The sequence below is a fragment of the Taudactylus pleione genome, unplaced genomic scaffold (assembly GCF_031769625.1).
Source record: "Taudactylus pleione unplaced genomic scaffold, aTauple2 ptg000749l, whole genome shotgun sequence".
Classification (NCBI taxonomy): domain Eukaryota; kingdom Metazoa; phylum Chordata; class Amphibia; order Anura; family Myobatrachidae; genus Taudactylus; species Taudactylus pleione.
Genome location: NW_028285151.1, coordinates 1,279,702 through 1,423,880, shown reverse-complemented (window position 1 = coordinate 1,423,880; position 144,179 = coordinate 1,279,702). Strand labels below are relative to the sequence as shown.

The 144,179-nt window shown below is 45.2% G+C and overlaps 1 protein-coding gene across 4 annotated transcripts; it reads left to right on the top strand.

Moving 5' to 3' along the window:
• The first annotated feature begins 62,714 nt into the window (after positions 1–62,714).
• SSH1 (slingshot protein phosphatase 1) lies at positions 62,715–143,255 on the top strand. Of its 4 annotated transcripts, none has more exons than XM_088457251.1 (15): positions 62,715–62,907; positions 75,221–75,258; positions 98,180–98,283; positions 98,735–98,799; positions 99,534–99,655; positions 100,849–100,917; positions 101,603–101,668; positions 102,492–102,686; positions 112,414–112,507; positions 112,611–112,739; positions 114,927–114,973; positions 115,569–115,715; positions 118,398–118,598; positions 127,480–128,023; positions 139,582–143,255. In XM_088457251.1, exons 3-15 carry the CDS (start codon positions 98,199–98,201, stop codon positions 140,731–140,733), a joined length of 2,916 nt encoding a protein of 971 aa, XP_088313377.1. In that variant the 5' UTR covers positions 62,715–62,907; positions 75,221–75,258; positions 98,180–98,198; the 3' UTR covers positions 140,734–143,255. The 4 variants fall into 4 exon arrangements, with proteins under 4 accessions (XP_088313377.1, XP_088313376.1, XP_088313378.1 ...); XM_088457250.1 differs by having other exon boundaries at positions 62,715–63,113; XM_088457252.1 differs by lacking the exons at positions 62,715–62,907; positions 75,221–75,258 and adding an exon at positions 95,852–95,934.
• Positions 143,256–144,179: the final 924 nt, after the last annotated feature.

Below are 144,179 nucleotides of genomic sequence, written 5' to 3'. Positions count from 1 at the left end.
TGTGGAATGGGGATTGAGATGTACAGTGTGGGTTGGGGAGCACAATGGGGAAAGATGTACACATCTTCCCACATTGGTGCGAATCATGATGAAGGTGGGAATCCACCTTCATCATGATTCCCACTGAAATGGCTGTCAGGCTATTGATGCATCCATACATATGGTCACCAGGCATTAATAAGTCTTCTATTGGCCTAATTGCATTGCATTGCATTGCATATGTGACATGCACTATGACATAACTGTTTAAGCATGGCTGTGTTTTAAATTACACTTTATTACTTTTTTGCTTTAAGATGGTGGTGTGCTGTGCTGGTTTCTTTTTTTGATCTCATTTGATGTTGGAGGTAACTATAGTTACTACATTATGTGATTGCAGCACCCCAATATCTGCTGAAAGTGTGTGTGATTTTCCCCTTTGGAAATATATATATATATACAGTATATCTCAAATGTATGTTTTCTGTTGGGTTTTTTTACTTTAGAGAAAAGCCGGGGCCACTTTTATTTGTTTGCTCCCCAGACTACAAGTTGTGATCCAGCCCCTGCCTTTAACATTAACGTAGCTAGCTTTCACCTTAAGTTCTAAGCCTCTTGCAAAGTACAGCTCATGAAAATTATGAAAACGCATTGCAGTACGCAGCAGGGGCTGGCTGGCAACTTTTAGCTTGGGGGGGGCAAGTCCAGAGACTGGCCGATAAGTAACGGCTTATCCTTTCCATGGCCTCGCCTATATTGGAGTCACCTATTTTACTGAGGCTTCATGTAGGGTCCTTCTATGGAATCAGTATGAAATACCGCCGGCCGCATGGCCGGCAGTTCGATGCCCGGCAGCGGCAGCCCGACACTGGAACAGATCCCGGCAGCCAGGGGCGGATTGGCCATTACCTTAGTCTGGAAGATTCCCGGTGGGCCGATTGGTCTGTGGGGCTGCTTGTCATCTGTGGCCCCGCCCCCAGAATAGCGTCACCTGTCACTGCTTTCTTTCATGACACGCAGCCTGCCGGCTGCCTGTCACAGCTAGTAGAGCTGCCAACGGCCCGCCTCTATCATGAGAAGATGCTTCAAGACCCCGCCCAGCAGGGGAGGGCTGTGTGTTTTGAAGCCCTGGGGGGCTGCCAGCTACCTGCAGCATGCCTGGTTGCCAGGAGACAGGGGATGCTCACCGGCTGCTCCTTTTGTGTTACACACATAAATGGAGCAGCCGATCAGCATCTTCTACCAGTCTCCCAGCTGTAGCAGGCATGTTCACGTAGGTCCACCTGCTAGTCTGCCTGGCTCTGCGGCAGAGTTATTGGTGAAAAGGAGCAATTATGTAAATTCCACAACTAGTGGGTGAGGGGGTGTTTACTTTTCAGCCACCCATGCAAAGCCCTGCCGAATTGCCTGCGGTGAGAGCTGGCTGCCGAGCAACTCTTCTGCCTCCTGTGTCCTGATCGATAAGCCCCGCCTCCCAATGATTATCTCCGCCTCCATAGAGGCTCCTTCTTCAGGTCAGAGACTCAGAAGAAATGGTGGCTTAAGCAGCCTGCCTTCTGTGAAGAAGAGCAGACGCTGTCCCCCACAGCACCTGGCTATCACAGAGAGGAGATGTGACTAATGCAGTGTGAACCCAAGCAGAGCCCACAGGAGAGCTGCTGCTGCAGACAGAGAATGAGAAGAGGTGAGCTGGCCAGCACAACCCACACTGTCCCCTGCCCATTATATACAATCTGTGTCCACATACTGTAGCTATCTAATACCCACACTGTCCCCTGCCCATTATATACTATCTGTGTCCACATACTGTAGCTATCTAATACCCACACTGTCCCCTGCCCATTATATATATATATTCTGTGTTCACATAGATATCTAATACTCTCACTGTCCCCTGCTCAATATGGGATGTAGTTAATAGACCCAGACACTACCTGCCCGACACGGGACTTAAGATAGGCATCGAAATGCCGACGCCTATCTGAATCTTAACGCTGGAAGACCGACCCCCTCAATCCCGATCGTCGTCTGCCGGGTAAGTATAACACTTAGCCCAGGGATGGGGGGGTTAAGTTTAGGGACCCCCAGGGGGACTTAGGGTTAGGCACCTCCCCAGGGAAAGTTATGGTTAGGCCAGGGGAAGGAGGGGTTAGGGTTAGGCGCCACTAGGGGAGGTTAGGGTTAAGCACCCCCTCTAGAGGGTTAGGTTTAGGGTGCGGGGAAGGGGGGGTTAGCTTTAGGCACCCCTGGGGGGAGGTTAGGGTTAGGCACTAGGGGGGGAGGTTAGGGTTAGGCATCTCTAAGGAAGGGTTAGGGGGGGGAGAGGGGAGGGTTAGGATCTCGTCGGGATCTCCTACTGTCTGTCTTTCACTGTTGGAATTTGAACCGGCGGCAGTTGAGCCGCCGGTAGTTCAATCCCACTACGCCCAATATATATATTCTGTGCCTCTGATCCATGCCAACTAAGTACATTCTGAATCCACATAGCTATCTAACACCCTCACTGTCCCATGCCCACTATATACTTTCTGTGCCACTGTCCCATGCCCACTAAGTACATTCTGTGCCACTGTCACATGCCTACTAAAGGCCTGATTCATTATGGATTGCAACTGCTAATCCTCACGCAATTGGTTGATTGTTTCGCACTGCGCATGCATCGTAGTGCGCGTGCGCAAACTAGCCGCTGCGATCGGGACTGCGATCGCAGCGAGCATGCAGACCCATAGCAGGCTTGCTTAGGTTATCTAGTGCGATACCATATGCAGGCTCATAGCGTGCACTGAGGTTAGCAATTTCTGAGTAAGGTCAGGTCTATTACAATTGTGCATATGGGTCCAATGTTACTGATTGTTTTGCTATATAGTGTTACGAATGTGAGACAAGGGGAAGTGGGCATCCTTATATGTGTATGCGATTGCAATGTTGTGCTGCGAACGCAATGCATAGCACCGCTGATATTAGCAACTGCGTACTGTGCATGTTAGCAGAATAGCGATCCATAGTAAATCAAGGCCTAAGTACATTCTGTGTCACTGTCCCATGCCCACTAAGTACATTCTGCACCCTCATAGCTATCTAATACCCTCACTTTCCCATGCCCACTATATACATTCTGTGCCACTGTCCCATGCCCACTAAGTACATTCTGCACCTTCATAGCTATCTAATACCCTCACTTTCCCATGCCCACTATATACATTCTGTGCCCGTCCCATGCCCACTAAGTGCATTCTGCACCCTCATAGCTATCTAATACCCTCACTGTCCCCTGCCCATTATATATACATTCTGTGTCCACATAGCTATCTAATACCCACACTGATATATTCTGTGCCACTGTCCCATGCCCACTAAGTACATTCTACACCCTCATAGCTATCTAATACCCTCACTGTCCCATGCCCACTATATATATTCTGTGCCACTGTCCCATGCCCACTAAGTACATTCTACACCCTCATAGCTATCTAGTACCCTCACTGTCCGATGCCCACTATATATATTCTGTGCCACTGTCCCATGCCCACTAAGTACATTCTACAACCTCATAGCTATGTAATAACCTCACTGTTCTATGCCCTCTATGTACAATCTGTGCCCTTTTAGCTATCTAGTAACCTCACATTCCCACATACACATCCTGTGCCCTCTTAGCTAACTAATAACCTTACAGTCCCATGCCCACTATAAACATCCTTAGCCCACTATCAGGGATGGCACAGGGGGATAGTGCTGGAGAGATTCATAGGGGGGGATGGGTGGAGACACACAAATAGGATGGTAGGACTACTGGTACTATTAGAAGAAAAGACGGGTACAGTAATCTAAAGTAAGAAACCAATTCTAATGAAACCATATTACTGATACAAATGGTACCAAATATATTTTATTAATATAAAATTGTTTAATATGGGAAACTCACATTTTGTCCTGCCCCAAACCTCTGTTACTATGTATTATCTGGTTGAACCTCTGTTGCATGATGATGACATTGGCTTTATTGCATTTGCTACGCAAACAGGCGGCTTCCAGACCATCTGTTTTCTTGCATGAATAGTGATCACTGACTGAAGACACTGTCTGTCCAGAGAGGATCAATTTCTGCAGAGGCTCCCCGTTGCAGAGAAATCATATAGGTAAGCAAATAATCATTCACATGCTTGCTGGGCTTATTAACTGGAGAGAGGGACTGTGGGCATATCCATCAGCTCCAAGAGTGGTGGGCATGCCCCCAGCTCCTGGAGAGATGGATATTCCCCCAGCATAACTAAAATGGGGGGAGTGGCTTGCGGGCATGGCATTTCACATGAGGCGAATCACCTCTTACCATGAGGCCACGCCCACTTTTGGGACGCACGCTTTAGGCGCGCCCACATAGGGCCTGTTTCTGAATGTTTTCCAAGGCCACTTTAAATTCCCAATCCGCCCCTGCCGGCAGCGGCAGTCAGACAGCGCTGGAAATCCCGATCGTCGTAAGGTAAGTAATGACTAACCTAACCTAACCCCCTAACCCTCCTTAGGGGTGCGTAACCCTAACCTCCCCCCAATGTGCCTAACCTTAATCCCCCCTGTAAGTGCCTAACCCTAACCCTCCTGGGGGGGTGCCTATCACTAAGTCCCCTAACCCTCCCCCCGCTAAACCTAACCCTCCCCCCCACGCGGCTGTCCGCTCGCAGCGCCCGGCATTCCTTCGATCGGGATGCTGGGCGCCGGACTCCCAGCGTCGGTGAAATGAGCGGCGTCTACATCTAGACAACGGGCATTTCATCCTCACCGGGATATGATAGTCGGGAAGCCGGCTGTTGGTATAATGTCAGCCGGCTTCCCGATTGCATCCCCTTTCAGGGGTGGGCAATAATAAGGGTGGCATTTAGATCCCCTTTGCCAAAAGGATCTTTCCCATCACGCCGCTGGGCAATGTTAACATCTATTAACAAGCCAAGCAAGGCCATAAGGGTACAATGGATACCAAATAACAATTTCAGAATCTTTTGCTTTTTTTAATTATTGTTTTATTAAATATCCCCAACAGGTCATGTTTTCTGGATTTCTTGAAACAGACACAGCTTTACTCAACCATCTGTGTTGGCTAAAGCTGGGTACACACTAAACAATGTGTACCCAGTGCTATTTTGTGAGCAGCAGGACCTGTATATACACACTTGCAGATGCTGGCAGCGACGGCAGGGGCCATGTTGCAATTGACAGCAGAGCCACTGCTGATGATATCGGCCATTGCACCTGCATGCAGGTCTGATGGGCAATGTAATTTATGACACGTTGGAGCGACATTACAAGTATACACTGGCTGATGTGCCTGATATGTCGTCCGATCCACTGGATCAGATGACATATTATCTAGTGTGTCCCCGGCATTAAGATCTCACTATTAAAACAATGGATTAACAATGGGGCGGATGGAACCGCAACTCTAAGCCTCCCAGCAGAATGGGCTCACAGCAACTGCTTTGTTGTATCTGCTGCTATTCCACAGCAGCTTATCAGTGGTCGATTAGGTCTAAAGTGAAGTGGTTTACTGGACCTCTGATGTAACAACCATGTGACTAAGGACAAGAGGGGGAGGAGCAAGGTTCAGAACAGGGAGCCAAAGTGTCCCCTCACCACGCTTCAGGCACGGTGGCTCACTTTGCTCACCACAGGTTTACATTCTCCCAACATGGATAGTAACACTGGTAGCTAACTGACCCTGCTGTAGTGGTTGTGACATCAGAGGTCTTTTCTCCAACTTTGATCTAGCAACAACCAACAGGGGATGTCTAAGGCCCCGGCCACAAGTCACGACCTCACTCCCAGCTGTGGAACTGGCAGATCAAACTCTGCCGCTGACATAAAATTGGATAAACAGGCGGCGCAGTGGAAAGCTTCATCAGCCATTCCTGCACCACACATGCAGTGACCCGACGACTGCGCCTCCATTGTGCCATGTGTTGTCTGGACATGTGACATCACAAAAGTGCCACCCTGCCATCACCGCGCCACCTTGAGGAAAGCAGCAACACACGAAGCTTCATGAAGGTGGCCAGAGCCAGGCATACTGACTGAGCTGAAGTGTCAGTCCTGCTGACTCCAGCCTGGCTGCTGCTGAACTAATGGGCTGATTCAGAAAGTGTAATGTTGAATGCAGATTCACGATTATCGGGAATCTGCACATGCGCAGGACCCATTCTGCTCCTTTGATGCCTCTGCTTGATTGACATATAGAGGCATTTAAAGGGCGGTGCGATGGAGCCGCTGCAGTATCCGAAAATGGTGGCATGTCCACCCTGTTCTTCGGGAGTGGCAAGGCAAGGGACTGCATCTTTGGCCCGGCGCCATCCACCATTGCGACCATCGCTCACCGATAGTCTTGATGGTAATCCTAACCTGCGACTTTGGTCACAGCGCTGGGATTGCAAATGCAGTAGGGGGGTGTCATGCACCTCCTGCTATATTTGCAGATTAGCTAGTGCGCATGCGCCAGCTACCAAAGGGCTGCATTGTCTGCAGCCCCTAGGAGCTGGTTAGGGCTGGCGGTAGGCAGAGTAGTGACTTCCTCCTGGAAACCGCTCTCTGCTAATAGCAGCCTGGACTGGCAGTCCCAGGGGTAGGAGACACCCCTGAGACTGCCTGTTGTTTATGTGACTGGCAGGTGGCACTTCCAATAGGAAGCCACGGCCAGTCACAGTATAGCCAGTGCAGTCACGGACTGTACTGACTACACTGAGGTGGAGGATTTTAGGCCCCTAGGCAAAATCCCCCACTGTTCATAAATGCAAAAAGTGTGAAGTAATATCATGCTACTCATCAGTATCCGTGCAAGGTGAAGTGAAGCAGCAGCATCAGAGTACCTTCCTCTTGGGGCATAGTAAACACACTGAGCTCAACACACCTATCTACCCCCAGTAACGAGCAGCATCTGAACTCAAAGCAATCACATACCTGAACACTCGCCTGATTGTATTGACAGGTCGAGACTCTATCACTAACTTATCAGACCGCCATGCCCGACGGGGACCCGGAAGTGATATGTGCGGTTCAAAGGAGCTTGCATTCCAGAGGCCGGAAATTGTATTGCCCCCTGTATAAATGCACCCAGTAGTAACACCCTGTAGTTGTGCCCCCAGTAGTCATGCCCCCTGTGGTATTGGCCCCAGTAGTAATGCACCCTGTAGTAGTACCCTCTGTATAAATGCCCCCAGTACTAATGCCCCTGTATTTGTGCCCCCAATAGTAATGCTTCCTCTGCAGTAGTGCCCCCGAGTAATGCTCCCAGTAGTAATGCCCCCCACAAATAATGCCCCCCAAGTAATGACCCCAGTAGTAATCACCCATGTAATGTCCCCCATTGAGCAATGCCCGCAGTAGTAATGCCCCCAGTAGAAAAGGCGCTTGCACAAAAATAAATAAAAGCTAATATTTACTTTAAGCCGTCCACGTCCAGTCCGCCCAGCTGCTCCTCTGCACCATGGGAGAGACGTCATGACGTCTCTCCCATAGAGCACTGCGTGAGCCGGAAGCTGGAGCTCACTAGCTCCAGTCTCCGGCTCCAGCTGCCGCTGCGGGAAGGGAGCCGGGTGCCCACTGGTTACAATCTCAGCGGATGTCTGGCAAATTGAACACCAATTAAACCAAGCGCTAAAATGTACAAGTGTCCAACTCCAGAATATATATACACATATATTAACCCTGGTCCTGCTGCTCCCCTTAAAAGCCCGGGGATTCTGAACCCCAGAAAAAAATATCGATGTAGAACCAAAAAAATGTATAAGGAGAGCGCTGGATAATGGTATAAATTTTATTTGTCACTAAAAATTAAATAATATCAATAAATATTGAATGATAAAATAAAATACACAAAACAAACAATTAGAATATATAAAACATCAATCCAGGATCAGATCAGGTTAGTTGGTTGCATTAACCTCAAAGGCACTAATAATAATATATCATATCCAAGCAGCCAGTTGGTTAGTAAGCAGTCATAATAGCATGGGTGAGTCGCTGGTGTTAGTAACTGAAGCGTCTCTGTTACTTTCAGATCCACATGTTGCAGCCAATTGTGTGAGTTGTTATGTGACTGCGTGTCACCACAATGAAAAGCACCATGCACACTCCTTACAATCTAGCCAGTCAAATGGCATGTGAAAGCATTTGAATATTATGCAGACTTATCGATGCAGCAATGATCCTAATAGGGAACTGCTAGTCATCTAAGGTAATCGCGCTGTCTGCCGGCTTCCCGATCAGATACAGCAGTAGTTCGTCTGCCTTACTGCTTGAAATGCTGGATGTTGCGGCGAATATCCGTCTTAGATCAGAGTGGAGGAGAAGGAGCCACGTGGTTGCTGTGGGAATCCAGCGGCTACAGAAACACGCTATGTTTCCTGTACGGTGCCTCCGACTGAGGGGGTGAGATGGAGGCACCATACAGAAAGCACAGCGTACACACATGTAGCGACTGCTGCGGGGAGGGGGTTGGACGCACCTTCGTCCCGCCACCCTGGCCAGCAGGGACCCGCTGCTGTCTGGAAGATGATGGTCATTCAGTGTATACAAACGACCATCATTTACAGATATATCTGCAGATCACTCGATCTACAGATATATCTGCTAGGTGTGTACCCACTTTTACATATAACACCATCTCAGGATAGCATTATATGCGCCCTCAGGGTAGATAAGCAATAAGGGAATGTTCTCTTCCTAGTCTCTTCCATACTATGTAGCATCCCAACCATGCACACAAGGTACATTTCGTCTCTGCAAAAGATGCCAATGGGTTTCTTTAGCTCCTCGCCAGGACAGACCTTTACTGCTAGGTCTGTCCTGCCACCTAAAAAAATGAATTCTGGAGCTATAAGGAAAGCGATATGCCACTTTTCATTTTCCTTTTTAAATAGAGCCCTAAAAATGTAATCATACATGGTTGCAAATGTAGAACATTTTCAGAGGGTGCAATTTTAAAGTACAAGGGGTTGATTTTTCAAAGACATATTTTCACAAGCTCCAGTAATATTAATAATTCTATACAAAAAAATCCTATATATGAATATGAATGGTCCAGTATTACCATTGCAGATATTTCATTTAATTTTTAAAAGGAACAGCTAATGAGGTGGGGCTTAATGATGTGATCAGTTAGGCCCCACCCCCATCACAGCCCACCTGCTTCTCCTCCCCGGGCATGAAAAAAACACATGCCACATACTTGTGGACCCCAGATATATCTGCAGATGATTGTTGTTCGTACACACTGAACAACCATCATCTGTGTCTGCCCGCAGGTCTCGGCAGCCAGGGGGCGTGTCCCGGTGGGCGTGCCCTGGCCCCCTCCCGCGGCTGCCGCTGTGTGTGTACGGGCGGTCTGCAGACCGCTTGTACACACCTGCCGATGGCCAGATATGTCTGCAGACATATCTGTCCATCGGCTGTGCAGCACAGCCAATGCGATATGTTGGTGAATGAAGACGTTCACCGACATATCGCGGGTACACACTGGCCAACGGCCAGCAGATATATTGGCCGATCAATTGGTCGGCCAATGCATCTGTCAGTGTGTACCCAGTTTATACTGCAGAGAGGCTGGACAACATCTTCCATCTTGCGCTATCTGCCCAATCCAAGGCTCTCAGTTAAGTAGGGAAAAAAGATGTCATGCACATATTTTATGGACAGTAACATATGGCATTTCCCTCCAATAATGAGGGTATGCTAAGACTTGTAGTTCCACAAATATTTAGCAAAACACTTGAGGCACAAACCAATAAGTTATTATAATATGTCTCACTTACAATTGGACGGACCCCCAGGCTTATGAGGTAGACCATTCTGTGTCTTAAGGGCATATCAACCAGTGACTAGTAGAGCTTTTATAGATATCAGCTATTATAGATACATTACGTAGGTAAGACTGAGCGACAGATCAAAGAGTGCTTGGCGCTACATAGATCTGCTATACGCTCAGGCATTAATTCTGGAAGGAGTGATCAACCAGTGGCTAAACACTGGATATCAGCGCAACATGGTGTAGCGGACCTCCGCTTTAGAGTTATTGATCATATCCCACCTAGCGTGAGGGGTGGTAATAGGGCTAAAAGTCTACTGCAAGCGGAATGTCGCTGGATCTTTAAATTAGATACAATGGCCCCCAAAGGGCTTGATGAATCCTGGGGGTTACAGTGTTTTCTTTAATATAGATTTTTTTCTTTAAATTTTTTTCTTTAAATGTTTTTGTATGTAGTTGTCTTTTATTTGTTACCATTTCGGTATGCATTGTATACAGCTATAATATTGTCATGTGTGTTCTTTGTATTTATGTTTTAGATTGTATTGCACTGCTATGGCAACGCTTGGTGTGTCATTCGATTAGCCCAGTTTTTGGTTGCGGCTCTGTGACGTCCCAGAGATGGTGACGCTGTAGCGTGGGTGCGTGCCGCTGGGGATTTGCAGCGTCACGGACAGGCTGTGGACAATCGTCTGATTAAGGTAAATCACTTATGGTATATATGTATGGTTTGTCTTCATTGCTTTTTTATATCCGTGATGACGGGCATGTGCCCGAAACGGTCGTTGGATTAAACGGAGTTTGTATTTTTTCAAGACGTTAAGTGCCACCATCTATTTCTTGTATTTCGGACTGTTTGTTCCCTGGAGGGCACCTCCGCATTCATTATATTTTGACTCTGACGAGTGCCGGGACATTGTCCACTACTGTATGGGTGCGTTACAGACTGGAGTCTGGAACAGATCAGTCCAAGGCACCGCTTCACTTACTTTCTGATTATACATTCATCAGTGAGGAACCTTTTACCACACTTGTCACCTGTTTGTGAAGATTTGTGGTTCACTTTTTTTGACAATATTTAGTGTACGATGTCTACGCATGAAGATAACACTGAGGTTGGCAATCTCTTTGCTCAAATTGACACTGGGGAAACTTTCAGCTTCTCAGATATTGAAGCTGAGGCCATCCTATATAAAGAACAGCTTGGGGATACCCTTTATATAGCACCTAAAGAGGAACTGTATAAGGAATTGTTACGTTTAAAAAAGAAAGAACTGGACTTCCTGTACCATGGTATTTCCTTGTCGGATTATCATAAAGCTAAACAAATTCCACGTGGATTTAGGATCCACAATATCACGACTATAGGGAGATACAGTGTTCCCTTCTGTCGCAAATGGGTAGCAATACTCAACAAGTGCTCTATGGACCTGATCCTGTTGGTTATTGATGAAACTACACATGAGCTCAAGGATGTTAAGGAGAAAATCGTGGTATTTGAGAATGAACATAAGAACACTTTAATAAAAGATTCCAATAATAATTGGTTGGATAAACTTCAATCTCAAGTTGAGTAATATAGGATCGATCTAATTAAATTCAAAAAAGCTAAATTATCCAAAGTACAACTAGATTATCAGCAACAGAGGGTTTACACCTGGCTTAATTCTACCTCAGGTGGACAGCGTCCTTTTCGTAAATACACTAGGACACGCTGGGCCCCTAGTAAGTATGAAGGATCATCCACATCAGCCAGTGAAGTGGAAAGCTTGCCTACTACCTCTATCCAAGGGCAACAATACCCTTTAGGAGTTACCACCAGGGCGGCAATAGACAACCCAAGCGCAGACCAACCCGTCGTGGCAGGCAAAATACGCGGCAAAGTTGCCCCCAGGAGACCACCTCGCAAGAGATGAATGCCATATTTAACATTTCCAAGACTACTCTTACACCTTTGGAGGAGAAAATCTTATCAAAAGGACTTTCGTATGTTCCGATCAATAAACCAGATGCTTTTCAGTGGAAAGTGGACAACTTCAGACTTAATAGAAGCTTACGTCTTAAAGACTATTTGGGGAAACAGACTGTACCTACTATATTGGAGGCAAATTGTCAATTAAAAGAGATACCACCACCTTTAAATAAATTTAAACCTCGGTCTAAATTTGACCCAAGTACTGTTAATGCCTCTATTAGGACTTTCTCACGGCTGGTTGACCATCAAGTAGCGCAATTGCCCCAGAAATCCCTCTTTACTAATAATCTTTCTAGAGAGGAATATCAGGCATTATTATCCCTTGAAAAGCGCACCGATATTGTTATCCGTGGTGCTGATAAGGGGGGATCAATAGTGGTACAAGATCTCGAAAATTATGATAGGGAATGTATGCGACAATTGTCAGATAATCACACGTACGAGCTTTTGCAGAGGGACCCTACGGTACAATATAAAAAAGAGCTAGACTTAGTTGTGTCTGAAGCAGTTAATGAGGGGTTGATTTCTGCAGATTTGAAAAGTGTGTTGACAGTTGATTATCCTACTGTACCTTTGTTTTACACCCGGCCTAAGGTGCACAAGTCTTTGGTAGACCCCCCTGGCCGTCCTATTATCTCGGCCAGGGGTTCACTATACCAGCCTATTTCAGTAATGTTAGATTATTATCTTAACATTTGTGTCCAAAATATCCCCACTTACTTGAAGGACACCACTTCATTATTGATTAAACTCAAGGAGTTGGGTAAACTACCTCCTGAGACCCTCCTTTGTAGTGCGGATATTACGAGTCTTTATACCTGTATCCCGCACAAGGAGGGCCTTAGAGCAGTGGAGAATTTAATTAGTAATAAATGTTTGTACACTGGTCCACCTGTACATCTTTTCATTAAATTGTTGGAATTAGTTCTCACCAGGAACGATGTTGTTTATGATAATAAATTCTATCTACAGCGTGCGGGCTGCGCGATGGGGTCCAATGTGGCCCCATCGTATGCGAATGCCTATATGCACATGATTGAACAGAATATGTTCTTCAGTACTCCTGCTACTGTAGAGAAACTCGTTCTTTTTTACAGGTATATAGACGATTTACTAATTTTTTGGACAGGATCTCTCAGTGAGTTAAGGGAACTATTTGAGATACATAACCAGACTGGCCATGAAGTCCAGTTTACCTATTTAATCGATAAAATAAATGTGCATTTTCTAGATGTTAATATCTTTAATAATAATGGTATTCTCAGCACTGATCTATACATCAAGGAGACAGATCGTAATACTATCCTACAACATGACAGCTTCCATCTGTTACCTTTACGGCATGGCTTGCCCTATTCACAATTTCTACGTGTTAGACGCATTACGAGTGACCCTATTCAAGTTGAGTATCAACTTGATAAAATGGTCAATAAATTTGTGGCAAGAGGTTATAATAGATATGAGTTACTATTAATTAAAGAAAAGGTATGTAATATTCCTCGGGATATTGCTTTACAATCTAAAATTGTACAACAAGATACTGCCATAAAGATACCGTGGGTAAATCGTTATACCACCAGAAGCACGGATACCACGAGGATTGTAAAAAGCCTATGGCCCGTATTAAGTAGTGATGCTGAACTTCCACTTTTGGTTAATACCAAGGTAATGCCTTGCTACACTAGAGGCCGCAATTTGAAGGATAGATTGGTCCATCTAGATGTTGCTAAATTGAAGAAGAAAAAATCTTCCCATTTCCTTACTCAAAAGAATGGATATCATAGATGTCTTGGGTGTATCACCTGTAGATCTGCTACCTTGGGTGACGTTTTTCATCACCCTTACACTGGGAAAAAATATCATATTGGTTTTACTGTTACCTGTAGTACTACCTTTGTGGTCTATTTTCTTTCGTGCCCATGTGGCCTACATTACGTAGGTAAGACTGAGCGACAGATCAAAGAGCGCTTGGCGCTACATAGATCTGCTATACGCTCAGGCATTAATTCTGGAAGGAGTGATCAACCAGTGGCTAAACACTGGATATCAGCGCAATATGGTGTAGCGGACCTCCGCTTTAGAGTTATTGATCATATCCCACCTAGCGTGAGGGGTGGTAATAGGGCTAAAAGTCTACTGCAAGCGGAATGTCGCTGGATCTTTAAATTAGATACAATGGCCCCCAAAGGGCTTAATGAATCCTGGGGGTTACAGTGTTTTCTTTAATATAGATTTTTTTCTTTACATTTTTTTCTTTAAATGTTTTTGTGTGTAGTTGTCATTTATTTGTTACTATTTCGGTATGCATTGTATACAGCTATAATATTGTCATGTGTGTTCTTTGTATTTATGTTTTAGATTGTATTGCGCTGCTTTGGCAACGCTTGGTGTGTCATTCGATTACCCCAGTTTTTGGTCGCGGCTCTGTGACGTCCCAGAGATGGTGACGCTGTAGCGTGGGTGCGTGCCGCTGGGGATTTGCAGCGTCACGGACAGGCTGTGGACAATCGTCTGATTAAGGTAAATCACTTATGGTATATATGTATGGTTTGTCTTCATTGCTTTTTTATATCCCTGATGACAGGCATGTGCCCGAAACGGTCGTTGGATTAAACGGAGTTTGTATTTTTTCAAGACGTTGAGTGCCACCATCTATTTCTTGTATTTCAGACTGTTTGTTCCCTGGAGGGCACCTCCGCATTTATTATCTTTTGACTCTGACAAGTGCCGGGTCATTGTCCACTACTATATATATATATATATTTTTTATTTTTTTTTTCAGTTACAACACTTACTACACGAAAAGCACTGTTTATTAATTTCTATATGTCAACAACACAGGAAAAGAGGGCTTCAATAACAAACAAGATGCATTGTGGGCAATATAATTTGCATATATGCAAATTACCTTGCAAATAGAGCCTTGTGATTGATGTGGTGCTTGCAATCTTTTCCTGCACAGTTGACATATTGGAATTAGTGAGTGGTGATTGGTATGTGTTGGGTATTGTGGGGGATGAAATATATTAGGGATAAAAAAAAAAAAAAAAAATACTTTCCCTAATTTTAAATGTTTCTGATATAAAGGGACATATAAGAAGGCTAATATATAGTAACAATTAATGGAGAACACTGGTAAGAGCAGAGATGACAGAAGAAGACCAGTGATCTTTGCTGCAGCTGACTTCAGGACACTGCTAAGAGCAGAGAAGAAAGGAGACCATGTGCTAGTGATGTCAGGCTGAAACAGCGCCCCCCCTCGGCCGGCGCCCCTGGCAAGGGCCATCCAGGCCAATAGGAAGATATGCCCCTGCCCGTGCCTTATTCCCAGTGACACCTTTTCTGCACATTCACGAGTCACCAGGTAAATGGTCACCACCATTTTCCTTGTGATTTTTGCAGTACTCTAAAGACTGCAGAAAGGTAAGCATTAACTAAATATTGGTGCAGGGTGTGCGGTGTGGGCCCCCCTGGACTAAGGGGCCCATGTGCACCGCACACCTTGCACCCATTATAAATACAGCCCTGCAAATAGGTGAATATCATTAGTTTGCTGTCCTGTTGCAGAGTTCATGCTTTACCACTAGTCGTCACTGCCCACTCTATAGAGAGAATATTTGTCATTCACATCAGTCCCTGGCCCATTGCAGCTTATAGTCAAAATTCTCTAGCACACATACACACATGCTCCCATACAGGGGTCAATTTTTTGGCCAGATGCCAGTTTACCTGCCAATATGATTTTGGAGGAAACCAGAGCACCTAGAAAGAACCTATGGAATCACAAAGAGGAACATGCAATGTATTTTTAGGAATATAGACGGTTACTAAAACTGCACTATGCTAAATGCTTTGGCTTTGGACCAGTGCGCACAGACAGTAGCGGCTCCAGGCATGGGCAAGTCTGTCGGTCGCCCGGAGCGCCACTGTATCCGGAGGGCACAGGAAATGCCCACCACCTGCCCGGAGGTAGAGGTAATATTTAAGCTCAGGGGGAGGGAGCGGAGGAGGGAAGGAGCGGCAACTCCATACGGCGCTGGGCACCCCCCTAGTAGGTTAGGGTTATGCTGCTGGGAGGAGGGGTTAGGGTTAGGCACCCCCCCCTTGGAGGGTTAGGTTTAGGGTACAGGAAGGGGAGGTTAGGGTTAGGCACTAGGGGGGAGGTTATGGCTAGGCACCACTAAGGGAGGGTTTGGGGGGGGAGATGGTTAGGGATAACATACTTACCACCCATGTCGGCATTAAGGAACTTTATGCCCTGGTACTAAAGGGGTGTGTGGTCCCCTTTAAAAATGCTAAGGCCCTGCGTAAAAGGGAAGTGGCTATAGCATCCATGCCAGAACCTCAGTCATCAGGAATATTGCTCCTAACACATTGTTCTGCTGTTTTATCTCACACGATGGCTGCAATCAATCATGATATTAGTAATTAGTGCAATCATTTGTTTCTTACAAATATAGTATAAAACAATAGTAGATCTATAAACTGCTCCTTACAATGTGTAAGGATTTCTCAGTGACCTCTCCTATAACCAGAGCTTTATCTATCACAGGGCGCACTGAGTGGCAGGAGCAGAATGGTGATTATCTCACACATCAGCCCTGCGGATGCTGCCTATGAAGACTCTCGCAGCACACTCACCTATGGGAACAAGGCCAAACACATCAAAACACTGGTGAGCAGCCCCCAAGGGGTAATGGCATATTTATCTATGTCACTGGGTATAACTGTGGTGGAACAAGGGATTTATTATTAAGTAATACAAACAAACATTAGGAATATTCAAAATCAGTTTTATTAGAAGATTGGTTGGAATGTCATATTTCTACTTCAGGGTCCATAGGGTATCCACAGGATACCTTGGGGTATAGGTGATGACGTCAGTCTTCAGGCACCACAGAGTTAAAGTTTTCAGCCTCCCAGGATGCATCTGGGTCCCTCTCCTATACCCCGCCCCCGGGCCAAGGCATCTCAGTTTCGTCGGTGCCTGGCCGGAGTCGGAGGCACTGTGCAGAGGGGGGCTATGAAGAGCCCCTGAAGTTTCTTTTAAAGGCAGCGCTGGCTGCACATCTGGGAGTACAGCATGGACAGTCAGTACTGACGTCCATGCCGTCTCCCCTACACCCCGCCGGTACCAGAACGCCGGTACTGATCCGGGGATGCTGGTAGACATCTGGGGTCACGGCTAGCGGTGTCCCCAGATGTTTTGGACCATGGCCGGATCCAAGGGGATGCAGGTAAGCAGCGGGGTCCCGCGGTGGGTCCCTGCTGGTCACATGGTCCTGAGTCTCCAGGCAGGGGGCTCCCTGGGGACTGGCTGCAGCGTGGAGCAAGGCGACCAACCTGCGCTTCCACTACCCCCTGGGACAGCGGGCCGCTGCTGAGCGGCATGCGCTGCGGCGTCCCAGGGGTTAAATGCATGCCAGGGGAGCGCGCTTTCCCTGTCTCACAGCCGGCGCCTCCCCTGCTGCACACAGCCTCTCTGCTCTGCCTGATTGGCCACAGTGTGTCAGCTGTCCTCCCCAGGCCGGCCTCCTTCATCTTCTGCTCCTCGGTGGCCATCTTTAAAGCATGGTGAACACTGCTGGAAGCCTGTGAGCGGTGGCATTGCGGTCTGGGTCCCCCAGCATACCTCTCCTCTGTTTGTCACAGGTCAGTGTATGCAGCGCTGAGTCCTACCAGCCTGAGGGTCTGAGTAGTTGAGAATCAGCGCTAATAGTGCAGGGATTTGTTTCTTCTGCATTGTATGTGACTGAACTGCTAGCCTGCTGTCTGTACTTTCACTTTCTACTGTCAGCTTTATTACTGTCCCTGATCTTGCTCTGCTCAAAGCCCTTGCGGTGCGCGGTGTGCAGGGTGTTATTCACACTATACCAATACGTATAGGTGTGAGTGTCACATACTTACCATCATGTCTGAGACTGATTTTCCTCTCCAGCTCATGTGTACTAAATGTAAGGTACCAATAGCGGAGGGAGAGGGTAACGCGGAGGGGTTATGCCCCCAGTGCCTGGCACTGTCACGGCCGATTATGGTCACGGTCCCGGTACAGGAACCTCCCTGGGCTTGTTTCGCTAAGGCGCTTACAACCCTTGTGGGCCAGCTAGCTCCGCCACCTGCGTTTACCCAGACGGGTTTGTCCCAGCAGTCAGTGGTGTCGTCACCCATGCGGGAGTTCCCGAGACAATTGATGGTACCCCACAGTCTCCCTGTCCCTTCCCAGGTTTCTCCGGAGCCTGCGTGGGTTAATACTCTTAACTACATCGGTTCAGCATTTGTCCGATGTTTTACAGGGGGAGTCTGTGTTGCGGCCTCATAACGGCTGGTGGCGTCTTTATCTGCTCCTTATGGGGATGACGATGAGACGTCAGATCATGGGGAGATTCTGGATCTATCTGACCAAGAACCTCTCCGTACCAAAGAGCCGGACGCTAAGTCCAAGGTGTATATCCCTGGTCTTATTCGAGCGGTCCGCTCGGCTTTAGTTATTGAGGATATTGATCCTTTGGTGGCCACATTCATATATGCCTTTTTAAGGATATTAAGGGTGAGGCTACGGTGTTCCCTCTTTCTGATCAATTAGTGGATCATTTAGAGGAGGCGTGGAAAAATCCAGGTAAACGGTTCAGCCCCAGAGACGCTTAGCCGTGGCTTATCCGTTTGCGGTCAATTATTTTTCTAAGCGGGAATCCCCTACGCAAGTGGATTCACATGTCACACGCCTAGTCAAAAGTGCCACATTGCCTATGCCTTCGATGTCATCCTTGAAGGATGTCACTGACCGCAAGGTGGAGATCTGCCTCAAAGCCGTTTATTCCCTTGCAGGGAAGCATCCAGACCGGCTCTGGCCGTGTGTTGGGTAGCCAGAGCTATGGAGCGCTGGGCGGATAATTTGGAGGCGTCTTTGGACTCTGACTGTTCGGCTGAACAGACCGAGTTGGTGGGCAATCTCCGAGACTCGGCCACTTACATTAATGAAGCGGCCTTAGATATTTGTATGCTCACCTCTAGGATCTCCTCTGCAGCCGTGGCTGCTCGTCGCACCTTATGGTTGCGTTCTTGGAAAGCGGACGCGGATTCCAAAAAGGGATTAGAAGGTCTGGACAGGTACTATTTGGTCCAGATCTGGACAAAATTGTAGTTACGTTGGCAGCAGCAAAATCTGCATGTCTTCTGTCTGCTACGATTCTTTCTAGTGCTGGTGGGTCGTCCTTTTGGCCTCACAGGGCCCAAGGTAGGCCTAAAGTACAGTCCTGTCCACGGCAGGCTGGGGCCAAGAAATTGTCCAAGCCCAAGAATCAGGTCTGGAGTACCAGATGTCCGGCTCCTAGGTCAGATAACAAACCTGCGGCCTGACGGTCCAGGCCTCCTTTTGGGGGACCCCAAAGTGGGGGCGCCTGCTTCAGTTCGCCCGGTGCTGGTCGCAGTGCATGTTCCAATTTCCCAGAGGGGCCTGGGTTTCTATTCCATTCTATTTTTGGTGCAGAAACGGTCTTACCGTTCAATACTAAACCTAAAGGCCCTCAGCAAGTCCTTGAGGGTGCCTCTGTTTCGGATGGAGACCCTGCGGTCCATTATTCTGGGGACTACATGGTGTCATTGGACATCCAGGACGCTTACCTGCATATCCCTATTTTTTTGCGCCATCAGCAGTTCCTCAGATTGGCAATCTGCAACGAACATTTCCAGTTCCGGGCACTGCCTTTTGGCCTGGTGACTGCTCCACGGGTATTCACCAAGGTCATGGCGGCTCTCCTGCGGACGCAGGGAGTCCGACTGTTGCCTTATCTGGACGACCTCCTGTTGATAGCGGGGTCTCCAGAGTTTCTTTTACACCATCTGGATCTGACGATTGCGGTACTGCAACGTCACGGCTGGTTGACAAACTGGCAGAGGTCCACTCTCACCCCGTCTCAGAGGATCCTGCACCTCGGGGCCTTATTGGACTCCAGGCAGCAGTGGATCTTTGTGACGGAGGAAAAGATCCTTGCTTTGTAGTTGAGGGTGCGCAGTTGTCTGCAGTGTCGTCGAGTGTCGACACACTTGGCAAAGAGATTATTGGGCTCAATGGTGTCGGTATTCGACATGGTGGAGTACGCCCAATTTCACTCCAAACCTCTGCTGCTATTGATCCGGTCCAGATGGAATGGATTGCCTCAGTGTCTCAAGTCCCAGACGATGGGGCTCACTCCGGATGTTCGCCTGTCTCTAACCTGGTGTTTGCAGACGCCCGTTCTGGGTGGCGAACTGGGTCCTGTTAACAACGGACGCCAGTCTCCGGTGCTGGGGAGCTGTCACGGGTCCACACTTGTTTCAGGGCAGGTGGACTCGGGCGGTAGCGGAGCTTCCAATAAACATTCTGGAGCTCCATGCGGTGTCAAGAGCTCTCCAGCGGGCACAGCCGGTTCTCCAGGGTCACCCTGTGCAGGTCCCGTCGGACAACGCCACCACGGTGGCCTATTTAAACCAGCAAGGAGGAACCGGGAGAGTGGTCTTTATACCAGGACGTCTTTCGGAGTCTGGTGGACAAGTGGGGTCTTCCAGAGATAGACCTCATGGCGTCCCGGCACAACAACAAGTTGCCGGTGTACGGGTCTCGAACATGAGACGAAAAGGCGTCTCTGGTGTATGCCCTGTCCGTCTAGTAGATGTTCCAGTTTGCCTACCTTTTCCCTCCGTTTTCCCTTCTTCCGCGGGTATTACGGAAATTCAAATCAAGAAGGAGGTACGCTACTGTTGATAGCTTCCGAGTGGCCAGACGGCACTGGTTCTCCGACCTCCAGAGTCTGTCAGTAGACGTTCCTCTGAGGTTACCATTACGACCGAATCTGCTGTCATAGGGTCCTTGTCTTCACCCGGACCTGACTCGGTGTGGCTGTTGAAACGGTCATGCTAAGGTCCAGAGGGTTTTTCTAGCTCCGTGGTGCAAACCATACTAAGAGCTTGTAAACCTTCCTCGGCAAGAATCTACCATCGTGTGTGGCATACTTTCTTCCGGTGATGTAGACCTAGAGGTTATTCCCTTAGGGAGTTCCGCCTGTCTAGGGTGTTGGCTTTCCTACAGGCTGGACTGGATCATGGGCTTCGCCTGGCTTCTCTGAAAGTGCAGGTGTCTGCCCTGTCAGTCTGGTTTCATCGTAGGATTGCTGCGCTCTCTGATGTGCACACCTTTATGCGAGGTGTTCTTCGCATTCAGCCACCTTTTGTTCCACCGGTGGCGCCTTGGAATTGGGCTGTGGTCCTGAGAGTTCTCTAGGGACCGCCGTTTGAACCACTGGACTCAGTGGACTTTAAATGGCTTACAGCTGAAACCATATTCCTTCTGGCCATTGCCTCGGCCAGACGGATGTCGGATTTAGGGGTTCTCTCTTGTAGACCCCCTTTTCTGAATTTTCATAGGAATAGGGCGGTGCTTCGCACTCGTCCGGGATTCCTTCCCGAAGTGGTATCCAGTTTTCACATCAATGAAGAAATTGTTGTGCCGGCTTTCAATTCACCTGGACTTTCAGTGGGTGAAGCCACTTGGGATGTTGTGCGGGCATTGAGAATTTATGTTGATCGCACTTCTTCTTTTAGGAAGTCGGACGCCTTGTTTGTCCTCTATGGCTTCCGTAAAAAGGGTTGGCCTGCTTCAAAGTAGACTTTGGCAGGCTGGATTCGTATGGCAATTTCAGAAGCTTATCTTCATGAAGGTCTTCCAGTTCCCTCCTTGGTGAGGGCTCATTCCACTAGGTCTGTGGGTCCTTCGTTTGCAGCTAGACGTGGTGCCTCTGCAGTTCAGATCTGCAAGGCTGCTACGTAGTCTTCTGTCAATACCTTTGTGAGGTATTACGCTTTTGACATCTTTGCCTCTCAGGATGCTTCCTTCGGGCGGTGGATTCTCCTCTCAGCACAGGAGCGTCCCCACCCTTAAAGGATACTGCTTTGGGACATCCCCAAGGTATCCTGTGGATACCCTATGGACCCTGAAGTAGAAAATATGAGATATGGTAAGAACTTACCCTTGTTATCTCTATTTCTACGAAGTCCATAGGGTTCCACAGGACTCCCGCCCTGTCGCACCTGTACTGCAGATGGGCTTTATTCTGGTCACCGTTTTTTCCGTCTCCCTATGGTGAGAATGTGATTCTTGTGAGTGTCCAGATTTTTTTCTTCTCTCTCTTTCTTCTCCTCCTCCGGCCTATGGCTTGTGACGTAACTGAGATGCCTTGGCCCGGGGGCGGGGTATAGGAGAGGGACCCAGATGCATCCTGGGAGGCTGAAAACTTTAACTCTGTGGTGCCTGAAGACTGACGTCATCACCTATACCCCAAGGTATCCTGTGGAACCCTATGGACTTCGTAGAAATAGAGATAACAAGGGTAAGTTCTTACCATATCTCATATTTTTGCTTTCTATTAAAAATTCAGCTGTCATTTAAACTATGTTAAAAAGATATTCTACAGGCTCAATCAGTCATAAAAGCTACACCTGTGGTATTACATGTCTGTGTGAGGACACGTAGGTCACCCATCCATAATCTCCTGTCAGGAGCGTATCTATAATGGGTGCAGGGTGTGCGGGGAACATGGGCCCCTGGATCCAAGGGGGCCCCGCACCGCACACCCTGCACCCATAGAATTACTTACCTCTCGGAGTCCCACGTCGGCGTGGAGGTCCGGCGCTGTAAAAACGACTGGAAAATGCCCGCCATGGCCATTTTCCCAGTGACTAGCGCATCCTCTATAGACTCTGGGCGCACTCTAGTGCCCAGATTCTATAACTCCGGCGCTGGCTGCGCACAGCTCAGTGTGCTGCCGGCCACCGGACAGAGAGGAGGGGGCCCGTGTCGGAGACTGCACACGGGTCCCCTCCTCTCTAGAAACACCCCTGTCTCATGTCTCCCTGTTTTTTCTGAGTGTGCCAGTGCCCAGTAATTAACTGTGCTGTTTATTCTTCCTCCTGCAGGTAGAGAGGAACAGTGTTTGTGCCCCCCACAAAATCCCTGAGGCTGTAAGAGAAGACAAAATGCAGCTGAAAGACCATCATCCTCCAGGTATTCTTCTTTTTTTTTTTAATGAAAAGATCGAGGGTTCTGTTTATCATAATTGTGGACTAACAATCTGTGTCACCTCTTATCTCAGCAATACAAATTATAGTTGTGCCACAATTTACAGTGCTGGGATGGTTGAGAGATTTGTACATATGCCGGTCTTTACAGTTGCAGGTCAGGCAAAGGAAGCGACTGACCCAGTTTCAATAGGAACAAATAGGGGTTTACACTTCCAAACTATAATTCATTGACTAACTGAAGCAAAACATATACCAGACATAGTAGTAACTGTACTATTTTCATAGAGCCAGCCCATAAGGACCATAAGGACAAAGCCTCCAGTTCCAGTAACACGTACATACTTTGTGCAGATATTACATGAACAATATGTAACAATGTGATTTATGGATATAAATGTAAAATAATGAAAATTAATGTAATTTATCGATAAGAATAGATTATTCTGAAGTATTTTTTTTAGCTATCATTATTCAAATGTTAACCATATTACACACCATAATATCTAGCTATGGGTACATTATTATATTGTATTCACCTTAGCTATTGTTACATTCTCATGGAGTCCTTTAGGTGCAAATGTGTCTGTTTTCTCTTTTTAGGGCTTCGCTGCTTAAATTGCCCCCCGTGGTCCCTATGCCAAGAGAACACCTGGCAGTACCTGAGGTTGTGATCCCTATGCCAAGAGAACACTTGGCAATACCGGAGGCTGTGGTCCCTATGCCAAGAGAACACCTGGCAGTACCGGAGGTTGTGGTCCCTACACCAAGAGAATACCTGGCAGTACCGGAGGTCATGGTCTCTATGCCAAGAAAACACCTGGCAGTACCTGAGGCCGTGGTCCCTATGCCAAGAAAACACCTGGCAGTACCTGAGGCTGTGGTCCCTATGCCAAATAAACACCTGGCAGTACCTAAGGCAGTGGTCCCTATGACAAAAAAAAACACCTGGCAGTACCTGAGGCCGTGGTCCATAAGCCAAAAAAGCACCTGGCAGTACCTGAGGTAAGTGCTTTCAGTGTTATTGTGGCTACTTTCACTTTCCTTATGTCCTTGTATTTAAAAGATCTCTTTGTCATACCAATGTAATGCTTATTACACTGACATTTACATCTTATATTACTCCTCGAGTGTCACAATTTCTACACAATATGGCAAAAGGAAAAATAGGTTTCTTGTAGTACAAATGGCCTTGCAGAAACATAGTCTATTATAATTGTAAATTAAATAAAGATAATTGGTAGTGGACAGGTCCATAAGATAATCTAAATATATATAACTAAGAAATGGGAACAAAGGCATGAAAACCTCCAGATAAAACTAGTAAAATAGGTATATTCCAATTATATATACAACATATCTAGTCATTTATTGTAGTATTTTAGAATAAAGCTATTCTTGTAATAAAATATCACCATTTATAGTGTTCACTCTAGTTTCGGCAGCAGGCAGGGCGCTGGACCTAGAGCTAGGGCACTTCTGCGTGCACCAAAGTCGCGCGCGCGCACCAGAATAGAGGGTGTGGCCAAAGAAAAGGGGGCATGTCTTTATGACGTGTCCCCTTTTCGTCACTCCTGGGGGCATGCCCAGCACTTACGGACATGCCGGGCAGCCACCAAGCACTGCGTTCACAGTGAAGGATGACCGCTGCACCACTGTTTTGACCACCCGTGGGACACTGTGACCAGTGGGTGGAGACAGATATGAGAGCAGTTACCCTTCCCACCTTCTCCCCATATTCTTACCCTCTTCCTGTCAGACATAGGGGGAGATGTATCAAACCTTGGATACATAAATAGCAGAGAGATAAAGTACCAACCAAACAGATTCTAAAAATTGAAAACACAGCCTATAACATGACAGTTAGAAGCTGATTGGTTGGTACTTTATCTCTCTCCGAGGCTTGATATATATCCCTCATAACCTCCCTACTTAAACATTCTCAGCATGTAAATTTTAATAACATTTCCTGGAAAAATATATGTGAACTAGTCTTTGTGGAGTTTTATTTTTATATATATATATATATATATATATATATATATATATTAGGGGTGTGCACCGGCCACTTTTCGTGTTTTGTGTTTTGGTTTTGGATCTGGATCTTTCTTCGTGTTTTGGATCTGGATTGGTTTTGCCAAAACCACCCTTCCGTGTTTTGGGTTCTGGGTTTTGTGTTTTGGATCTGTATTTTTTTGAAAAAAAGCATAAAAACAGCTAAAATCACCGAATTTGTAGGTTTTTCTGCTCCTATGCTATTATTAACCTCAATAACCTTAATTACCACTCATTTCCAGTCTATTCTGAACACGTCACACCTCACAATAGTGTTTTTATGTCCAAAAGGTTGCACCGAGGTAGCTGGATGACTATGCTAAGCGACATGAGTGGGCGGCACAAACACGTGACCCATCTAGGCGTGATACTGCAGTGGCAGACAGGATGGCAGTTTGAAAGACTAGGCCCCAAACTGTACATAATGCAAAGAAAAAAAAGAGGTGCAAGATGGAATTGTCCTTGGGCCCTCCCACCCACCCTTATGTTGTATAAACAGGACATGCACACTTTAACAAACCAATCATTTCAGCGCCAGGGTCTGCCACACAACTGTGGCTGAAATGATTGGTTCGTTTGGGCCCCCACAAAACAAGCTGGCAATTAATCTGTCCCTGCACAAACTGGCTCTACGGAGGCAAGATGTCGTCCTCATCCTCCTCATCCACCGATTCCTCACCCTCTTCAGTATTGTGTACATCCTCATCCTCACAGAGTATTAATTCGTCCCTGCTGGAATCCACAACCACAGGTCCCTCTGTACGTTCTGGAGGCTGGTCTCCCTGGAAGAGTTGATAATTCATTTTATGAACATCATCTTCTCCACATTTTGTGGAAGCAACCTCCTACGCCTTTTGCTGACAAGGTTCCCGGCTGCACTAAACACTCTTTCGGAGTACACACTGGAGGGGGGGCAACTCAGATAAAATAGAGCCAGTTTGTACAGGGACCTCCAAATTGCTTCTTTTTCCTGCCAGTACAGGTACGGACTGTCTGACATGCCTACTTGGATGCTGGCACCGCTGTAATCCTTTAACAGACAGACGCACGCTTGTCGCTGCTGCTTTAAGGATGCACGTGCAGCTACATCGCACACAAGTCACAAACACATACAAAAAATAGTTTTTTATTTTTTGGAGCACTTTGAGGGTTACACCACCCTTTAACAGACAGACGCACGCTTGTCGCTGCTGCTTTGAGGATGCAAGTGCGGCTACAGCCCACACAATTCACAAAGACAGAAAAAAAAAGAAGAATATTTTTATTGTTTGTGGAGCACACTTTGAGGGTTACACCACCCTTTAACAGACAGACGCACGCTTGTCGCTGCTGCTTTGAGGACAGTATCATATGCAGTGACAGTAGACTTGTCAGAAATTGTTGGCACGTCCTTCAGTCCGGACCAGATATCCAAACCAGCCCTTGACTTATGACACAGGCGCACGCTTGGCGCTGCTACTGTGTTGATGCACATGCGGCTACATCGCACACAAGTCACAAACACATAAAAAAAATAGTTTTTTATTTTTTGGAGCACTTTGAGGGTTACACCACCCTTTAACAGACAGACGCACGCTTGTCGCTGCTGCTTTAAGGATGCAGGTGCGGCTACAGCCCACACATTTCACAAAGACAGAAAAAAAAATAAGAATTTTTTTATTGTTCGTGGAGCGCACTTTGAGGGTTACACCACCCTTTAACAGACAGACGCACGCTTGTCGCTGCTGCTTTATGGATGCAGGTGCGGCTACAGCCCACACATTTCACAAAGACAGAAAAAAAAATAAGAATTTTTTTATTGTTTGTGGAGCGCACTTTGAGGGTTACACCACCCTTTAACAGACAGACGCACGCTTGTCGCTGCTGCTTTAAGGATGCAGGTGCGGCTACAGCCCACACATTTCACAAAGACAGAAAAAAAAATAGGAATTGTTTTATTGTTTGTGGAGCGCACTTTGAGGGTTACACCACCCTTTAACAGACAGACGCACGCTTGTCGCTGCTGCTTTGAGGATGCAGGTGGAATCTAGACGGGATTTGGAACCGGGGACACACTACCTCCATCAATTGTCTAAATCCCACTGCACTAATGGCGGATACCGGACGCACGTCTAACACCAACATAGCAGTCAAGGCCTCAGTTATACATTTTGCTTCAGAATGACTGCTGTCGTACTTCATCCTCATCGCTAGGGACTGTTGGAGGGTCAATTGTTTAGTAAAAGTAGTGGTGTTCCTACTTCCTCTCTTGGATGATGAACAACTCCCAGCAGCAGCAACAGCACTAGGAGGAAGTGGTTCTTGATCTTTCCCTATTTTATTTTTATCAGAGAAAATTTGGTCCTCCATTTATGTTATATTGATATATACGTGCGGCTAAAGCGCACACAAACACAGAAAATATTTTTTTATTTTTGCTGGAGAGTAGTGCACTTTGTGGGTAACACCACCCTTTAAGAAATGAGCCAGCCGGCTCTTTACTTATGGGACACAGGCGCATGCTTGGCGCTGCTCCTTTGTTGATGCACGTGCAGCCACAGTGCACACAATTCACAAACACAGAAAATATTTTGTTATTTGGTTTGGAGTGTACTTTGGGGGTTACAGCACCCTTTAACGGTCAAGCCAGCCGGCCCTTTACTTATGACACAGGCGCACGCTTGGCACTACTTTGTTGATGCACGTGCGGCTACTGCGCACACTATTCACAAACACAGAAAATATTTTTTTTTTGGTTTGGACTGGAGTGTACTTTGGGGGTTACAGCACCCTTTAACGGTCAAGCCAGCCGGCCCTTTACTTATGACACAGGCGCACGCTTGGCACTACTTTGTTGATGCACGTGCGGCTACTGCGCACACAATTCACAAACACAGAAAATATATTTTGTTATTTGGTTTGGAGTGTACTTTGGGGGTTACAGCACCCTTTAACGGTCAAGCCAGCCGGCTCTTTACTTATGACACAGGCGCACGCTTGGCACTACTTTTTTGATGCACGTGCGGCTACTGCGCACACATTTCACAAACACAGAAAATATATATTTTTTGGTTTGGACTGGAGTGTACTTTCGGGGGTTACAGCACCCTTTAACGGTCAAGCCAGCCGGCCCTTTACTTATGACACAGGCGCACGCTTGGCACTACTTTGTTGATGCACGTGCGGCTACTGCGCACACAATTCACAAACACAGAAAAAATATTTTGTTATTTGGTTTGGAGTGTACTTTGGGGGTTACAGCACCCTTTAACGGTCAAGCCAGCCGGCCCTTTACTTATGACACAGGCGCACGCTTGGCACTACTTTGTTGATGCACGTGCGGCTACTGCGCACACAATTCACAAACACAGAAAATAATTTTTTTTTTGGTTTGGACTGGAGTGTACTTTCGGGGGTTACAGCACCCTTTAACGGTCAAGCCAGCCGGCCCTTTACTTATGACACAGGCGCACGCTTGGCACTACTTTGTTGATGCACATGCGGCTACTGCGCACACAATTCACAAACACAGAAAATAATTTTTTTTTTGGTTTGGACTGGAGTGTACTTTGGGGGTTACAGCACCCTTTAACGGTCAAGCCAGCCGGCCCTTTACTTATGACACAGGCGCACGCTTGGCACTACTTTGTTGATGCACGTGCGGCTACTGCGCACACAATTCACAAACACAGAAAATATATTTTGTTATTTGGTTTGGAGTGTACTTTGGGGGTTACAGCACCCTTTAACGGTCAAGCCAGCCGGCTCTTTACTTATGACACAGGCGCACGCTTGGCACTACTTTTTTGATGCACGTGCGGCTACTGCGCACACATTTCACAAACACAGAAAATATATTTTTTTTGGTTTGGACTGGAGTGTACTTTCGGGGGTTACAGCACCCTTTAACGGTCAAGCCAGCCGGCCCTTTACTTATGACACAGGCGCACGCTTGGCACTACTTTGTTGATGCACGTGCGGCTACTGCGCACACAATTCACAAACACAGAAAAAATATTTTGTTATTTGGTTTGGAGTGTACTTTGGGGGTTGCAGCACCCTTTAACGGTCAAGCCAGCCGGCCCTTTACTTATGACACAGGCGCACGCTTGGCACTACTTTGTTGATGCACGTGCGGCTACTGCGCACACAATTCACAAACACAGAAAATAATTTTTTTTTTGGTTTGGACTGGAGTGTACTTTCGGGGGTTACAGCACCCTTTACCGGTCAAGCCAGCCGGCCCTTTACTTATGACACAGGCGCACACTTGGCACTACTTTGTTGATGCACGTGCGGCTACTGCGCACACAATTCACAAACACAGAAAATAATTTTTTTTTTGGTTTGGACTGGAGTGTACTTTGGGGGTTACAGCACCCTTTAATGGTCAAGCCAGCCGGCCCTTTACTTATGACACAGGCGCACGCTTGGCACTACTTTGTTGATGCACGTGCGGCTACTGCGCACACAATTCACAAACACAGAAAATAATTTTTTTTTTTGGTTTGGACTGGAGTGTACTTTCGGGGGTTACAGCACCCTTTAACGGTCAAGCCAGCCGGCCCTTTACTTATGACACAGGCGCACGCTTGGCACTACTTTGTTGATGCACGTGCGGCTACTGCGCACACAATTCACAAACACAGAAAACATTTTTTTTTTTGGTTTGGACTGGAGTGTACTTTCGGGGGTTACAGCACCCTTTATAGGTCAAGCCAGCCGGCCCTTTACTTATGACACAGGCGCACGCTTGGCACTACTTTGTTGATGCACATGCGGCTACTGCGCACACAATTCACAAACACAGAAAATAATTTTTTTTTTGGTTTGGACTGGAGTGTACTTTGGGGGTTACAGCACCCTTTAACGGCCAAGCCAGCCGGCCCTTTACTTATGACACAGGCGCACGCTTGGCACTGCTTTGTTGATGCACGTGCGGCTACTGCGCACACAATTCACAAACACAGAAAATAATTTTTTTTTTGGTTTGGACTGGAGTGTACTTTCGGGGGTTACAGCACCCTTAACGGTCAAGCCAGCCGGCCCTTTACTTATGACACAGGCGCACGCTTGGCACTACTTTGTTGATGCACGTGCGGCTACTGCGCACACAATTCACAAACACAGAAAATAATTTTTTTTTTGGTTTGGACTGGAGTGTACTTTCGGGGGTTACAGCACCCTTTAACGGTCAAGCCAGCCGGCCCTTTACTTATGACACAGGCGCACGCTTGGCACTACTTTGTTGATGCACGTGCGGCTACTGCGCACACAATTCACAAACACAGAAAATATATTATTTTTTTAGCACTTGGGGGGAGCACCCCTGATGGACAGAGCACCCCCTGGACAACACTACAGCACCCATTTAGGACTGGGACACTGCACAGGACTTTGGAGTGGACACAGCCCCTATGGAGAACTGACTGCACAACACAGTCCAGCCAGCCCCTATGGACTTTGAAGTAGTGGACACAGCCCCTATTAACAACAGCAGCACAGCACAACACAGCCAGCCCCTATGGACTTTGAAGTAGTGGACAACAGCAGCACTACACTACACTACACAGCCCTAACTCCCACCCTCCCTCTTCACTGTCCACAGCCGAGTGAGAAAATGGCGCCGACGCGGGTACCTTATATAGGATCCAAAACCCGCGAGACTCGGAAGGCGGGATGATGACGTTTTACCTCGATTTCAGATCCGAGTCAGGCGGGAAAAGTCGAGCCTGATTCGGATCGGACTCGGATCGGGGGGGTTCGGATTTCAGAAATCCGAACCCGCTCACCCCTAATATATATATATATATATATATATGTGTGTGTGTGTGTCTATAAGGCTTCTAGAGCACCAGTAATTTGTGTTGTGCCTAGAAATAATCGTTTGAGTCAAATATGTGCAGCACACAAATGTCAAGTAGCCTTCCCCCCCACAACAAGGGGATGTCAGCTCAACCTAATCTGTGAATAAGTCTAGGTCAAAGACTTCTACAACTGCTCCTGTACCCTGCTTGACTATATCTTCCTATATACCTGAACTAAGGTAAGATATCCAGTCATATGCACTTTTATTGAAATTTCCATTTTATTTATTTATTTCATCTATTATCCATGCGTATATGTCCATTGTCATTATTATTGTATATTTATCTATGTTTTTATGTATGCTTACATTAAATATCTTTTTATATATATATTTCTGGTCATATTCTACTTTGCACTTTAAATTATAGTCCTATGTTTTTTAACTGGTAAACATCAGACACTTTTATTTATTTGATGCACTTTTAGTACTTTAAGGCGCTCTGACCTGATCACCTTGTTCCCATATATATATATATATATATATATATATATACATATATATATATATATATATATATATATATATATATATATATATATATATAATGGTTTTACGTAAAAAAAAATTCAACTGTGATTGTTTAAGCCTATACTCTTATACTCTTTGCTCCACCTCTTTGGGGAATACTCCACCATTGTATCCTGGTCACTCTTGTTACTACTCCATATTATCTTGTCTCCCTGTGTACTCTGAGTGTGCCAGTGTCAGTGACTCTCTGCTGTCCACCCTTCCTCCTGTAGGTGAAGGTGCACCATGTGAGTCTGGCCCACAAGATCCCTGAGGGCAGGAGAAAAATCAATGCTCAGCTGAGACTCGTCTTCCAGGTATTCTTGTACTCTGCATCACGGCTTATCGCAGCCATACAAATTGTAGTTGCCCCAAAACTTACCATGTTTGGATGGTTGGGAGGTGTGTACATATGCTGGTCTTTCCAGTTGTCCAATATTTTATCTATGGTACATTTTGTGACCATAAAAAAAAAGCTTCAGTGATTAATAGAAATATATTTTCAAAAAAGTAAAAAAAAAAAAAAGTCTGCCTTGGGGTATGCTGTAATGGAATAGTGTCTATTGCACAGGACTAGATTGCAGATTAGGCAAAGGAAGGGACTGACCTGGGAACAAAAAGAACTAATAGTGGTTTATACTTACAAACTATAATCCATTGACTAACTAAAGCAAAACATATACCAGACACAATAATAACTGTATTAATTCTGTATTTTCCATAGGACCAGACTGGAAGGACAAAAGTCCAGGAATGATGATGTTCGTCCATGCAAGATGACGTTTTGCCTCTTTCTGAGTTCCGTTTTTTTTGAGGGAAAAATCCGAACTCAACGTGCAAACTCGAACCTATCCGAGCCTGCACATCCCTAGTATCAATGTGATTTATGGATAGAAATTTTGCATAATGACAAATAGTGTAATTTATAGATATGAATAGAATATTTTAGCTAATTATATTTAAATGTTAATCATATGCCATTATATATAGTTACAGATCCCATTCATATACGAATCTTACCTATTTTTGCATCTTAGTAACATATAGCATATTACCTTTTACTTAAAATGTTACTATAATATATTTATTTTTCCGTATAATAATATACAATAAATGATGAGTATAAAATGAGAAGGACAATGTCCCACTGAAGTGAATCAGCCTAGGAAGGTTGTATAATTGATGTTCTCATGGAGTCACTTAGGTACAATGGTGCAGTTTTCTCTTTTTAGGGGTATGCTGCATAAATTACCCCCCCCGTGGTCCCTATGCCAAGAAAACATCTGGCAGTACCAGTGCTTTCAGTATTATTGTAGCTACTTGTTTTTTCCTAATGTCCTAGTATTTATACATCTCTTTGTCATAACAATGTAATTTATTTTTTTTAATCATAGTCTCTATTGGTTTTTCAGAAAAAAGAACATGGGGTACAAAAAAGGGAAAATGTAAACAATATGGGTGGGGGGTACAGGCACAAAATAGAATGATATACACCACGAGCGCCATTAGTCACAACCAGAATAAAAATAAATAATAATAAAAAAAAAAACAAGAAAAGATGGATTGGCATTATTACCATACAGGGCAATCAAAAGGCAAAGAATTGAGGACAGGGGAGCTCAACACAATTTGGAGAAAGGAAAAATAAGTTTCTTGTAATTGAAATGACCTTGCAGGAACATAGGCCCTCATTCAGAGCCACTCACTATTTGCGGTCGTTCGTTCTAAAACAAGGGGTGGCTATTCAAATGAACCGTTCGCTGTTTGCGGTCTGTTCACGCCTCTATGTCTGAACGAGCGAGCAAAACTTGCGTTCGTTTTTTTGAAAATACGCCCCCTGGCCGCTCGCATCCTACGTCATGTCCGCTATTTATTAGATTAATCGAGTACATCGAAAAGGGTATGAACTGCTCGCTATTCTTGTGGTTGGTGTTTGCTACCACAATTTTGCGAGCAGTTCTGACTCTAAAATAACCCAGTGACGTGGTCAATGACGCTGCTGTTTTAAATATGCACACCCATAAAACGCCCGTTTTGACCTTTAAGCACGCCTGCGTTCTGGTTTCCACTCCCCATTTTCAAGCACCTTCCCCTGTTACCACCCACATACGCCTCATTCTGTCACTCAAAATAGCAGGCATTCGCTATTTTGCGAGCACATGAATTTCGGCCGCACTGACTGGTTCGCGCATGCGTATAACGATCCGTACGCATGCGCAGTAGGGCAAACATCGCTCGGAGCGAACGAGTTACCGCTTACGAGTGGCTCTGAATCAGGCCCATTATTCATTATAATTGTAAATTAAATAAAAATAATAAAACTAAGAAATGTGAACATAAGCATAAAGATCCTCCAGATAAACCTGTAAAAACAGATAAATTCCAATAATATATAATATATAATATATCTAGTCATTCATTATCATTTTTGAGAATTAAACCTTCCTTGAAGTAAAATATGCTCCTTTATTTCTATATAATTAATACTACCCTTGTTACCCTTCCTATCTCCTCCCCATGTACTTAACCTCATCATTTCACCTCCTTGGGCCACCACTTAAATTTTTCCCTTTGGAATATTGGCCCTCATTCAGAGCCGCTCGTTAGCGGCAGTACGCTCGTTCCGAGCGATGTTTGCACATCTGCGCATGCGTACGGTTTTTAGTACGCATGCGCGAACCAGTCAGTGCGGCCGAAAATCGTTTGTACGCTATATAGCGAGTGCCTGCTATTTTGAGTGACAGAATGAGGCGTATGTGGGTGGTAACAGGGGATGGTGCTTGAAAATGGGGAGTGGAGATCCGAACGCAGGCGTGCTTAAAGGTCAAAACGGGCGTTTTATGGGTGTGTATATTTAAAACAGCAGCGTCATTGACCACGTCACTGGGTTATTTTAGAGCCAGAACTGCTCGCAAATTTGTGGTAGCAAACACCAACCACAAGAATAGCGAGCAGTTCATACGCTGGTCGATGTACTCGATTAATCTAATAAATAGCGGACATGACGTAGGATGCGAGCGGCCAGGGGGCGTTTTTAACAAATAAACGAGCGTATGTTTTGCACGCTCGTTCAGACTTAGAGGTGTGAACAGACTGCAATGTGCGTACGGAACATTTGAATAGCCACCCCTTGTTTTTAAACGAACGACCGCAAATAGCGAACGGCTCTGAATCAGGCCCATAAGCTTTCACGAGCAGGGCCCTTTTTTTTTTTTGATTAATTTACTAGAGTAAACAGAGTTCATTCTGGTGAATACTAGGCAGGATGGAATTCTTTCTGGTAAAAAAACCCAGACCTAATATATATATATATATACATATATATATATATATATATATATATATATATATTTCAGGTCCACTCCTTAACAGTTAAGTGTCCCACATGCCTCACTGATAAAACTCTGTGCAGCGAGAGTTGAAGGTAGGCCCCACGTCCCTCACAGCTTTCACTGGCTGCATGATGCCCAGACACGGCCCTTTTATTTAAAAAAATTCGGTCACATACAGTATATATATTTTGGATCTTAATTTCTCCATAACTCTAACTATATTAGCATGTGTATTGCAAATTATATATCTATATATATATTATATATATATCTATATGTATATATCTACATATATCTATATATATATATATCTATAAATATATATATATATATATATATAATTCATACACTAAGATCTGCTTTTAAATGTATATGTGCATATAAATATGAGTATATATATATATATATATGTGTGTGTATTTATATATATATTAAAGGAGATCTTAGTGTATGAATAAAAATTCTTCAGTACACACAGGTGTAGTTATGTAATATGTAAATGAGTATACCATATCCATATCTGAGTTTAAGAGACAGTTTTATAGAGCAAGGTCTATTAGGGATAGTGTCCCAAATACTCATGAGAACCTCCAGATGTAGTGATGAGCTCACTAGTCCTCAGTCCTGTTCTCTTGTCATCTCAGCAAAGCAAAAACAAATTTCTCAATTTTGAAAAAAAAAATTCTGTGTTCAAAGAAGTTATCCCAAGGTGGAGATGATCTGTATGTATGAGGAATCTAATCTGGTGACCTGTATACTAAGCCAGGGCCGCAACTAGGGGGGGCTGAGGGGTCATGTGCACCGGGCGCCTCACTGATGTCCACTCTGGTGCCACAAGTATCAGTAGCGGTGGGCCCGGCTCTTCCTCTGCTGTGCGCACCGCTACCATAACACATGGCAGCAGACAGCTTGCTGCTGCTGTTCCCCCTCCCCTGTCTCCTGCAGTGTCTCTTGGGACTCAGGGTTCGCAAAATACGCGCTACAGGAAGTTGGGGTCCCAGTTTCTAAAACTCAGCGGGTCCTAGAGGACCCGCTATGTGTGCAATGTGCAGTGCCACAGCAGTCAATCATCACCGCCGGCGGCGTCTCCTCAACCAATCGCCGCCGGCAGATTCTCATCAGCCTATTGCTGCTGGAAGTGTCTCCTCCCCCGCTGGACACAGACCGGCTGGCTGGAGACGTGAGAACTACAGCTCCCAGAATCCCCGTGTCCTCCGGCGCCTTCTGCCGCTATCACTCCCCGCTACCTCGGACTCTCCCTGTGCCTATTCTCTACTAAACCTCCCACCCATGCTCCGTGGCTCCCCCCCCTCCCCGCGGACTTCCACCTCCTGCAGACTGGCAGCACATCCTGTAGGGGCAGTCATGATGCATACACACTGTTACATTAGTAACAGCGTGTATGCTTATAGTTAAGTCCTGCTGCACATGTGAGGAGAGCCGGGGGACAGGACACGTACATACTGCGCAGGCACTGATCACAAGAGCTGGCAATCTACCTCCCTGTGCCAGCTCTTGTGGTCAGTGCCTGCACAGTATGTACGTGTCCTGTGTATATGTGTGCAGGAAGTGGCTCTGTACATTACGGGGGATCATGCCCTGGTGCCCCCGAGGGTATGGAAGAGGGGTGATAGTGGCTCCAGGCAGGGTGGGTAAATTGGAGGGGGTGCATCCCGTGTTTTACTCCCCCCGCCCCCTCCCACGTGTGTATGTAGGGGACAGCGCTCAGTGATTGCTGAGTATGTGCAGTGCTGACCCCTGGGGGTTCTTTCTGTTTACTGCAGTAGGGGGCATTAGTCCCATGCCCTTGGCACTTATTCTGGGCTGAGGATTAAAGATTATATGGAATATATGTATCGCAGGGAAATAATCCCACCATAGGGCATCTGGATTATTCATATAAAGCATTTTCTTCAGAGCAATAAATATGATGCTGTCATTCCTCTGAGACACCTATACCTGCTGTGAGCTACAGATCTAGCACTCCATTCTCCAGCTGCCACTGTATTTAGTGTCCTTAGTCAGTGCTCAATACAAAGGTGTCCTGGTCCATAGTGACCATCTAATACTAATCAAAACCCCAGACAATCTTTGAAATCGCTCCACAGGCCATAGGTTATCCCCATACTGTGTTTATTTCCATAATAAATACACATCACTATAGGCTGGGTTACTGGATTTTCCTTACTGTAAACTACCTTAGTGGTAGTGTGCAGCTGTCAGGATGGATACTGAAAATTACTTTGCAGTTCCACAGCATAAACACCTTACCCCCAGCACTGCCTGTCCCTAACCTCCCCTTTGCCCCAACGCTATCCCAGCTATCTACCCTTGTCCCCCCTCTCTACCCTTAGTACTGCCTGCCCCTAACCTCTTCTTTGCCCCCAGTACTGCCACAGCTGCTATCCACCCTTTACCCCTTCCTACCTCCAGCACTACCTGACCCTAGCCCCCTCCTTGCCCCCATCACTGTCGCAACTGCTGGTTGTACTTATCCCTCCCTACCCCCAGCTCTGCCTGCCCTAACTCCCCTCTTGCCCCAGCTCTATCCCAACTGCTGCTTGTCCTTAACCCACTGTACCATCAACTGCTATCTGCCCCAGCACTGTCCCAACTGCTTCCTGCCCTCAACCCCCATAATATGTAATGGGACCCCAAAACAGTGGAGTAGGACCCCAATTTTTCAAAGTGAGGGGTCCCTGGGACCCACAATTTTTTTCGCTCAGCGCGATCACTGGGACTAGGAGAGATGTCATGACATCTCTCCCAGTCCATACTCACAGTGCCCTGCGCTGAGGATGGCTGCGGCGTTAGGCCCATCCATCACGATTAAAGCGCCTCCAGTCCATACGGCGCTGCCGCCGCCTCCAGTCCGCTGCTGTGCAAGAGCCAGCTGGTAAGTATGCTGTTGCTGGTGGGGAGATGAGAGGAGCTTTTCAGTGAGGGGGCTGTTTGGTGAGGGGGCCTGTTCAGTGAGGGAGGTCTGTGCAGTGAAGGAGCGCTGTGCAGTGAGGGAGGGCTGTGTGTAGTGAGGGGCTGTGTGTAGTAAGGCAGCACTGTGTAGTGAGGGGCTGTGGTGTGAGTGACCCTTGATAAGGAGGGCTGTGATGAGGGCTTTGCAGGGAGGGCTGTGTATAGTGAGGGGATGTGGTATGAGGGGCTGTAGTGTGAGGGACCCTTGATAAGGAGGGCTGTGAAGAGGGCTTTGCAGTGAGGGGCTGTGATGAGGGCTTTGCAGTGAGGGGCTGTGATGAGGGCTTTGCAGTGAGGGGTTGTGATGAGGGCTTTGCATTGTGAGGCTGTGAGGCGAGAGGCTTTTTCTGTGCTTTTATGGGTAAGTAAAATTATTGTAAAGAGAGGGTGTTTGGGAGGTGCAGTAAAACAATCAGTAATATCAATACATGGAGGGGGGGCGCCAAATTACTGCCTTGCCCCGGGTGACTAAAATCCTAATTTCGGCCCTGACTAAGCAACCCCAATCTGATGGCTAGCATATAAAGCAGATACTCAGTTATGTATCTGTTGTATAAAACAGTTCCATAATCTGATGGTTAGTGTATAGTGCTAGTGTATAGCCATCATTAGTATATAGTGGCTAGTGTAGGATTGGATGACAAATTAAAAATATTTTCCTGTGGATTCTTTATACTGTATAACACAATCCCATTGGATTACAATTTAAGAGTTAAAAAATAATTATTTGGGGAATTGTATTCTGGGTACAATTTTCCTTTCATTGCTGTTATCTTTAGAGTATTCTCACTATTGTTAAAACATAAACATTTAATTCTTCCTATGAATTGATGGTCTCAAACTTTAATTGATTTCCTTTTAGATCAAGACTACAGCTCGTTGTAGCTCACGTTCTGTCGTCCATCTGGAATGTGCCCCTAGAAGGTGATGAAAAGATCCGCTTTGGCCGAGGCTGTCACCTTGCTGCATTGTTCACTAACACCATCGGCCACCTATTAAATAACATCTTACCAATTACATAAACATCATTTGTGATTTTACTGGTTTCAATTCATTACATTTCACAATTGAATTTTATTGTATCCTTATTCTACTGTATTCTTTTCATAAGGTTTATGTTAAGTCAGTACCTGTAGAGAGATGATAAGACCTTTAAAACTTGAGGTCTTCACTCATAGCAAGATGCCTTTCCCTTAAAGCAAGATATGCTTAAGCCCTGGGGATCATACGGTCTACATTTCCCACCCAACAAACACACTCTAAGACTCCACCCAGTTCAGCTCCTGTTCCTAGCTGATTACTCCACAGAAGAGTGCAAAGACCCTGGCACAGTGCCAACACCTTTGCTAGCTCCTGTGCAGTGCCATCTTTCTGAATACATCACTAACAAGAGTAGGACTCCACAAAAGAATCATAGGAAGCTGGCACACCGTGCACCATGCAGAAAGCACAGTGGTTAGTCCTAGATGGACCCGTGTGCACCGCACACTCTGCATCCATGACAGATACACCACTTGGTGTCCCCCTGTTTTAAGTGTCCATAGTCTTAACCCAGCTCTGGTCAGCACCATGTGTGGGTCGTAGTCACACCCTGCTGTGAATACTTCTGAAGAAGCTGCACATCCTTTAAGTGTCAGGGTGTGTTGATAGGGCATACAGTGCATCCGGAAAGTATTCACAACGCTTCACTTTTTCCACATATTGTTATGTTATAGCCTTGTTCCAAAATGGAACAAATTCATTTTTGTCCTCAAAATTTTACACACAGTACCTCATAATGACAACATGTAAAAAGTTTTTTTAGATTTTTACAAATTTAATAAAAAGAAAACAAAACTAAGAAATCACATGTACATAAGTATTCACAACTTTTGCTCAATAATTTGTTGATGCAACTTTGGCAGCAATTACAGCCTCAAGTCTTTTTGAATATGATGCCACAAGCTTGGCGCACCTATCTTTGGGCAACTTCACCCATTCCTCTTTGCAGCACCTCTCTAGCTCCATCAGGTTGGATGGGAAGCGTCAGTGCACAGCCATTTTCAGATCTCTCCAGAGATGTTCAATTGGATTCAAGTCTGGGCTCTGGCTGGGCCACTCAAGGACATTCACAGAGTTGTCCTGAAGCCACTCCTTTGATATCTTGACTGTGTGCTTAGGGCCGTTGTCCTGCTGAAAGATGAACTGTCGCCCCAGTCTGAGGTCAAGAGCGCTCTGGAGCAGGTTTTCATCCAGGATGTCTCTGTACATTGCTGCATTCATCTTTCCCTCTATCCTGACTAGTCTCCCAGTTCCTGCCGCTGAAAAACAACCCCACAGCATGATGCTGCCACAATCATGCTTCACTGTAGGGATGGTATTGGCCAGGTGATGAGCGGTGCCTGGTTTCCTCCAAACATAACGCCTGGCATTCACGCCAAAGAGTTCAATCTTTGTCTCTCATGGTCTGAGAGTCCTTCAGGTGCATTTTGCCAAACTCCAGATGGGCTGCCATGTACTTTTTACTAAGGAGTGGCTTCCGTCTGCCCGCTCTACCATACAGGCCTGATTGGTGGATTGCTGCAGAGATGGTTGTCCTTCTGGGAGGTTCTCCTCTCTCCACAGAGGAATATTGTAGCTCTGACAGAGTGACCATCGGGTTCTTGGTCACCTCCCTGACTAGGGCCCTTTTCCCCCTATCGATCAGTTTAGATGGCCGGCCAACTCTAGGAAGAGTCATCGTGGTTCCTAACTTCTTCCATTTACGGATGATGGAGGCCACTGTGCTCATTGGGACCTTCAAAGCAGCATATATTTTTCTGTACCCTTCTCCAGATTTGTGTCTTGAGACAATCCTGTCTTGGAGGTCTACAGACAATTCCTTGGACTTCATGCTTGGTTTGTGCTCTGACATGCACTGTCAAGTGTGGGACCTTATATAGACAGGTGTATGCCTTTCAAAATCATGTCCAATCAACTGAATTTACCACAGGTGGACTCCAATTAAGCTGTAGGAACATCTCAAGGATGATCAGTGGAAACAGGATGCACCTAAGTTCAATTTTGAGCTTCATGGCAAAGGCCGTGAATACTTATGTACATGTGATTTTGTACTTATGTACATGTGATTTTTTAGTGTTTTTTTATTATTAAATTTGCAAAAATCTAAAATAAAAAACGTTTTACACATTGCCATTATGGGTTATTGTGTGTAGAATTTTGAGGACAAAAATGAATTTATTCCATTTTGGAATAAGGCTGTAACATGACAAAATGTGGAAAAAGTGAAGCGTTGTGAATACTTTCCGGATGCACTGTAGATACAGGGGAGTAGCGAGGGTGGTTCAGGTGGAGCATGAGCTCCGGGTGCCAAAATGGACAGAGGGCACCATCCAGGGTTCCGGAATTAATGGGTGCTACTCAGTATGACGGCCGCCTGTTAGTTTTATCTTGGTTTGTTTGCTCTATATGCTAAATAAGTAATGGATCTGAGATCCGTTTCTACATTTGAAGCTCCCTCAAGCTGCCCAGATAGCCTCCCCTCCGGCCCTCTCTCTTCTGTCACTTTCCCTTTCTTGTTAGATTAATAACATTCACTTCTCACCTCTTTAATTCCCTCCCCTCTCTACCCTGTGATCGGCTCTTTGCCCTGTCCACTCCTTTCTAAGTGGATTCTGGGACTGATTCAGAGCCGGACACTATTTGCGCTCACTCGTTCAGAAAAAGGGGCCGGCTATTTAAATTGAGCGCTCGCTCTTTGCAGTCTGTTGACGCCTCTATGTCTGAGCGAGCGAACGAAACATGCACTCGCTATTTTGTAAAGACGCCCCCTGGCCGCTCGCATCCTACGTCATCTCCGCTATTTATTAGATTAAACGAGTACATCGAAAGGCGTCTGAACTGCTCGCAGTGCTTGTGGTTGGATTTCCCTACCGCAATCATGCGAACAGTTCAGGCTAAGAGACAACCAAGTGACATGGCTGATGACGCTGCTTTGTTAATTATGCACACCCTTAAAACGCCCATTTTGACCGTTTGGCACGCCTGCGTTCGGATCTCCACTCCCCGTTTTCAAGCACCTTCCCCTGTTACCTCCCACAAACGCCTCATCCTGTCACTCAAATTAGCAGGCACTCGCTATTTTGCGAGCGCTCGATTTCCGACCGCACTGACTGGTTGGCGCATGCGCATTACGACCCAAACGCATGCGCAGATGTGCGAACATCGCTCGGAGCGAACAAGCGGCCGCTTACGAGCGGCTCTGAATCAGGCCCTCTGTCACCACCCCTCTTTGATCAACTCTTTGCCCCTCTCCTTTTTTTATTGGCTTCTGTCACTGGCCCTCTCCTCTACTTTTCTTATTGGTTTCTGTCACCACCCCTCTCCTATCGGCTCTTTGCCCCTCCCCTCTCCTTTCTTCTTGGCTTCTATTACCACCCCTCTCCTCAACTTTTCTTATTGGCTTCTGTCACCATCCCTCTCTGATCAGCTCTTTGCCCTCCCCCTCTCTTTTCTTATTGGCTTCTGTCACCACCCCTCATCTTTTCTTATTGGCTTCTGTCACCTCCCCTCTCTGATGGCACTTTCTTCTCCCATCTCCTCTTTGATCCCCTCCCTCCTTCTCTCCTCATTCATTAATTGTGCTTCACTGGACTTAAAAGTTACACATATCAGGTAAAGTCCTAAACTTCAATTTATAAGGTATTAGATTAAGCAAAGTCACTGCTTTGCTATGTAAAGTAATGGAGGTGTTCCCAGGCATGACCACACAGTGTTATTTGAAAGGTCTTTTAAAGAATATTAGGAGACCTGAAATAATAATAATGGTGTTAGACAGAGCATGATTAGTAGTACTTACATTAACATAGGTGCAATGTATATTTGCTAAGTAGGAGCATAGCTGAGAAGGGAGCTTCCCATAGGTGTCTCCACTCCAGTTAAAACTGCTCTGGGCAGTAATTACAGTAATAAGCTGTGCACCCTGTGGCGTTTCACTCTTGCACATATATTTTGTCAATTTAAGTTAAATAATCAGAATATACACTACAATCTCCTCTACTGACTAATAATAATGATTCAAAGGAAATAAAAGTCAGATCCTTGAATGCCTCTGCCTGATTGACAGGCAGAGGCATTTAAGGGGTGGTGCAAGGGCAGGCATTCCCGGAAATGGGGCTTGTCTGTGCCGTTTTCCGGGAGTGGCCAGCCAAGGTACTGCGTGAACGTACACAGTCTGCTGGGCTCACAAGCCGGCAAGAATGAGTAAGCTGAGGCTTACTCAGCTGGCCGGCCGCCTGGCACTGTCCACTGTCGGGACCATCGACCACCGATGGTCGCGATGGTGATCCCAGCCTGCAACCCCCGTTGCAGTGCTGGGATCGCAATGCAGCAGGGGGTGTCAAACACCTCTGCTGCATTTGCATTATTGCAAGGATCGCAATTTCAAAGCTGCCTGCGTTTATAAATTTTATATTTATAGCCTGCATGTAGCTTTGCAACTGCGATCCTTGCTGAATCAGGCCCTCTATCGGCTCTATCAATCTTTTTCTACTAAAATAATGTGAAAAAGGCTGTTTTCACACACTTTTCACATTATTTTGTTTCACTGAAATGTATTAAAGGGCAATCAGAGTAGTTTTTGTTAAAAACTACTCCAAGCCCTTTCATTCTCATTTCTTTAGCAAGCAAATCGCATTCCCCATACTTGCAATGGGAAATGCAATCTCCCTGAAATTTACTAAGGGGGAATTGTAAAACAAATACCGGGTTGGAGCCCTGCTATAACATTGCCATCTGGTGCTAAGCTGGGATTCTCCTGGTTCCCCGGCTCCTGCTCCACTCTGACAGGCAGAACAGAGCTGGGAGCCGGCCCCCTGTGATCAGTTTTGTGGTCTAAATAGACCACAAGCTGATTACTGTTAAAAATAATAGTGTTAAAAAAAATACCTCTTACCCCCACTTACCTGCAGCTGAGGGTCCTCTGATCAGTGATCTCTCTCCTCCGGTCAGCTGGTCACCGGGGCTCCTGCACTGTGACCCTGGTCAGCTGTGCTATAAACCGGCACCTTAGTTTACAGCACAGCTGACCGGGGTCACAGACCAGGACCCCTCTCGACCAGCTGACCGGAGGAGAGAGCTCACTGATCACCCAGGTAAGTGTCAGTTGGAGGAGAGGGGGGGTAGCCAAGTGGGGTCACGGGGGGCACCCGCTGGGGTTGAGGAGAGGTGGGCACAGGTTGGTATCGCTAGCCGGCATTGGCGCATGCGCGGAGGCACTGCCACTGTATTTTGTGTGAAAAATACAGTGAACAGTGGGCCTGATCCAGCAAGCAATGCAATGCTGCGTTCGCACGCTCTCGGCCGATGTTTGCACTCTGCGCATGCGTATAAGATGCAGTGCGTGCGCGCAAACCAGGTGCTGTGAAAGGGAATGCGAGTGCAGACAGATCACCCAGTGATTTACAGGAAGTACCGTTTGTGGGTGGTGACGGGGTGTGGTCGTGCGAATGCAGGCGCGTCACTGCATTTCAACGCCGTTGAAGAGGTGTGCATAAATTATACAATGAGAAACCCTACGCAGCCTGAGCTGTCACTACGTGCAGGAGATGTAACAAAGTCTGTGGGAGGGTCAGGTCAACCACTATTGTGCGTATGATTTTGATGGTTGTCAATGCATCCACAGAATTATGTAGCAGGTGCTCTTCATTGCATTGAGTGATTGCACAGTCCAATGTGTATATTCGCTCAATGCAATTTTGTTTCTGAGGCATGAATGCAATGACATTTAACTGTATGTAGTGTAAAGTGTTTCATAATGTGATGTGTTTACATTTTGCAAATAAATGTCAGAGCCCTAAAAGTTTACATCATGTTCCTTGTATAAAAACTAGAGATGTGCGCCGAGCCCCGTGTTTCGGTTTTGGATCTGGATCTCCCCTGGTTTTAGATTTGGATTGGTTTTGCCAAAACCTCACCTCTGTGTTTTATTTTTCGGTTTTGGTTTTGGATATGGACTTTTTCTTAAAAATTATTAAAAACATCTAAAATCACATCAAATCAGCCTGTTTTTGTTCATACAGTATTATTAACCTCAATAACATTTATTTCCACTCGTTTCCAGTCAATTTTGACCACCTCACTATATTGTTTTCATCCAGTTTAGGCCCAAAATTTGCACCAAGCGAGCTGGCTGACTAAGCTATGTGGCAGCAGTGGGCGGCACAAAAACATGGCAGTTCAACTTAAAACATGGCACATTAGGAAACAAATGTTTTTATTTTGCAAGAGAGGCCTGAGGGAGTTGGAGTATGTATGTATTTGAAGGCAGGGGCAGAAAGGGTTTGGAAGTAAATTTAAGAGGGAGAAGGGGAGGGGAGGAGGCAAAAATATTTTACTCACTCACATCAGTCCTTGCCCCAGAAGTGTCCTTGATCGCCATGCCTGCTGCTGGGAGTGGATTTTCTCATCCCAGAAGGGGACCAGGAAGACTTCTAGTAGTGCATTCTACATGAAAAAGCATTTCCCAACCTCTACAGGGACATTAAAAAAACATAGTTAGATAGTGGCCTCCAAACTGCCCCTCAACCAGCACAAAGATAATAAGGGGTAAATGTAATTTATTAAAGTGAGAGTTTTTAGGAGTGCGTTTTAGAAGTGATGTTGCCCATAGCAACCAATCAGATTCTACTTAACATCAGTTACCTAGCACTTTCTAGAAGATAATAGCTAGAATCTGATTATTTTCTATGGGCAAGCAACATCACTTCTAAAACTCACTTCTAAAATCTTTCACTTTAGTAAATTAAATTTACCCCTTAAGGTCTTACGTTGTGTCTTTCTTGAGAATCCTGCGCCAACTTCTGCTGCTAGGAGTGGATTTTCATTCCAGAAGGGGACCAGGAAGACTGATTTCCAAAACAATTGACTGTAAAATAATCCTTTGCAAAGCTTCCACATTGAACATTTCCCAACCTGTACAGGGACATTCAAAAAATATAGTTAGTGGCCTCAAAGTGCCACTTAACTAGCACAGATATGTGGACAAGCGTAAGATCTATGATTTAAGGCAGGGGTAGCCAACCCTGGTCCTCGAGAGCTACCAACAGTGCATGTTTTCCAGGTCTCACAAGTGTAATAATTAACTCCACCTGTGGATCTTTTCAAATGTGTTTCTGAGTAATGAATACACCTGTGCACTAGCTAGGTGGTCTGGAAAACGTGAACTGTTAGTAGCTCTCGAGGACCAAGGTTGGCTACCCCTGATTTAAGGCCTTACGTTGTGTCTTTCTTCAGAATTCTTGAGCGCCATGCCTGCTGCTGGGAGTGGATTTTCATCCCAGAAGGGATGAAGACATTGTTTTTTCTTCCCAACGGACACAGATCTAAAGAGATGTAAATAACTACTGACAGGAAAAAGAGGCAATTTCGAGGCCCTTACACAAAACTGCCTTTGCTTTCCTTGAGATGCCCACCTTCCAGTGTGTACTCAGAAAGAGTTTTCAGCACAGCCGGGAACCTTGTCAGTGATTGGCCTGAGACTACTTCCCCAAAATGTGGAAAAGATGATGTCCATCAAAATGAACTACAAATTCTACGAGAAAGACCTTTACCGTCAATTACGTGAAAAAATTACAGAGGCACCTGTAATGTTGGATTCCAGCGAGGCAAATTAATATTGTGTAAAGAGGATGATGTATACATCACCCCAGATTATACCATCACCCAAGCCTATATCATCATCCTATCCTGTGTTATGTATAAATTACTGCTGCGCTCCCTGTTAGATTGGGGATTCATTGTCCACTTTAGTGGATGTGAGCTCCATTTTAGTCCATATCATCACCACACCCCTACACATCTTCTGACCTGGGCTACAGGAGGAGCAGCTGCATTCTGGAATACGGTTGCATGGAGTTGCCCCTCTGCCTCGCTGAAATTTAGGTAGAGGGGCCATGGGTAGGGATTGGGAGTAGGGACACTATAAGCAAAGAATGCAGTTTTAACTGCTTTATTCCATTTTTTAAACCATATCCTTTATTTTCACCTTTGAAAATTTATATGCAAATCTCAGCAGACCATCGGGCTTGCGACGGAGACCCTGCGGTAGGGTCTCGCTGCCGCAAGCCCTGGAGTGATTTTGGCTCTATCAGAGCCAAAATCACTCCCACTGACATCACTAGTGATGTCAGTGGGGCCGGCTTCAGATGGTAGGCATTCCCATGGGAACGCCTCCGTCTGGCAGCCACGCCCCCGGCATGCCCACCAAAGGGGGCGTGCTGTCAATCAACATCGACAGCACGCCCCCTTTAGTGCGAGACCCGGAGTGACGGAGAGCTCCCTCCGTCGTGCGCATGTGCAGTGGGGCAACATCGACCCGCTTGCGAGCGTCCTGCGCTCGCGTGCGGGTCTGAATGACCCCCACAGGTATCACCGCTGCGCAGCTACGTTGCTGGTGATAAGTGTGGCTAATGCGCACACACAAAAAAACACATTGATTTTGATTGATTGAATTAATACATTTTTGGGGGGCACTTGAGAGGGAAAGCACCCGAATGAGGCAGCAGCCTCTTGATCAGGAATCACCCCTGCACAGCTACGTTGCTAGTGATAAGTGTGGCTAAAGCGCACACACACACAAAAAAAACACATTGATTGATTGATTAATTTAATTCATTTTTTGGGGCACTTGGGAGGGAGAACACTCAAATGAGGCAACAGTCCCTTTATAAATAAGACACAGGCAGCACAGCACCCCTGCGCACCTACGTTGCTGATAAGTGTGGCTAACATGCACACACAAATTTTTTTTTTTTTTTTCACACTGGGGGGGAGGACCTCTGAATGAGACAGCAGCCCCTTGATAAATGACACAGGCAACACCCCTAGTGCAGCTACATTGTGGATAAGTGCAGATTGTTAACACGCACACACAGGTAAAAAAAAATATTTTTTATTTTAATTTTTGGGGGGCACTTGAGGGGGAGAGGACCCCTGAATTAGGCAGCAGCCCTTTGATAAATGAAACAGGCAGCACACCTGCCCACCTATGTTGCTGATAATAAGTGCAGCTAACGCACACACAGAAATATAATTTTATTTTTTTCACACTGGGGGTGAAGAGCACCCCTGATGAAGAGCACACCTGATGGACAACACAGCAGAACAGCCATCCAGCCCTTATGGACAACAGCCAGCCATCCCCAATGGACTAAAGCCAGTCAGCCCCTATGGACAGGACAACAGCCAGGCCCTATATGGATTATGGACAACAGCCAGCCAGCCCCTATGGACAGGACAACCTCACAGCAGCCAGTCCCTATGGACATTAAGCAGCCAGCCCCTGAGTGACAACACAACTGTAACTAGCCCCTATGCACAGCTCCCAGCTCCCTCCCTCTTCACAGCCATAATAAAAAATGGTGGCAATTGCAGGACCTGTGTGTGTGCGTGTTAACAATTCGCACTTATCCACAATGTAGCTGCACTAGGGGTGCTGCATCATTCAGGGGTGCTTCCCCCCAGTGTGAAAAAAATAAAAACTATTTTTTGTGTGTGCATGTTAGCCACAATCATCAGCAACGTAGGTGCGCAGGGGTGCTGTGCTGCCTATGTCTCATTTATCAAGGGACTGCTGCCTTGTTTGGGTGCTCTCCCTCCCAAGTGCCCAAAAAAAATGAATTAAATCAATCAATAAAAATCAATCAATAACTCAATGTTTTTTTTGTGAGTGTTCGCATTAGCCACACTTATTACCAGCAACGTAGCTGTGAATGGTGATACCTGTGTGTTTATCAAAAGGCTGCTGCCTTGTTCGGGAGCTCTCCCTTCCAAGTGCCCCCCAAAATTAATTAATTCAATCAATCAATCAATCTGTTTTTTTTTGTGTGTGTGTGTGCGCGTTAGCCATGGCATCACAAAACGCCTCTGCTGAGATTTGCATAAACATTTTCAAAGGTGAAAATAGAGGATATAGTTTAAAAAATGGAATAAAGCAGCTAAAACTGCGTTCTCTGATTATAGTGTCCCTACGCCCAGTCCCTACCCATGGCCCCTCTACCTGAATTTCAGCGAGGCAGAGGGGCAACTCCATGCAACCATATTCCAGAGTGCAGCTGCTCCTCCTGTAGCCCAGGTCAGAAGATGTGTAGGGGGTGTGGTGATGCCTTAAATCATAGATCTTACGCTTGTCCACATATCTGTGCTGGTTAAGTGGCACTTTGCGGCCACTATGTTTTTTGAATGTCCCTGTACAGGTTGGGAAATGTTCAATGTGGAAGCTTTGCAAAGGATTATTTTACAGTCAATTGTTTTGGAAAGCAGTCTTCCTGGTTCACTTCTAGGATGAAAATCCACTCCTAGCAGCAGAAGTTGGCGCAGGATTCTCAAGAAAGACACAAAGTAAGACCTTAAGGGGTAAATTTAATGTACTAAAGTGAGAGTTTTTAGAAGTGAGTTTTAGAAGTGATGTTGCTTGCCCATAGAAAATAATCAGATTCTAGCTATTATCTTCTAGAAAGTGCTAGGTAACTGATGTTAAGTAGAATCTGATTGGTTGCTATGGGCAACATCACTTCTAAAACGAACTCCTAAAAACTCTCACTTTAATAAATTACATTTACCCCTTAATATCTTTGTGCTAGTTAATTTGCAGTTTGGAGGCCACTAAATAACTATGTTTTTTTAATGTCCCTGTAGAGGTTGGGAAATGCTTTTTCATGTAGAATGCACTACTAGAAGTCTTCCTGGTCCCCTTTTGGGATGAGAAACCCCACTCCCAGCAGCAGGCATGGCACTCAGGGATTCTTCTGGGGCAAGGACTGATGTGAATGAGTAAAATTCTTTTTGTAAATGCTTCCTCCCCTCCCCCCTCATAAATTTGCTTCAGTATAAAAATATGAAATAAAATTTACTACCAAACCCTTTCTGTCCCTGCCTTCAACTACATACATACTCTAACTCCCTCAGGCCTCTCTTGAATAATAAAAACATTTGTTTCCTGATGTGCCATGTTAGAAGTTGATCTGCCATGTTTTTGTGCCGCCTACTGCTGCCACATAGCTTAGTCAGCCAGCTATATAAGATGCTGTGTCAGTGAATCAATCATTCTACAGGTGTAACATATAATGGTCTCACATAAAATATGGGAGTAAAGTAATGTTTATTTAATAACTTTAAAAAAATGGAGTCACAATACTCCTAGGTAAGTGATACTGATTAGTATTATGCTACTGATCGAAACCAAGAGAAATAATGATAATCTCTTATACACATGTAAAGAATAGAAAAAAATAAGTAAAAATGGGTGGCAGTCAATGAAAGAAGATAATCCAATAAGGAAGGTTATGAAAAAATAGTCCAATGTTAAATGAGTGGGGGTGTAACGCTCTGGAGGGGCGGCGTCCCGAGCCCTCCGGTCCGTTTACTTACCCTAATGTGTCCTAAGGCGCTGGAACTGTGGTCTCTGTGTGTGAATGGATAGATTCAAGCCGGTGATTACTCCTCTCTATGCCAGGAAGTGTGTGCCATATTACACACTCCTTAGGTGGCCTTGGTGTTAATCCCCAGTGGCTGCAAGACTTCAGGGTCCCATGCTCGCTTCCGATCGCGTGGTCCCCAGCCATCTGTCGCCACTGCTGGTCACTCCGGTCTGCCCGTGGATGGTAAGTATGCGGTGGGGCGGGCGGTGATGGAGGGCTGAGTGTATGCCTGGTTACACACTCAGTCTGCTGGATGGTTAACTGTGAGTGACAGCAGTCACTTCCGGGTAGTGTGGTATTGCGAGAGTTCGTGCGGTACCAAGTAAGGAGTCCAGCGCCTGAGGTGAAGTACTCTGAATAGTATATGATGTAAGATAGGGGTAATTTGTGATCCAACGTGTAGTGGCCTCTGCGGCCTTCCTCAGGGACGTGATATCACGTGATAGAGGTGATGTTCGTTCGCAGACTATGGTGGGTGTTTTAACTCTGGCTGGGCGTGAGTCTTTGCGTTGTGGTTTGCATGCGATTGCTGGTTTTGCATGTGTTCGCTCGTTATGGCTGTGTGCAATCACAGCTTAGCGAGTGGGTCCGAATCAGGCCCTTAGTCCAGAGAAGATATAGTCAAACACATTCCAATGTTCGTTAGTATTATTAATATTTCTAGTCAGAGGACTTCTTCCAATAAGGCTTGATTGGTATACAATTGATAATATATCACATAACAGGCTCATTTACATAGTCATCCCACTTCCAATCCGCTGCACACTCTTTAGCCTGTGGCTATCACTGAACCAGCCCTGCAGGGAAGAAAGAATTGCTTTCATGTGGTTCACTGCACCCAGGTACCGGTATCTTAATCAGATTTCAGCATGCAACTATATAGATCACGATAGTGACGGATCCATTCAGCAGTGGGGAACACAGGATAATGCGTTTCTCCGCCTTCAGTATCTAACAGCGGTATCCTCTGAAGATATGGGCGCTGTGTGTGTCCATCGGGTGTGCAGCACAGCCAATCCAATGATATGTCGGTGAACGTCGACGTTCACCGACATATCGCGGGTACACACTGCCCGACGGGCAGTAGATACATTGGCCGATCAATTGATCGGCCAATGTATGCGTTAGTGTGTACCCAGCTTTAGACTAGCTCCCATACTATCTGTGTGCTTCTCCACAGAAGAGGTGATAATCTTGGAATACAAAGATGTAGTCAATTTACCATGAAGAAGGGAGTGGAAGATCCATGTTACATAGATCTAGCAAATAGCAGCTCGCACCTCACAATTCGCACCTAATTGGATTGACCCCTTTATGTGTTATCTACCCTTATAAATGGACGGAAAAAAAAAATAATAACAATAATAATGATTCTTCAGGGAAGTGATTATAAGAAAACACAGCCCAAGGCAATGGATTTACCAAGTTGTCTTAGTAGATGGAAACATACATTCTGAGGAATGTCTCCAGATCCTTACACATTAAGGGGTCTATTTATCAAGCAGTGAAAAGCGTGGAGAAGTAAACCAGTCAATAAGTTGCCCATAGCAACCAATCACCTCCTACCTATTATTTTATAGACTTTACTTGATAAATGCTACTTCAAAGCTGATTGGTTGCTATGGGCAACTTCTCCACTGGTTCACTTCTCCACACTTTTCACTGCTTGATAAATAGACCCCTTAATCTGCCCATCACACTGGAGATGATAGGCAGAAGATGATGCAGATTAGCAATGTCTTATATAAACACTTTCCAATTTAAACCCATGGGGGGTATCCAATTAGCCGCAGTAAATGACTGCGACTAATTACCTCGCCCGGGGCTATCTAGTTAGTCCCGAAGTTGGCCTGATGTCGGTACTTATTGGGTTTTTTTTTCAGGACCTCATGTGTCCCGTAAAATAATCCATGATAAGTTCCATTTTTTTCACCAAAAAAAGGCGAAAACACATAGGTCCCCGAGCTTATCACGGCTCCTATGTGTTTTCGGGAGTACTATCCTATTATTTCGACCAAAATAATAGGATAGGGTGAAGAAAAACAACAATGTTCGGGGCTAATTGGATACCGCTCATGGTCTGACACTCCTGAAGACGGAAGATCTGCTAAATGAAGCAGAAAGCCAGAGCGGAGGCTGAAGACTGGCTAACCAAATTCATCAAGTAAGCTATTTTAGAAAAGTGATCCAATATACCCTATATGGTGTTGTGCCTCTTACTGAGTAGAAGATTGAAATTAAATCCATGGCAAGCTATGCCATGGTCAATCAATGATGAACAAAGGATGCAAGGGTTCGAGAAGTACCTGTTAGGAACTTCTCGTCGTTCCTGTTCCCCTGTAGTGCCTACACTGAACGATCAGTCGTTCAGTGTAGGCACCCTCCTTCATTCCTGAACATGGCCAATCTGTCATTCTCGACAGATTGGCCTGCATGTTCAGGCGATGGACAATGTCGGGAAGGACCAGTGGGAGCGCGCATCGCTTGTCGTTTCCAGCATTATAGTGCACGATAACTGAACGATTGCACGATTACGATGTCGTAATCGTGCAATCGCTCAGTAAGATCGCCCAGTGTGTACGCACCTTAACTGTGCATCTTGGTAAAACCATGTTGCACTGCAGGTGGGGCAGATTTAAAATGTGCAGAGAGATTTAAGCTGAGTACACATTACTCAACCTGTGTACCCAGCCAACCCACGATGTGAAGGACGACATATTGTGCGGTCCGTGCACACCACACAATATGTCGTTCACCAGCCGCATCCAAATGCATGGGGTCGTTCATCAAATTCACAGACTGAACAGCATGTAGGCTTGATCCGTCAATGCGATCAACGACCCCATGGGAGCGCGCAGGGTCCGACATAGTGCGTGCACACTTGCCAATGTGGATGATATGTCGGCCCAATCTCACATATCGGGCGACATATCGCCTAATGAAGGGGTGGCCAACCAGTCAGAGGCAAAGAGACCAAAAATATCTGTAGTCAAGTTAAAGAGCTGATAGCATGCGCGTGCTTAAGGCGCGCATGCAAAATCGGGTGTGGTCTTGTTCTCACAAGGCCACGCCCCATTTTTGTGCACACGCCTTTGGTATGACATATGCAGGAGCATGAGCTTATGCAGGGCCCACTGTAGTTGTGCCCCTTATGCAGTGCCCTCTGTAACTGTGCCCCAGCCCAGTACTTACCTCATCAAGTCCACGCTGTCAGGGCTCCCGCTGTTGCTGCCATGCTGACTGGATCTAACTTGATCCAGCAGGCGCACAGGCTCCCCACATCGCGGGTGATGTCACCTGCGTACTGCATCACTGGGAACACTGGCCTCTAAAGCAATCAGAGGCTTCTTTAGCCTTTGGTAGAGGAGGGTAGTGGAAAAAGAGGGAGAGTAAGACGATAAGTGAGGGGGTTAGTAAGATAGGAGTAAATGTGGGAGAGGAGGACGGTGGGATCGAAGGACGGAGTGCAGAGCCAGATTAAGGGGGGGTTGAAGGGGGGTGCCCTGGGCCCCCTCTCTCAGGGCTTTCCTGACTGGAGCATACTGTGCAGTTCCATGCATGTTCTAAAAGCCAAATGAGTGATGGCGGGTCGGAAGATTAGTGGCGGCGGTACTGACGGGGGTGGGCCTCTGAATGTTTAAATGGCCCTAACTGTAGAGTGAAATGGGAGTATAGTGGAATAGAAGGATAATGGGAGAATAGGATTGTGAAATAGGAGGATAGTGGAATAGAAGGATAATGGGAGAATAGGATTGTGAAATAGGAGGATAGTGGAATAGAGGGATAATGGGAGAATAGGATTGTGAAATAGGAGGATAGTGGAATAGAGGGATAATGGGAAAGTAGGGTAGTGAAATAGGAGGATAGTGGAATAGAAGGATAATGGGAGAATAGGATTGTGAAATAGGAGGATAGTGGAATAGAAGGATAATGGGAGAATAGGATTGTGAAATAGGAGGATAGTGGAATAGAAGGATAATGGGAGAATAGGATTGTGAAATAGGAGGATAGTAGAATAGAGGGATAATGGGAAAGTAGGATAGTGAAATAGGAGGATAGTGGAATAGAAGGACGGAGTGCAGAGCCAGATTAAGGGGTGGTTTAAGGGGGGTGCCCTGGGCCCCCTCTCTCATGGCTTCCCTGACTGGAGCATACTGTGCAGTTCCATGCATATTCTAAGAGCCAAATGAGTGATGGCGGGTCGGAAGATTAGTGGCGGCGGTACTGACGGGGGTGGGCCTCTGAATGTTTAAATGGCCCTGACTGTAGAGTGAAATGGGAGTATAGTGGAATAGAAGGATAATGGGAGAATAGGATTGTGAAATAGGAGGATAATGAAATAGAAGGATAATGAGAAAGTAGGGTGGTGCAATAGGAGGATATTGGAGTGAAGTATAATGGGAAAGTAGGATAGTGGAATAGAAGTATAATGGGAGTGTTTTAAAGCTGCAAATTGCTTGGAGCCTTATACCCACTCGCTACACTCAACCAGTCCACTTTCATACTCTCCTGGGCCACTGCTGACCGGGTCCCCACCCACTGCCCATCTTGAACCTGGAGCGGTGTCTGAGCCAGTGCCCCGTGCTTGGGGCCTAGATTCAAAGGCCGTGGAGGTCACAATAGGCTCCATACCACGGCCACGGATTACAACCCCGGTCTCTGGAGACCTCGTGGAGCAGCTCGCGGGACCGTCACTGCCGGAACTCTGCAGCGGCCTTTACCGGGCGCGAAGCCATGACATCAATTAGAACGTCACTCCCGGCAAGCCACAGCCGCCGGCATACACGCGGCCTTACCTCCTTTCCCAGCTCCTGCTCCATTCCGTCCGGAGGTCCCCTCCTGCAGTGGTGAGATTCCCACTGACGGCTGTCTGAGGTAAGTGTCTCCTTGTGGAGCCTCCTGCGTTCTGACCAAGAGGCAGCCGCGCCCATCACCTGACAGACACCCGGTGCCGAGGCAGCCACGACTGAACAACTGAGGCTGCTGCTCATAATCTCCCCTCCTGGTTAGTTAGTTGACTGCCCTCCTCTATGTGACTGTCCTGATTAGAGACCAGCGATCTCCCCCCAGGTACCTTGCTCCCTGTTTCGGGCTCTGGATCCTCTCACTGCCGATGCTGACCTACGGAGCAGGGGATTGTCCGATATCTTGGTCCCCTCTGCTGTGCTGAGCTCCGGTGTGCCTGCCGGGGTCTGCTTCTGGGGCTTGTTTACTGCAGGTTGGCCCGTGTCTGCTGCTCTCAGTGCAGCTCAGCCCTAAGGCACTGTCAGAGGCTTAAGTCCTCTCTCTGCCCTGCGTGCAGTTGTCAGGTCCTTAACCCTGACTATTTGAGTACAATGACACACTAAGTGGGCATGCTCTCCATCCCCTGGGTGCTTTGACCCCTATATATTTTTTTTTTATTTTTCTCTCTCTAGCCTATTTGTTCCCTGACATATTTACTGGCACTGGGTCTTTTTTCTCCGGCAACCCTGACACTGGTGGCCCACACATGCAGAAATCTACTACCAAGACTCCTAAACAAGGGGGAAGTGATATTTCACAGCACTTCACGAGAGGCACGAAATCTTCTCAACAAAGGGGTCCATCCCACGGCCTCGGATTACAACCCCGGTCTCTGGAGACCTCGTGGAGCAACCATGGATAAGGATGGTTCTCACTCACCCGCTCCATCCACTAAAGAAGACATTCTAGCTCTTCACTCCCTCATCACGGAGTTTAAGGACTCTCTTGAAACCAAACTCAACAAAGCAGTTGCCTCTATCAGAGCTGAAGTTTCAACTCTAGCTGCAAGAACCACTAAACTTGAATCTCGCCAGGACGGCTTCCAAAAAGCCTTAATTGAGACCAGCAGAGACCTGGATCATATCGTTACTGAACTTTCTGACCTTCGTTCTAAAAACGAGAATCTAGAAAATCGGGAACGTAGGAATAATATCCGCATTCGTAACATCCCAGAATCAGTTTCTCCTGATGCTCTGGAATCATATCTTTATAGACTTTTCTCTTTCCTACTCCCCGACCTTGGCTCACGCTGACTACCACTTGAAAGGGCTCACCGTGCTCTTCGGCCGAAACCCAGGGATAGCGACCCTCCTCGTGACGTCATTATGAGGTTTCTTAGTTATAAGGACAAAGAACTCGTTCTTAATCCTACAAAGGGTAAACCACACATCCTATAAGAATCAGCCAAGCTCCAATTCTACCAGGATCTTTCACCCCTGACGATTGCCAAGAAGAGAGACTTTCGAGACTTAACCAAGGCTCTTCGTAATAGAAGAATCAGATATCGCTGGGGGTTCCCCTTTAAGCTTATTGTAGACCTGAAAGGCAAGACTGTTATCATTCGAGATCTTCGTGAATGTAAGGACTTGCTTCACTACCTAGAAGAATCGGGCCCCTCCCCGGAAGGGAACCCCGACGTTTCGTGAGTGCCTTACCCACCAACGATTGTGCCTTGTTCCTGCTCTACTATTCTCCACACTTAAGTCTTGATTTTTTACTAACTTACAGCCATGATCTGATTACTGGTTTCCGCTCTGTATTCACTCCACCCCGTCTCTCCCCTTTCTTGCTCATCTCTCTTCTAGGTAATATAGTTGAGATGTAGATTGTTTATTTACTAAGATATGGTTACTATTTGTTACTAATATCTGGACAATTCTGTATTATGTTCTGTATCTATTTTTCATACACATATATCTAGCTGCTCCCTTCGTTAAGGTACTAGCTCATACTGATCTGTTATGATATTTACTGTTTATTTTTATTTCATTTTTTTTTTTTTTACACGAAGTCTAGAGTATTGAGATATAGTAGTGATTTCCTGTCTTTTTTCTCTTTGTAATGATAGTAACTTTTATGGTTATCATTTGTTGCTATTATTGGGACAGTTCTGTATTATATCACGTATCCACTTTCTATACATATAATATTTTTAGCTGTTTTCTCGGTTTTGGTACTAGCTAATATTGATCTGTTATGCTACCTTACTGTTTATTATTTCTTGTTTTTTTAATGATGTTTAGAGCATTGATATTTTGTAGTGATTCTCTGCCTTTTTCTCCTTACTACAATTGTAATCTATAACTTCACCCTATATGTCTCTTCCCTTTCTTTTTTTTTTTTCTCTCCTTTTTCTTTTGTATGTCTCTCTAAGTTATGCTCCCTTTGTGATTATAACTACCAACCTGTCACTTCTTTACCCTCCCCGCTCCCTTCTGCACCCAGGGGATGCTCCTGCTCTCATACAAATCCTTTTCTGATCTTTTCTTCTCCTCTCTTTTAGGAGATTTATATCTTTCTCTAACTGTGACGCTGTTACCATTATTATATTTTATTTTTGTTGTGTTTTTACTTTCTTAGAGGTTTATCTGGCTTTTTTTTTCGCTTACTCCTCTATGGATTTCTAAGTCCAACCTATTGAGTACATTCACCTCCGTCTTTGTAGGTAGGGTTTTCATACTCAATCCCTGCTGTTTTTGCTGGTTGCCCTTTTTCATTTTTTTTTCTCTCTTATTTTTTCCTCACCTTTTTTTTTTCCCTATCTTCCCTTGCGAGCTGGGACCCTTTTCTCCATTCTACTGCTACTTCCCAGCCTACCCAGAGCTAACCTGACATGCCTCTCACTATAGCTTCAATGAATGTTCACGGCCTTAATACTCTCCAGAAGCGTTCCCACCTATTTCGTACTATTCGGTCAATAAAAGCCGACATTGTCCTTTTGCAGGAAACCCACTTTCGTTCACCAAGTCACCCTTCTCTTATCTCCAGAAACTTCTCCACCGTGTTTAATTCCTCCAGTACGTCTAAACATAATGGTGTGGCCATTCTCATTAAAAATAATTTACCTTTTTCTCAAGACTCTGTATACACTGATGCAGATGGTCGATATATATTATTCTCACTGGCAGGCTTGGACACATAGGGGTGACTATCACCGCGGTATATGCCCCTAATGTAGGCCAATGTCGTTTCTTTAATTAATTTTTTAAAATATTGCATAAACGTCGTTCTGGCCACTTGATTCTTGGTGGTGACTTTAACTCTGTTTTGGATCCGACCCTGGATAAGTCTTTTTCTAGGACCCGCCCCTCTACTTGTCCTATATCTAAAATTCTCAATAAACATATGAAAACAGCTGGTCTTTTTGACACGTGGCGTTCCCTCAATCACTCTTTTAAGGATTACACATTCTATTCCAATCCCCATCGTACTTACTCCAGAATTGATTTTATTTTATGTAGTCTCCCCATCTCCAAACACCTTATAGATGCGAGTATCATTCCTAATTCCTGGTCTGATCAATCTATCGTTACTTCCTCCCTCGATCTCTCAGACACCCTGGTCACCAGGCCCACTTGGCGGTTAAATGAGACCCTTCTTAAAATCCCTCGTTTCCAAAATAAAATTACAGATGTTTTAAAGAATTACTTTGCTCTTAATGTTTCCGGCGGCGGATGTTCTCCCATGGGGTGGGAGGCTCACAAATCTGTCCTTCGTGGGCACATCATCAGCTTTGCTTCTCACAGAAATAAAGAACACAAGCGTCTTCTTCGATCTCTCACAGATCAGGTTCACTGTTTGGAGTCTCTCCATAAGCGCACGCCCACTGACGCTCTCTACAAACAACTCACTACTGCAAAATCTGCCCTTAACTCCATTCTCTCTGAAAAAAATTGAAAAATCTCTTAGATGGCTGAATCAGCGATTCTATGAAAAGAGCAATAAGGCACTCTTCTTGCCAATCGTCTAAAGGCTCGCAAGGTGGCTATGGCGATTCCTGCGCTTAAGGATCATTCTGGATCTCTACAATACAGCCCCTCCAAAATCAACTCTATCTTTAAAGATTATTATTCTTATCTTTATAACCTTACGGATCACGATCCGTCTCCACCCCCCCCTCCCTATTTCCATTAGACTACTTGACCTCTTGTGATCTACCCCACATCGATGCTTCCACCTCTGAATCACTTAACCTCCCTATAACTGAGGAAGGTTTCCTGTGCGCTTAAACATCAGAAACCTTCGAAGGCACCTGGTCCGTACGGTCTCCCCTTTTGTTACTATAAAACATTCCAGAGCTCTCTAATCCCCCATCTCACAAACTCTTTTAATCAAATTTTTGAAGGTAACTTTTTTCCCAATGATACCACCAGGGCTAAAATAAGTTATCCCGAAACCGGGTAAGGACCCCCATTTGGTAACTAACTATCGACCAAGTTCCCTTTTAAATACGGACCTCAAACTTTTTGCCAAAATTTTGGCAAATAGACTAAACCCCATCCTCTCTTCTCTTATCCACCCGGACCAGGTAGGCTTTGTCCCCTCCCGCCAAGCCCTTGATAACACTAGGCGTACAGTAGACCCTATACACCACGTAAACTCTATTAATCTTCCCTCTCTCCTTCTTGCTCTTGATGCCGAAAAGTCCCTTGATAGGGTCTCTTGGCCCTTTATGATTAATACTCTCCTTGGCTTCGGTTTTCAGGGTAGATTTCTCCAGGCCATTAGGGCCCTTTATCACAATCCATCCACTTCGGTTCTTGCAGGAGGTCTTCTTTCTGACTCGCCTATCTCAAATGGCACTAGGCAGGGGTGTCCACTCTCCCCGCTGATCTTCGCACTAATTATTGAACCCCTGGCTTGTAAGATCTGAGGGAATCCAGACATTTCCAGTATTCATGTAGGTGACTCCTCTTATAAAATTTCTCTATTTGCCGACGATGTTCTGCTTACTCTTACCAATCCCTTGATTTCCCTCCCAAATCTGTTCCAAGAAATCTCCCTTTATGGACAATTTTCCGGTTATAAAATCAACAACGACAAATCGGAAGCTCTGCCCCTCCATATCCCGAGGTCGTCTCTAGATCTCCTCCGTCTCAATTTCAATTTTAACTGGCGCTCGGAATCCATTAAATATCTAGGTGTCAATCTGACAAAATCTTATCATGGTCTCTACAAGGCAAACTATCTCCCTCTGTTTAAGGCCATAGAACAAGACCTCTCTCATTGGCGCTCTTTATTTATCTCTTGGATAGGCCGTATAGCCGTGATTAAAATCAATGACCTTCCCAAACTCTTCTACTTTTTCCAAACCCTCCCTGTGGTAGTCCCTTCCCGCGTTCTATCTTCTTTACAGGCAAGTTATGGTAAATTTATTTGGAACCACAGAAGACCTCGTATACGTAGAGCAGTCCATTTCAAGACCACTTCAGCTGCCGGCCTAGGTCTCCCCTCGTTATCCAAATACTACCAAGCCTCTAGACTTAGTCAACTAGTCACCTGGCACTCTCCCAAGTGAACCAAACGATGGGTTGATCTTGAATCTGCACTCACCAAAACCCCATCGGTCTCAAACCTACCGTGGCTCCCAGAAAACTTAGACCTCTCTCTATCTCATTGGTCCCATCAGTTACTCTTACTTTATCTGTATGGGACTCTCTCGATACTAAGTTCTCTCTGTCTACTCACCCCTCGCCTCAGACACCTCTTTGGTTTCACCCTTCTTTTCTCCCTGGCCATTCGCCCCTCATGATCTCTACATGGTCGGCAGCGGGCATCACCCGCTTTCATCACATCCTGGGAAATTTTGCCTCCCAATCTTTTACAGAGATGCGGGAGATACATTCTTTACCACAGTCTTGTTTCTACCAATATCTTCAGATCCGTCACTTTGTCTATTCGTCCCTTTCTTCGCTAGACGCATTACGAAACCCCACGGCTATGGAACGCCTTTGTATTTATAGACCCACGGAAAAGGGCTTAATCTCTCAGTTCTACCATTCTATACTAGATCAGGATTGCCCACCCCTAGAGACCCATGAGCGTTGTTGGGAGATGGACTTTGGTACCTCTTTGGGAGAAGACACTTGGGAGGCTATACGACTTAATATATCGAAATGCTCAATTAGTGTCTCCATTAAGGAAAACTCTTATAAGGTATACACTCGCTGGTACCTTGTCCCGGAGCATCATCACCAAATATACCCTAACTCTTCCAACCTTTGCCGGAGACAATGTGGACAGGTCGGCTCCTTCTACCATATTTGGTGGTCCTGTCCATATATTGTCCCTTACTGGTCCATTGTTTCAATCTACTATATCGTCAATGATTCCTCATGCTCTCCCTCTTTCTGCTGCTTCGTTGCTCCTGTGTGCCCCGGTCTGTCAACTATCCAATCATGAGAATAAGTTGGCCCTACACATCTCCTGTGCCGCCAAATATCAGATTGCTAGTTCTTTGAAACAACTACTCCCTCCCACTCGTCAACAGTTTCTCAACCGCGTCTGGTTTGTGGCCAAAATGGAATACATCACGAGTCTCCAACACAACACGGTGGACAAGTTTAACGCAATCTGGTCCCCCTGGTACGGTTCCCACGGTGTGACCCTCCTGGTTCCTCATAATTATCTGCCTTCTGCTCTCTTTTTCTTTCTTCTCCCCTCTATTCCTCAGCACCTCCTCCTCAAACTTTTTATTCTATCCCCCCAGCTCGCTCTCTCCCTCTCCGCTCCTTGATTTTTTTTTTTCTTCCCTAACTTTCACCTCTACATAATTTCCAAACCTTTAATTTGTACTTATTTATTTACTTATTATTGTTTTTCTTTTTTTTTTTTGTTCTTTTCTTATTATTATTTTGTTAAGGTTTTGCAGAAAAAAGGATAAAGGGGAAAAAAAGAAAAATTCAATTTCAATGTCAGTATATTGTTATACCCGTTGTTTATCTATTTGTATGACGATTATTTACTGTTTATTTCGTTCCTTAATCCCCCTTTTGCTGTTTCTCTGGTATTGACACCCCAATACAATTATATGATTATAAAAAAAAAGAAGTATAATGGGAAAGTAGGATAGTGAAATAGGAGGATATTGGAATAGAGGGATAATGGGAAAGTAGGATAGTGGAATAGGAGGATAGTGGAATAGAAGGATAATGGGAAAGTAGGATAGTGAAATAGGAGGATATTGGAATAGAGGGATAATGGGAAAGTAGGATAGTGGAATAGGAGGATAGTGGAATAGAAGTATAATGGGAAAGTAGGATAGTGAAATAGGAGGATAGTGGAATAGAAGTATAATGGGAAAGTAGGATAGTAAAATAGGAAGATAGTGGAGTAGAAGGCTAATGGGAAAGTAGGATAGTGAAATAGGAGGATAATGGGAAAGTAGGATAGTGGGTACTTGTGTACTTTACGGACTCATTGCAGAGAGAACCCAATTAATGTTTTAAAAGGTACTTGTGTACTTTACGTACACAAGTACTGAAAGTTGTCCCCATCTAAAGAAGAAAGTTGTTCGCTTACCACACTTCGGGCTCGGTGGCTTGCTACAAGGTTATATTCCCCCTCTATGCCCACTTGGATGGTAGGGAATGACACTGGACACTGGCTGAGGACGTCAGGGTCCTCTCCGTTATGGGGATTTAGACATTACCATGATGGATAATAATGAGTGTAGGACACTTGGGTTCTCTCCGCAATGTGTCCGTAAAGTTCACAAGTACTGGATTGTGAAATAGGAGGATAGTGGAATAGAAGAATAATGGGAAAGTAGGGTAGTGAAATAGGAGGATATTGGAATAAGGGCACGGTGGGATAGGGGAATCGTGGATTAAGAGAATTGGGGGTCAAAGGAACAGCTTAGCCATCATTTATAGCTCTGATGTGGATCATGGCCTTGGTCCTGTTGTGGATTACTACTACCAACACTTGTCCGTTTCACGATCCACCTCCCCGGTAGGAGGAGCTCGGGATCAGCAGGGATCACCGCGGAGATCGAACATCAGCCTGGGGTCAGGCAGCACCGACCAGCGATCATCATACGCCAGGCAGTGCATACAGGGCGCCGGCACCAGAATCACAGCTGTACGGGGCGGGACAGGCGCAGCTCTACCTCAGACATGGTGGCACCGTGCAGCGGCGTGGATTAGTGATAAAGGATCCCGGTGAGCACCGAGACAGGCAATGGCCGGAACCGGCCCCTAATCAGGATCTGAGTATACCTGGCTGTGATTCCGGACAACACACTGGGGACGGCACCTTGTGAGCCCGACACCAGCTGCCGGTTACCGGAGATCCGATAGTGATGGCTCTTGTGACCTTACAGCGATCCCCGACCCCCAGTGCCGCCTCCTCGGCCAGCACAAGCGAGGTGAGAAATCCCATCACGGTCCTTCCCCGCCAGCGGCACAGGAAAGAGCGGGGGAAGGTGCAGGCTGCATAGGCCGCAGCAGGAGTCACCTCTCAGGGGGCTGTGTGCCAGCGCAGATGTAGCACATTCATAGCAGCCGTCTCCATGTATCTGTGGGGTCTATGTTCTAAGCCTTGGAGAGAGATAAAGTACAAATCAATCAGCTCCGAACTGTCATTTTTCAAACTAAGCATATAAAGTGACAGGATCAGATTGGTTGGTAATTTATCTCTCCCCATAACTTAGTACATAGACCCTGTGTTATTGTGTCTTTAGAGATAGCTAAGAGAGAAGATCCACCTGTCTTGCATGTTACTGCAGTGCCTGCACATACTGACAAATGGTTCAAGTTCAGAACATGGGGCTCCCAACAAACGCCAGTGCTGCTGGAGGAGCAGTGCCGACATCGGCTGTTATCACTCCTGTGGTAGAATGTCCGCGGTCCAGGTACTTTGCAAACATGTCTTCTCTCCAGCGGCACAACAGCAGCAGTTCAGATCATGGGGCACACCATCCGCACAGTCCACATCGCTGCCGCTGATGAGAAGACATGTCAACAGAGGACCCAGACCACAGTCATAATCCCATGTGTGGGAGGCCCTTGCTGTTAGCATTACCATGGGAGCATGTCTACGGACCGGGTCCTCTGCAGACATGTCTCCTCTCCAACTGTGGCGACTGTGCGGGAGGTAGGGGCCCCATGTTCTGAACTTGAACCTTGATAAATTATCCGTTATTGCCTTAAGCCGTGTACACACTAGACAAGGTGTGTACCTACCAGCGATGGCATTTGTGATGGCACAATATATTGGGCGGTTGGTACACACTGCACGTTCCGGTGTCCAACCGCCAGATAAATCATTCACCTGCACAATTCACCTTCCTGGCATTGGCAGCTGGGTCACTCCATCTGTGTGCAAGCATGGACGATGGAACAACCCCGATGTTGCCATGCGAGAGTGCTCATAGTGCATACACTCTAGACGATCCGGATGTTGTGTCTGTCCAATTTGCCATATGGTCCGAGAAATCGTCTAGTGTGTACCCAGCTTTAATGTGGAACTAGGCACCCAGGTGTAAAGCTAAAACCATATTCTGTTAGTCTTTGCTTACCTTGGTGGGCACATCATTGTGGGTGTCTCTCTGTTCTTGGTATACATCCAGTTGATCCCAATAGGATTTTCACTGGGATCACTATTTGCTTAAAGAAACAGAAAGCAGCAAGTTTATTGAATGGTACAAAAATCAGTGATAAGTCACACTACTCATTTGGCGGTTAGTGTTTAAGATGATTTTTAGTTTGCAATAACAATCACGTGAGAAAGAAAGGATGCCCTCATTAAAATCTATATGTTTACATATCAGAACATAATCATCTAGTCTTCACTAAAGTCTTAAAGTCTAATCTCATGTGACAAATAACCTGTAATAGATTTGACTGTCTTTATTCAACAAAATATAAACCAAAACGCCATGATTTGGTAGCTTGTAGAATAACCTTTAGCAGCGATAACTTTGTTGTACTATGTGTTCTCTCTGACTTTCTCAGTCTTTTACTTACAACTAAGGCCTGTATTCAACTCCCGGTGAAAAGTCAGAATCCGTGAAAAAGTATCGCGGATGACGTCATTTCGCCAGGTGGAAACTTTTCGCCGTATTCAATTGCAAACACTTTTCGCGAACGCGAAAAGTCAATGCAATGTATTCGGCGGAAAAGTTTCGCCTATGAATAGCAGGCGGAAAAAAGTGCAGAGTTGCGGTTTTGGGGTGCAAACTTTGGGAAACCCCCCTGCACCCTTGAGATAGTCCCCCAAAGATAAACTGTGTAAATATAATACTTTAGAAGACCCCAAAAAACTACTTTCATTTTGCGGGCGAAAAAGTGCAAAGTTGGGGGACAAACTTAAAAACTATCGAAATAGTCTTCTGTCCACAAGTATGGGGCAGGTGTTTTTTTGTTTGCAGGTGCTTGCGGCAGGTGGATTTTTTTATGTTTATTAAAACTTCACTTTAGCAACTTTCAAATATGCTACTAGCCCCATTTTCATGTACCCCAAATTTGCTGGCAGTAGTTATTTTCACATAAAAATACTGCTAAATACTATGCTTCACCACTTGTGTTAATGCGCTAATTGCCACCAATTCAAACAACCAAAGTACCCCAAATTCATTAATTAGGGCTGATCGGGGACATCTATAGTGATCCCTAACGTTAGTGCATCTTTTGGGGGGGTGTCAGGCTGAGTTACCCATTTTTGACAGGACTTTTCGCCTGTTTCAGTTTCGCCGGGTACCGTATTCGCGTCATTTGGAATTGAATGGAGTGAAAAGTGGGGACGCGCACGAAAAGTGAATTCGCCAAAAACACACGATGTAGGTGAAAAGTACATTTAGCTGACGCGGGGAAATTGTCGCAGCTAATTGAGTACGGGCCTAAGATTATACTGGCACAATCTGCCTTGCAATGTTGCTTCAGTTTATTGATGTATAATGGCATACATTTATCATTTATTCACATAAGGTCCCATGGGTTGGGTACGGGATCCAGGCGGTCGGAATCCCGACGCCTGCAGGTAAGTACCCTTACCATAACGCCCCCCCGCAGCCTAACCTTATCCTGCCCCCTAGTGCCTATCCCTAACCCCAAGCCTAATACTTACCGTTAAGGTGTGAGAGGTTGGGATTTTGGCATCGGAATCCCGACTGCTGATGGGTTTCCGGTGCCAGGATTCTGACCTCTGGGATGCCGACTACATCCCACTCCCATCACAGTGCAGTATCTCAATGATGTGGAGGTCTGGACTTTGACTTGACAATTTAAAAAATATGATTCTTTATTTTTTAAGCTATATTTAGGTTTGCTGGTATGCTTAGGATCATTGGGCCTGATTCAGACCCACTCGCGTGCGGCTGTCCGCTCGCAAGTGGGTCGATGGTGTGCACTGCGCATGCGCACGACGGAGGGAGCTCCGTCGTGCGCATGCGCGAGACGCGACGAGCGAAGGACTTTCCTTCGCTCGTTGTGTCTGATCAAAGGGGGCGTGCTGTCGATGTTGATTGACAGCACGCCCTCTTTGGTGGGCGTGCCTCCCAGACGGGGGCGTTCCCAAGGGAACGCCTACCGTCAGAGGCCGGCCCCACTGACATCACTAGTGATGTCAGTGGGAGTGATTTTGGCTCTGATAGAGCCAAAATCACTCCGGGCCTTGCGGTTGAGAAACTCAACCGCAGGCTTCGGCTCGCAGTCGCGATGGTCAAGACCATCGCGACCATCATCCTGCACGCTCGTATATGCTGTGGGTGGTGACCCACAGCTATACGAGCGTCCAGGAGGACGCTCCATAATTATGGAGGTGGGCCCTGATTCAGAGCGAGCGCTCTGGTCAGAGCGTCCGGCTCTGAATCAGGGCCATTGTCTTTTTGCATGACAGCTTTTCTGATGCCTGAGTTGTTAGGAAGATGACTTCAGATTTTCCTATAGGATACTCTGCTATGGAGGGAAATTAACTGTGGACTCAATGGGGAAGATTCAATTGTTAGCGCCAGCGGCTGTCAGTGCAGGGCGCCTAATAGAGCAATTCAATTGCCGTTCGGGCTCGAACAGGCACCAGTATTTCTGCTCATCCCCTCCTTGGAAGGCGATCAGAAATGTGCGAAAAGTCCTGGTTGTGAGCATCCAAACTGCAGTTGTCTGCCCTAAGCAGGACTTTAGATGGGGTTTAGCCGTGTTACGTGGCTTAACTCAGTCTAATTAGGCACGACAAACCCAATAATTAATGGAAGCACAAAAAACAATTGAATTGCAACATTGGGCACCCGTTACTTAGAGCGATTTAAAAAAACAATTGAATTGCCGCCAATGATAAGTCCAGGTCCTGTATCTGACAGTTAGTATAAAGTTCTTATGGTACACTGGGCCTGATTCAGAGCCGGACGATCTGAACGAGCGCCCGCTCTGAATCAGGGCGTTTTGTTTTTTTTTGGTGCGTCCTCCTGGGCGCTCGCATAGCTGTGGGTTACCATCCACAGCTTATGCGAGCGTCCATGATGATGGTCAAGACCATCATGACCATCGGGCTTGCGACGAGACCCTGCTGCCGCAAGCCCTGGAGTGATTTTGGCTCTATCAGAGCCAAAATCACTCCCACTGACATCACTAGTGATGGGAACGCCTCCGTCTGGGCAGCCACGCCCCGGCACACCCACCAAAGGGGGCGTGCTGTCACTCACCAGCGACAGCACGCCCCCTTTGGTGCGAGACTCCGAGTGACGGCTTCCCCGTCGCTCGCCGGGTCTCGCGCACGACGGAGCAGCCTCCGTCGTGCGCATTTGGGTACCATCGACCCGCTTGCGAGCGTCCTGCGCTCACGAGCGCGTCTGAATGAGACCCACTGTGTTTGCTTTTCAACAAAAATGGTGTTTGACATTAAAACCAAACAACTTTATAATCATCTTGTCTATCCAAATTTATGGACGTATTTATCATTTTATCATTAAGTATTTGCAGCGTATTCTCAGAAAACACCCGTTTTCGGGGGATACTGGCAAATACTTAGTATCCCCCAGATGTATTATCGAGGGACCGCAGCAGATATCTCCAATTACTGCTGCAGTCCCCCCATATCCAATAGCAGCCACAGCCACCATAGGTCTCTATGGGGGAGGCAATGCTATTGGATTTGCCAAGCTTCGGAATGCGAAATCCGTTTTCTGTAGACTGCACAGGAGTCCGGCACAGGAGGGAAGTGATGGTCTCTTCACTCTGAGCCTATCTTAGGGAGAGCCCCTGTCCCTGCAGTTGGTCTTTTGTACATCCCGGCACTAATATCACATATAGAAATGCATTCATGGGCACTAATATCGAGCACAGGGGGGGTTTACACCCGGGCACAACGCAGCAATCGCACGCTATGGCTTATTGTCGCCTGTCTGCGTATGCGTCAATATGCGCATGCGCGAGCCAGTCTTTGCGATCGGGAAGCTAGCGCCTGGAGTACACATACGGCCCGCTACTTTGAGTGACAGAATGTGCCGTTTGTGTGTGGTGACGGGGGAAGGTGCTTGTAAACGGGGGAGTGGTGCTGCGAACGCAGGCCTATCTGAGCCTCAAAACGGCATTAACAGGGCGTGCATAATTAAAGTGGAGCGTCATTTTACACGTCACCTGGGTCTTTTTTTGACTGCAGCATTCGCAGTGCATGCGGTAGGATAGGCTCTACCTCAAGCACTGCGTATGCCTCCGATGGTTCTCTATGGTACCGATAGTTTAATATACTTCCTGGAGATGACGTGTGGTGCAAAGGTAAAGGAGGCGGCATTAGACCAGCTTGCTATCGCTTTGCCGCTGCACGCTAAGACATTGAGGGCGTCCTTAAGTCAGGCCGTGCAAACGCAGAGTTTGCATATCCGCCCCTGGCGGCTGTGAGAGAGCGCTGCATAGCGAGTGGGTCTGAATGAGCTCCACAGATCACAATGCAAATGTGCTTATTGCTAAATGGGCCCCTTAATGTTTTGATCAGATGAAACTTAGCATACCAAGCTGTAGTGTAATATTGGTCTTTTTAAAAAACAAAACAAAAAAACGATGGTAGACATTTGAAGTTTAACATTTATCACATTGTGAAGTATTCAGACCCCTGAATGTAGCTCTGGGTTTCTTACCATTTTGCAGAGCATGATATGGCCTGATATTACTGGGACACCCACTCCTAGGAAGATTGCCAACTGTCTGCAATGTTCCCCATTTGTAAATAATCTTTTTTCACTGTAGAAGATGGACTTCAAATATATCGGTCAGTGATGTTTGGAAATAACCCCTTCTTCACTGATAAGCCATAACAATTGACTATTGCAGATGGCACTTTACCTTTAATAAACATCAGCAATGCAAATTTGTTGTGGGTTATTTGTCACATGAGTGTGTGTATATGTGTGTTATATATATATATATATATATATATATATATATATATATATACACACACACACACATACAGTCAGGTCCATAAATATTGGGACAATGACAGAATTTTCATATTTTGGCCTCTATTCACCACCACAATGGCTTTGAAATGAAACAAACAAGATGTGTTTTAACTGCAGACTTTCAGATTTAATTTGAGGGTAATTACATCCAAATCAGGTGAACGGTGTAGGAATTACAACGGTTTCTATATGTGCCTCCCACTTTTTATGGGGCCAAAAGTAATGGGACAAGCTAAACAATCCTAAATCTAACTTTCACTTTTTAATACTTTGTTGCAAATCCTTTGCAGGCAATTACAGCCTGAAGTCTGGAACGCATAGACATCACCAGACGCTGGGTTTCATCCCTGGTGATGCTCTGCCAGGCCTCTACTGCAAATGTTTTCAGTTCCTGCTTGTTCATTTTCCCTTCAGTTTTGTCTTCATCAAGTGAAATGCATGCTCAATCGGATTCAGGTCAGGGGATTGACTTGGCCATTGCATAACATTCCACTTTTTAGCCTTAAAAAACTCTTTGGTTGCTTTTGCAGTATGCTTCGGGTCATTGTCCATCTGCACTGTGAAGCGCCGTCCAATGAGTTCTGAAGCATTTGACTGAATATGAGCATATAATATTGCCCGAAACATTCAGAATTCATTCTGCTGCTTTTGTCAGCAGTCACATCTTCAATAAATAGAAGGGAACCAGTTCCATTGGCAGCCATACATGCCCACGCCATGACACTACCACCACCATGCTTCACTGATGAGGTGGTATGTTTTGGATCATGAGCAGTTCCTTTCCTTCTCTTCTCTTCCCATCACTCTGGTACAAGTTGATCTTTGTCTCATCTGTCCATAGGATGTTGTTCCAGAACTGTAATGGCTTTTTTAGATGTTGTTTGGCAAACTCTAATCTGGTCTTCCTGTTTTTGTGGCTCACCAATGGTTTGCATCTTGCGCTGAACCCTCTATATTCACTCTTGTGAAGTCTTCTCTTGATTGTTGACTTTGACACATATACATCTACCTCCTGGAGAGTGTTCTTGATTTGGATAACTGTCGTGAAGGGGTTTTTCTTCACCAGAGAAATAATTATTTTGGTCATCCACCACAGTTGTTTTCCATGGTCTTCCGGTGTTGCTGAGCTCTCCGGTGCGTTCTTTCTTTTTAAGAATGTTCCAAACAGTTGATTTGGCCATACCTAATGTTTTTGCTATCTCTCTGATGGGTTTGTTTTGATTTTTCAGCCTAATGATGGCTTGCTTCACTGATAGTGACAGCTCTTTGGATCTCATATTGAGAGTCCACAGCAACTGATTCCAAATGCAAATGTCACACCTAGAATCACCTCCAGACCTTTTACCTGCTTAATTGATAATGAAATAATGAGGGAATAGCCCACACCTGTCCATGAAATAGCTTTTGAGTTGATAGTCCCATTACTTTTGGCCCCTTAAAAAGTGGGAGGCACATATAGAAACTGTTGTAATTCCTACACCGTTCACCCGATTTGGATGTAATTACCCTCAAATTAAATCTGAAAGTCTGCAGTTAAAGCACATCTTGATTGTTTCATTTCAAAACCATTGTGATGGTGAATAGAGGCCAAAATCTAAAAATTCTGTCAATGTCCCAATATTTATGGACCTGACTGTATGTAATATATATATATATATATATATATATATATATATATTATTTTTTTTTCATATATTATTGTCCTGATTGACTCATCGGCACCCGGCCCAAACCCCTGGACCTAGAAACATGAAGCTCGGGGAGTATGGCCCTCATTCAGAGGCGCTCGCAAGAAGCGAGCGCTCTCTCTGAGGGCGGCCGCTTGATTTTGTAAGTGCGGCCTCCTGGTCGCCTCCCACAGCTTCAGCGACCGACCAGGGTGATGGTCGCGATGGTCAAGACCATCGGGGCATGCGACGAGACCCTGAGGTTGGGTCTCGGCAACTGCAAGCCCCAGGGAGCTTCCTGCTCTGATCAAGCAGGAAACTACCCACTGACATCACTGCTGATGTCAGTGCGGCTGCCCACAAAACGACAGCCGCCCCTTTGGTATTGAGCTCCGGAGCGAGAGAGTTTCTCTCTCGCTCTGGGGCTTGCGCACGCGCAGAGCCTTAACATCGACCCGGTTGCAAGCGCTCAGCGCTTGCGACCGGGTCTGAATGAGACCCTATATTCCTTCCATGATGTAGGTACCCACTAAGCAGGGTTTTTTGAAATTCGACTCCTAAAGGGGTGAAAAGGGCTAAAATGTTTCCTCCACCTGTGCAATGTCCGCTTGATTGACTCATCAACGCCTTTGCCCAAACCTAGAATCTGTTTCTGAAATTTGGGGAGTATTTTCCTTCCATGACGTAAGCACCCACTAAGCAGTCCATTATTCAAATGGGGGAGCCACAGGGGGGTCTATTTTACTAAAGCTATGTATCCACTAGACGATACAATGAACAAATGAACGGTAACGTAATCGTTCATTATATCGTCCAGTGGATATGCCGTCAACGACCAGCGATGCGCGCTCCCGTGGTCGTTGACTACGTCGCTCATCGCCCGTACTTGCAGGGCAACCTGACGATATTTTCTGGTTCTGCAAGTACGGGATGAGGGAGGATGACGTCTACTACAAGATATCTCTCATGGAGCGACTTGTGTAGTGGATATGCATCTTAAGCCTTGGGGAGAGAGAAGTGGACATAAAAGTGGAGATAAAGGGCCTGATTCAGAGCCGGACGCTCTGACCAGAGCGCTCGCTCTGAATCAGGGCCCTCCTCCAGTAAAATGGAGCGTCCTCCTGGACGCTCGTATAGCTGATGGTCACCACCCACAGCATATACGAGCGTGCAAAAAGATGGTCAAGACCATCGCGACCATCGGACTTGCGAGGGAAACCCTGCGGTCGGGTTTCCCAGCCACAAGCCCTGGAGTGATTTTGGCTCTATCAGAGCCAAAATCACTCCCACTGACATCACTAGTGATGTCAGTGGGGCCGCGTTCAGACGGTAGGCGTTCCCATGGGAACGCCTCCGTCTGGCAGGCACGCCCACCAAAGGGGGCGTGCTGTCAATCAACATCGACAGCACGCCCCCTTTGGTGCGAGACCCCGAGCGATGGAAAGCCCGTCGCTCGCCGGGTCTCGCGCATGCGCACGACGGAGCTCCCTCCGTCGTGCGCATGCGCAGTGGGGAACATCGACCCACTTGCGAGCGTACTGCCGCTCGCGAGTGGGTCTGAATGACCCCCAAAGTACCAACCAATCCGCTCCTAACTGTCACTTTGCAGGCTGTGTTTAAAAAATGACAGGAGCTGATTGGTTGGTACTTTATCTCTATCCAAGGCTTCATAAATAGACCCCTAAGTTTTTTTTTTTTTCTATTTGGATAAGTCACTTGCTTTGTATTTGGATTTTTCATTTTCTCGAAGCTGGCAATTGAGTTTCTGAATGTTAAACAGGAGATGGTGCCTCACACCATTGTCCCCATCACAGGAGACGGAGCCTGCCTGTTCCGGTTCCTCTCCTATCTCATGTATGACACTCAGCTAATGGCTAGAGAGGTGTGTGAGCTAATTGTGAGGCAGGTTGTGAACAACTGGGAGGACTTCTCCATCATGTCCCACAACAGCAAATACACCAGCTCACTGAGTACCTCCTTCACAAAAAACAAAACAAAAATAACTTAGGGCCTGATTCAGCAAAGAACGCAAGTGAGAGAACACACGCACCCAGCCACTGAGAAAATATGCTAATCAATGTATACACACGGCAACCGCAGCACAAGATGCAGACACCCAGCAATATATAATGCTGCCCACCTCCCTTTGCTCACAGCCTGAGTAGTCCGCAAGATAGGGCAGCACAGACTGTATAATGGTTGGCATTACTGCCTCACAGCACTGAGGTTGTGGGTTCGATAGCCACTACGTCCCTAACTGTGTGGAGTTTGTATATTCTCCCTGTGCTTGCGTGGGATTCCTCCGGGTGCTCCGGTTTCCTCCTACACTCCAAAAATAATCTGGTAGGTTAATTGGCTCCCAACAAAATTACCCCTACTGTGCATGTGTGTGAGCATGTGGTAGGGAATATAGATTGTAAGCTCCACTGGGGCAGGGACTGATGTGAATGGCCAACTATTCTCTGTAAAGCGCTGCGGAATATGTATGTGCTATATAAATAACTGGTAATAAATATATAAATAGCGGAAACATCGGTAAAATTGAGAACCATCGAACACCTTAGCATAATAGTGGTTGACCTAACCTCGCTCAGGCTGCATAGGACCTTGCAATGGCTAATTTATGCACACCCCTGCAACGGCGTTTAAACGCACTGGCATGCCCGTGTTCGACTGACCACCCCTGTTACCACAAACAAACGGCATTTCCTGTCAATCAATATTGGAAGGGTCTGAGTACCCTTACCCGATCGCACTGGCTAGTATGCGCACGTGTAGTGCGATGCATGCGCAGTGTGAAACCATCGTCAGAGTGCGTGCGTTCCTTGCTGAATCAGGCCCTCAATTTACTTAGTCTTGATAGTAGCACGCTCCTTTACACCAGAGGCATAAAATAAACTAAGCATATAAGTTAGGATGGTATGAAGGAAAGGTACAGGTGAAACCAGGTACATCAGCTAGTCAAAAGGAGAAGAAAAGAAGGTACTCTCTATCAGGCACACACTATTTGAATTCGTAAATGTTCGGAATAAATCACCTTATAGAAATATGTAGAACACACAAAGAGAGAAAGATTTCTCCAAACAATTAGACACCTACGGAGTCACCACATGTACCCCACTACATATATAGAGGCTGAACGCAGATTCACGTTATAGGGAATCTGCGCATGCGCAGGACCCATTTTGCGAGTGTGCAGATTGGATCCTGGTAACACACACGCTAGCCCTTGAGTGCCTCTCCCTGATTGGCAGGCAGAGGCATTTAAGGGACGGCCGGCGTTCCCGGAAACAGGGCATGTCCTCCCCGTTTTCCGGGAGTGGCCAGCTTAGAGACTGCATGGACGTACGCAGTCTTCTGGGCTCGCAAGCTGGCCAGCATCGCGACCATCGACCACTGATAGTCGCAATGGTGATTCCAGCACTGTGACCTCCATCGCCGTGCTGGGATCACAAATGCAGCAGGGGGTGTCGTACACCTCCTGCTGCATTTGCATGATTGCAAGAAAGCTGCCTGCGTGCAGCTTTGCAACTGCGATCCTTGCTGAATCAGACCCATAGTGAGCCTTTAGTACAAACTAAGAAACAACACTGTCTTTCCACAATATTCAGTAGAAAAGACATAAAAAACATACAAAGTGTGTATTTAAATTGCGATAAAGTAAGTGAAATGTGTAAACATAAACCGTAAATAAAGAACACAATTAAAAACAGCACCACAAGCTTATAACCATATAAATATTCTGTAGTTATGCAGTATAACAATTTATCATAAGCCACAAGACTGGTAACTTCAGAATGGCTTTTGTTGTACAGGCATAATACTGTTTATTACGCAGATTACACAGATGCATGTCTAGCATAAGACTGAGCTGGTAATATTCCCACCCGCCCGAATAACCTCACCTCCCTCAATTTAAAATCTATTGACCGCACCATCATCTTCTCTAACCCGCAAGTGCACTGTCCTCGACTTATTCTTGACTCCTCATTCTCCTTAAAACCTCATGTTCAGTACCTCACAGTCCTGCCGTTTACATCTCAAAAAATATCTCCTGGATAATTCCCTTTTTCATGCTGGAGGCAACTAACACAGTCATCTGCTCACTGGTTATCTCTAGACTGGACGTGCATGCGCAGAGCAAAAACATTGGCTAAGTGCGTGCGTTCTCTCCTTTATGTTCCTATGAACTAAGACTTGGAGACAGAGATAAAGTACCAACATGGTACATGGGTGAGACATAATATTTTATATTTCCACCATCCGGAGAATAATGATAAGAAGATGACAAACTGAAATTTGTTCTAAAAAGTAGATGATTATGGTCAAATTAACAAAAAAGTCAATAATTGCTGTCTATATGTTCAAAATTAGAAGTCCAAATAGTGCACTCATATTTTAATGTTTTGCTTACAGGAGTTTGGGAATGATGAAGATCGAAGGACAAACTTAAGGTGAGTATTACTTTTGAATGTCTGAAAACGTTTAGATGATCATAAAATGGCTTATAAAGTAACTATTTCATGTTCTTTAAAAATTCACATAGCTATATTAAGAACCTGAATTTTGCGTTATTTGTAAAGGGCCCCATACATCATCGACGAATTGCAGGTTCGCAGAAATCCAACATGTTGGATTTTCCCGATATGACTATCGCGATCAAAAAATGATCGTGGTCGTCAAATCGTGGACATTTAACATGTAAAATTTCAGCAATCCTGCGACGGATCACTGAACATCGATGATGGGCGGTCGGCATTTCCACCCGGCAGATCAGCATTTCCGATCGCATTGCTAAATCACGACAATCCGTTGCAGATGTATGGGCGCCTTTACGTTAGTCTGTTTCTTGTTTTGTTGTGGGTATTTCCAAATACAGATCAGTTTCTTTAAGATGCTGCAATAGATGGAGTAATAAGCCGGTTATGTCATGCAAAGGGTATTTCTTCCATGTCACAGTTCCAGACTGCATTAAAAGGAATATTCTGTAGCATCTGAAAGCACAGTACATTATCAACATTATGTCCTGGGTGTGTTGCTTGTTTTGCAATAAAGTTAAGTGCAGTAGCAGTTCTTGTATCACTCACATTCTTTCCTTTGAAGCTTGAATCCAGGTGGTTTGCCACAGAATGAATTGATTTGCAACCACATTCCTCTAGTCTGTTAACATAACCTTTTCCTTTTTCTATAATTGTCAGTGGAGATGCACTTCTGTTCTATTTTATCTGTGCCACATGATTAGGAATGGATGACAGAAGTGTGCTGTATGATTCAGATGCAGTAATTGCTGAAGAAATGGGCATTAGACCGAGTTATGCAGCTGACCCAGATGACCTCATCACCTAGTACTGTGGACCTGATTCAGAGCCGGACGCTCATTCAGAGCGCTCGCTCTGAATTAGGGCTGCATTTTTTTTTTTTTCAGAGCCGGCCTCCTGGCTGCTCGCTAAGCTGTGGGTGACCACCCACAGCTTTTGCGAGCGGCCAGGTGATGGTTGCGACCATCGGGCTTGCGACGAGACCTTGTGGTAGGGTCTCGTTCATCGCAAGCCCCAGCGAGCTTCTGGCTCTAATAGAGCCGGAAGCTCACTACTGAGGCCGCCCCCAAACGGTAGGCGTTCCTTCGGGAATGCCTCCGTTTGGCCAGCCACCCCCCCCCATCTTTTTTACAGTGTGTCAAACTTCGTGATGCCATTAAGAGTAGGTTTTAGTCCATTGCCAATATGTATATTTGAGTTATTGATAATGGTGTCTCAGAAGAATATATTGCACTTGCACATATTTGGTTACTCTTTCTTCTTCACATTCAGGTGTCTCATCTACAAATAGAGATATTGAGAGTGTTTTGTATACAGGGTCTGATTCAGAGATGGACGCTGTTAGCAGTGATGCTAACATATGCTAATGCAGCAGGAGGCGTATGAGGAGAAGAGACTCTTGACAGCATTACAGATTTGAGTACTGCATCCTGAGATGCAGCATCTGATCATCTGTGAAACCATCGGCTATCTGAGTAACCCTGAGGCTACTCGGATTGGCCCTCGCAGCTCCGTAAACCCAGGCCAGGAAGTCAGCGTTGGAACACACAGACCCTGGCTTCGGCACTCCCAGAATACAGGGGTTACGCTGCCCCCACCCCGCCCCCAAACGGCTACAGCCTGTTAATCAGCAGTACTGCGGGCAACAACGCAGCACTCGTTCTGCTTATGTGCAGGCGCCTCATCATCGGAGATGTACGCAAACCATCGGGCTTGTCTACATCTCTTAATGAGGCCCACAGATGGTTACTTGAAGGAGTTGATTGGGGAGCTGTATGTGATACTGCTGTAATGTAGGAGGCACCAGTAGGACTTCTTCATGAAGATAATGATGGAAAGAGCTACTTGCACTTTCACCATCATTTTCTACCTTCTCACTTTTACCCATAAAGGATTTTGTAATGTCTGCTAATTACCTCTTATGTAAACAAATAAATGTGTACAATGATGTAATTAGTATTGGAAATGTTTATTTTATTTAATAGCATTTGCAAATCAGTTTGTGTTTCCTCAGAAGTCGCACTGTGGAAATCCATATTCTAGAAGTTGGCCATTTGTTAAAATTAATAAATACATTTATGTATAGGATTTATTGTGGAAATTTAGTAATGGTTGAAGGGTAGAGAGCCCCCTGAGTTTACTGGTAAGGTTGAAGTTTTTCTCCCGAATGTTAAATTCAAAGGAATAATTATTCAAGACAAAAACATCATTGGGAAATGTGGGGACAATGTGGGTCCTTCGGACCTTGACATCTCTAGTTATAACATGGCATAAGTTATGTTTTTGAGCATTTATAATCCAAGCTGCATACAGTTTTGCATTCATTATTCATAAACTTTTTTAGTCATAGACTAATTTGATATGATGAATACAGGGCATACTTTAAAAACAAAGTTGCCTTCCAATGTATTTATTCCTGTCAAAATAATGTCATGAATAAATTGAATAAAGATATAACAGCATACCAGTAGGTTCGGTATTTTATGTTACATAATAATGCTGACATTGACCATTTCGACACTGATGAATTGTCAACATGGTCAAATTGCTGACACTGTTTTTACTGTGAGTCTATCCCTGACCCTAACCCTCACGCTGACATTTTGGAAATCGACATGCTATCTATGTCGTCATTTTCCAGGTGACGGCATTCTGTCCATATCGACATCATAACTGTCAACATTATGAAGGTCAGCTTCCTAAGTTAGCTTAGTCTAGAACATAGTTGTATTCTCTCCTTTAGCACAGTATTGCAGATACATTTATTCCCACAAGATGGCAATAGTAAGTTAAGCCAGAGCCACAAGTTGGCCAACTGATTTACTTTCACATAGCAATATTACTGTGGATATCATTAAACTGAACATACGTTTTGGCTTTGTATTTTGTGACAGGAAAGGTAAGTAGTTTTAAATATATTTGTTGTATTTCCTGTGTTTGGATGACCAGTCATGAGTCTCCTTTCTCTTTTGTTAACTTTCCTCAATGTAACAAGACCTTTCATTGCTTATCCGATAGAGAATATGACTCTAATGGTGCATACACACGGTCAGATTTTCCTTCAGGTTTGTACAATAACGATTTTAAAAATCGTTCATATCTAACATGTGTCCCTGCAATGATGAACGATGCGCGTTCCCGTTTGTCAGATAACGATATCTGACATCTGATATGTTTGCAGTCAGATTTGGACGATTCCATTCACTTTAATACAGTCAAAAATCGTTCAAACCATTGGTAAAAATCATTCATCTGACATATCTGACCCTGTGTATGCACCATAAGGGGTTTATTTATGAAGTGTCGGGTTGTAAACCTGACACTTCTGTTCATGTTTATGCCCAAAATTTAAAAGGGTATTGCTTTCACTAACTAGACATAGCTAGTAAAAGCATTGCCCTTTTAAATATCGGGCATAAATACGAACATAAGTGTTGAGTTTTACAACCTGATACTTTGTAAATAAACCCCGTATCTGTACTATGAGCAAGGCCATATTCATGCCTGCATTTATTTTGTCTAACTTGTATGTCCCTGCTTTAGGTTTGCCCTGTCTGACGTGACTTACAGATTTACTATAATAATAATGATCTTTTTTAACGTATTGGTTAGGCACCGAATTATTTAAAATTGTGCTTGAAACAAAATGCGTAGAGGAGACATTGACTATTCTAAAGATGTAGTAAAAGCCCTTGTCACACTTACCCACCATTACCTTGTTTTCCAGTTGCAAAGTAGCACCTTAAAAATAGAATGAATTGTTTCTTATGGGCTCATCAATGCGTAATAAAACTTAATACTGCAATCTAAGATTCTATATGCAGTATGCCCAATTTCTCTGGCTTCACTACGAGCACAGCAGATGATACTGGTGAATGTGAATGGAATTTGCTTTACACAATCCATTTTATTAATGCCAGTCTACGTAATGATTGCTTACCTTCAGTCTAGTAAAGCATGTGTTATTTGTCTTGCGTTTTTACCCATTTGCCAGTGTATGGGGCATGTCCAATTGGGCGCGAGGTAAAAAACCTCATGCTCCTTGAGCCCAATTTTGGATTACTATGGGTATGCGCGCTCCCTATACCCGTGGTATCCAATGAAAAAAAAGTGGTTGTGGGTTTTGTAGCACTGACAACCCTGTGCCGCGAAAAAAAATAAAATAAATTACTTACCTGCCCATGGGTCACCGGTGGTCTCTGTGGTTCTCGGTGGCCTCCACTCCATCTTGTCACTGGGGAGGAGGCTGGTGGGAGGAGCAAGGGCTGTTGGGAGATGTAGTTCTCCCAGCGCCTGTTACAGGACACACACGGGAGTCACACACACTGGGGGTCACTCATACACACATACACTCACCGCTGCTGCAGCAGACCGGGTGCCGATGCCGGAGGAAGAAGACATCGCTGCGGAAGGGAAGTAATTAAGCTAATTGAAAACTTCCAATTGCCTAATTAGTCCGCCGGGGGGGGCCGGGCCGCCGGGGTGCCAGAGCCGATGCTGCAGATTTTTCCTGAAATTAACGATTTTAGGAAAAATCAGACTTGCTCTGGAGATGCTCAAAAAAATAACTCCCGGCACTCAAAATCTAAAAAACCCTGCACGTGATGAAATAGCAAAAATCCGGCACCTGCAGGAAAACGTCACAGGTGCGGGATTTTTGCTATTCTCGCCCCCAATTGAATATGCCCCTATATGTGTGAACGAGAGCTTCATGTTTTGATTACAGCACGTTGCCTAACTACAGATCAAGGGCAGCAATTTAGACCCCCAACTCACTGCTGCTAATAAATGGGAGTGGAAAGATTTAAATGTAAAATTGACTTCATTGCCCTATACTACAACAAAGATTACTATGTTGTCAGTGAAAAAAAGCTTCCTATATTGCTAACGAGGAAACTTCCTCCTTCAGTGTATTCTCCACATTTTCTTTAGGAACCATTTGGTTTGTATTTCCCACACTAAAGGGTTAATTTGCCAACAGCAATACAAAATAACACAGTCCTGAATCATATCCTGGTAGTGTGGTGAACTTGTGGGTGAGGGTAAGCGTTCATCCTGTTAGAAGTTAGCCATCACAATAGTAAGTGATATTAGCATGTTGTTCATCCTGTGCATAATGACTGGATGATGACCTTCAGCAGTATGTACCATCACACACACACACTACTAGAGTGTGTATGTAAGCAGCTTAGCTCAGATGTGTGCAGTGGAAGTTAGTAGACCTATGCCCTGAAATGTCATCAATCATGTAACCCTTCAGAGTACATTTGCAAGTAAAAGTAATTTTGAAGGAAACTGATAACTGTATATAAAACAATGCAAGCTTTCAAGACTCGATGGTTCCTACAAATTCCAGATGAACACACACACTCTCTCTCTCTCTCTCTCTCTCTCTATCACACTCACGCACACGCACACACACACTAGAAAAAGTTTGTTAGTCAAAGTTTCAGAGCTGCAAGTATGTTAAATGAGTAAGGAAACCAGAGAGTTATGTTTCCTGGAGTGACGTGTTTATCTCCTGTGTATAGACCAGCTAACTGGCACTGAGAAAGCGATAGGATCACTTCTGGCTCCGTTCTTATAGTTGGAAACCTTAAACAATACTATACTACACTTTCTTACTGCACAGGTCCATGTTTCGTGCATTGTTGGCGAGTTGGACCTTCGTGCATTATTCCCTCTATCCTAAAATGTTCACTGAACTTACTTATAATATAATTTACATTTTTAAGGTCTCATCTTCAATAAATAGAAGTTATAAAGCTGGTTGATCTGTGTGATTTCCACGGATTAACCTTTTGCAACCTAATAATACCTCTGTAGTATTGCCAAGTATTCCTTCTGGTCATCTATTTTCCTGCGTTTAATTCTCTCATATATCGCTTTTTAATATTATCTTGGACATAATTCCACTGTTGGGCTGACTTACTCCTCACCTTGTCAGTGTGCCCAGTGTTCAGTTTCTCTTGCTGTATTAGAAGAAAAAGCAGCTGTGTTTTCATGAAATGTTATAGACAAGTATAGTGATTGGCTCAGTGATGGGCAGCCTAATACACTTCAGGAGCCACATGTTTGGCCCTTCAATCTTCACCCTCAATAATTTAAAAATACACATCACTCCTCCTAAATTGTCCCCACATAAAACCTTCAGACCACTAAGGCCCCCCCACATGTCGTCAGATCTGGGTGTGGATTAACAGATAGACAGTAAAAAGACACCAGATGTCATAAAGTCAATAGGTTGACTGGGACGAAAGGTTGATCGGGTCAAGAAGTCGACACACTAAAGGTCGACAGGTACAAATGGTCGACCGGGTAGAAAGGTTGTTACAAAAATGATCAACACTTTTTTTTTTCGTTTTTTTTAGCACTAATCTTCACCCTAACCCTAGCCTTCCCTCCTGGTGCCTAGCTTTAACCGTCGGGGTAGGTGCCTGACCCTAACCATCCCTTCTAGTGCCTAATCCCCTGGTAAGTGCCTAATCCTTCCTCCTGGTGCCTAACCCTAAGCGTTGAGGTAAGTGCCTAACCCTAAAAAACTAAATAAAAAATCATGTTGACCATTTTTGGGTCAACCTTTTGACCCTGTCGACAATTTGAACATGCCGACCATATTACCTGTCAACCTTTTGTACATGTCGACCTATTAACTGTCTAACATCTGGTATCTATCTAGACCAGGGCTCGACAAATCTCGGGGGCCAGGTCGCCATGGCGACTATTTTTTGTTGCCTTGCGACCGGAATTTCAGGGAGGGAGGAAACAGTTTCCCAGCGGAGGTTCGTGGGCGGCCATTTAGGACTCCAGGAAGCAGTTCCCCAACGGAGGCCATTTCATGCGTGTGCTGACTGACTCCCCCTCCGTCTCGGATACCCGCTCACCATCACCTGCTCCCTCATCCATCTGGCTGGCTGCACAGAGCTCCGGTAAGAGCTTGTGATAGAAGGGTGGACTCCGGGATTGCTTTAGTGGTGCTGTAATTATGACCGCACCGCTAAAGCAATCCCGGAGCCCATTCTTCTATCACAAGTTACACTAATAAACTGCTCTGACCTCCCTGTATTGCGGTCGTGCAGGGGGTGGTTTGCCTGGGGAGGGGGAATTATTACAGCACCACTGCCTAAAGCAATCCTGGAGCCTGTACCCCTGTGCATATTCAGTCCCCCCTCCCTGCCCCCTGTACATATACAGTCCCTCCTATCTGTCCCCCTGTACATATACAGTCCTCCCTCCCTGCTTCCTGTACATATACAGTCCTCCCTCCCTGCTCCCTGTACATATACAGTCCTCCTTCCCTGCTCCCTGTACATATACAGTCCTCCCTCCCTGCCCCCTGTACATATGCAGTCCCCCCTCCCTGCTCCCTGTACATATGCAGTCCCCCCTCCCTGCCCCCTGTACATATACAGTCCCCCCTCCCTGCTCCCTGTACATATGCAGTCCCCCCTCCCTGCTCCCTGTACATATGCAGTCCCCCCTCCCTGCTCCCTGTACATATGCAGTCCCCCCTCCCTGCTCCCTGTACATAAACAGTCCTCCCTCCCTGCTCCCTGTACATATACAGTCCCCCCTCCCTGCCCCCTGTACATATACAGTCCCCCCTCCCTGCCCCCTGTACATATACAGTCCCCCCTCCCTGCCCCCTGTACATATACCGTCCTCCCTCCCTGCCCCCTGTACATATACAGTCCTCCCTCCCTGCCCCCTGTACATATACAGTCCTCCCTCCCTGCCCCCTGTACATATACAGTCTTCCCTTCCTGTTCCCTGTACATATACAGTCCTCCTTTCTGCCCCTTGTACATATACCGTCCTCCCTCCCTGCCCCTGTACATATACAGTCCTCCCTCCCTGCCCCCTGTACATATACAGTCCTCCCTCCCTGCCCCCTGTACATATACAGTCCCCCCTCCCTGCTCCCTGTACATATACAGTCCCCCCTCCCTGCCCCCTGTACATATACAGTCCCCCCTCCCTGCCCCCTGTACATATACCGTCCTCCCTCCCTGCCCCCTGTACATATACAGTCCTCCCTCCCTGCCCCCTGTACATATACAGTCCCCCCTCCCTGTACATATACAGTCCTCCCTTCCTGTTCCCTGTACATATACAGTCCTCCTTTCTGCCCCTTGTACATATACCGTCCTCCCTCCCTGCCCCTGTACATATACAGTCCTCCCTCCCTGCCCCCTGTACATATACAGTCCTCCCTCCCTGCCCCCTGTACATATACAGTCCCCCCTCCCTGCTCCCTGTACATATACAGTCCTCCCTTCCTGTTCCCTGTACATATACAGTCCTCCTTTCTCCCCCTTGTGTTATAACTTTTCATATGTTTTTTCATGGACGATGATTTGGCTCCTAAACTTTTAAGCTGGCTCCTAGTTTTTACAAAAATTTGTCGAGCCCTGATCTAGACATTGTCAACCTTTTTACTGTCTTTCTATAGTCCGGCACCCGTCAGATCCCACATGTACTCCAAATGCCCACTTATCACTACAACATGCAACTTTCTGGGAGTATCCTGCTAAATTACTAATCCCTACAGGGCCTGATTCAGAGATGGACGCAATGCCGATATTTACACAGTCAATCGATTATTTGTGGCCTGCACGTGCATCAAGTTTCATTACCGATGTCACTGACAGAGTATATATGTGCAAACTGATTGGCAGACAGAGACTGTTTGTGGGTGGCAAGGGGGAGGGTATCAACTGAAACAACCGATTTTGGGGCATGTCTCTGCCTTCAACTGCGATCCCATACACCGTAAAAATGGCTCCCGCAGAAATTCTGTGCGACCATAGGGTTACTCAGCAGAAGCCTGATAATCTATTGATCTGTGACCGAACTGCATCTCTTTACGCAGTCGCTTGGATTTGCTAATACATCAATACAAATCCCTGCGGCTGCGACATTTGCATATATTTTCACGTAGCTGCGGTGACATTAGCGTACATCTCTGAATCAGGCCGACACTATTAATTAATCACATTTCATTTTATTAATGCCACCCTACCTAAATGTGTTTGCTTACATTCAGGCCAGTCATTTCCCATGAAGGAAGCAGGGAATCGCTTGTTGCAAACTGCACTGCACTCCCTCCTCCTCTTGTATTTTGCACAGTAAGTGATGTGAACTAAAGGTGGCTGCTCCATTAAGCCTTACTCTCTGCTTTCCCATCTATAAAGCAGAGAATGTCAGGGCTGGTGTGTACAGTTGGGGGTGATGTGTTGCACGCGGTTTATTAGGACATTGGCTTTGGTTTATGATCTCTCATGGCAGATACCTCGTAGTTCTGCATTTAAATGTGTCATATTTTTTTTTTTTTTTAAATTGAGTACATTTTTATTGCTTTATAGAAATACATTAACAAATAACCAAACAAAATAAATAATAAAAAATATATAATAAAAAAATTTAAATAATAATAATAACATATATATATATATATATATATATATATATATATATATATATACATACACACACACATATATACATACACACATATACACATAAATACATAATCAAATAACAGTATCTGGAATATAAAACCTAGATCTACAAACTACATCCCAGATCCATTGCTTATAAAAAATATAATAATGTGTATACCAAAACAATAAACATAGAGAATATATATATATATATATATATATATATATATATATATATATATTGTGACACAGTCAGATTAGGAGGTCCCTCTCCTGGGTAGGGGACTCCTTCCTTACACACACACAGAGTGGCAGGGAAGCAGCACACCAGTCTGGATGCGAGTACAAGCTGATCGGCGCCAGTCTTTATTGTACAATGTCAGAAATAACATAAAGAAAACATAAACATAAATCCTAGCCCTGTTGGGGCACTAACTTCACAGGTGGTTCCCTCACTATCAGAACCTGGCAGGGCCTAATGCCCTCACCAGCAACAAGGCACAGCACAGTACTCACAAATAGGTTTTCCAAGTGTCTCTGAGCAAACTCCCTGTCTGCTCTCCCAGGTGAGACACTCAGCCCTAAACACACTAGGCTTATATTGGCCACTCTCAGGTGGAAAACCTAACAAGCCTGTTACCAGGCAGCAAGGCCCAAAACCTGGAGTGGCCGTGGGTGGAGCCCTCCCTCTCCTCTCACCCACAACCCCCAGGTCCCAAACCGGCTTTTCAAAAAGCCGACACTCAAGCCTGCTACACTGCAGACTTTCTCCTGGGGATTTAAAACACATAAGACAGGAATCTGGGACAAATGTACCTGCCACAGACTACTTTACCAGTGATCCTATCACATATCCCCCCCCTTTGTTTCGACCTATGGGGCGGAACAACTGAAGCCCCCAAACAATGAACGCGTGACAACGCGTCTGCTTTAGACAACAGGCCCCCTGGCCTGTGTTCCACTGAAAATGTAAAAGTTTGTAACGCCAAGAACCATCTTGTAATTCTCGCATTACTGTCCTTATTTTCGGACATCCCCTTCAAATGTACCTGCCACCTACCACTTTACCAGTGATCCTATCACAATATATATATATATATATATATATATATATATATATACACACACACACACATATATACATACACACATACATACATACATACATATATATACACATAAAACATATATACAAAAAAAATAAAAAAAAATACCACACTATATAAAGATTGGAATATTGTCAAAAATAACACCTGAAAAATTGGCAAAATCAACTAGATCCCAATAAATGCTCAACTTATCACACAGCACATTACCTCCAACAAAGTAATAATCTACCTCATTATCCTAACAATAATATACCGGTCAATCATTAGGCAATGCACGGGCATAACAGGATTTAAACCAACTGCTCCAGATACGTTCATACTTCTTCTCAGCTTTGCGACAAATAAACACATGTTTTTCATGTTCAACAGTGGTACGGACCAAGGACAGCCAAGCATTATAATCTGGCCCTGTAGGAGCCATCCACGACCGAGCCACACATACCTTAGCTAGTGTACACATATTGACAATGTATTGTTTAAGATATCTGTCCACTACCTCATTGTCCATAGAGACTAAACAGCACGTCAATGGTGTAGCTAAAGTGGGAGCAATACCTGTATTGGACAAAACTCTCAGAACCTTATTCCAAAAAGTGCTAACCACCGGACAATCCCATAGAAGGTGCCAGAAAGTACCGCTACTAATTTTACACTTAGGGCATGTGTCAGATGCTCTCCCCCCAAATTTTAGCAAACAAACAGGAGTTAAATAGGTACGGTGTAGAATAAACAGTTGAATCTGTTGAAATCTTATAGAAGTCGTGGAAATACGAGGAGCTTCTAGAGCATTATCCCATTCCGTATCACTTATAAGGCCAATATCTCTCTCCCACTTTGATCTAAGATGTGGTAAACTATCCTTATGATAAGAAGACAATATATAGGAGTATAAGTAAGAAAGCGTCTTCCGGGGACCTAAAGATAAAAGGAATGACTTCAATGGGGATATTTGAATTAGAGGAGGGCCATCTGAAAATTGAGCCGAGAGAGCATGCCGTAATTGTAAATATCTATAGAAATATGATTGAGGGAGATGATGAGCTTCTTTGAGTTGTGCAAAAGATTTAAGAATTGAAGTGTCATATAAATGACCCAATGTAGTTACACCGTTAGAACCCCATGTCACCTCAAGCTGTAAAGAGGCCAGTTCAGGTAATATACGATGATTACATAGAGAAGTGTCTGGATCTAATCTCGTAAACTGTAGAATACTAGATACCAATTTCCATATCTTAATAGCTTGCATCTAAATGTGTCATATTTACAGGTCCTCTAAATCCTGAACAGTGATGTAAAACGTGGTAGGCAGTGGCAGCCCCAGAGATCACTGTGACTTTCTACGTTCTACTGCCAATCCCCCATCAATTCTCTTATAATAAAATGTATGTTACTTATCAATTGCTTTAGGCAGCCAGCAGAGTAAGAAGAGGCAAGAGCCCCCCTTTCATTAAATGCCACCAAAGGTAAAGTGCTCATGATGACTCGAATTACAGGATCGCCTTAACCCTGACTGTCTGGGTATAAGGCACCCTTGCTTTTGCCACTTACTGATTATTTTAATTATTACACCACATAATTAAGCTTATGGGTAGAGGTAAACTTTACATAAATCCAGGCATCTACCACATAGGGGGGGAAAAAAACAAAGCAATGTCTGGGACAACAAGTTGAATGATGGGTAGAATATACTATAACCCAGTGGTTCACAAACTTTTTTGAATGACACCGCCCTAGTGCATCAGCATTGTTTGCATGGCACCCTAAGCCAAAAGCTTATTATTGAGAAATTCAGAAACAAATGTAGTGAAGTAGTACAGTGAAGTAAATTGTGCTGATCTGTCATCCTTATGTTTGGTTATATAGTGGGGGACAGGTTTGTGCTTCTGTTTGTCCATATATTTACATTACAGTGACCATATATAATTTGATTTGGTGCTGGACCACCAACCTGAGGCACCCCTGCAAGGGTCCCGAGGCATCCCAGGGTGCCAGGCACACAGTTTGGGAACCACTGCTATAACCTATTTCTAAAGGTGCACTGGGCACAAGTCACAGTAATCGTTATGTTTTATTCGTATACATCTTCGTATACATTCGTATACAAGTCGCAGTAATGATTCTGTTTTATTCCTATACATTGTGTAGCAGAATATTTGTAAATATTGTTCGGTTGGTTGCAACGGACTCAGTTGAGGTCATTTACAGATAACAATAACCCCATTTTCATTTCATGTCACCTTACATTTATGAACGTAGATGAGGTCCTACAGTAGCTGAAATTGAGCATTTTGGAAAGGAGAAAATACGTCACTTCATAGTCCAGCTATCTCTTTAGGGACTTATTGGTATTTTGGACATTTCCTTTTTTTCCCTCCCTAAACACTGGTTGGTTAATCCTCATTTATGTCTTAGATCTCTAGAGTGATGTCAGTTTGCATTTGAATTATTTTTTTTCACAATTGGTAGAAATGACCTTAGAAATATACTGGCCCTTATACAACACGTATGGAAGGTGCAAAGGCGCCAATGAACAATATGGGCCTAAGCCATATCTCCATCACCTCCGGGAACAGGGGAAAGAAGGCTCTGTGAGTATGCCCTCCTCTGTCTGCTGTACAGGGGTCTCCCTCGCAAATGTGCCCTCAACCCCTTTTAATCTAATTCTTCCAAATGAAATCTCATTCTTACAGTTGGACGTTAAAGTGAGGCACACAAGTGTGCCAAGTCTGTGTTTATTTCGTGCACCCAGATTTGCCTATAGACTCCCATCTGAATATGTAAAACATTGCACCACAGTAGATCCTTATGTTCTCTCACACTAATTCATGCTTTGCATAGAAGTGGGGTATTAGCGTAAAAATAGACATGCACACAAAACGTCATTTGCGATATAGCCCATTTGTCAATTTTGTTAACCATTTTTGTGTCCATCTTCTACAAAGGCAGTTATTCTGGATGTAACCCTTATCTTGAACATGTCTGGCTAATAATGGGTTAAAGTTGCTACTTTTACCCACACAGCAGGGTCTTTTCTGCTGCCTGTTTTCATTGTATTTCTTCCCCAAAAGGTCACTGGCTGAGTCAGGCAGACAATGAGCCTCATTTCTTGTTCCTAGAGGAGCGAGCTCTGTGAGACTTTTGTTACCCTGATCTGCTGACTCATGTCGCCAAGAATGACGCACAGGGAACACCACCCCCAGAATAGGCTAAATATAAGTCTTTTTTTTTTTTTCTTTTTTAGCCCTGTAAGCCTTTTATTCTGTTCCATGCATTTATTATAGGTTTGTCTTTTCTTCCATGAAATTACCTCAATCAACATTACTGTTAATCAAAAGACTAAAGGGGCAACAATAGTAAATACAACACTTTGTTTCCACCATAAGTAATGAGATTTTAGTGCTAGCTCTATGTAACATAACACACCTTCTGGTCAGTCCTAGCTCTGCTGATGCACCGTATTATGCTACAAGCGCTGGTCACTGCAGGAAAAGTAAAAGGTGGATGTCCGTATCATTTTATTTGTAAGCATGAAGTTTACCATTATAAGTTAACCTGCTATTGTTATGCTTTTTGATTCATGTCTCTCATTTTCACATTGCAATGATTATATACAAGGATGGTTCAATAAATAAGGTAACAAGACCTCTAACGTGTGTAATGTTCTCTATTTCATTCTAATTTCCCACCAGTCCAGAGCAGGTAGACCACTGCTTCCCCTCATGGCCATTAGACTGTGATACGTCAGTCATACTGTCCCAACAGCAGGTGTAAGATGTCGGGACTGGCGGAAACATGATCAAACATTGAGGTGCATAGTGTGATCAAATTTCTACTTGTCGAGATATACGGGGATAACGTCATGTTATAGAAACGGGTTTGGGTTTGGGTCACTGCCTTTGATAACGACAGGACAGATCTTTACGATGAGCAGCGATCCAGCCGGCCAGGAACGTCCACCACAGATGACAATTTGTGCCGCATTGAAGGTCTGATTCAGGAGGACAAATGCATTTGGGTTAGTGATATTGCTGAAGAACTGAACATCTCAGTGGGTACTGTGCACAACATCATTCATGAGCAATTGGGGTACAGGAAAAAGTGTTCACGCTGGGTTACGAAGCAACTCACAGAAGTTCACAAAACTAATAGAATGGTATTGTCTCTCGTGCACTGAGATGTTCAGTTCGTCAGCAATATCACTAACTCAAATGCATCTGCCCTCCTGAATCTTAAAGTCTGTCCTGCCGTTATCAAAGGCAGTGCTCCAAACTCAAGCCTGTTTCCTGTGACATGCCATTATCATTTTACACCACGACAACTTGACAATGAATTTCAGCTGCTGATGTGCTTTTTAGATGAATAAATCTGATCACACTACGCACCTCAATGTTTGACCATGTTTCCTCCAGCCCAACCATCTTACACCTGCGTAAGCACTGAAGGAAGTGCTTAATTCTTCTTCTGGTTGAAGTCTGGCATGTCTACTCACTGTTTGCTTTGCTGAATTCTGAACTCAGGTAAGTCCTGTTCAAGTTCTTTGGTGAGGACTAATTTCAGGTCCATTGAGTCAAGAAGTAATTATTTTGACATTTCTTGTCATTTTTCTGTCAGAAATGTGTATGTCAGTGAGGCAACGTGAGCAGTGTCTTGATGCTCTTGATCACACTTGTGGAGTGATACAGCTGTAGCTTTGTGATGAGGTTCAAATTACAGATGGAAGTAGACCAGGTCTGAGGTGTACAGCCATGTGAACTAGTGTGTCCATTCATGTTGGTGGGATATGTCTAAACATACCACACCATTATATATATATAAAATATATATATATATATATATATATATATATATATATGCACATACATACATACATTAGACAAAAAAAACCAAACCTTACGGTGTCACATGTCCCATTTAGGCTTCTTACACGTGATCAGAAATTTCAGAAACCTGTTGTAACTCTTCCATTCAAACACCAAAAAGCAATTTGAGCCGGCGCTAGTTTAAAAAGATATGGCCAAAAAAACTTAGGGGTCCCCATATTTAATGCTCTTGGACCCTGTGGTGGTTGTAAAAATACGGGGAAAAAAATGGCGTTGTGTTCCCCTTATTTAGAACCAGCACTCCACTAGCTGCTAGCTGGGGTGTAATGCCACAGCCACTAGACCCACATCACGAGGTCTCCCGACCAAAGCATTCGCACCCCATACTAATCCGCCCACGCCGAGGATCACTGGGAAAGTGAGGACCCCCCCCATAATTATTCTAAAACTAATATTGTGTTTTACAGGGGGCAACAGACCCCAGCCAGCCTCCCCCACATGCCGGTACTTGTGGAACTACAAATACCAACATGCGGGACATTAGTGGCCCGCTGGTACCTGTACTCTTACTGTAAAATAAATATTTAAAAAAATACACCTATTGTGTTAATATTTACATTTTCAGGAACTTCACCTTGAGGACATCGGCCTTATAGCTCTTTTGGAGGGGCCATCACAATCCCAGGACTTCCGACATTTTCACTTGGAGGGTGGCCTGTTAGCTCTTTTACATGGCCGCAGCCCATCCAGGACTTCCAGACATCATCATTCTTCAGGAGCCATTCTCGCTCCTGCCTCCGCCGACGGACTGACTTGCGCTGGCTAATATAAACCGGCAAAGGGGACGAGGCGATTATGTGGCTCGCTGACGCCATCTTGAATTTTAAGCCGCGGCACCATTTTTAGAATGGGAAAAGCAGGGGGGGAGGGGGGGCATTTTTAAAACTGGACACTGGCCAGTGTATACCTAGCATTACTATATATAATGGTTTATCATATAATTGTACCTTTTATACTTATCAACCATGAGAATATAAATGAGTTGGACGGTGCTGATTGAGCAAGCTTACGTTTGGCGCATAGTTACAAGCTAAGAAAAGAGAACAAAAAACAAGTTCTCCCATTTCCGACCAGCGGCCATCGATGTTCCGCGATCCGTCGCAGGATCGGTGAAATTCTACATGTTAAATTTCCCTGTTGTGCCAATCACAATAATTTTTTGATCGTGATCGGCATATCTGTGAAATCCAACATGTTGAATCTCACCGATCCTGCGATGCCCGGTTGCAGGATCGCAGGAACGCAGCGATCCATCGCTGATGTATGGGGGCCTATAGCGACTACCATTGTCACCTGTGTTTGCTAGTGTTGCATATGTGTTCTGTCCAATGCGTTGATCACATGTAAATGCATTGGGGAAGCCTTCAGTGAGCTCACAACACCAGTAACAAACAATCGGACACATGACACTCGTTTTCATAAGCGCTAAAATAAAAAACAGATGCTAAAGCAACACCAATTGGTACTTGGCCTTATTATGGCAAGGTTTTATTTGCAGACCCTCCTACATGACCCATTCCATTAGGTACAAAATGCTCTGCTCCTGGACTTAATTTATGATTGCAGCCACCTGTGTTGAAACACTGTTCTCATCAGTTACTCAGTACAACACAGGTGACTGCAATCATAAATTAGGTGGGAAGTCCAGGAGCAGAGCATTGTGTACCTGATAGAAGGGATTATTTTAAAGGGATACGTTAAGTCCTGTCAGAATAGCGGCACCGGCATCCTAAAGGTAAGTTGAGGGGAGGGTTAGGTTTAGGGTGCAGGGAGGGGGAGGTTAGGTTTAGGCACTAGTGGGGGTGGTTAGGTTCAGGCATCGGGGAGGGAAGGAGGGTTAGGGTACCTACCGACGAGTATTGGTATCCTTTCCCTGTTGGGATGCTGGCATCAGTATTTTTACCGCTGTGATCCTGTACCCATGGGAGATATTTGTTTTGTTCATAACACAAGCATTGGGAGACCACCCTTTAGAAATGTATCACTTTGACACTCAGAACACCTTTAAAAATGAATTCCTTACGTACGAAATGATATAGAGTACACAGACACTAATGTCTTGTATTGTACTGACCCTACGTGTCCGTATGTTGTTACATGTACTCCACATGTAAACTGATACACTATTATATTGTGCCAGAGTGCAAATCAAGAGACAGTTTAGTGGCTTCTATTTAATTAAAATCTCTTGTTTTCATTTTGGGCTAATCTTTTCATATTTGTAAAAAAACAAACTTGACAAGTTAAGGTTCTCTTATTACTTATTGTATCTATTATTTAAATCTGGAACCTAGTTTGCAGACTTAATCCAGGTTTGATTTCTGTTCTGTAATCTCACTTTTATAAGCATAAAACCAAAGTATTTTAGTGTCTTTCTTACTCTGAGATGTATTCGGAGATGTCATGTGCCTCAGGACCATTGTAAGGGGTATAAATGATCTAGATGAGCCATCAGCAGCACTGCCGCTGGAGAAAGGGGAATGTCAGTGCTTCGCAGGTACTCGAAAACTTTTCTGTAATGGCGGATGGGGCTGTACATACAGGTGATAATTGGGCACATAGAACAAGCAGTGTTCTAGGGATCTATACCTTTATGCATCATCACAGTAGGACCCTGATAACAAAAAAGCATATACCTGTAAAAGAATGTATATGTGGAGTTTAATTGTCACTTTGACACTTTCAAAAAAAAATGATAATACAATATGTGAGAAATATATATATAGAATCCATTCTATTCTTGTGTAATTTTTTTTTTCTTTAAATCTCATTTATGGCATATTTATTGCTTTTATATATAGTGACATCTCGATATTGGTGGGACAGTTCTGCTTTTTGGGCACAATCCCGCAGTCCCACCCACAGGCCACAGTTTACCGTGGTGGTGGGAGGAGAGGTGGGGAGACCCCCTTCTCAATTGTTGCTCTGCGGTAAATAGATGTGTACATGCGCTCAGCTTCTTTTCAGTGGAGAGAGGGGTTGGGGGCATGCATTTCCCTAGCAGCTTTCCATGTATTTGCAAATGCATGCAACCAATATCTCTGAAATTCTTTTACTATATAGTGTTCATATATTGTTACAGGTACAATTCAGTGTGCTGAGGAACAATAGGGGGTTAAAACCCCCTCCCTTTTCTACTTGGTATAACCCCTCCCTTTCATGCACCTGAAAATAGTACTACCAGATTGATTGAGCAGCTGCCATTTTTTTGTTTGTGGCATGCATTTCCCGCCAGACCACTCTCCCTTTTGGACCTACTGACAACATAAGTTGGGAGGCATAGGTACTCACATGAAAACTTATTGAGGACCATTGGTCTAGATAAATGGTTGTATACCTACTCACTGTACTCAATTTGTACTCAATGCAAAAATAGTGCTGATTAAGTGAGGGATATTAAGCTGGGTACACACTAGACGATGTGTACCCAGCCCGACATTGTCAGCAACGGCACCTGGCAGGGGAGCCGGCATCGGCAAGTATGCATCCCCTGTCAGCCTTGCATGTAGAGCCGATGGAGGATGTCGATGATGACCCGCGTGAGTGCGCATTGTCGGCTACATAGTGGGTACACACTAAACGATGTGCCTGATATGTCGGTCTGATCCGCCGGATCGGACAACATATTGTCTACTGCAGGGGTGGGGAACCTTTTTTCGTCTGCGGGCCATTTTAATATATATAACAATATTTGCGGGCCCCGTGTAGGCCACGCCCCCTCCATGTGATGTCACATGGGGACGGGACCACAATCGCCAGTGAGTGGGGAGCTGTAAGGACAGCGGTGTGACCGTCTGAAGCGTCCTAAGGACGCTCCAGACGGCACTGCTGCATAGATTCTGGCTGCAGGGTGCCACTCTTAGCACCCTGCTAGCCGGATAATGCTAATAGAAAAAAGCTCAGAGGGCCGCACCAAATGATTCCGGGGGCCTTATACGGCCCCTGGGCCTGAGGTTCCCCATCCCTGGTCTAGTGTGTACCCAGCATTACAGTATAATTTTAGCTCTGGGAGAACTTTTTTTTTGTCCTCTTTTCTTCACTTGTAATTATGCGCCAAGCGAAAGCTTGCTCAATCAGCACTGTCCAACTCCTTTTTATTCCCATGGTTGATATGATAAACGATTATATTTATACAGTAATGCTAGGTACACACTGCCAGTATTGTTTGTACAACTGACGAGCGATAGATCATCCCGGCCATGGGTCAGTATGTACACACAATATATCTGTGAGCAACGTTGTTCATGGGTATATCGCATCTGCAATATATTGTACAGATATATCGTTCACATCGTTCGGAAGGCCAATTCGTACGCGCCCAGTGTGTATCTTGCATTGCACACAAGAATGTTCGCTCCGGGGTTTTTAAGGCATTATGTATCATACTGAGGTCATTGTTAAACTGTGGCACTTCAAAAAAAGGAGCCTTCTAGCATGACAGTCACTGCTATTAATTCATGTTTTAGTCTTATAGACAAGTAATTACACTGGCTTCTTTAAAGGGCAATGTGATATGTAGTCTTTTCCAGATCGTATGATGTCAGTTTGTTGTTTGGCAGAAGTATACGCATATGTATGCCTGACATAGGAATAGAGCTGTGTTTTGTGTAAGTTTTATCTTGAGATATCTGGGACTTAAAATACACATGTAAGACTGCAATGTTTGCAACAGAATCTTTATGTGTATGTTCGGGTTGCAAAATGCGCTGCACTATAAATGACGCCAAGTTTGCCTAAACATTGCAATATATACCCAGTATTTGCTGAGTCAAAACTGATACAGAGCTTAGTTTATCTATTATCCTTTATTTATATGGCGTCACAAAGGTTCCACAGCACCCTACAAAGTACATAAACAAATAAGCACACATTCTATTCATTTTAAATGCAAGTACACATTGGATCTTTTTGTTCTGTAGGCCTCCTGGAAACAAGGCCTAAGAATATGTATTGTCACTTTATATTCCATCCTCACTACTCCTCCAGTCTCTCTCTCTCACACAGAGGAGGTTTGTATGACTGAGAGGTCTGTAGGCAGGGAATGGTCAGCTGCCCTATTCTCCAGCAACAGCACATATCACTGCAGTACAAAGATCCCTTACGGTTCCTGCTGTTTGCCACGCTGGGGTTCCTGAACATGTTTACCATACGGGGATAGCTGTAAGTCCTCACACTTACTATATGGCATCATAGATCCTACACCTAATAACAAAAGAACTGTAACAGAGTAATGCTAAATTTAAAGAAACTAGAATTCAAACCCAGAGTCCTGTTAAAGAAAATGTTGTGTGTCTTTGGGGTTTTTTTTGTTTTAAATGTATGCATTGATGAAATTCCAACCAGTATAGGCATTGCAATAGTTATACAGGACCCAAGTGTGCAAATATACCAGCAGTCTCTACTACACCAGCTGGAGAGCGACAGGTTGTCTACTTCTCCATTAGAGTATGAGATAATGAAAATAATTGTTTGCAATGAAATTATTAATTGCCGTGTATTACCTTTTTTATCCACTTCTGTAGCTTTACTGCGTGCAGAGGATTCTCTATTACAATTTATTGTATTCCTTATAGTACTTCCTTATAGTACATGTAGCATTAGTTCTAAAACATGTAGCAGTTGAGACAATGAATGAAATATTGCTACTGAAACCTTACTGTTATCTTCAAAGATGGTTTCACACAGGAAAGTTTAGTTATGGCATCAATAAGCTTTACCAAATCTTCTCTGGAAAACATGCATCTGGTGGTATCCAAATGTGTTTGGGCTCTGGTGCAATAAAATACTTCCAGTAGGTCAGTAGCGATTTATCGACAACAGCAAAGGTGACCTGCTTGACCACAGGCTAATTTGCTACCACACATTTGAAACCTATTCCATGTCTCTTAATGCCAACATCAGTCGTACTTATTTGTTCTTGTTAAACAGGAAGCCGTGTTTCTAATAGCTGTGTAGGGTGCCAACTAACGTGTAACATTATTGTTCATTAATGAAACCATACCCAAGAAAATGACAATGTTTCCTGCAAACTTGCCCAAAAATCCTGCAGCTGCCTTCAAATGGACTGTACATTTGATCTTTAACAACTGATGACTTAGTCTTCCTGCTGATTGGGTTATAGCGATGATGGATATTACCGTCCCATAAGTGACCTAACAACACTGCCGTTTCAGTAAGTTATAGAAAGTGAAGTCATCTTTCCTGTGCGAAGCAATAGATATGTCCAAGAGGAGGATAGTGAGCAATTGTATCAGCATTGAAGGATCGTAATGGAAGAGGTTTTTTTTAAAAACAGCAGCAGAGTCATGTGCCATAATGCTGCTGGGTGTCCGGCAATGATGAAGCACGTCTGCATGGCTGCAAGAGATCTGCTGGAGAATGTCTTTCTTTCCTCTCTCGTGGAAAGAGTCTGACAGCAATCTTTCCCCGGGTACTGCAGAGATGCATGTGACCGTGCTTCACTCTCACTTGAAAATTTTCAATGCAGAATTATTGGAAGCCAGGCTGGAACCAGCGTAGGTGGTTGCATGTGTTACTCCGGGATTTAGACTACTGTAATGCTTAAATCCAAACTTTTAGATGTAGGAGGGAGAAATAAATATTTAACATTCAACTGAAACTCGGGTGATGGTTGGCACAAAAGACTCTTATTGGTTGATTATTATTGATATTGGTTAATGTTTTCAGTATAAAGTACTACATGTATTAAGCATTTGCTCTATCAGTCTCTAAATGTATTATTGTGAAGGTCAGTGATTTATGCCTACACTGTTATTTTTCTCTACAGCTTTATTGGAGCTTATTGGGTCATACGCATTGAAACAATCTATAAACCTGTGTCATGGATCTCCCCAAATCTGTCTCTTTTTCTTCTGTCTCCTTATATCTTCCCCCCCCCCCCAATCTCTTCCCCACCCCCTCTTTCTCTCTCCCACTCCTTCTTTTCTATCTTCCCCATCTCTCTCACATCCCCTCTTATCTCTTTCTCTCTGCTTCAAACTGTGTCTCAATTCCCTTTCTCCTTACCCCTTCTCTCTTCCCCTTCGCCCCGTCTTACTCTCTACCTCCACCCACTATTTCTCTGTCTCCCCTATCTTTATCCACGTGTCTCTCCTCTCTTGCTCTCTATAGTGTTGCTCCACCTGTCTCCATATTTTAGAGCAGTTGTGTAAGGCACTGTGTATGTTATGTGGTACCATATAAATACATAAATCAGAATAAACCACTAGCCTGTAGTTTGCATGTCTCTTGTAAGTGTGTTCTGTATATAAAACACAATATTTACAAATCAACATACTCTCATTTGAAAAAAAGAAAGCGTGTCATTTTGAAGCCGCTACATGCATTGCTATTTTAATATAATGTTATGGTGTTACATATATATATCTTTTTGTTTTCTTTTCAGTTTGAGTGACAGTTTTTTCATGGTGAAGGGAGCTGCCCTCTTCCTGCAGCAGGGGAACAGCTTCCAAGGACCAAGGAGTCTTCTACACTTGCACAAAAATGCTGGTACGGGGTGGCCTTGAGGTCAGCAGCTATTTGAGCGATACAGGATTTGTCTTTGATTACTTGGGGGCAGGTCACATACATGCTTCTCACAATGGCCAGCTGACCATGATATTAGCATGGTCTCCACTGTAACGTACGGCACAGCCGTTCAGTGCAAACAAGGGTCTATGTTTCACACTGCACTTATCAGAAACAAGACTACTTGTGTTATACAGCTTTTATCAGTCTGTTGTATTCTGTGTTTTCAGGACATGCTAACATCATTGGTTTATTTCTCACACGTAATATGGACATTTTTCTGTACATCTACAGACTTTGAAAACGCATTCATGTCCATAGGTTATTTGCCTGAAATGCACTATATTTTGCTTTATCCATTAAAAGAAAAACATGAAAATAGTAAAGGTGTAAACAAACCATAACCCTAACTAACTGTTATTTACCTTTGTAGGAGATCTGCCACAACACCTTCAGGTCATGATCAATCTTCTCCGTTCTGAAGATCGTATTAAACTGGTAAATTTATGCTGCAATAATAATTGTAATTATAATTATACTTATATTGATAATTGATCACTGATACAAAACTAACGAGTCACCTCTGTATTTGATATGTGTACAGTACAGCTTTGCTTGCAGGTGAAGAAGTTACACCTATTAAAAAACTTTATGCTGTTAGTGTCGTCTTTAGGACTGCTGACAGCCTATAAATGTGCATGTAGAATAAAAGCTTAAGCCAGTACATTGGTGTAGTCTACTTCTCTAAATATGTATAACCTACTGTAGATCCGAAGTCTATTTAGAAGTAATGTCTTTTATATGACATACTGATTGGATGGCACCATGATATTTACTATACTAATCTTTGAGATCACTAAACTCTAACTGTAGTATAGATTTATGTATGTATTATGTAGTAAGGACGTATGGAATTTGTAGAGATTCAGTGATGATACTCTTTACATTGTAGCTTCTTGTTACTCAGATGGTAGCATGTGTAATGTGCATCTGCTGAATCGTGTGACTTTTGCCCAGATGCTCCGGGAAATTGCTAGCTAGTATAATGATTTTCTTAATGACCTCTCAGTGTTTTATAATGGCAGTAAGTTAGTGATAAGACCTTTATTGTTGTATTCCTGTAAAGTCAATATTTGGCCTAATGCTGCCACCTTCCAAATACTGAGAATGAGTACTTGCTCTAGATTTAGTTTATTCTTTATATTGTGCCAATGTTTTTGCTTTTTGTTAAGGCTGTCCGTCTGGAGAGCAGCTGGTCAGACCGGGTACGATACATGGTGGTGGTTTACAGTAATGGGCGACAAGACACGGAAGAAAACATACTACTGGGGGTGGACTTCAGCAGTAAAGAAAGGTGAGGTGCTAAGTTTAGTTGAATTCCATATGTACTATAATCACCTGAAAATATAACAAGTTTTCCTGCTCTTTGACAGGATCTGAAATCTTAGGTTTGAAATTGTAATTAGAGATTGGTTGTTAAATTACCTGGTTTGCTCGGTCTCCTTCACTACAAAGTTCCTAGTGAGCTTTGGGCTGCATGGTCATAAACACAAGTCCACTCCCAAAATGGCTGCTTCCTCTGTGTGTGGGCAACATATGCCCTCTAATTATGGAAGCTGAATACAGATGTATCCTTATACATGTGTAGCCTCAATACGCCATATGGAGCGAAGCGCCCGGTGCGAGTGGACATATCTATTGCTTCGCAGTATAACACCACTCTGTGCACTAGAGATGCTGGGCTACGACTTTTACAGCACAGGAATTAGTATTAAACACATGCAATGTCACAGATGAATCACAAAGGAACTCTGCGTGAGAAAAAGCCGCAGCTGCTGCATCTTAGCCCTTCGTTTACAAATTCGGACTCGTTTGCAAACAGATATACAAATGCGCACATGAAATTGGTCCGTGCAATCTAGCAAAGTAGTTTTGTCGCTTGCTCTTGTTTAGTATTTTATTTGTGCGAATCAGCGCGCATTTGTAGTGAAAAAGATGCTCGGTTTGGCCGAGTCGCACGGAACCTGGCACGCCGAGAAAGGCTGTTTTGGAGATAATCACATGAGATGGTAGGAGTTTCTGTATAACACAGGGTATTTATTTTCCCTATTTTATTGTTTGATTTATCTTTTCTGGCTTTCAACTCATTTGACTTTTACAATAGTATTTTTCACCATGAAACAAATACGTCTATATTAAAGTCATTTTGTGTATAACATACTATATATGCTTAATTTTTTGACTTTTGGGGTTGACTATATTTCTCTCATTTTAGTCATAGGACCCCATTTTATTAAGAGGTTAACTTGTAATAAAAGTTTTATGTTTTCCTAAATGGCACTTATTCATATACTAAGTAAAAGAGTGATCACAAAGGAATCACTTGCTGTTATTAGCCTGGGCTAATGATATCCTTTTTATTTGTATAAAGTACCTCTGGAAAAAGATGAAGGCTGACAAAAAAACATGTAAGAGCAGTCTGAAATATATTAATAAATATGAAAACCATTATTTCGCTATGTAACCAATCTATTGTCTGTGTCCTAGTAAGTGCTGCACTATCGGCATGGTTCTGCACTTGTGGAGTGACACCACCATACGTTTGGATGGAGATGGGTGAGTGTTTATTACATTGTTCAACATAACTGTGGTTTGTACAAATGTTAAAGATGACTGGGTTGGAAATGGCCCTGTTACTTAAAAGATGTGCTTTGTCTCCTGATACACACAGATCACACTGTGTGCCCACAATGAGTAATCACACACAGGGCACTTTTTGTTTAGTGCATGTAACATTGAGGGTTTCATGAACCAATTAGTCAGTATATACATACAACGGGGATGTAATTGTATGCTCACTGCTGGAAAGCCACCCTGATACTCTGGAAATGAAAGCATCAAAGGTGTTGGGTATTTTCTCCAACTGTAGCTATTGAATCGCTCCCAGAGGTTTGTAAGAAACATGGATGTGACTAGGTAGGAGCTGCACCCAGGCCACTCAGATGCCATATACATTTACACATCCCATGTGTATGTGATGAATGGCTAATACGGAGTCAGCCTGCCGGATCAGACAGTGTTTTCATGTTGTCAGGTTGCGAAAAGTAGAGTAGAGTAGGCTGGGGAAGTATCTATATAGAAAACAGAGGACATCTCCTTAATATTAAGTTAGCACTGAGCAGTATATTGCAGATTCACAATCTGGATTTTTCTGGAGAGTCATAATCAACAGTCTTGTTTTGGGATCACATCAATGTCTTTCAAAACTCGCATTCTTAATTTTATTTTATTTTTCCCTTAGCGGATTCAGTGTCAACACTGCAGGAAGAACCCTTGTGTTCAAACCAGTGTCGGTGCAGGCCATGTGGTAAGAAATGTTTTCGGAATGACCACTATATAGCGTTATGTTCTAGCTTAATAAAAGCTGTTATGTTTGTTTGCTCACTATGTGCACTGTTCCATTGTTTTTATTTTGTTTTATCAGCATTACAATTCATTGTACAGTGTGACTTATTCCTTAAATGTTTTATAGATCCTATATAGAAAAATAAACTTGAAGTAAAACCTATGTGTGACTAGAGTATTCCTTTAAGTATTATACCATCCAATTAAAAATAGTAGGAGGGCATAGCACCACAATAACCAGTTAAACCATTTGTAGCCCACATACGAGAGTTTGGTATAACGAGGGGTGTTTCTATAATGGGCACCGCACACCCTGCACCTATATTATTAATATTTACCACTCCGCCTCCAGGGTCCCACGTTGGTGTCGGTATCAGCGCTGTCAAAGTCACCTGGAAAATGTCCACCGCAGCCAATTTCTCGGTGTTCTGCGCATGCGCAGTAGGGTAAATACCGGGAAAATGGCCGCAGTGACCTGCGCATGTGCTGTAGACTCTGGACACACTCTTGCTCAGAGTCTACCGGTGTGGAGACTACACACGGGCCCTCTCCTCTCTTGAAACACCCCTGGGTATATCCATGATAATTGAGTACTATTGACCGTTTCCTAAATAGAAAAGGGAGCCAATGATCTGATTGAATCTGATGTGTATAGCATGTAAACAAGAAATGGAATATTAAATATTACTTATGTGTGTGCCTATGACATTGTCACGTTAATTGTATTATTGTGATTGACTGATGTTCATTGAATGTGTTCCTTTTGTGTGACTTACAACTAACAGGTCAGCCCTTCAGATTCTGCACAAGGCCTGTGAGGTTGCCCGACGGTACAACTACTTCCCTGGAGGGCTGGCTCTTGTGTGGGCCACATTCTATGAGAGTTGCATCAGTTCTGACCAGAGTTGTATCAATGAGTGGAACACCATGCAGGACCTGGAGTCCACTCGGCCAGACTCCCCCATCCTCTTCATGGAGAAGTGAGTGTCCCAAAAACTGATTCATTTGTAGGTTTTATTTTTTAATCTGCTCCACTTGGTTGCTCCGTTGAAATTTTTTGGTAACAAATGTCTAACACTAACTACCATTGTACTTCCTTTTTTTTTTTTTTTTTTTTTTTTAATCATTATTATATGTTCTTAATATTGTGCTTACATGTTATATGGAGTTTTACAGCTGATAATCATTTAAAACTGTACCTGCCCCTGTGGAATTTACAATTTATATTTCCCATCATACAGACATACTATGGTTCATTTAATCAGAAGTCTTTGTCTTTGTAGTATGTGAAGCTATTGGATCAACCAGAGGAGTCCACACAAACATATAGAGAACATACAAACTCTCTAGTGAGGGACCTGGGTACAATCAAACCCTATGTAGCCAAAATAACCTCAGCATCACCCAAAAACACCCTTACATTTAACGTGTATGTGGGTCTTTGTGTATGTCTTATTACATATCTATATTTATATGAGCAAATTGCTCCTTAGAGTAAAGCTGGCTACACACTAGACCAACTTACATCCAACCAGCCAACTTGTTGATTGGTTGGAATGAAAATCTGGTAACGTATGGGAGTAAATGATGATCAGCAATTTGCTCCTAAATGCCTGAAAACAGATGAAAATGGTCGTTCAGACAAGTTTGTTAAATGTTTGATCTAAACAATTGTTCAAACAACAGTGTTTGTCCATTTTCCGACATTTGGGAGTAAATTGCTGCTTGTCATTTGCTTTCATACTTCACCAGATTTTCATTCCAACCAATCAACTAGTTGGATGAAAGTTGTTCTAGTGTGTGGCCAGCTTAGGGCTGGGTACACACGTAAAGATTTTCTGTCCAACCATCCAACTAGTTGATTGGTTGGAATGAAAATCTGGTAAGGTATGAAAGCAAATGACAAGCCGCAATTTGCTCCCAAATGCCGGAAAATGGACAAAAACTGTTTGAACAAATTGTTTAGATCACAGGTTCTCAAACTCGGTCCTCAGTACCCCAAACAGTGCAAGTTTTCCAGGTCTCCTCACAGAATCACAAGTGAGATAATTAGCTCCAGCTGTGAATCTTTTAAAATGTGTCAGTGAGTAATGAATACACCTGTGCACCTGCTGGGTCACCTGGAAAACGTGAACCATTTGGGGTCCTGAGGACCGAGTTTGAGAACCACTGGTTTAGATCAAATATTTAACAAACTTGTCTGAACGACCATTTTCATCTGTTTTCTGGCATTTAGGACCAAATTGCTGATCATCAGTTACTCCCATATGTTACCAGATTTTCATTCCAACCAATCAACTAGTTGGATGGTTGGACATAAAATCTTTACGTGTGTACCCAGCCTAAGGCTTTGGAAACTAACTTAACAAGGTGGGACCTGGACTATCCTAATTTAAAAAAATACTATATGGCGACACAGATTACCCAATGTGTTCAGTGGCATGCCCCTAGATCCCTAAACTGTGAGCGTGTTTAGAGTACAATATGTCGTCATCATTTGCGTGTATTTAGCAGCAGAGGTTGAGCAACTTGAAGAGATAAGCCTCCTGACAGGTGCATATGTGCCTGTGTTCTGCAGTGACTAAGAAGCATTTATGAGAACATGTCCTTACTCTATTTAGCATATACATAAAATAATTTGTTTAACCACAGTGACCCATGACTGCTAAAAGAGATACGTGAGGGTCTAGGGAGGAGTCCATGTCACTGACTCAGGAGGAGAAGTTGGCAAAAAGGAGGGCCTCTGCCTTCTTGGCCAGTTTAAGTTTAAAGATAATGTGTGGTTGATCAAGAAGTTTGTCCCAAAACCGACTGATTTTTCTACAATGCCAGAGGTTATGTGATAACGTAGCATCGGGCCTATGGCACTTAAGGCAATACCCCCGACTCAGACTCCACAAAATGCCACCAGTGAGCTGGGGAAATATAAGTTCTGTTGAGTATTCTCAAATGAGTGTTTTGTAAAGCTGCTGACCTAAGTGCTGGTAATATGCTATCAGTATAAGCTACAGTATCGGTAATCTCTGTCAATTCAGATATCTCAGAACATCATGCCACAGAGATATTAGGCCTCACCAGGTGGCCTGATAGGAGCAAATCAGGTTTTTTATTTGTTATGGCTATTTAGCATATACTTACACACCCCATTCCTCCCTTGTTCCTTCATGCTAAGCGTAAGAAATCTCAAGCGCATTTTGAGACTGGAACTTCATATGTGCAGAAGAGCAAGGCTTGTGCTCATATGCAGTACACAAATGTGTATTCTCTAAATGGGCATTTGTTAGTGAAGAGTTGTCATCAGAGTAGGAACGCTCTCTTTCACTCCACTAGTAATATACCATTTCCCCCCTTCCCTAATGAGAATTGTGATCACCTCACCGAACTCTCCCCTCCCAACACTTGCTTGATTTTCACTCACTGTTACCTGCTTGGGCTCTGCACATCCATACAGAGGTGTGTGGTACATATTTTAAGAGATGTGTCATCATCTTCTGTTCCTGTGCTCTCTCTGTCTGCTGAGTATTTTTTTTTTGCCTTGTCAAGGTGCATACACACGGTCAGATTTGTCAGATGAACGATTTGACCAACGATTTGAACTACGAACGATTTTTGCCTGCATTAAAATGAATGGAATCATCCAAGTCTAACTGCAAACACATCAGATGTCAGATATCGTTATCTGACCATCGGGAACGCGCTTCGTTAATCGTCCATCGTTGAAACACGTCAGATATGTCAGATTTTCCTTCAGATATGAACGATGGTTATCGTTCAGATCTGAAGAAAAATCTGACCGTGCATATGCACCATCAACTGATTCCTGGGGGATTGAACAGGTGGATAGATGGGATAATATGATGACTTCTACCTTTACACATACGTAGTCAGACCAGTTGGCGTCCCAAAATATTTTCTGCATGCCCTGCAACCACTGTAGTTCCTCTCTATCATTGCTATGTGTTACATTCAGTAGGTGAATATAGTCCATAAACACTGCGTCACGGCTAGTGAGAACATACCTATTAGTTGGTGCACTAAGGGCAAGTTTAAAGCCTAGTTCCTTTTCTGGGCCTGTTGGGATCCCTGTTAAAATGGTGTATAGAGCTTGGTTCTTGCGTAGGCTACTACAGTGCCTTAGTCAGCTCCCTTATAGTCATACCACTGCACAACTTATGTGAATGATGATCCACGTTCTAGCACCAATGGTTGCCACAGTGTTTATTGCAGCAGTTATCATTGCACGTTTTCTAAATATTTCTACTTCAGGGTCCATAGGGTATCCACAGGATACCTTGGGGTATAGGTGTGACGTCAGTCGCAGGGCACCAAAGAGTTAAGCTTTCAGCCTCCCAGGATGCACTAGGTCCCCCTCCTATACCCCGCCCCCGGGCCAAGGCACCTCAGTTTAGTTTGGTGCCCGGCCGGAGTCGGGTGCACCTGTTGGAGTGGGGGCTAGAAGAGCCCCTGAAGCTTTTTCTTCATGCAGCGGTGGCTGCACATCTGGATGAACAGCATGGACAGTCAGTCCTGACGTCCATGCTGTCTTCCCTACACCCCGCCGGTACCAGAACGCCGGTACTGATCCGGGGATGCTGGTGGGCGTCTGGGGTCACAGCTAGCGGTGACCCCAGATGCTCCGGACCATGGCCGGATTCAAGGGGGACAGAGGTAAGCAGCGGGGTCCCGCGGTGGGTCCCCGCTGATCACATGGTCCTAAGTCCCCAGGCAGGGGGCTCCCTGGGGACTGGCTGCAGCGTGGAGCCAGGCGACCAACCTGCGCTTCCACTACCCCCTGGGACAGCGGACCGCAGCAGAGCGGTAGCGCTGCGGCGTCCCAGGGGTTAAATGCATGCCAGGGGAGTGCGCCTTCCCTGTCTCACAGCCGGCGCCTCCCCCGCTGCACACAGCCCTCTCTGCACTGTGCTGACTGGTCCTGTGTCAGCGCTCCTCCCCCAGGCCAGCTTCTCTCTGCTCCTCGGCGGCCATCTTCTCTGCAACGCATGGTGAACACTGCTGGAAGTCTGGAAGGAAGCATCGTGGTCTGGGTCCCCCCGCATACCTCTCCTCCGCTGTGGCTCAGGTCTGTGTATGCAGCGCTGTGTCCTACCAGGCCCTGTGTCTGTGTAGTTGAGTGATCAGCGCTGTTAGTGCAGGAATTGTTATTTCTCTGCATTGTATGTGACTGTGCTAGCGCTGCCTGTAACTTTTCTTCTCTAAACTGTCAGCTTTATTACTGTCCCTGTTCTTTCTGCTAAAGCCCTTGCGGTGCGGTGCTGCAGGGTGGTCTCTCGCCTATTTAATACTTAATTGGTGAGAGAGGTCACATACGTGGTGCCATCATGTCTGAAAGTGATTTTCCCCTCCGGCTACAGTGTACCACGTGCAAAGTACCGTTAGCGGAGGGGGAGGGTAGCGCGGAGGGCCTTTGCCGGCAGTGTTTGTCCATGGCGCGGCCTATTACGGTTACAGCACCGGTACAGGAGCCGCCCTGGGCTTGTTTCGCTCAGGCGTTAACAGCTTTAGTGGGCCAGTTAGCTCCGCAGCCCGCGTTTACTCCGATGGGTTTGTCCCAGCAGTCTGTGGTGTCGTCACCCATGCAGGGGTTCCCACGACAATTGGTGGTACCCCACAGTCTCCCTATTTCCCCGCTCCCGGGTTCTCAGGAGCCAGCGTGGGTTAACTCCCTGACGAGTTCTGTACAGCACTTGTCGGATGTGTTGCAAGGGGAGTCTGTGATGCGGTCTCATAAAAGGCCGGTGGCGTCTCTGTCCGCTCCTTATGAGGATGACGAAGGGACGTCTGATGATGGGGAGATTCTGGATCCTTACGATCAGGAACCTTTCCATACTAAGGACGCTGATGCTAAGTCCAAAGTATATATTCCTGGACTTATTCGGGCGGTCCGCACAGCCTTGGTGATTGAGGACGAAGTTCCCCCAGCGGCTAAATCTAAGTATGCCTTTTTCAAAGATGTGAAGGGCGATGCCACAGTCTTTCCTCTTTCGGGTCAGTTGGTGGACCATTTAGAGGAGGCGTGGAAACAACCTGGCAAAAGATACCAGCCGCAGAGACGCCTGGGGGTGGCTTATCCGTTCGCGGATAATTATTTTGCTAAGTGTGAATCCCCTCCACAGGTGGATTCTCACGTGACCCGTCTTGTCCGTAGAGCCACATTGCCGATGCCATCCATGTCCTCCCTTAAGGATGCTACGGACCGCAAGGTAGAAATCTGCCTGAAGTCCGCTTATTCCCTTGCAGGGGGGGCAGCACGGCCGGCTATGGCCATTTGCTGGGTTGCCAGAGCGATGGAGCGCTGGGCGGATTCATTAGAGGCTTCTTTTGAATCCGACTGTCCGGCCGAACAGGCGGAGTTGATTGGCAATCTCCGTGATTCGGCCACCTACATCAACGAGGCGGCTCTAGACATTAGTACTCTGGTGTCTAGAATTTCTTCAGCAGCGGTAGCTGCTCGTCGCACCTTGTGGCTGCGATCCTGGAAGGCGGACGCAGATCCAAGAAAGGTCTGGAAGCGTTGCCGTTTACCGGAGAAGTTCTCTTCGGTCCGGATCTGGATAAGATTGTGGCCACGCTGGCGGCAGCCAAATCTGCTTGTCTCCCGTCGGCCGCTGCTCCTTCTGGTTCTGGACCATCGTCCTTTCGGTCATCTAGGGCCCAGGGCAGGCCCAAACCACAGTCGTTTCCTCGACAGGCTGGCCCTAAGAAATCGGTCAAGCCCCGGAAACAGGCATGGAGTACCAGACGTCCGGCCCCCAAGCCAGATGACAAGCCTGCGGCCTGACGGTCCGGGTCTCCCCTTGGGGGATCCCAGGGTGGGAGGCCGCCTGCTGCAGTTCTCCCGGTGTTGGTCGTTCACTACGACAGACACTTGGGTTCTGGAGGTGGTCTCTCACGGGTACGCCCTCTCCTTCCGGCACAGACCCCCGGCTCGATTCTTCACCACGGGTCTACCATCAGACCGGAACAAGGCTACGGAGCTGCGGAAGGTATTGCACACTATGCTCCAGGCTGGAGTTATAGTGCCTGTTCCATTCTCCCAGAGGGGCCAGGGTTTCTATTCAAATCTATTTTTGGTACAGAAACCCAATGGGTCATATCGTCCGATTCTCAACCTCAAAGCACTCAACAAGTCTTTGCGGGTCCCGAAGTTTCGGATGGAGACCCTACGGTCCATCATTCTGGCGCTGGAACCTGGGGACTACATGGTGTCATTGGACATACAGGACGCTATGGCGGTCATGGCGGCTTCTCTGCGGCTGCAAGGAGTCCGCATGTTGCCGTACTTGGACGACCTGTTATTGGTGGCAAGATCTCCAGAGCTCCTGTTACACCACTTGGACCTGACCATTGCACTGCTGCAACGGCACGGCTGGCTAATCAACTGGCAGAAGTCCACTCTAATCCCGTCTCGGAGGATTCTGCATCTTGGAGCCTTATTGGACTCGGGACAGCAAAGGATCTTCGTGACGGAGGACAGGATCTCTGCTTTACAGTCAAGGGTGCGCAGTTGTCTGCACAGCCGCCGGGTGTCCTTACACTCGGCGATGAGGTTACTGGGCTCCATGGTGTCGGTGTTCGACATGGTGGAATACGCCCAGTTTCACTCCAGACCTCTGCAGCACCTGATCCTGTCCAAGTGGAACGGGCTGCCTCAGTCTCTGAAGTTCCAGACGATTGTGCTCACCCCGGAGGTTCGCCTGTCCCTTGCGTGGTGGTTAAAGACGACCCACCTCAACAAGGGACGTCCGTTCTGGGTTCCAAATTGGGTCCTGTTGACAACGGACGCCAGTCTTCGGGGCTGGGGAGCAGTTTCGGGTCCACACTTGTTCCAGGGCAGGTGGACACCGACAGAAGCGGAGCTTCCAATAAATATCTTGGAACTCCGTGCGGTCTTCAATGCTCTCCTGCAGGCACAGCGGTTTCTCCAGGGTCACCCGGTGCAGGTCCAGTCGGACAATGCTACCACCGTGGCCTACATAAACAGGCAAGGAGGAACTCGCAGTCAGGCGGCTCTCGTAGAGGTCTCTCGGATCCTGGTTTGGGCGGAGCGCAATCTTCCGGCCATATCAGCGGTCTTCATCCCGGGAGTGCTAAATTGGGAGGCGGACTTTCTAAGTCGCCAGGACGTTCATCCAGGGGAATGGTCCCTGCACCCGGACGTTTTTCAACTACTGGTGGACAGGTGGGGTCTTCCAGAAATCGACCTCATGGCGTCCCGGCACAACAACAAGTTGCCGGTGTACGGGTCTCGCACAAGAGACGAAGGGGCGTCTCTGGTGGATGCTCTGTCCGTCCGGTGGACGTTCAGGTTCGCATACCTGTTCCCTCCGGTCTCCCTTCTTCCACGGGTAATCCGGAAATTCAAACAGGAAGGAGGGACGCTCCTGTTGATAGCTCCCGCGTGGCCCAGACGGCACTGGTTCTCAGACCTTCAGGGTCTGTCCGTGGACAGTCCTCTGCGGTTGCCGCTACGACCGGACCTTCTGTCTCAGGGTCCTTGTCTTCACCCGGACCTGACTCGGCTGTCTTTGGCGGCGTGGCTGTTGAGACGGCCATGCTGAGGTCCTGGGGGTTTTCCAGCTCTGTGGTGCGTACCATGTTACGAGCTCGGAAACCGTCTTCCGCGAGGATATACCATCGCGTGTGGCATACGTTCTTCCTGTGGTGTCGACCGAGAGGTTATGCACCGCGGGAGTTTCGTCTGTCTCGGATTCTCGCCTTCCTGCAAGCGGGACTAGATCATGGGCTTCGCCTTGCTTCTTTGAAGGTACAGGTTTCGGCCCTATCTGTCTGGTTTCACCGTAGGATTGCTACAATCCCGGATGTGCGCACCTTTATGCAAGGTGTTCTCCGTATTCAGCCGCCCTTTGTTCCACCTGTGGCGCCTTGGGATTTGGCTGTGGTCCTGAGGGCTCTCCAAGGACCGCCGTTTGAACCACTGGGCTCAGTGGATATTAAATGGCTAACAGCTAAGACTGTTTTCCTTCTGGCCGTTGCTTCAGCCAGACGTGTTTCTGAGTTAGGGGCTCTTTCTTGTAGACCCCCTTTCTTGGTTTTTCATGGGAACAGGGCAGTGCTCCGCACTCGGCCCGAGTTTCTTCCCAAAGTTGTTTCCCAGTTTCATGTTAACGAGGAAATAGTTGTTCCGGCCTTTAACTCACCGGGTCTTTCCGTGGGTGAGGCCTCTTTGGATGTTGTGCGGGCCTTAAGGACTTATGTTGACCGCACTTCTTTGTTTAGGAAGTCGGACGCTTTGTTGTCCTCTATGGCTTCTGTAAAAAGGGTTGGCCTGCTTCAAAGCAAACTTTGGCAGCCTGGATCCGTATGGCTATTTCTGAAGCTTATCTTCATGAAGGCCTACCGGTCCCTCCTTCTCTGAAGGCTCATTCCACTAGGTCTGTGGGTCCTTCGTGGGCAGCTCGACGTGGTGCCTCGGCAGTTCAGATCTGCAAGGCTGCTACGTGGTCTTCTGTCCATATCTTCGTGAGGTATTACAGGTTTGACACCTTCGCCTCTCAGGATGCTTCCTTCGGGCGGCGGATTCTCCTTTCTGCACAGGAGCGTCCCCACCCTTAAAGGATACTGCTTTGGGACATCCCCAAGGTATCCTGTGGATACCCTATGGACCCTGAAGTAGAAAATATGAGATATGGTAAGAACTTACCCTTGTTATCTCTATTTCTACGAAGTCCATAGGGTTCCACAGGACTCCCGCCCTGTCGCACCTGTGCTGCAGATGGGCTTTGCTCTGGTCACCGGTTTTCCGTCTCCCTCTGGTGAGAATGTGATTCTTGTATGTGTCCAGATCTTTGTTCTCTCTCTTCCTTCTCCTCCTCCGGCCTATGGCTTGGTAACTAACTGAGGTGCCTTGGCCCGGGGGCGGGGTATAGGAGGGGGACCTAGTGCATCCTGGGAGGCTGAAAGCTTAACTCTTTGGTGCCCTGCGACTGACGTCACACCTATACCCCAAGGTATCCTGTGGAACCCTATGGACTTCGTAGAAATAGAGATAACAAGGGTAAGTTCTTACCATATCTCATATTTTTCCTATTTTTAGTTCTCTAAGTATTTCATTACTTACCAATACACAGGGAATAAAAGCTAAAGGAACATTACAATCATTGAGCACTCATCAGTCATTACCCATGTCTATGTGGGTACATTTGTTAGCTTTATGGGGGTGATCCACAAGATAGGTCAAAAGAAGAATTCCATTTTGGTACACTCTTAAATAAAGAGTTTTAAAATGTCACTTTTAATCACTCAATAATTTCTAGCTACACTACAAAATCATATACACAAACAGTATATAGATATAAAACAAGTGTTAAATATAAGATTCATTATAAAAAAATTAGATCATGTTAGACTCCTAGTAAGGTAAAAATATAATTAATATATATATATATATATATATATATAATATATATATAATGTGCATACCCTGTCAGAAAAATAAGTGTTACAAATAATAACAGTATAAAAGTTATTAAATACATTCATAGGGAAGCTGCTGAAAATAATCCCATTTCTCAATCAGGTAAGCATATATAAAAAATTGTGTAGCTGTGTTGGAAGATAATTTTGCCAAAAACAAAAAACACACGAAATATGCTCTCCAGCTGTGTTTATTAGATAATACAGCAATAAAAGTTTGTTCTTGTTGACCAGACATTTTTCTGTGTGCAGACCAAGTGAAGGTGAGAGGACTGAATGGGTCATCAAAGCAAAACTAAGGAGCATCATGATGAGCAAGGACTTGGAGAATGTAACATGCAAAGAGGTGAGTATGTACTAAAGAGAGCTGTTTCCTAGCAGTTCTGCATGCCAGTGATTCGTTCCTCTACATCTGTGATATGTTTTCTGAGCCCGATGTCTGTATGTAGATCCGCAATGAACTGGAGAAGAAGCTTAGCTGCAACTTGAAAGAATACAAGGAATACATAGACAATGAAATGATACTGATTCTTGGGCAGATGGATAAAGCTTCTCTCATCTTTGATTACCTTTACTTGGTATGTAACGCAAGTAATATGATTACATTAATGCTTATTTTGAACAGGGTCAGTTTCTAAATGCATCATAGTATTTTCCATGTGTGTCTTTTAAATGTACTGCATGGGCTGTCTCCACAGGATCACAGTTTTGTCCTTAATTATCCCCAGCTCATGTTTAACATGTGAACATGTGAAGCTCACTCAGCAAGGCCTATGGCAGTGCTTGAGGCATTCTAGCTTACGTTGAGGTACACAATTGAATTTCATCATTAGGAATCTTAACAAGATTTTTCTAGCAATGTCTGGAAGAGCAGACACTTCAGCTTTCACTTCAGGTCATTCACAAGCTGCAAAAGTGCAGCACAAATGTTTTTGTTTTTTTTATGTGATGTCACGTTAACATTGTGTCTAGTCATTTTGGAACTGAATTACGGACCAGCCCATCTTCATGATTCCAACAGCTTTCTTTGCTTGTTCTTATGTTTTGGCACATAAATTGGTCAGAATTTACATATAGGACAGCTTAAATCATGATGGGAGGCTGGCACTTTATTCACTTATATTGTTCTAGAGGGTAGCCTGGTGCAGCACACTATGCACCCTACATAAATGTACTTAAGGAGTGCTGACTGAGTTATGCTCAGTTTTACAGCAAAGTTCATGCTTTTGCTGGCAGGATGCAAAGGGCAGCTTAGGTACACAGGCACGCCCTCTGTTTTCACCGAAATGCAGAAATGAGGTTCACGTTTGCGGCATGGAAATATTTAAAGAAAGGGATGCAGAAGAGAGTATTTCCAAGTGGTTCTATGCTTTACTGGAAGGTGCACGTTGTTTTGCTCCACGCAGGAGGACTTCACTTGCCACCTCTGAAGTTCTGGATATCTAGTCTCAGCCATGAATGTATAACGATATGTGTTTTGCACCATCCAGTTGCATGTTTGTGGTAAAGTGCACTTTAACCAGTGTAACAAATAGCTTCAAATACAGTCCTTGCACTCTCAGGATTAAATGACGGAATAAATCGGGCTAATCCAAGCAGTATTTTAGGTGAAAAGTAAAACATGTTTAGCATGGCATCAATGTTTCAGCTTCTAAATGAAGCCTTTTAGAGATCGTCATTTTATTTATCATTTGTATTTCCTTTATTGCACATGGTGACAAGGGATAATTGGAGTAGGGCGATAGGAAGCTCTGCTTTCACAGTTTATGCTTTCAGCAGTGTTTCAGTAGCACAGTGATGCATTGGTCATGATTGTGTTACTTATTACCTGATATTCTCCCAGCAGGGATGCTGTAGTCTCCCAATAACACATCACCAGATGTAAAAGTCTCAGGGCCTGATTCAGAGCCGGACGCTCTGACCAGAGCGCTCGCTCTGAATCAGGGCCCTCCTACCTAAACTTGGAGCGGCCTCTTGGACGCTCGCATAGCTGTGGGTTACCACCCACAGCTTATGCGAGCGTCCATGATGATGGTCGCGATGGTCAAGAACATCGCGACCATCGGGCTTGCGACGAGACCCTGCGTTAGGGTCTCGGTGACCGCAAGCCCTGGAGTGATTTTGGCTCTCAGAGCCAAAATCACTCCCACTGACATCACTAGTGATGTCAGTGGGGCCGGACCCAGACGGTAGGCGTTTCTATGGGAACGCCTCCATCTGGCAGCCACGCCCCCGGCATGCCCGCCAAAGGGGGCGTGCTGTCAATCAACATCGACAGCACGTCCCCTTTGGTGCGAGACCTAGGCGTTCCCATGGGTCTCGCGCATGCGCATGACGGAGCACCCTCCGTCATGCGCAGTAGGGCACCATCGACCCGCTTGCGAGCACTCAGCGCTCGCGAGCAGGTCTGAATCAGGCCCTCAGTACTTTATTTGTGCATTCATATCTGGTATTAATGGGGTTGGATTTCCTGCTTACTTAGTAGGGGTCTGTGTGGACAAAAACCTATTCGGATCTGGTGTGATGAAGCTAATGAATCCTAGGGGAGAGCCTCGCACCTTACACATATCTGGGGGAGTGAAGAAAGTCAAAGGCGGACTTTCCCCTTTAGTTAAAAATAGAAAGCGACAGAGAAGGGAAAAATAAAAAGTAAATGCATTTGGCAAATAAGTGGTGAATAGTTAAAGTGACCTCTTAAGGGGCGGAACCTCACAGCCTGGGCTGCATTGATTTTACTGTATTGATTTGTGCCATGTGTATTGCAGGGCTCTGAGTGGAATGCTTCAAATCTGGAGGAGCTGCACAACGCAGGGTGAGTAGAAGGTGAAAATGTTATCTTCATAATACTATGAATCGTGTGTTCTCTGTATCGGCAGAAAAGTAATTGCTTTTGTAGCCTAGACCAGATCTATACAATTATAAATGTTACCATGATATCAAAGGGCTTATTTAAAAATGCAATGCAAAAAGTAATTGTGTGCTACAATCCATCGCTGGCAATCAATAGCAAAACCTGTCTGCTAATAGCAGACTTATTGAGTCAGACTAAAGAGCAAACATCTGGTTGGCTTCTGTGGGTTACAGAACATTTATTATTTTATTATTTATTAACAGTTTCTTATATAGCGCAGCATATTCCGTTGCGCTTTACAATTGGAAACATTGATAGAACAAAACAGGGTAATAACAGACAGACATAGAGGTAAGAGGGCCCTGCTTGCAAGCTTACAATGTTAAACTTGTATTATTAAATAATCTATCAACTGTACAACATCAATGATAGAGTGTTACTCCGTACAATTGTTCTGTGTAGCCAAAGAGTTCTCAGAATGTGTACGAGTTTATATTGTTATTTCTATTCATATTGATGATATTCTTAACATAACAAAATAACATTTTCTTTTCAGAATTGGCTACATACTGAATGTGACCAGGGAAATAGACAACTTTTTTCCAGGCCTTTTTGCCTACCATAATATCCGTGTATACGATGAGGAGACCACTGACCTGCTCTCTCACTGGAATGAGGCCTATAACTTCATTAACAAAGCAAAGTTGGTATTGATGATTGTAGCTGTAGTGATATCACATGTAATGACACAATGGAACATACTGAACTCCTATAATTACATTGTATTATTTACTACATTAACCACTTGCCTGGCATGGTGGTAATTTTCTGACCACACCAGGCAGTTCTTTATCTCCTCTGGTCGTAAAATTTCGACCCATCAGATAAACATGAAGGCGGCTGCAGGAAGAGAATGTTCCCGCAGCTGCTGCTCTCAGAGGGACCTGTCAGCACCCTCTCCCCCTCTGTCTGCTGTGCTGCCGATCACTGCTGATTGTTCATCAAAGCAGGACCCCCCACCCAGCGGCTGCAAAAAATGTGAAAAGTAAATTAACCTCCCCCTCACGCCCCTGACATACCTGCTGCCTGGATCCGGTCTCAAATGTTTTAAACCCCGATTATTATTTTTTTACAAATCTTAAAAAAAATTAATTTATGAAACCAGTTTGGATAAGTTAAAATGGATGTTCTTCACCTAATTCACAAAAAAAGTAGTCAGTTAAGTGGTTAAAAAAAGATTTGCCAAGATATGTCCTTTATTCTCTATGATTAGATACAGCCTCTAAGGGGGCGATTCAATTCTTGGCTATGGGTGCAAGTTGCCAGCATTCTGACAAACTCACAGCCAACATATTTTCTTTCACCACCCATAGATGTGTCCCTAAAATCTGCTATATTATTGTATCATAATTCTTGCTAATGTGTGCATTCAAATTGAATCGCCCCCATAGTATGGTATCTGGGAACAATGAGAAGTTGGAATACTCATTTGGGAATTATTTATTATGATTTATTACCAGTTATTTATATAGCGCACACATTCTGCAGCACTTTACAGAGATTATTTGGGCATTCACATCAGTCCCTGCTCCAGTGGAGCATACACTCTATGGGCCTGATTCAGACCCGGTCGCAAGTGCAGTGCGCTCGCAACCGGGTCGATGGTGGCCCAGAGCGTAGGCGCACGATGGAGCCGGTTCCGTCGTGCGCGAGACCCGGATAGCGACGGGCAATCCGTCGCTCTGGGTCTCGCACCAAAGGGGGCGTGCTTTCCATGTTGAGTGACAGCACGCCCCCTTTGGTGGGCGGGTCGGGGGGGTGGCTGCCCAGACGGAGGCGTTCCCATGAGAACGCCTACCGTTTGGGGGCGGCCCCACTGACATTACAAGTGATGTCAGTGGGAGAGCTTTCGGTTCTGTTTGAGCCGAAAGCTCTCTGGGGCTTGCGGCCACGAGACCGTACCACAAGGGTCTCGTCGCAAGCCCGATGGTCGCGATGGTCTTGACCATCGCGACCATCATCCTGGCAGCTCGCATTAGCTGTGGGTGGCAACCCACAGAATGCGAGCGGCCAGGAGGCCGCTCCATAAAAAAAAAAAAAAGACGCCCTGATTCAGAGCGAGCGCTCTGTCAGAGCGTCCGGCTCTGAATCAGGGCCTATGTTTCTTACCACATGTACACAGACATACACACTACGGTTAATTTTTTTGCTGGGAGCCAGTGAACCTACCTTTTTATATTTTTGGAATGTGGGAGGAAACCGGAGTACCCAGAGGAAACCCACGCAAGCACAGGGAGAATACACAAACTCCACACAGTTAGGGCTGTAGTGGGAATTGAACCCATGCCCTCAGTGCTGTGAGGCAGTAATGCTAACCATTACACCGTCTGTGCTGCCCTAAAAGTGTATTTGAGGTATAATCTCCAAAAACACTAGTTTTCAGGGGTTTATCTGAAATACTAAGTATCCCCCGTATGTATTAAGGAAAGACCGCAGCAGGTATCTCCGATACCTGCTGTGATCCCTCCATTTACCGCTGGCAGCCGCATCTCCCATAGGTTTCTATGAGGGATGCTGACAAATTTACCACTATCCGGAATGCAATGTATTCCGGATATTGACCCCAGCAGCTAACGCCATCTGAAGATGTTAGCCGCTGTAGCCTATGTGCTACACCGCGCACTATTAGCCGGCGGAGGGATCCGCCGGAACCATCGCCAGCTATGGCGGATGTACATGTACAGGCCATGGGGACTGGGCATGCGCAGCAGCCGGCAGCTTTCCGAAGACATTGCAGGGACGGGCTCCTTTCGGAGCCTGTGTCCCTGCATGTCCCGGATGATACATCCGGCCAATAGAATCGCTTTTGCAATGCGACCATGGGCGTTACTGGCATGCCCTGATCGCATTTCAAAAGCGATCATTGATAAATGGGCCCCTAAGCAACTGGCATTAGATTGCTTGCTTTGTTTAAAATAACCCAATGTCATCTGTATCTAATCTCTTAACCCTTATACTGCTTATAAGTTTCTTTTTGTTTTTACCCCCAAAGTTCCCTCCCATCACCCTAGCCATCATTATGATCATAGAAAGCGGGATACCTTTTGTCCAGGCACTTCCATAATAACTGTCTCAAACGTGAAACAGCACAATCCACTTCTTCCTATGCTTCCTATCTACTTCTTCCTATGCTTTCTTATGCCTTTTCTAATGTCCCCATCCCGGACTTGTGTCTACTCTTACCTGTCTACCACCTGTGACTTTCTATATAGAAAATATATTGTACATGGTTATGATCTGGTCACATCTCTAGTTTATGATGCTTTGCTGATAAAGCTTTGCCCTAGTATTGTGGCTTTATAACCTTTTTTGGTTGTGCCCACAGAAAGAATAATTCCAAGTGTCTGGTGCACTGCAAAATGGGAGTCAGCCGCTCAGCTTCTACAGTCATTGCGTATGCCATGAAAGAATATGACTGGTCTATGGAGAAAGCATACAATTACGTGAAACAGAAGCGCAGTGTAGCAAGACCAAATGCGGGTTTCAAGCGCCAACTCTCAGAATATGAAGGAATCCTTGATGCCAGGTGAATTTACTTTTTGCATATTTATTCCCAAATGCAGTTTCTAGTTGCACAAAAGAAAAACTTGCTTTAAACCGAACTGGTGTTGCACGGAAAGGAGTCAGAATGAAACAAGTAAACTTAAATCATGCTATTGTAAATGACCACCCCTAAATAGAGACCTTTACAATTGTGGGATCCCCTATCCCAATGTTTCTCAAACTCCGTCCTCATGGAACCCTAACAGTGCATGTTTCCTCAGGAATAATTAATACCATCTTTTATGGCTAGATTAAGTTTTGTGGGGGCCCCTGGGCAACAAAGTTGTGGGGGCTCCTATAAATGTAAGGAGAGGTGGAGGCTGCAATGCTCGCCTCTAGTGCAGGGTGTACTAAGGTGGAGGGGGCCAGGGTTGAGGAGGGGGGTAACAGGTATCCTCCCTCCGGCTGGGGCGGCTCCGAGCAGTGAGCTGCACTGTGACACTGTCATACATATGAATTGTCAGTGCAACGTTCAGCTGCATGTTATTAATATATACAAACGCGTTGGACTGCGCTAATGGTGTAAGATGTAGATATTGATGTCATTGACTGAGAATAATAATAACCGATCGAGGCTTCTTTCAATAAAAAAAATATACAATTTCTTCTTCAGGGTCCATAGTGCTCCACAGGTAGACAATGGGGTGTAGGTGGTGGATAGGAGGACCGGACACCAACAGGAAAGCTTTTCAATCCCAGGATTCTCCGGTCCTTCTCCCCCTATACCCCACCCACAGACTGACGCAATTCAGTTTTGTTTGGTGTCCGTCTGGAGCAGGTGCACCATTATAACAGTGGGGCTGCTTTAAGTAGCCCAAGCTTTACTTTTATGATTTATTTTATTTTTATTTTACTAAAGACAGAACAAGCAGCACTAGACAGTCCTCAGGACATCTGTGCTGCTGCTCCATCACCCCTCTGCGATGCCGCAACTCCAGCACCAGGCTTGATACTTACGGCGGGGCTCCCAGGAACCTTGTTAGCGGGCTCCACTGGGGGACCCCAGACTGCAGCCGGGACTTAGGGGAACGGGCAAGACGGGTTCCTGCTCGTGGGAAACCGCGGTTATGTGCAGTCTTAACTCCGATCTCAGGAGACAGACCAGAAGTGCTGATGTAAACCCCGTGATGTGAACCCGCTCCACCCAGGACTCCACAAACCCACCAGAGTACATAATATACTGGCGCAGGGCATATCTGGAGGCCAGAGACCCGGTCGTTAAAGACAGCATAGGGGAGGTCAGCCATCTTCCTGCTGCCCCTCCCCCAGCTCAGTGCGCCATTCCACTGCGGTATTGCTGTACCTGAGCTGCTCCTCCTCCTCTCCACGCCACCTCACAGACACTCAGCGGCCATTTTCTTCAGCCACAGGTCTCAGGGAACAATGGGTCCGGTCATCCTGTATACCTCTCCTAGGAACCAGGATATACAGCGCTATTATTTTACCAGCAACTGTGGTCTGTATAGTTGTATATAGTGCCCATTGCACTTATATTTTTTTATATATATATTTACTTGCACTGTATGTGACTAGTTCTAGTTCTGCTGCCTGTTTTTTTGTCTCATACTGTCATCTTATACCTTTCCCCTTTTTTCACTATAACCCTGTAATACTGGTGTATAAAGGGGGTTCACTTGTCTTCACATCTACCTGTATTTGTGAAGGCTGCCTGTCACACACTGTTAGTTGCATACTGCTCAGTGCCAAATTGTGTGCTATACTGTCCTTGCAGCTATGTCTAGCAAAGGCAAGGCTAACAAGCAGGCTGCTGCTCCTACATTGGTCTCCTGCACGTTCTGCTCAGCTGGACTAACCCAGGAGGATTTAATTAAGATGGTCTATGTGCATCTTGTTATACTAGCCCAGGCTAGTCGCCCCTCCTGCGCCTGCTCAGGAACCCCCTTGGGTTTCCTTTTCACAGGTGTTGGCAAAGATTGCGGTCCACCTAACAGTCCCTGCCGTGGCTCCCCCGATGGATTTACCACAACAAGTACACCCTGCTATACCAGTTATGCCTCCCTATGTGTTGACATGCTCTCTACCTCAGTGCAGAGTCTAGCAGCTATTTCTTCAGCATTTCAACATGTGTTGCATAATGAGAGGCCCTTATCCTGTAAAAATACTAAACATGCTGTGCTATCATCACAGTCCACACAGATCTAAGATTCTGAGGTATCATCTGGGGAGGCAGAAGACTCAGATCTCTCTCTCACTAAGGGCCTGATTCAGAGCCGCTCGCACGTAGTGTATGCAAATTGCATAGGCAGTGCTACCGCACAGCAATGCATTAGCACGCCCAGTATTTCTTAGAGAGCGATCACATAGTGTATGCATACACCCACCAGCCTGTCTTAAGATGCCCACTTGTGCACGTCATGTCCAGGAAGTGTATGCAACCATCAGTACATCGGATGCTAGCGGACCATACCCTGCCACAAACACTGCGAGCACTTCAGTGTAAAAACAAGCCAGGTGACGTGTACTATGATGCTGTCTTATAATTATGCACACCTCTAAAACGCCATTGAGATGCTCAGGCACGCCTGCGTTTGCACCTCCACTCACCCGTTTTTAATGGCCAGCCCCTGTTACCACCTACAAACTGCTTCCCCTGTCACTCACTCTGCTGGGCTGTCTATGTGCAGCGAGCAAATGCATTGTGAACTTTCGCTAAGGTATGCACATGCGCACTGCGATGCATGCGCACAATGCATACACACGGCATACCATCGGCAGCAGCGAGAGTATGCATCTTAGCGAGCGGGTCTGAATCAGGCCATGAGTCCCCCTCAGGGGAGGAGGAGCTTCAGTCCAAAAGGGAATGCACCTGCACTAATAAGGGCTGTAAAATCAATTCTGCAAATAGAAGACGCTGAGCCAGCTCCTAAAGCAAAGGAGCCTCTCTTTAAGCAACAGAAAGTGATATTAGCAGAATTTCTTCACTCAACTTTCTGAGCTCATGAACGAGGCATGGCATACGCCGGATAAAAAGTTTTCAGTGCCAAAACGCCTGGTCTCTCTTTATCCTATTCCAGCAACTGATTGTGCTAAATGGGAGCTCGCCCCAGCGGTAGAGTCCCACGTGATACGGATGGCTAAAAGCTCCACCTTACCTATCCCTACGGCTTCCTCCCTTAAGGACACGACGGATAGAAGGATTGAAGCTTGCCTCAAGTCTGTGTATTCTGTTACAGGAGCTATTACTCGTCCAGCAATAGCCACAGCAACGGCCGTTGAGAGCTGGGCAGATGTTTTAGAGGACACATTTCCCTCTGACGCTTCTCAGGAACAGTTGTCCTACATCTCGCACATCAGGAATGCAGCCTCCTATTTGAGAGAAGTGGCTCAGGATATTGGCCTCCTAGCTTCCAAGGCATCTGCTACTTTGTTAGTAGCCCGCCGTATCATTTGGCTTCGTTCATGGGAAGGCTGACACAAATCGAAGAAAGTCTTGGAATCTCTGCCCCACACTGGAGAGATCCTGTTTAGCCCAGAGTTAGACATAATTGTTACTACCTTGGCAGCTTCTAAGACGGCTTTCCTGCCCTCTGCATCAAGGCCTAGGATTTCATCCTTTTCGAGATTTCCCTGGGGGATCGCACGACTCATTCAGTTCACCCAGCTCTGTTGTCAGATTACAACAGACGCCTGGGTACAAGAAGTGGTCTCTCATGGGTACACCCTCTCATTCCTGAGACTGCCCGCCAGCAGTTGTTTTACGCAGGCCCTCCATCGGACCCGAGCAAAGTACTGCTCCTCCAGACTGCCATTCAGTCCCTGCTGCACTCAGTGGTAATGCCAGTCCTGGCCTCACAGGATTTCCACCCTGTTCTTAGTTCAGAAGCCCAATGGGCCTCATCGGACTATCCTCAACCTCAAGTCTCTGAACAAATTTATCAGGGTACCTAGATTTCGTATGGAAATCCTCCTGTTCATTGTCCTAGCTGTGGTTTCTGTGGACATTCAGGACACTTACCTACATGTACCTATAGCATCTGCTCATCAGAGATATCTCCGGTTTCCTGTCCTACAGCAACATTTCCAATTCAGGCTCTGCCTTTTTGGCTTTCTACAGCTCTGTGGGTCCTTTCCAAGATCATGGCGGCCAAACTTATTTGTCAGGGGGTCAGACTACTTCCATATCTGGACAACCTATTGCTGTTAGCATACTCTCTCCTGAGGTCCTTCACCACTATCTTCAGTTAACCATTGCCTTTCTACAGGAACACGGCTGGTTGATAACTGGAAAAAGTCTTCCCTGACCCCTTCTCAAAGGATGGTTCATCTAGGGGTCCTTCTGGGTTCTCTAGTTCAGAGAATCTTCCTGACAGAAGACAAAATCTCAGCACTGCAGCAGAGTGCGCGCAGGTTACTTCATAGTCACCAAGTGTCAATTCACTCAGCAATGCAGACCTTGGGGTCCGTGGTATCCACCTTCGACATGGTGGAGTTCGCTCAGTTTCACTCCAGGCCCATTCAACACCTAATGCTCTCCAGGTGGAATGGGCTGCCCCATCTGATCAGATCCCAGACGATGGTCCTATCTCCGGAAGTGCATCTATCCCTCTCCTGGTGGTTACAGACGTCTCACCTAAACAAGGGTCGCCCCTTCTGGATCCCGGATTAGGTGCTCCTCACCACGGATGCAAGCCTCCGAGGGTGGGGCGCAGTAACCGGCCAGCACTCCTTCCAGGGACGCTGGACTCCCGTCGAGGAGATCGTACCAGTCAACGTCCTAGAACTCTGAGCCATCTACAGAGCTCTCACTCTGACTCAGGACATTCTGTAGGGCAGACCAGTACATATACAGTCCGACAATGCCACGACAGTGGCATACCTCAATCACCAAGGAGGCACTCAAAGTTGGTAAGCAATGGCAGAAGTGTCACGCATTCTCACATGGGCCGAGCGGCATCTCCCAGCCATCTCCGCGGTGTTCATCCCGGATTTCCTCAGCCATCACGATGTGCATGCCGGGAAGTGGTCTCTACACCCAGACGATTTTCAGCTCCTGGTGGACAAATGGGGTCTACTGGACGTGGACCTCATGGCCTCAAGACACAGCCACAAGCTTCCAGTGTACAGGTCCAGGACAAAAGGTCCCTGAAGCAGCCTTCGTGGACGCCTTGTCTGTGAAGTGGACCTTCCATTTGGCGTACATCTTCCCTCCAGTGTCCCTTCTTCCTCGGGTCCTTCGGAAATTCAAGCAAGAAGGGGGCATGGTCCTGTTGGTAGCTCCAGCTTGGCCCAGGCACCATTGGTACTCCGATCTTCAAAGTCTCTCCATAGATGCTTCTCTCCAACTTCCTCAATGGCCTGACCTGTTGTCTCAGGCTCCCTGTCTACATCCGGACCTGGCCCGCCTGTCTCCGCCTCCTGAGACATCCCTTCTAAGGTCCTAAGGGTTTTCTCGCTCTATGGTCCAGACCATGCTCCGCCTGGATCTATCTCCGGGTGTAGCATACATACTTTCAGTTGTGTGCTACCAGAAGCTTTGACCCTCAGGTGTTTCGGGTTTCTAGAATCCTTGCCTTTCTTCAAGCTGGATGGAATGTCGGACTCCACCTGGCCTCTCTGAAAGTACACGTCTCTGCTCTATCCATCTGGTTCCAGCGCAGAATTGCTCCACTGCCGGAAGTTCACACCTTCCTTCAAGGTGTCATCCGTATAAAACCTCCCTTTGTCCCTCCTGTGTCTCCGTGGGATTGTTAGTCGTTCTCCAGGCAGTACAGGGACCTCCATTTGAACCCCTGGACTCAGTAGGCGTCAAATGGCTCACTGCGAAGACTTTCTTCTGGCTATTGCCTCTGCCCGTAGGGTGTCAGACTTGGGGGCACTCCCCATTTCTGATCTTTCATCAGGACAGGGCTGTTCTTCGAACTCGCCCAGGCTTCCATCCCAAGGTAGTCTCTCGTTTCCACATTAACGAGGAATTTGTCTTTCCGGCCTTTTAATCTCCAGACCTCTTGGCAGGTGAGGCTTCCTTGGATGTGGTCCGTGCTCCGAGGATCTATGTGGACCATACTGGTTCCATCAGGAAAATGGATTATCTCTTTGTCCGATATGGATTCCACATGAAAGGCTGGCCAGGTAACAAACAGACGTTGGCCAGATGGCTTTGCATGACTATCTCACAAGCTTATACGCAGGCTAGCCTTCCTGTGCCGGCTACCGTATCTGCCAATTCTACTCACTGTGCTGAACTACTATGCAAGGCGGCCACGTGGTCTTCTGTCCACACCTTTCTTAGGTTCTATGCTTTTGATTACTTTACCTCTCAAGATGCTTCATTTGGATGCCGGATTCTCCACTCAGCTCAGGAGCGTCCCCAACCTTGAACAACTGCTTTGGGACATCCCCATTGTCTCCCTGTGGAGCCCTATGGACCCTGAAGAAGAAAAGGAGAGTTATGGTAGACTTACCTTGGTTAACGCTCTTTCTTTGAAGTCCTTAGGGTCCACACCCGGCTTCTATGGGTTTCTTCTCTTGGTCACTGGTTTCCTTCTCTAGTTTTGTGAGAGTGTGATTCTTCCGTGTACCAGTCTTCCTTCTGTCCTATCTTGCTCCTGCCTTGGACTTGTTGACAAAACTGAATTGCTTCAGGCTGTGGGTGGGGTATAGGGGGAAGGATCCGAGCATCCAGGGATTGAAAAGCTTTGCAGTTGGTGTCCGGTCCTCCTATCCACCATCTACACCCCATTGTCTCCCTGTGGACTTCGCAGAAAGAGAGTTAACCAAGATAAGTCTACCGTAACTCTCATTATTTAATAAAATCTATAACTCTCTTTACAACACACAAAAAATATTAATCACATCACTATATTTAAAATTTGCTTAAAAAGCCGATGAATAATGGGCCATTAGATTTATAATATTACCGCTTGTGGATATATTAGTTCTCATACAATTTGAATAAGTCCAAGAGAGTTTTTATATATAATCCATTTATATATGAAACAGCATTCTTATATAGTCAGAAGATATAGCTAATCTGTTCACCAGCAGGTAAATGAATGCTTTAATCCTCTTACCTGTCTGTCAGCACATATTGATTCAGAGGCAGAGGTTTTGCAGTGGTAACTCCGCTCGGCTTGTCTCACACCACACCTGATTCCCTGGGTAGCTTGCAAGTATGGGCAGTGCTCCGCTACTTGCTGTGTTTCCTCCGGTTATAGGGGAGACTGCGGTGTAGATTATATATCGGCCGCTGATGTCACCGGGTCCTTCCCTCCGTATTTGCTCGCCTCCGTCCGGGTATCAAAAGTCCTCTGTGCTGAAAAGTATGCAGGCATTCGGCAGCGGCTGTACAGATGATCAAGCGCTCTCACAAGTGATATTAACCCTCTCGTATATATATATTTCTGGGCCCTTTTATTTATTTACCTGGCTTAAAATCTGGCCCACACTGAGGAGCAGATGATGATGGTGATCCCCTTCTCTTGATGTCGCTGGCTCTGGGATTCAGTTCAGCTATGGGCATATATAACCAGCAGCACTGGAGTAGCAACTCTATGGGACTCCAGTACCGGGACAGCCTCTGAAACACGCACACACACTCTCATGAGATGTCATCATCTATTGAGACAACAGGGCGGTGAGCTCTGTGTTGCCCACTGTATATGGAACAGCTAAGCCGGAGTGAAGGCAGTGAATTGTTCTGGCCTCCTGTGTGGGAGGGTACCTATGTATGGGGGCCCCGGGGTGACCGCGCCTGCCACCCCACTTAGAATCTAGCCCTGCCACCTGTAGATCTGTTTTTTTTGTCAATTAGTACACCTGCACTCCAGCTAGAAGATCTGTAAAACATGCACTAGCACACTCTGTAATCTCTTCTTCAGATATATGCTAGAAATGCCACAGACCAAAGGAAGCCACAAAAGTCAGCACAGTCCAACCGACATTGGGAATATGAATTAAATGTATAACTCTGTGGTAATGTAAAATATGTTATTAAAATATTAATAGATTATACCTTTAGTAAAATAGTGCCAGAAGAAAATATGCTGCTATAGAGAGCAATAGAGTATTATCTTCATTATTTTGAGTATAGTAGAAGGCTTTAATGCAGTAGTTCCTAAACTGGCACCCTGAGGTGCTGAAGGGCACTTATGTGGGTGCCAAGGGTTGATGATCCAGTATGATCAATATGATGGGAATTACCAGCACTGGTGGCTACCAATCATAAAATGTGTACTAACAGAAGCGCTACCCTGTCCTCCACCACATAACTGAAACTAAAGGTGACATGTAAGCACAATTTACCTCATTGTGTAAGTGTTGCTGAATGTCCAATAAAAAACTTTCGGCCTAGGGCTGTTGTGGAAACTTTGCTGATACTCTAGGGCGCTGTGATTGAAGAACGTTTGAGGACCTCTGCTTTAAAGTGAGAAGTCATTGGTTGTTATGGGATACAGAACTTCATATAACGTTTGTACTTTGTACCATGCTACTAATTATTCCCCTCAGTGGAGAATATGCAATTTATAATAAAATCTTAACTGGTTATTTGAAAATGGAGCACATTAAGGATCATTTACAAATTATAATCGCCAATTTTGTATTGTCACACTCTTAGTTATGGTTCATTATAGAGAAGCACAAGAAATTGTGGGACTCTATGAACAGAGCAGTATTTTAAGAGAATAAATCAAGTTTTAAAGTGGTGGTAGGTTGCACTTTGAAGGAACATTTCACTTTGTCACCCATGTACGCTTTCTGGTGTGTCTACAAATCTCAAAGCTATTTACAGATTGCTTTTCTGGTGGATTCCATTTACAGACATTAATAATCACCCCAGGTCTGCAGTTTGTACAGTTCATTAATGTAACAAACTGCACCTTATAAATGATGATTTTGTCTTTTAGTAAACAACGACACAACAAACTGTGGAGGCAGCATGTGGAGTGTGGAATGCCGCAAACTGAGTTAGATGCCCCTTTTAAGCCACATAACCTGGAATCAGAGCTTTCATACAGGTTAAATGAGGAAGATGTGGACGATCAAGTCTTGCCTGAAAGTCAATGTTTCAGGCATCTTACAGAGCCTCATGAACTAATTGAGCCACCAAATGTGGTGCTTCAAGTGGAAGACTTGGAGAGAGATGCCCTACTGGGAGAGTCCCCATTCCCAGAGCCATATTACACAATAAAAGCCAAAGAGAAAAACTGTAGCAACAAGGAATCTTTACCAATAGCAAAAGATTGTGATTTTAGGATACAGGAAGTGAGAAAGAAGTTGGATTTTGAAGAAACTGTAAAGCCAAAGAGCCTTGAAGATGACCAAACCTCGCCAGAAAGTGAGAAGAGGAATCTGGCTGCACCCATGGGGTATAATAGAGAGGACCAGCGTGCTAGCAAGGAATTTTCCAGCAACAGCAGCAGCAAAAGAAGCTGTCCCATAGACAATGAGGTAGGCGTTGCATAATATGGAAGCTAATAATAACTTTTACAATATAGGACAGAGTCAGATAAGTCACTTTAACAGCCTAAATATTTGCATTTGTAAAACTGCTGATTTTAAAAAATTATATCTGTAATGATGTAAAGAAAGCACAGTGGGGTGATTGAATGCTGCGATGTGCGGATGTGCACAATACTGTATACAGCAGCCCAACATCAATGATTTTCCTGTGCACATCTATGTGGCTTGTGGCAAACTCCGCAATGTTATTGGTCCAATCTGGAATTACATTGTGGCCATCGCACAGAATCATCCCCAGGGACTTACTGTAACATACTTTGCCACACAGTAGAGTTATAGCTGCATTTTGTAGTTGGACTATATATTGCCAGTGGAAACACACAAAGCCCCAACATTTGCTAATAAAAGATCAAATCCACATGTTCCACTTCACATAGGTTGTGAGATACTTTCATGTGTCAAAATTTACCATGATCTACTGCACCTTCCTGCCACCAAAAGTGTGTTCAGATGAGCATTCAGTAACAAATTTAAATACAGAAGACTTAATATGCTTTAAAGTAATGTGCCTCCATTTAACATTATTCCACACAGTGTCCCCAGTTCACATTATGCTACAGTGCCACTGCATCTCACTTTTGGGGCTCTCCTCACTCAGAATGTGTTTGGAAACTTTGTTGGGCTGCTTCTTAGCTCCTCAACCTTATGCATGCTGCAGCTGCTGCCAATCGATGCAAGGCAGTGGATAGTGTACACTGGGACTGATTCAGAGCCGCTCGTAAGCGGCCACTCGCTCACTCCGAGCGATGTTCGCACATCTGCGCATGCGTATGGGTCGTAATGCGCATGCGCCAACCATTGTGGTCGGAAATCGTGCGCTCGCAAAACAGCGAGGGCCTGCTAATTTGAGTGACAAAGTGAGGTGTTTGTGGGTGGTAACAGGGGAAGGTGCTTGAAAACGGGGAGTGGAGATCCGAACGCAGGCGTGCCAAACGGTCAAAACGGGCGTTTAATGGGAGTGCATAATTAGTAAGGGAGTGTCATCGACCACGTCACTTGGTTGTCTCTTAGCCTGTGCTCGCAGTGATTGCGGGAAGTAAAACCTACCACAAGCACTGCGAGCAGTTCAGACGCCTTTCGATGTACTCGATTAATCTAATAAATAGCGGAGATGACGTATGATGCGAACGGCCGGGGGGGCGTCTTTACAAAGTAGCGAGCGCATGTTTCGTTCACTCGCTCAGACATAGAGGCGTCAACAGACCGCAAAGAGCGAGCGCTCAATTTAAATAGCCGGCCCCTTTTTCAGGACGACCGTTCGCAAATAGCGTCCGGCTCTGAATCAGGCCCTCTGTATTACACAGGTATCGTGGCAAATAATTTGTAGACTGTTATTTTCTGTATTCATTACATTGTATTGAATTAAAGGTGGCTCTGAGTCTATGGAGTCTACCATATAGTGTCCGGCAATTCATAAATTTGACATGCCTGACATACAGTAAGGATTACCTGTATTGGGAATATAGTCAATATAGATTGCATTCCTACAAATATTGCTTAAGCACATACTATGGCTGTCTGAACTGTGTGTAGGGGACAGGAACACTTGTGATAAATGCATAGTATCCATTCTAATAAAGAGATTGGGATAGAATGTAAGCTCTCACGAGCAGGGCCCTCTACCCTCTTGTGCTTCTTCTTATACTTTCATCTACTCCTTACTCCCCACTAGAGCACCTAACACACCCTGTTGCTTATTTGAGTGTTATGATCGCTAATGTAGCAATGTATATAAACCTTGTTCGGCATTGTATTGTTTGTTTATGTACTATGTAATGCGCTGTGGAACACTTGTGGCGCCATATAAATAAAGGATGATATAATATATGCATATGGCTCTCTGTAGAGATATAAATTGTACAAAGATCAATCAGAAAAGTGTGTCTGGGGACCTGAGCCCAGTGTCCTCCAACACTGCGGGTCGATGGCGCACGGGAAGGAAAATGCGGCGGTAAGTATAATCTGTCCTCCACCACAACATGCCTAAGTCCCAATCAGGACAGAAGTGGCCTGCCACAGAGCAGCAGCAATTAATACATTCAGGCAGAGCTGCAGCTGGAGAGATGGGGGGGGCTTAGCATAGACCTCTATCTCAGTAGGCCTCACTTAATGACTGCTCTGGGACCTCTTCAGTGACAGAGAGGCTCCAATTGGAGATGCAGCCTGACTGTTAACCCTAAGAGGGAAGGACTGGTCTGCCCTCTCCTCCATGGTGCATGTTTGAATGCAGACTGACTGCCATCTTCCAACATGCAAAGCAGAAGCAGCAACATGCTTCAGCCCTCACTACAGCAGAGCTTCACCATGGAGACACTGTGCCTGGCCACAACTCCTCCTTTATGGTGCTGGTGTTGTGAGTTGTATTGGATAATGATAGAATGCATTTCTACTTATTATAGTGTGCCTATTAGGTAGCCAGCCAGCAAGGGACTTGTAATTTCTGCAAGACTGTTAGTTACTATATTAGCAGAGAAAAAATTTCTGACGCAAAAAACGGGGTATTTTCACCATTTTATGGGTGTTTTTCGACTAATTTTTTTTTCGTGGTATCCAATTAAACCTAATTTTTTACGTCCGAAAACACACAGGATCTGCGAAAGGTCACAGACCTATGTATTGTTACTGCAGCAATCGAGGGAAAAATGGCTTCTTATCACGGATTTGGTTTTGTCTGCCTCCGATAAGTGCCAACACTAGGGCTAATTGGATAGCCCCGGGCGAGGCAATTCGCTACAGTAATTTACCGCGGGTAGTAGGATACTGGCCTAAGTCTCTGCTGGGATTTATGGTGTCTTTGTCCTATACTACTGAGAATCCTGTCATAGGTAGATCAGTGTCTGCTATTTAGGTTTAAAGGAGCTGCTATGTAGTGCACTTCTGTCATCAGTATGTCATTTGCTGCACTTTTATTCTGTTTGCTATATTCGTAACCTTACTCTGCGTGGGTTGTCTGTTTTAATAATACTCCTGTATTGTCCCTACCCTTTCACAAAATGTCCGGAAAGGGCAATGCGGGATCGCTCCCTGATAAGGGGCAGCTGTCCTGAAAGTTTTCATGTGGTCTGGGCCCATTGGTTGTAGGTTTCCTGTACTTTGGACCTACGAAAAACTGATGACTTATCATCTATGATTCCCAAGTGGGTTGGGCCGGCTTCAAAGAAAACTGTATCCTGGCGGATCAGAGTAGTAATCTCTCAGGGTCGGTTAGTGCCTGCCAGATTTTTAGCTCATTCCACTCAGTCAGTGGGCGCCTCTTGGGCTGGGCATCTTGGGGCCTCTGATGCTTAGCTGTGACGGACTGCCACCTGATCTTCCGTGTAGACTTTTGTAAAACTATTGTTTTGACACGTTTGTGTTTATGGAGGCTAGTTTTGGGAATAGGGTGCTTTGTCCTGCCTATACTCGCTGCATCCCGTGAGGACTGCTTTGGGACATCTGCGATGTAACGCCAGTGTCTCCCAGTGGATGAAGGAGAATCCTTTCCTCTGAGTCAGGCCGGAAGACACTGGACCTTGAGGTTGTAGGTGAGAAGGCGTGGATTTGGCACTAACACTGAAATCTATAACTCCTCCCCTCTGCAACCCCTGACTTCAGTACAACTTCAAAAGTGCCTGGTAAGGAGAAACTATCCTCAGTGACACTGTCACACATAAAAATTAAATTGACGGTCAAATACGACCCAAATCATAACTCATACTCAATACAGCTGAGCGTGAGGGAGGGAACGCAGTGTCCCCCAGCTGACTCAGAGAAAAGGATTCAACGGTAAGTAACCAAAAATCCTCTCTTCTCTTTCGTCTGGGCTGGGAGACACTGGACCATGGGGATGTTCAAAAGCCGCCCCCATGGGAGGGAACGCTCAGGCTGCCTGACCGGAGAACTGTATGACCCCAGAGGGTGCCACCAGAGGCAAGAAACCTGAACGCTAAAAGATGAGTAAACATGCAGACAGGAGACCAGAGAACTGTACAACGGACTGTGCTGCTGGTCTTGTGTCGCACTGCCCCTCAGAAAACAGATGCCCTGGCAAAAGGTTCTGACACCCGGTCTGGTAGCGGTCACCCCGTTCCAGAAGAGGCATGAGTGATGCCCAAGTGGATCCAATACGCAAGGGTCTGCTGAGTAGCTGGTCAACCCCCTAATGCGCTACAAAAGCAGCCGCAGAGAACAGTGTGGCGTACGGCCCAGCTAGCACAGCCACCTCACCCTAGTCCCAGGATGTCGCTGAAGGACAAAAGATCAGAAAGACAACCTCCTGTTGGAAGAAAGGCCGAAACAAGAGTCGGCTTGTGTAAAAAAAAAAGTGTACATAGCACGGCCCCATCCTCCTGGAAGTGACTTGGGAATGCCAACACGAAACCATGCCAACTGAAGGCAATAGCCATAAGGAAGACCAGCTCAGAAGCAACTAACCAAAGATCAGCTGAACGCTCCAACACCCATGCCGCCTGTGTGAGAGCCGACAGGACCAAAGCCAGAGTCCACGGCCCCACTTGCGTATGAAACCGTGTCTGAATACGCAACATACCTAATAACAAGGAATTGGACCTTCGGAAGAAAGGCCAAACGTCGCCTGAATTAAAGTGACCGGGCCAAGGCCAGCATAATCACAAAAAGTAGTAGTCAACTGGCCTCCAAATCCCCGCGAAGGAATGTGAAAAGTGAAAACTTGTAATCCACCCCTACCAAAAACAGTTTCCCAATTCAGAGGAAACGAGAGACTTAAGCTTTCCAACCCCTGGTCACAAAAGGCTTATCGGGAATACCAACGGAGGAAGGTCCCTGTGTAGAAACAATGAACCATGTAGCAGCAAGACTGGTGAAGTGGAAGACCCAATCCAGGACATACCGACTGCCTGAGAATGGCCCCACATCATGACAGTGGAGCCAGCATGGAGCCTCCAGGATTACCCGTATACGGGAAGGCTTTACGGGCCTGGAGAACCGTAGGTAACAGTGGGGACGGCAGAACCGACTCGCTAGCCGAAACCTGCACGGAACAGTCAATGCATTCTCTGCAGAACCATCAGATACCCTGTTCACAGACAACCCTGTGAAGTCTTGAAGATGTGCCGAGAGGCCCTAAGATCCTCTCGCTGAAGACCTAACCAACGAACGCCTGAGAGACCACTGAATAGCGAGACCACTGCCCTGAGAGGAAGTCTGCTGTCCCCTATCACATTACAGGTATTATTACTGCTGAGTGTCAGCGCTCTAGGCCCCCCCGGATGACTTACATTTGCCACTGTGCAGTTGTTAGACCAACTGCAAACCTGCCAGCCCCCAAGAGAGGCGGAAAAAATGGCTCAGTGCTCAGGACGGCTACCCAACTGCCCTAGAGTCATAAAGGCAACGTCACGGCCCCATAGTCCAGGAGACTTATGTCCGTGGGTACCACAAACCCATCCAGGAGGGACCCAGGAATGGACCTAGAGGAGAATACCGGAAAGCAGTCACCGAATGAGAGTGAGGAGCGCGGTCGGACGCACCAGCAACCTAGACTAGAGGGGTGCCTAGCAACCCCAACAAGGCAGGAGACGTACCCAATGGAACTCCCGCGAGTGACCCTACTCCAATGAATGGTCACTAAGTTGAGAGTCTCATGATCAAAAAGCAAATGTCCGCAAGAGCGATGGACAAGCCACCCACGGAACGGATGAGATCAAGGTCAGTAAGGGTCGTGCACTGGCCACCCCAAGCGACAAAACCCAGCTGAAGAGAAATGTCGAAGATCACTTTCAGAGCTGAAGGCACCAACAAGAAAACAGGGGAGGCCCTGCGATGTCGTGAAACCAGTGACCTAGGAAGGTTCGTAACTGTGACGCCCAAATATCCGCCACAAACTGAAACCCAAAAAGAGCCTAGTTGTTATACCTTCAATGGAATATGTGTGGTATCACCGCCCATAGTCTGATGCAAACCCCAAGGAGCCTGGGCTCCACTGAACGGTAGGGACAAGCCCAGACTGGGCAGATTCGATCAATGACTGAGGAAGAAAGACGACCTGCCCAAAACAGTGAGGGTATGCGTTCCATACACAGAGCGGGTATGAGTTGGCCTCCATGCTGTAGGCTCTGTATGGAACTACCCACTCCGTGGGATCCAATGTCGGCCGGAAAAAAAAACGTCCAGCAATCGAACCAGAAAACGAATTTCTGTGCCTGCGGAAGGACTGGAACAAAAACACTGGTTGAGGGGATAGGAACGATGGCTCAGTCAACGCCCCCATGCCACACCTGGGGAATAGCAACGTTGAGAAATCAAAAGCACTGCCTTGGCAGCAGACCCTGAGGTTCATGGTGGCATCCTAGCCACACTGTCTAGCACCCAGATGCCTCAAGATGTCACTCAGTGGTTGCTGAACTCACCATTTGCACCTGTACTGGGTATGAAAGATTCCTCATGAGGCACAAGGCTACCCTGGAACCCTGACTCCAAAACGGTGATGGTACCATAAAATACTCTGGCAGACAAAAAAGAGTGGCGTACTCTTGGATAAAACAGACCCCGCTGGAGGGGACCGCTGCCGGAAGAAAAATATTTTTCTGAACCTGTGGGGAACATGGCAACCAGTACTGGCACAGAAAGAACGTTCCCACCCAACAGAAAATATTGTAAGGAACATTCTGGTATAAGTGCCAAAAGGGCCCTTCGAGCCCAGACAGCTGTAGCTAAAGTCCCTCAGCTATCTGTCTTGCATGGCTTCTCACACAGAGGCGGTTGCTAGAAGCGAGCGCTCTCTCTGAATGAGGGCGGCCGCTTCACTTTTCAAGTGCGGCCTCCTGGTCACTAGCTAAGCTGTGGGTTAACACCCACAGCTTTAGCAACCGACCAGGTTGATGGTCGCGATGCTCAAGACCATCAGGGCTTGCGACGAGACCCTAAGGTTGGGTCTCGGCAACCACAAGTCCCAGGGAGCTTCCTGCTCTGATCGAGCAGGAAGCTCCCCACTGACATCGCTGCTGATGTCAGTGTGGACGCCCACAAAACGGCAGGCGTCTATGTTGAGCCGTCGATCAACATAGACACCCGCCCCTTTTGTAGTGAGCTCCGAAGCGAGAGAAATTCTCTCTCGCTCCGGGGCTTGCGCGCGCGCAGTGCGGGCGCAGGGCCTTAACGTCGACCCACTTGTGAGCGCTCAGCGCTTGCGACCGGGTCTGAATGAGACCCAGAGTCTCTAGACAAGTGATATTTGGAGTGTGTGAGAAAACCAAAATACCACAGGGAGAACATACAAACTCCACACAGCCAGGACCAAAGTGGGACCCGAACCCACGGCCCCGGCGCTGTGAGGCAGGAATGCTAACCACTGAACCATCTGTGCTGCCCCGTGGAAATTGCCCCCCCCCCAACCGGTAGGGAATCCCAGAGCGAACTATTGTAAATTCTATGGACAAGTTCGTCAGCCGAAGTGACCATAGTAGACACCAATTATGTCAAGGCTCGCCAAGCCAGAGTCATGTCCCCCGAACATATGAGAATAGACGGGAGACAACCCTCCAAGGGTTAGCTAGTAGATCCCTAAAAAATGTTGTATGCGTTGAGCGAAAAGTCTGTCGCAGGGAGAACAGTGGGATGTGCTTCCACCTAAGTCGTTGGAAGCAAATGTGCAAGGAATGATGACCTCGTAATCTGGCATCTCCTAGGCCTCCCTGATGAGACTGGAGAGAGAATCGCCGAAGGTGAAGTAGTTACTTCCCGTCGCCCAGGCTTGGGAAGCCATACTCACTAAAAAGTGGCGCACAGCAGCAATTACTCAAAAGAGGACAGTGGGTCCTCACCCTTCGAGACTGACCGAGGCTTTGGAAGTTTCTACCTATGCAGAACTGCTTATGAAGCCCTGGTGGGAGGAAGACTCCTCCCAGGACAATCTCCACCTGTGCGTTGCACAGCAGAGCCTGCCAAAGTCTGTGCCTGGAGCAGAATCTACTTTGCCAGGATAACCACGGACCTGCTGAGAGCCGGAGCCTATGCTTGCTCACCATGGCGGACTCAGCACCTCAGATGCCTGTGCGTCACCGCGCCCTACTAGCAATATCCCTTCCAACCAACTCCTGATAATTAGGGTTGTGGCGGGAAGATAACCCACACTGTGGTGAGGCAGCAATGCTAACCCTTACACCATCCGTGCCGCACCTTGTAACAGGACAGTTTTCTGATTTATAGCTAATACAGTGTGACATGGGCAGTCACTATGACATAGTAACACAAGACACGGAAATTTAGTGACAGTGTACATCATAGGCCCTACAAGTATAGTGTACATATAGAGGCCCCACAGCATAGTGTATATATAAATATAGCAATGTAAATATAGTCATAGTGGGGTTCTGACCCTTTGTGGACTTTAATTCGTCCGTCATTTGCGCTCCCTCTTCCTGCCCTACCCGCGGCAGGCAGCCCAGAAAAACAATAAAGACTTTATAAATACATATGTCACATGCGGCAATAAATACTGCAAAAACTCCCAAACAGGCATAGAAAAGAATCAACTGTAAAACACTTAGCTGCACCCCGCAGACGGAAAGGAGCATGAGATTTCTCTGTCCTCCATTCTGCCGCTGGAGAGCGGGTGGGGGGGGGGGACCAGCAGTCCATGGCTCCTCCTCCTGCTATACTGAGCAAGCCCTAAGGCGTCTCCTTCAAGTGCTACTCCCCTCAGTGGGGAAAGCACTTTGACTGACCCGCATTTACCTACAGCACCTGGTATTCCCAGGTGGTCTCCCATCCAATTACTAACCAGGCCCAACACTGCATAGCTTCCAAGATCAGCATGTCCAGTGTGGTGTTGCTGTAGGTCTTACCTGCGGTCAGTCTGTAGTCTGCACTCTCCCCACAGGAGCCGCCGACAAGAAACCCGGCAAGATGGCGCCCGCCATCCAGGACCACGCTGACTGCCTGCACCTCTACCAGGTAACAGCAGCGCGCTATCCCCGGGCCCAGACGGTCTCTTCAGAGACCGAGTGTGTGGAATGTGGGAAGCGCTCAGCGCCATCAACCCTTAGATGTAGCTCTCCCCGCCACTTTACACTCCAGCTGTGTGCTGCTATAAGCAGCGCACAGTACCTATAGTAAAAATAAACATAACATTAAAAATAAAGGTAAAAATCCCTAAGCTAAACCAGGGTTGCAGAGCAGCCATGAAAAAATCCACACCTTCCCACCTACAACCTCCATGGTCCAGTGTCCCCCAGCCCAGACGAAAAAGAAACATTTTTGTACTTACCAGTAAAATCCATTTCTCAGATTCCATGGGGGACAATGGATGACCTAACTGCGCTGTTGTATTTGATTGTTTTCTGTTTGTGTTCAGACTGTTGTATGTTGCCTTGTGTTATTGTGCAGTGTTCAGTCACTTAGAGTTTTCCTCCCTTTGTTCCTTTCATCTCTCCTCTCAATCTCTACTTGGGCTTGGTTGAACTTAACTTGAAGACAAGTGGGGAATAGAGGGTTAGGAGCAAAGCTCAAATCAACCAAGATTTAAAGTGCCAGGCTCCACACACCACCGTCTATACCCCAGTGTAACTCCAGTCTCTCCATGGAATCGGAGAAATTGATTTTTCTGGTTCAGTAAGTACTGAAATCCTGTTTGCTACAAATAGAAATAACCTTCATAGATCACACTAATAATGACAATAATAATAGTAATAAGTCATGGGTTTGGGTAATACTGGCATTGGGTGGATTACCTGTAACCTTCATGAGATATGGGTGTAAGGGGGCGGGGGGCTTGAACTGCACACCCCAATTTTAAACACAATAGGAGGTGCAGCCATGCTGAGACTTGTAGTACAATGCAGGGAACATAGAATGCAGGCGCACACTCTAGGTGCTAAGAACAATGATAGAAAAAAAATCCTGATAAACTCTACAATTAACATGGAGTAAATGTGTGGCCAAAAATGTTTGCCATCCACCTCGTCAAGGTGAACCCCATAAGATGGGTCCCTAACATCCCTAATACTAACAAAATACGCTAAATTTATCCAGGACTTACCTGTAATAGTGCCCATTCTAATATGTAGACAGAAATGCAGGAACCTGGGCTGGTGATAAAAAAAACACCTAAGGGCAGATGGGTGGGGTGCAAGTGTACAAAATATACACAAATATAGTAGTTCACCATGACGAGTTGGATAGACAAACATTTTTGGCCAAACATGTACTAAGAACCTTACTTATACTCCATGTTAATTGCAGAGTTTATCAGGATTTTTTTGTCTATCATTGTTCTTAGTACCTAGAGTGTGCGCCTGCATGCTATGGCCCCTGCATTGTACCTCCATGAGATATACCTATACAGACATAAATTATATAGTAATAGGTGCCTAGTGCCACAAATAATGAACCCTCCAGCAGTGATTGAACTATATATTATCTTTCTGTATCATCCTCTCATTGTGGGGAAAGTGAACCATTTTTACTCTGTGACGTTTAGACACCACCCTAATTAGATTGTCATATAGTCACACTGTGACACTCAGCATTATCGAGTTCTTCTTTTCTCTGTTATTATATTATTGGGAAGTCTATTTCTGATCATCACAGCGTTATAAATAGATAAGCATCCTTATTGGTACTCGGATACCCACAATATTTGACTTTTGATCATTATAAATTGATTATCTTCTTAATCAACCTATAATCTACTCATATTGATGTTTCACTTACAGTGACAATATGATGAAATCTACTGTTTCATCCCCCGAAATATTGGGAAAATAATGACACACACATCTTCATTTGTATACATCTCATGATTTGTTGAAGGCATAAACTTAGGAGACACATCAAATGCCTTCATTTTTATTCACCACTATGGGGTTGAAGTATCAAGTAGTTATAAGAGTGGAAAAGTTTCCCATAGCAACCAATTGGCATTGAGGAAGCATTTATCAAGTGCACTTTATAAAATGACAGGTAGATGCTGATTGGTTGCTATGTACAACTTCTACACTCTTTTCATTAGTGTTCTTTCAACATTTAAAATGAATACCTAATAAAAGTTATATTTGCAGTATATAGAAAGAGACTTTAGCACATATTCATGAGTACAGATTACTACAGGATCTAAGGAGTATTGAATCATTTCTAATGAAGCTAAGAGATGATGCTAAGTAAATAGTTTTGCTGACTGCATTACCACTATTGTCTTGCTATGGCTTACCTTGTGCATATGGTAGCCCCTCTCCTCACATAAGATGTTTATAGACTTTGGACAAGAGCTCTTCAGCCTCACATTATGTGGAGGCTCCAACTTTTCCTAGGGTTCCTGCAACTCTCATGGTATTACATTTAACCCTATAGATTTAGAAAATAGTCCCTATATTCTGGATCTACTGCTGTTTCTACATTAGGATTAAAAATCCCAATGACTACAGGAAATTACGTCCAGAGTGTCTGGTTTTCTTGTATGATGATCCTTTTCATTTTCACTAACACAGCCCTAAATGATGGTTCTCAAACTACTGTCCTTGATTTTGTAGGAAGATGCCATTTTTGGGATCCTGAGCAAGGTCAAACCAACTTACCCATCATGTACAGACTGTATGTATCCAGCAACTGCCATATCTTCTGATACGCATGAGGAGTGGCAGCAACTGGAGGCTACTGACCTATCAGATGCTCCAACAGTATGCAGCCAACCAGCACTATTACAGCACATGACTTCAGCAGTATTGGAAAGAATGCATGGACACCAGTTGTGTAAAGGAACACCTTTGCAGACTGATTCAAAAGGTTTTGGTGCAACACCTTCAAAAGCTGTTGGTAAAAATTTCAGTGGTTCTGTAAAGTTGCCAGAAGAGATTGGTCAAGCAGAGTTCTGTGAAGACTCTGATTCTAAAAGAGATTCCAAACAGTCCAAAGACCTAAAATATTTCTTTTTCAGCAGCGATTTAGAAAAGCCTGCTATGCATAGTTACTTGATGCAACACCAAGAATCCATAATTCAGCTCCAGAAAGCTGGCTTGGTCAGAAAGCATACCAAAGAATTGGAACGATTCAAGAGCAAAGGCTCTTCTGTCCTCAAAGAAATGACCTTAGACAAGACAGATTCAGATATTTCTAAAGATGTAGCTACACAGCAATTTTCAGTACAGTCTATTGAGTCTATTGGAGATCAAAAGGATATCATAGAAAAAGTAGACGTGCCCGACATGGCAGATGGAGTGTTTCAGAAGACATCTACTCCAAGCTATTGCAAAATGGATCTGATAAGTAGCTGTACAAAAGACTTCCTGAAGACCATTTGCTACACACCCACATCCTCTTCCATGAGTTCCAATCTCACTCGCAGTTCAAGTAGTGACAGCATTCATAGCGTTCGTGGCAAGCCTGGACTTGTCAAACAGAGGGCTCAGGAAATAGAAACACGGATGCGACTAGCGGGTCTAACTCTGTCTTCCCCTCTCAAGAGGTCTCACTCTTTAGCCAAATTGGGGAGTCTAAATTTTTCCACTGATGATTTATCATGTGACCCTAATACCTTTCAAAGATCCGAGTGCAAGAGCCCTAAATTAGGTGACAGACCTGTCTGTACAGGCACTCCATCAACATCGTCCTCAGGGGCAACAGAGACTCACTCAGGTCACTTGGAATCTACTAATTCATCTATGACTGAAACAGAGACAAGATGACTTTTTTTTATTAGTGTTTTTTTTTTTTCCTTTAGTCACTGTTTCTTTTATTGTATGTTTAAACTAAATGTGATGTGCATGTTTGTATGAGACCGATATTATGTTGCTTTTATGCCCATGGCAAAGTTACTTGACTAAGAAATAGTGAGTATTATTCAGTACTCGTTAATATTATTATTTTTTCATGTTGTATCATGGATTTTTTTTTTTTTTGCTTTGTTACTGTTTTGTATTTAATCTCAGGCGGGGAAACTCGAAAAATTATATATGTATAAAGATATGGTACACTTCACATTTATTGAACCCTACCTCCATTTACTTAGTGTGATGATTAACAATGACACTCCAGTTTATTGTATTGTAAGCTTAACATGACCAAGTCTTCAGGTCCTACACTGGCTTTTTATATGTTTATTATATATAGCCCCTTGTTCACTTTGTAACAAGCACAACTTGTTCCTCAGAGAGAGAGCATATACTCGATCATGCTATACAATACACTATGGGGTCTATTTACTAAGCCTTGGATGGCGATAAAGTGAACGGAAATAAAGTACCAGCCAATTCGCTCCCAACTGCCATGTCACAGGCCGTGTTTGAAAAGTGACAGGAGTTGGTTGGTTGGTACTTTATCGCCATCCATGGCTTTGTAAATAGATCCCATGCTCTGTGCCAGCGTCCCTGAGTCTCCTCTCACATTGACAGCTGTGAGTTGAAGAGGAAGTCAGCATTGCATATTCTAACAGCTCAGATCAAGCTATTGATTTCAGCTCACAGTATTATGGCCTCTTTCCTTAGCAAATACTGTAGGATCAAAAATCACTACATAGTACAACATGGCTTGATGTAATATATAAGCAAATAAAAAATGATCGATTTAGAACTTGGTGACAAGTTTTTGTTAAAGAGCCACATTACTATCCTCAGAAGCCAATGAAAAGCCACACCTAAAGTTTACATTTCACTTTCAATGGTAATAATTCTTCTTGGGGCTTTCAATCAGATATTTTCCTGTTAGACATATGAAGTATGTGTTTTGACCTGGTCTGTTCTGCAAGATGCCTTGAACAATTCTTTCACTACCAATCAAGACTCGGCTTGGACTATAGCCCCAGCTGTTCTTTTTGTTTTTAAACTCCTTATTTTCTTACAGTGAATATACAGATAGTAATGTTACACATTAGTATATGTAAGTATTGAGCAGACAAGAAGTCACAATAGAAGTGCAGATATTTAGTTTGATCTGCATAGTTATTGCAAACATGTCCATGATGTTTTTAGACTAATAACACTTAATAAAGATGTATAATAGGGGACCCTTCTACTATCGTATACCTTTATACACACTTCAGTCGGCTTGATAGTTGCCCTCCTCTCATGTAATTGTGATAATGTTTTGACAGCTTCCCCGTTTCAGTAGCTGAATATTTGCACTTTAAATTGAATTTCTTTGTGCATTGCTGGTAATGTCTACCACAAGAGTAGTATTCATCAACTGTGTTTTAGGAGCAGGCATTTTATGATTTGTAATATAACAAACTTATTACAGTATTTATTTTCCCTGTGGGAGAACGTCCTCCTGTAGTAGAGGTAATGATTACAGTAACTGTTCTTCTGATTGGGCAGAGAAAAAAATGGAGGTGCTTAGTTTCTAGAACCGGACAAAGCATTACAATGATGTAGCCCCGTATTGAATTCTATTTCCATACATTTTTTTCTTTTGCAATATGCCAAAGCATAATAGTGCAATTTTCTGTTAACGTAACGTTCATGAAAATATTAGAACCATGTGTCAAAATGTGCTTTTCAGAGTTAGTTTGTCAAATAGCATATTAATTTACATTTTAGGTGTATGTTTTGCCTTCTACTACAGTGGAACACCTAATATACACCGCTGCAAACTGCTTTGTAAACAAACAGAAGGCCTTGTAAGCTGCAATGTACATACAACGCAGTTCAATGCTAGCTGAGAACAGTCACAGCATAAAGTATCATGGAAAATCAATTGATGCAAACATTTTAAACCAGGCTGCTTTATGGTAATGAGTTTTATGTTTGAGCAGTGCAGTCCTTCATAATTTATCTTTGCATGTCAAGATCCTACAAAATATCTTGCTTCATATGTTGTTGTTTTTTTAAATATAAATAACCATTTGGTAACATATTTTTATTGCCAAAGTCATTGATCAAGAAATGCACCTTTTTAAAGGACACCACTTGTACAGTATTATCATGTGGCAAAAATGTATTCCACCTAATAGAGCCTTACATCTTACTGTTGGCCACAATGGTAATATTGACTCCAGCAACTTGTTAAGTGGGTGTCCTCCATGCCCTACTGTGAATGGACTGCTTCTCTGTTTCTAAAAGCCCCAACTGCTGACTCCATTATCTTCTCGATAGAATTTTTAGTTTTGCACTTATATGTGTGGATAGTATGTGTATATTTCTATTCAATATGTTGCAGAAAGACGATGCATATTTTTTTTGTGCGGTAATATACACTTGTTATTAATTATTTTGACAGCAATTAAAGACTTGAAGATTAATATGTTGCCTTCATTTATTTTTTAGTTCATTATTTCCCTCTAAACAATGTAGTTGATTTAAACAACCAAGTAAAGTGGAACAAAGAGTTACACAAAGTAAATTTAAGAGTGCACAAATGTGATTATTGAGATACCCCATTATGCTTTTGAAATGTATAAAAATGCTGTGCAGGCTTAGTTGAGAAAATGTTATCCACTATGGCTAGGAGAAGAGATCTCTTTACTGAGCTGTGATTGTATGAAAAGGGATGGGTACGGGATGCCGGTGCTCGGGATCCCAGTGGTCAAAATCCCGACACCGGCATCCCGACAGAGTTATGATACTTACACCTGATGGTAGGTATCCTAACCCTCCCCCTCCCTATCCTAAACCTCCCTCCCCGGTCCCTGTACCTAACCCCCCCCCCCTCCTGTGCCTAAACCTAACATCACGCACCCTAAACCTAACCCTCCTCCATTAGAGCCTTACCTAACGCTAAACCCTCCCCCTAAAGCTGCTACTTACCTTTGGGATTCGGGCGGTTGAGATGCCGGTGCCGGAATCTCAGCGGTCGGGATTATGACCGCATCCTGTTGGAAACTGTTTGGCAGTAACTATAGTGATAAAAGACTTGTTTATGTTCATGTGGAAAAACTACACAAGTAATGTAGGCATGGAATTCGGAGAGAAAAATGGTACCTGGGATGAACTGGACAGAAAGGTGAAAGCAAAGTAACCTACAAGTGCAGCATATTTGTGGGAACTTCTGCAACAGTGTTGGGAAGAAGATCCCGGGCAACATATGTCTTCCTTTGTAGAAAGAATGCTATGGGTGTGTTCGACAGTTATATCTGCAAAAGGTGGCCACTTTGATGAGTCAGAACCTTAAATTACATTTAGTTAAACAAATTGATTCC

Bases quoted from the DNA above. Each gene is read 5' to 3' on its own strand.
- SSH1 (XM_088457250.1), top strand. From the start codon at position 63,048: ATGGCTCTTGTGACCTTACAGCGATCCCCGACCCCCAGTGCCGCCTCC. The intron at 102,687-112,413 runs GTGAGTGTCCCA...TTCTGTGTGCAG, and splicing joins CCCATCCTCTTCATGGAGAA to ACCAAGTGAAGGTGAGAGGA. The intron at 128,024-139,581 runs GTAGGCGTTGCA...TTGATTTTGTAG, and splicing joins GCTGTCCCATAGACAATGAG to GAAGATGCCATTTTTGGGAT.